Raw genomic sequence first — 121,896 nt, forward strand, 5'->3', positions numbered from 1 at the left:
GACTCAAAGTCATTTACTAATTCATTCACTGCCAGCCCAGCTGAAAAGGATCTTTGACGTCTAAAGTCGTCAACGGCAGCGAAGGGGTTAAAAATAATGTAAATGTACGATTTGATTCTCAGGCTGGCCTATGTGTCTGGCCGAGAGGGTCACATGGTGGAAATTTTATCTTTTATTAGTCTGAGACGCTACACCCCATCGCCAGCGCTCTTGTTCAATGTGAGTGCCTCGTTGTTGTAATACTTCATCAACTCCTTAATGCTTAAGTAAGGCTACTAAAGTATTATTTTTTCTTTTGTAGGGTTTTCTGGCTATTCTATACATAATGCCAGCAGACATCAACATCCTCATCAACTACTTCAGTTTTGCTCAGTGGTCCTTCTACGGCCTGACTATGTTTTCTCTTATCCTCATGCGTTTCACAAAGAAGGACTTGAAAAGACCAGTCAAGGTGCATGCATATCTTTTTCTTTTTGATCTGCAACAATAGCTTAAGTGTTTGCATTTCTACAAAGGTTCCCATCCTAATCCCCATCATAATGGTGCTCATCTCTTGCTACCTGGTCCTGGCCCCCATCATTGACAGTCCTGACATCGAGTACCTCTACTGTGCTATCTTCATCCTCAGCGGGCTCCTTCTGTACTACCCCTTTGTCCATCTAAAGGTCGAGTGGGCACGCAGGATCATGAGTAAGTACATTTACATCTTTAAAAAAAAAGAAGGGAAAAAAAGATAGATAGCGGTTATTGTAGCACATGATGAAAATGAGTTTGAGACTTTTGCCATTGTCTTTGTGGTATGACTGACTGATTGAAAGCTAACAGAATAAACATATTTATTGAAAAAAAACAAGAATCTTTGCAGGGATTGTTGTTTGTGTTGAGCTGTACACATAATTGACTTTCTGCTGCTTTGACCTTTACCCCCCTCATAGGACCTATCACTGCGCATCTGCAACTCCTGATGGAAGTCGTTCCCCCTGAGAAAAGTGAGTGAGAAGGTGATAACCTGGTCAACATCCATTTGGCTCCTGTTCCAGCGAGTGTGTCAGACCTTTGGAGAATTTTTTTTAATCCCTTGATCCAAATGTAAACAAACGCGGGTACAAATGAATATTAATGTTTACATCACTGTCATATTATTAGATACACACTACACACTCTTGATAAACTGTATAAACTTTCTCGCCTTTACAAAATAATGACAATCTGTTTTAACTATTGGTGACAGAGCTATAGTAAATATTTTTCTTTAATTTCTTCAAAATTTGTTTTATACCCCAACCCCATGTGTTGTTTATCAAAATCAATCACCTCACTATTCATTTTTTTCTTTCATTGTATTTTATTGTGTAAAATGGTGCTATTTATGTGGAAAAGCCTGGAGTGGAATCACATTTATTGTCACAAAAAACAAAAACAAACAAATACAAGACATAAACAATAAATGCACAAACAGATGAATTGGTGATCAATTGTTTGGTATCCAATTTGTATGTGATGAACAGTTTTGTTTACTTCAATGTTTCTAAAAAAAACACTATATGCAGGAATGCTTTTATTGTGGTGGTGGACGTCATCGTATTTTATCCTTAAACCCTCTGAATCCTTACTAACACGGAATTTAGAGGGAATGAGCGAAGCCGTTTGATTAGCCAGGAATCAAGCTAACTGTTCACTCCCACAGCGGTGGAAACAGCCATTTCTAACTGCGCCTGTTTACAAAAATCCCAAATCATCCACAAAGCAAGTAAATAGACTTTCTTGGCCCAAGTAGACGGGCAGTGAGCGCCACAGCAGCGGTTTCTACCAAATTAACTTCATCGTTACATCTCTATCGCTACATTTAATCAGGGGTGGAAAAGTTTGTAAAAAAATTGAACGAGCACGATATTTTGTGTTTCTTTAGCAAAAAAATAATCTCAGAATCAGGGTTTGGCATTTTTGCTAAGAAGCCACTGGTTGACACAGGTTGGATCATTTCAACACAAAGCCGGAGAGTCAGTGTTATACAGTACAAGCCCGAAATTATTCATACTCCTGCCTGGGCTATGAATAATTTGACTGTTGACTTTTCCATGTTGCAAATAGGCTAGATAGAGTTACCCCCCCCAAATTATTCATACCCCTGGCGTACGAATAATTTTGTCTGTCTGATTGTGGGCACCATGATCGGCTCAGGCATCTTCATCTCTCCCAAAGCTGTCCTGCTTTACTCTGGACTTGTAATTTTACAGTGGTACCTTCAAATTGGTTCAAGTGTCTCAGATAACCTCTTTATTTATTATAATGAGCATGTTGCCATGACAACTCTACATCGGTGACAATGCTTACCTTTCTAAAATGCTTTCGCTGTCGTCCTTGTAATGGATATAAAAATTTCCCGTTAGGAATAAAATAAAACACGTTTAACATTACCAAATTATACATCAAATAAATGCTTCCCCACTTTCAGCCTTGTGTTTCAAGACACATTTTGAGATACAAGTAAATTGAGCTAAGAGGTCAGGCAGGATAAAATTAAACTATTAAGTCAAAGGTACCGCTGTTAATGAATCAGCTTGTGTCTAAGACATTCAAACAGCATGGTGGGTCACTCTATTAATGGCCTACAGAGAAGTTCAGATGAAGTCGAGGAATTCACTCTGATATCGTCCTCCAGCAATGCTGGCCACTGTGACCTCACTGACTGGGGGAGCTTCTATTGAACTTGGTCCAGTTCCGGATAGCTAGCATCAAGGTTGCGATACAGATGCCCCTTGCCCAAAAGTCAGATTGAATGGTCTCCCTCTGATGTTCACACGCAACTCTATTGAGTTGCTTCCTTCAATCTGCAATGAAGCCTCCCACTAATTGGTCTTATCTGTTTTTTTATGCTTCACAGGAGCACTGTGCTACACTGAGTTGGGCACCATGATCCCGAAATCCAGAAGTGAGTAGTCCTGTCTGATGGAGATTCTCTGATGGTCAGAGACACTGTCAGAGAAGTATCAGGTTAACTATATTTTGAACATTTTATATAAATAAATTAATAAATGAAATGATATTAATATCATTTAACATATAACATAAATTGTTTAAACTTTTAAACTTGTATTTTCCACCTTTTTTTATTCATAGGGTAATTACCATTTACAATTGTATTTTGTATTTCATTGCATTTTATTGTTAATGAAAACTGTCATTCAGATGACAAACTACTTAATTAATGTGAGCAACCAGAATGTTTTATTTGACCTTATGATTGCGTGAGAATGAAAAGAAATAAATAAATAGAAACATTACCACTAGATGTCAGTGGAACATTGTTTAATGCTGATATAAGGCCTGCTTCACTCTTGCATGGTGTCTTCTTTAATGTAGAGTTTATGTTTAGCTGCATTCCAGATATTTTGCGAGTGATAATAGTTTAACATGGAATAACATACTGCAAAATATTATTTGTTATTCTGACCTATGGACAATGTCATAATTTTCTTATGAGCCTTAACCGCCATTTATGAAGTGTGGCAAAACAATATCATGAATCTTATTGAGTATTTGTTGCTGATGATATTTTTTAAATACAGCACTTCTTTTAACAAAATAAAAAAAGTTGTCTGTGTTTTATCATATTGTTTTGAATCATTTTATTTGGTAACAAAATCTCCCCACAAGTCAGAATGAGGATGTTGGCTTTGTCGCTAATATTAAATGGAATGCCAATGACAGAAGGGTTTCTTTCATTCAGTACAGAAAGGTGCTGTGGCATATTCAGCAAAGCTCAGTGTGATGATGGAAAAGGCCAAAGGCTTGAGCACCATCACGGTGGTCCACAAATGAAGGTAGGCCAAAAGGGGAGATGAAAGCCTCTATCAGATAGAAATACTCCCCTGCGGATTTCGAGATCATGGCGCCCACTTTGACATATCATAGTGTTCCTGTGCAGAACATCACAAACAGATAAGGAAAACTAGTAGGAGGATGTTTTTCTTTAAAATATATTTATATGTAGCAGGTTCAAGGAGAACTCTCATTAGCTTTGAACTGAAGCCTAACCTACTTGACTTTTGGTTGAGAGGCAGAGTTCACTCTGGAGTCGTTGACAGTCAATATCATTCCAGAAGAAGCAGAACAATCATTTTTGCAGCATGTTACAGGCAATACTGTTACTCTTTTATTTGGCAGTTGTTACGAATTAATAGCATTTTCATTCATTTCAATAGGGAAAGATGATTTGAGAAACAAATGTTTGGAATTACGAGCATGTTCACAGAACAAATTAAACATGTGATATAATATACATTTTTGGAGTGGTTTTTTTTTGTTGGTTATAAGCTACCAAATAACCAGAATGATTAATTACTCACTGGAACAAATTCCAGATACCTCCTTAGTTGGGAACGCCAACTGGTAAAAAAAAAAAAAAAAGAGTATTACATTTAAAGAACAAAATTCAAACATTGTATGCATTTCAACATAACAGTGCCTAACCCAACATACAGTATGTTGAAAATTGTCTGCAGGATTGCGACGACGAATACAACTAAGACCTGCTGCGTTGGCAGTGATGTAATCAAGTGCAGTTTCTCTTCTTCAGTTATTGAGTGAGAGCATCCTAATCAGTCTCGACTGATTGAGAGGGAAATATGCTGATGAAACCACGGCGCACTTCCACAGAGACAACACAAAAGACACTTAAAGATGGACTCAGTAAAGGGATACTCTGATTAGAACTTAGCCGCATACCCTTATCATCTCATTACTGGATTTTTTTTTTTCACAATCAGATGCTGAATTATGATTTGTGTAAGAGTATTGCAATCAATTCAGCAACCTTTCATTTGAAAAAAATAAAATAGATAAAGCAAATGATGGAGATAAAATGAAAGATTAAAAAAACGTATTTAAAATTGGAATGATTCATTTCTTGGAACAGCCTGTCCTCTCAGTTTCATAACGGACTATGACTACCTGTTTGTTTTTGCAATCAGGTTGCATCTTGTTTTCAGTAATGTATGAGAAAAACTAAAATGTCAACAACAAGTCATGTTGTTTTCTTAAACCAAACAAGACCAACAGGATTTTGTTTTTAATTGTTCGACCATGGCGGAAGTCTGGTTCATTTAATGAATGTGACTCAATTAAAATACCATATTTGCTCAATCAGTGCCCTCCAATTAAGAATTATCTTTTTACCGAGTGCAAAAATATATTAGGTAGTACCGAGTGCAAAATATATTAGGTAGTACTTATTTGATTGGAATTTAAATAGATAACACTGGTCACATTTGGATTCCTTTGCTAACCAAAACAGCAGCACTGAAGAACATAAAAGTTTGTTACATAAATTGTATGGCATATTATGATGACTGTATTTAAGGCGATGTAAAGATGGCATCGTTAACAACAATTTGTGTTTCGGGAGACTCAAACGTGATTGCATAATGTGCTTATGATCCCAGTTTCTGGATGATTTATTAATTCTGCCAAGTCATATTTTTTGCATATCCTTTATACCTATTTTGTTTTAAACACTGGACTCGGTTGTAAAAGTGTAAATGAAATGCACATTTATAATGCCATATCTCCACCATCAAAGTACCCAAAGTGCTTTACAGAGGCTCACGTTCACTCATTCATGCACCACCGGGAGCAATTTAAGGTTCAGAGTCATGCCCAAGGACACCTCGACAGTGGACCACTCTACAAACAGAGCCACAGACGCCAGTGAAAATGTGGAAAAATTTCTTACATCTTTTTTGAATACGTTTTTAAATTCCACACAGAACACAGTGGAGACACTCAAGAGAAGGCTGTTTTTGAAACTGTCTGGGAATGGGTTTTTTCTGCACGCTCACTTTTTCTCTCTCTTTCTCACTCTCTCTCTCTCACAAGCACGCACGCACGCACACGTTCACAAACCGCACACACACGGACTGCTCACTTATCTTAAAAACGCAGCATGGTTTGTTGCACGTTTGGATAAGCCGGATAAGCAAAAGCTGGCAGGTGGTGTCGCTGTTGAAGTTGTACAAAGAAAATAACAATATCTGACACATTATTATTCATAATTCACTAAGTTATCTCAATACTATTTTGTTACTTTTTTTTGTCTGTATCCTTTATTTAAGGGTGAAAAGAGGAGGGCCTGACCAATATAGCTCGTTTAAGGTTGATGCCAAAAGAGAAAAATCTGCCATGTTAATTTCTTTATCCTTATTATTTTTTTAGATTGGTATTTGAATGAATAATTTCTTTGTCTTAAACTGTAATGTGTTGTTAACATGTAAAATGACAACTACAACAACAATTTAAAAAGAACTAATATTGGATGAATGAGCCGTGCCCTTAAGACTTCCTTGAATTGAGCGTGTGACATTTTTGTCTTTTCGTTTGACCTTAAATGTCTGCGCTGTATGTGAGTGTAGCAATCTGGGGTGATTCAGAAGCATAATTGAGCTGTGTGTGTGTGAAAGAGAGAAAAGTGTTGAAAAGAGAAACTCAATGGAAAATACATCATCATTATAAGTAGGCTTTAAAAAAATAAGGCGTGCAAGGAAAATTAGAAAAAAAACAAAAAGGAAATGATGCTGTTCGGGGGGGGGGGGGCATTTTGTCTGGAATGAAGGAGTGCAAACAGCTTTTAGTGAGTGTCTGGCAGCATCCTCTCTGATGTTTATCCCATCTGTGCGCACTTCTAAACACCGCCTGGAGCCCCCAACGCTTCACAGACTGGTTATGATCTTGCAGCTCATTGTCAGACATTCCTCTTCATCTGTCAAGCGAGACCTGTATGGTGGTAAACCTCCAGATTGGAGTCTTTATCACATCATTTCGCCACAATCGATGAGTGCGCACGCAAATGGAATCTGCCTTTCGTAGCTAAGAAAAAATTATACTCCATTGAAATTAATAAAAATAACAATCTACCCTTCCTCCATAAAAACAGCAAAATCTTTGGTGATAGATGGAAGAACTCAATTATCTGGCCTGGCACCTGGAGGTTCGAATTATATTCCGGAGGGGTGGCAGTGCCCCCGCCGTCACCCCCAGTGACTCCTCGGATAATGACAAAAAAATATTTCTGATCACATAAATAACTTGAATCTGACAACCGATAAATAAACAAACATTGAAATTCTGCTGCGATTACTTGTCACCCTTTTGAAGGGCCAAACAATTATGAAGGCAACCTGTGATAATAATTCAATTGAACCACAATTCAGGAGCAATGTCTTATTTTTATTAGTTTTAAGAAATGACCACTGCGGGTTTTTCTTTCATGAACAGAGGGGAACCAACAATTTCATCCGCGTGTTACCTTATGAAAGATGCATGTTCCATTTGAACAACCCCCCCCCCCACATGACTAAATAGGAATTCGTGCTTGGTCAAGGCCTGCAAATTGCTGAACGCTTACATCCATAATAAACATCTTGCCATCCATAGAGTGTGCTTGTTTAAACCCACACGGGCATTTTCACAGTTATCTGACATCAAGGTAATCCCATTTTTCTGATAAACACCCTCAATGTGAATCCTTGAGCGGTGACATGTGGCTTGTCCTCCAGTCAATAACAAGCAGGGCTGTCTATCTGCAGATGGCATTAAAAGATAGCAAAGACTCATTTATGGACATATCTGCTGACATAGATTTCTCCTCCGATCCATTTGTAACATATTTCCGAGTGGGTCTTCCTCACATTAGCGGCCCGGAATCGACACTATCAATTGACACATGAACTAATGCCTGTGTCGCCGGTTAATCAGTAATTATCTATTCCATGAGTTGAGGCACGCTACTGTACAAAATAAACATTACACAGTCCTTATTTTCTAAGCAAACGCCTGACATGTCTTCAACATAGACATGTACGGTAATATGAAGAACATTTGGAAATATTTCGGTTGGTCGGGACTTTTAGGGGAAACGAGGGAAATAAAGATTGAGGCTACTGTTGCTGCTCTCATGGGAAAGAACAGGACTTGCTGTGTCAGGGTAAAAAACAACAACAAACTCAAAGTGATTGCCAAAGCACTAAATATCTGTGTGATAGTTGAGTAGTTGGACAAAGGTATTGGGATGCATGCCCAGGACACTCCCATGATGTGAAAATAGAAGAAAGAAGAAATAGAAGTATGCATCATCTGTTTTTCAGGGGAAGATTCTGCAATGCATCTATGGGGATCTTTGTGAGATATAATCATGCTCATGTGGTGGTGATGGGTCAAAATATAAACTCATATTCCAAAGGAAGTTCGATGCGGTTGGGTAAGGTTCTTCCACATTGAATTTATTCAAGTGTGCCTCTATGCAACTTGATTTGTGCATTGTAATGTTAGAACAGAGTGAGCAAATTGCATTGAAGACTCGTGTCAAAGTCAAAATCTCAATCACAGATTAAGCCAACACAATTTACATCCCTCTATGCACTCTCTAAAATGTCTGGGCAAATAATAAAAGCGACAATTTGGAGAATGTGAAAATGATAAAACTTGAATGTCCCAAATGAAGTACTGTTTTTTAGATTTGAATAGTTTTAATTAGTGTAGCAATATAAGCGTAGTAGAACGGAAAACATTTGCATACTACTACTCCTACTAATGATAATAATACATTTTCGGGTGTACAATAAACTAACATAGCAATGAAACAAAGCAGAATAGTGCTGAGAAGTGACACTTAAGTTTGAAAAGACTTATAAAACGTGAGCTTCCGAGTTTTGAGTTTTTTATGGAACCTACCACGATGACTCAAAAACAAGAGCTCCCTCTAAGACAACATCCATCCGGCTTTTAAATTTTAATAATATTTAAATGATCTAATAAGTGGGGAAATTTGGGTTATATTGTGAGGACGAATGTCAAAGGTAGATGATTTGGTAGCCCCGTTTGTCCCGCTCCCCCTACTTTTTTGCAAGTGGGTTGTTCCTCTCTCCAGCTGATCGGCCCAGGAATCCCCGGTGGTTCCGTCCGTCATCAGCTTTGACGGCTCCCATGTTCCACTCTCGCGTAAGGCTGTTTTAATCCACCGGACTTTGTGGCCGCTCGTGTCGGCAAACTGCTCCACGCTCATCGAGATTCTAAAACAAAAGAAAGAAAACAAGAAGAGGATTATCTTGTTGGGCCACCGCGTTTTGTGCGAAATCAGACGGGGGGGAATCTGTAGGCGAATTGAAAGGCCCTCGCTCCATCCCCGGATTCACCTGCTACACGGAGAGCCTCAACACGGAAGACCGACATGGGGGACACCGGGAGCGAGGGCAGCAAGCCCCCGAGTAATGTCAACGTTGTGCCGCCGCGCTGTCCCTGTGGTTTCTGGGGGTAAGACCAGGAGCCCCTCTAAACGTTTTGTTTGTGGCTCTTTAGCTTCACTCTCGACGGTTAGCTTAGCCGCTTAGCCATTAGCGCTAGCAGCTCAAACGGGGATGAGCTTGTTATGAGCCCCCTCCTCCTTCCCTCCCTTCCCCATTGTTTTGTAGCATTAGCTGGGAGCTAACTCCAGTTGGCCTCGTTCACTTCCTCCCGAGAGACCTGGACGGATAATCCAGCTAATGTCTCAGGTGTAAGAGGGAAAATAACACGGCGTGGTAAAAGTGCAATCAAACTTTAGAGAACGTTTGGTCCCCCAGACACTTGGTTGTTTTATGCCCCCCTCTTTCATTTTACTAGATTTTCCTGTAGCGCGGAAGTGCAAAATCCTGACATTTGGAAGTATTTGAAGGAATTATGCATTATGACACATACTGACTGAATTGTCTCTTTGTTTGAGACGGCAATATAAACATTTGTGAATCTGTAGATAGTGGCGATTACAACGATAACATTACTCATACCCAACATAACTCTGCTTTAAGTAGATAATTAGATTATTGACTAAGAGACAAGTGAGTCTGCAAATACCTTTACAAATTAAAAAAACCAGAACGACTTTGATAGTAGAATTAATATTAAAGTTATCATGTTAACACACCCGTAGTGGTGGTGGAGTGTATTTGAAAAATATGCAAATATCAGAGAAACAAATATAAAGGCTTTCACACAGCCTTGTTTATTAAAAAAAAGGGCTGTGAAGAAGGTACCTGCAGCCTCATGATCAAAGTCATATGTTGACACTTGTTACTAAAGTTAAACCTTTGTAGCATTTTTTTTTACTTAATTGTGACAATTGAGACTACTATCAAATAAACTGTGAGAGAGTCCTCCTGCCAGACATCATCATAAAGATTAAGACTGACTAGTAAAGCTTTTTAGCTCTTTAGGTGTGTCATTCAGACAGAATCAGTCAAGTGGCAGAGCTTGTCGTCTTATCTCTTCCAATCATTTTCATTAGCAGCAAGGTCGGACCACCTATGGGACTGATTGGTCGTGCTGTGCTCCCACTTCCTTCGCCCTAACAAGCATGTTGACATTCTCTTCCCGTTTGTTTCCTCTCCTGCCACTGTGATGAATCTAAAGTTGATTACCTCCGCCAATAAAGTTCTTTTTTGTTTTTAGCTAGACAAGAGGAGACTTGGGTACAAATTTGAATGGAATTTGGTATGTAGCTTTGCTATCACCCAAGGAGTGAATCTGAACTTTTTTATATCAAGGTCTTAACTTGAAAGGGAGTAGCCAGACTGTGATTCAGTGCATTGCTTTGGTGCCAACTTTTAAGTATCTTTGGACCCTGCAACTATGTTGCAGCTTCATTTAAACAGGCAATAGCCTTGTCTAATAGGAAAATAGAGATTGGCCATCATATTTCTGACTTCTCTAGGTTGTTGAGCCACATGTATGGTTGACAGTTTTGATTTAATGATCTGATGATTTGGTCATTTGCTGAAAACAGAATAGAAAAACATTTGTCATGTAAACAAAAAATAATAATGCAGCTTTGGCATCTTTCATATTTTAACCCAGCTACACATCCTTTCTGTACCAATCACAAAGTGACAGACAGAGTTTGAACCAGCTGACCCCCCTTTTCAGAAATGGATACAAAGGTGTGCTCCGAATAAACAGAATGTGTGTGAGCGTCATGCTTGGTGCACAGATGGCAAGCTGGTTTGGACAGGAAATGAGTTATCTCTCAGTGGCCAGCCAGAATCAACTCTTGTGTTTGAGCTGTCACTGAAATCAGAAAAGTCGCAGTGACCCGTCCAGACTTTAGATCAAAGATCGGGATGTGGCGGTGTTCAGTTAAGAGTAAGACATTTCCTACTGAAGTACAGACAGGGAAAAAACACCTACTACTAGAATCAAGGGAGTGTTTTTGTCCGAGCAGGGATCCAAAATGAGTAAGCCTGGAATTTGGAATCATGCTTGAAAACATGCATATAGTCTTTCACTTTGGTTGTCAACCAGCATTTATCATAAAAATCCATAATTTTGAGTGACTTTTTAGTGAAAATGTTTTATTTTGCTCTTTTTCTCCCCAGGTCCAGCAAAACGATGAATCTGTGCTCCAAATGTTTTGCAGGTTTGTTGTTTTTCTTTTACTGACTTTTTGGTTTAGTCTTCACTGCTTCAAGTTTTACAGTTAACCCAAAGTGTGTTTACTGTTCAGTTAGTCAGGCTACTGTTTAAAAGAAAGTAGCTGAATGTACTTATTTTGTTTGTTTGGTGTGTGTGTGTGTGTGTTTCATACCTAAGCTGTCTCCCACCTCAATGTGGCATTATTTAGCTTGACAACTGTGCTACACATACTATTTTTTCATCCTTTTTTTTTTTTTTTTTTTCATAATAACCAGGTGAGGACTTAAGAGCACTTTACATCAATATTGACTCTAATACCAAGTCTTTACTTTGCCAAAGACATTCAGAAGAAACAGCCAGATGGTGCCTCAAAAGCCTCTTCAAGCCCCAGCAGTAGCAGTCAAGCAGACGTATTCTGCAGTGAAACAAACAAAGGCATCGGTCAGTCCTTCATAGCCATGTCAGACTCCTCGGATGATCCTTTGCCAGGAGATGCAGCGGTAACCTCTCTACCTGCTCAGGACGGTAAGTTAGGAAAAAAACTGCTGGATTTTAGATGAGTGGAAATGTACTCCAAACAGCGTGAAGGTCTCTCCCCCTAAAATTAGAGACGTGGTACATATAAAAAATGGTAATGACCACATATAAATGATATATCGCCGTTTTTTTTTTTTTTCCAAGGCAACATTTTTTGTAGAACACAGCCAGATAAAGCCACAGCTGTCCAGACTATATTTATCCCGCGTGGCAGAGATAGTGTAGACGAAAGTTCAGGGTTATCTTCTCAGTGCGAGAGTACACTTAAAGAGGACACCTGCAATTGCCAGGACATCTGTCAGGGAGGTGGTGGCAAGGTCATTTGCCAAGGCTTGTCCCGACCAAAAAGACTACCAAAAGGACATTTGCAGTAAAACTCAACATTACTTACTTCTTACAGTACCAGTTAGGTGTAGTCATTCACATATTTTTGGACTGACTTTGAAATTGGCCAACCACAGTAAATCTACTTTGTATGTTAAGATAAAATGTAATAAAAGGTAAAGGTAACCCAGCACATGATCCAGTAGACTTTCAGTTCTATCTTCCCTCATGTCAATATTATGCATTTTAGATTTGTATGTGTGCTTGGCTCTTTCTATAGTCCTAGTATTTGTTGTTGAATTATTTATGATTCGGATGCCTTTGACCAAAAAAAAAAAAAAAAAAGATTCAATCCACCGTCAAAGTCTCTCGCTGAGAATGAACCTTGTATGGCAGTAAACAGCATTTAGTTATTGCCAGGCATCTCTTGCCTGTCTTATTGAACTTCATTTGTTTTGCAGAAGTATGCAGCACAGACACAGCCTTCAGCTCACTCTCCACTCCTACAAAACGCTCCTTTGAATCAGGTACGTCTCTCCGAGACTGCAAAACATGCCACCCTGCTGCATTTCAAGCAAGGGACTTGTCGTCAGTGGCTATTTTAGTTGCGCAGATATATACAGTCGGTATTGTTGATGAAGAACGGCATGTCGTTAAACTTTGGCCTTAAACTGTATACTAGATTTAATAAGTTAAATGGCATTTCTGCTATTGCCATGGCAACCATGGCTCACCTCATCAAGTGCCTAATTTAATCAGAGTCAGTCCTATTATACATTACTCTTCAGTCTTTTAAAAAAAAAGAAATATGGTTACTGTACTCAAACGTCATTCCATTCCAGACTTAACTTCAAACCTTCTCTCTACATATTTAACATCGGAATCAAAATGTGACACTCTACAAATTAATTCTCCAAATATTTTGCCTTTTCTTGTACCTCCGGTAAATTTGAGCAGTTTTCAATTTGACACAGTTTTGCCAGGATAGATGAAAGCCAGAGATGAGAGCGGTCATGTGCTAACAACATATACACACGCAGTCCGGATGTGTTCTCACACTCATATTGATGGTACGGAGCGGTAGAATCTGGCAGCTGAGCTTGGCCTAGTTCCCAGAGATTTATTGAGCGCCAATCTGCATTCGGCTCGGCCAGAGGAAAAAGTCTGCAGGATTGATGAGAAAAGTCGTGCTGACCGGTTCAACTGGCTGCAGGTACACACTGTTCCTGTGTCCTCTCATGCTCTTTTGACTTGAGCAAGACTCAAACACGAATGTGCAAGAGAGGCTGATTGTTGGGCTGTAAAACTGTACATGTATTTTAGCGTACAGTTGTAGCCTGGTGTGTACCATGCTTTGAATGAGTGATCGATTAGGCATAACACATTTGCTTTATATTTAATGGGATTTAATTCCATTTCAGAATAGCAAAAACCAAACACAGCAAAAGAAACTGACATTTTTCCAAAATTTGTCAGGGTATGTCACCCTGCATTTATTTATGTATTTATTTTCAAATCATATTGTTACAAACTTGTTTGTCCTGCCTGGAATAAATCCTCTCCTAAAGCTGTTCAACTCGTCGCTCATATTCTCTTTCCATCCCTTAAGATACTCTCAGAATGTAATTCTTTTTGGATCAATGGCGAGATGTTAAGCAGCTTTTCTTCTGGAATACACTGCGCTGCAGCAGCATACACTTTCTCTTAAACTGTCTTCTCAGCAGAAATACATTTTGTGGTTAGGCTCCATTGTTTTTTTTATTGTGGTTTGTATTAATGGATGATACGACAAGCAATTAATTGGGGCATCCAAAAGATGGATGATACGATTCCTGTTCTGCGTCATTGTTTATGTTTATGTATTTTGTGTGTCGGCAGCCTCCGAGTCAGAAAGTGACAGCTCTCCTGAGAAGCGAGCGAGAGTGGGTGAAGTGCCGGCGGCCGAGGAGTCGTCATCATCGTCGTCGTTGTCATCATCTTGTTCCGCGTCATCGTCATCCTCTGCGTCGTCTCGCGGCGGCTCCAAACAGCGGAGCCGCAAGCGTTGCCATCGCTGCCAAACCAAACTGGAGCTGGTGCAACAAGAGCTGGGCTCCTGTCGCTGTGGTATGACAACACAACACACACTCTATCCTCTCAGTTAAAATAAAGCTCCTAACGGTCCAATATTTACTCGTCCAACTGGACCAAAAAAAAACAGTCAGGGTGGGGGTCAGTGTGGGGCCGCTCGATATAGCCTTAATGATTCCTTTTAAACATGAAACAAGACAATTACAAGGAATACTAATACAGTCTAAACCAATAACCGTGCTTGCTAATCAACTTGTTTGCATATAAATGAACATACTTAAAAAGTCACAGCCACACTTCACTGCTTTAAAGAGCATCTGTTTAAAGTCCCCCAGAGTCGTTTTTAATTGGAAATTGACTCCCTTTTTTTTTTTTTTTTGTGCATAGGACATTCATGCCAAATAGTCTATTGTTTACTTTGAAAAGATGCAATTAGAGTCATTTCAACCGTTGTGGTAATTACTTTGCTTGTGGCTCTGCTGGATACTTACAGTAAGATTGGGGATGTTAAAAAACAGTTCAGGTAAAATGACTTCAGAAATGTTTTGAAGTCTGCATACACGATTTTTTGTCGTCAAGGCAATATTCCTCATCCCATTCCCGTTGAGAGGCTTTTAATGTTACATAATGTTCTCCCTTCCACTCCATTGGCGCGCTGTGCAATCACAGTGTTTTTAATTGCATATCAAGCCGCTGTCAAACTAGGCTTTTTAATCACTGCTCATTGAATGCCAACAGTGTTATTATGTGTATTAATGAATGGATTTAAGAAGATGTCAACGAATAAGATTTGTTATGTGTGGCAACACTCGTGCTGCCGCCTTTATGTTTATAGACTGAGAAGAAAAAAACATTTTAGGATACGGTAGAACTTCTAAAGAGTACTGTTGTGCAGCTGATCATAGGTGGCTAGTTTTTGCTACAGTTTAAATTTGAATCACGTGACCACCCTCACAACTAATGAGTCTTGTACAAATGATCTGAACCGTGTACCTCCCCACCATGTCCAGGTTATGTCTTCTGTATGCTCCATCGGCTCCCGGAGCAACACGACTGTCTTTTTGATCACCTTGGCAGCGGGCGCCAGGAGGCCGTTCTCAAAATGGTCAAACTGGACCGAAAAGTAGGCCGCTCCTGCCAGCGCATCGGAGAGGAGTGCTCTTGAGCGTCCCCCAAGAGAGAATCTTTACACAAAAGCCCTAGCAGGGATTTCTTTCTTTTTTTTTTTCTTTTTTTTTTTCCCTCCCTTCTCTTTTTTTTTGTACAGTCTATTCATTTAAAAGGATGCTCGCTCTCTTTAAATCCCATTTATCCACACTCATCCCAGACTTTTTGTGCTTCTGTCAGCTTGATTGTATCCCTGCTGCTAAACACAATCCCAGTTCACAAATGAAAACCAGAGAGAGCAAAAGGACTTTGGGACTATTCAATTCTTTGCCCCCCCCCCCCTACCCGCCCACCCCACCCACCACTTCCCCTCCCCCAGAATTCAGACGTGTGAGTGGACTAACAAATGAGCAGAAGCATTATGAGGACAAATAATATAGACGTTTGTCCAGGAAGCCGGTTGATGATGATACCTCAAAGAAAAGAGAATATGATGATGAAGAGGGCAAATGAGAGTTTTGAATCTCGTTACCTCAACAAGAAATCATCCACAACTGCTTGTTTGACCGAAGCAAGACGTACAACTGTGGGACTCTGCGTCTTAGCCGCCTCTAATAATCCTAACCAACCTGCTCATTTACCCACCTCAGGATATGGAAGCTTCTTTCTTCCAAGCTCCTTTTTCTGTATTTCCATTTAGCATTTTTGTCCAAGCAGGACATTCACAATCTGCAAGTATTGAGTTTGACTCAAATGCCATCAGGCTGTCTTTTATTATTTTGGGACTGAGCAAGACATGCGGTGTTGTTCAATGAAAATCATTTTTTTCGTTCAAGCAAGCAAAAGAAAAAAAAGGAAATAAAAATGTAAAATTATTTGAAAATACATGGTTTTCATTGAACAGTGATAAGATTGTCTTTCTGTCCGTTTTGGTAAAAACCTTCTCATTTATATCCCACACATTGTTTTAAGTTGTCTGTGTTTCATGACAGCCTGCATTGTTCTTCTTCTTCCAGCGTTTTGACACTTTTGTAAATACACACATTGCCGTTTGCGCTACGTTGACTAATGCTGAGCTGTTTTGACTCGGCAGTTCCTCTCTTTGAGGGTTTTGGTGGTGGTTCAGCTTATTATTATTATTTTATTTTTGGTTATACCTACTTTTAAAGGTCTTCACTTCATGAGCAGGGTTATTGGGTTTCTCATTCTTCCACCTTCAGGTACTTAACCGGTCCTCAGTATTGGCCAGTGTTTTGATTTCCAACTAATCTTGTTGACGATACTCTATTTGTTCTCTTTTTGCTCTCTGCTGCCTCTCTTCCCTCTTATTAGATGAGGTGCAGCAAATAGTAAATCCTCCTGTTAAAACAAGTAAAATTGTATTGTTGACTTAAGAAAAATTGTATTGAATATTGTGTTCCATGAAGAAAACTTTTATTTAACCTGTTTTTTTGTTTTTGTTTTTTGCTTTTCAGTTTGACTTACACCCAAGTGTAGTTTTTCTGTTATAATATGGTATTTGGGGAATTAAAAAATATTACAAAATTGTTATATATATTTTTTTCTTGACATGAATTTACATTTTCCTTTCCTCCTGCTTATTTTCCCTTTTAATGAGAATAAAACAAGATAAAAAAAAAAAAGTGCCTCTTGAACTGCTTACTGATGTGCGCTACTTAAGATTTGTTTTGTGTAGGGGCGGAGATATGTGTTGATCAGGGGTGGCCCATAGCCCCCCCTCCACACACACACACAGACACACACAGACACTCACACGCACACACACACACACACACACACACACACACACACACACACACACACACACACAAACACACACGAACACACACGAACACACACACACACCCACACACACACACACACACACAAAAAAGTCTGAATCCTGTCACCCCACTTTTTTTTTTTTTTTTTTCTACACTGGCCCTAATCCTCTTCCGTATGCAAGTTTTACAGAAATCTTTTTGTCATAAACAAATCTTTGTGACCAACTAATTTCCCCGCACCTGCTGATCTCTTGCGGCAAAACTCTTGCGCCTCGCTCAGCACAGTGGTTGGTAATCAGATCTTGGACCAGGCGTTCCTCGGTTTCTTTATTTTGCAATCTGCATCGAACAGCATTTTTGAATTTTTAGCCACGTTTTCTCCGCATGTGTTATATGGCTTCGTGCCATCTGCTGCATCCCATCCAATTCATTATAGTGATGTCAGCATGTGTTTGCAACTCACAAAGGGAGCGGCTATAAAGACGCTCTCATCTACTTAACTAAGATGTTTATATGCGGCCGCGCCCGTGTTTGCTAATGGAGAATTTAAACTAAAGAGTCTTCTGACAGCAGCAATGAGTCTTGGCGGGCCAAGCTGCATTAATTCGTGTAGTGAGTCGGAAAAACAGAAACAGGAAATGTCTACTTGATCAAAATGCAACTTCCAAGGTTGGCGTTGGAGGTCTTCCAGTGTTAGTGCAACTAGAGGTCTGCTTTGGAACTGCTGGAAGTTGGTATCTTCTCATGAAGTAGGTTAGACAACGTCAGGGCAAATGAAATCTCAAGTTATAAAAAGGAATATAAGCTCTGGATGTCAGACCAAGAGCTGTTAAATAATAATTAGGTTTAGTTTTGACTTGTAAAACTGTTCAAATTGTTTAAAAAGATGCATGGTAGTGAAAATTGCTAGCAATAATTATTTTGAAAAAAAAAAATGAAGACAATTTGTAATTTTAGTCATGACACAAAGTCGATGCAAAATTTGTCTTTGCGGGCCGCATAAAATGAAGTGGCGGGCCGTATCTGGGCCCCGGGCCTTGAGTTTGACACCTATAGAGATTCTCCAGTAAATGACGTTGTGAGGTTATTGAACGCATAGTGGGCGTTTGACTGCCCGCTACTTGTATATGTAATGCCATCCGACACGTTAAGCCACTTAGCCTCAGGTTAGATTTCACACACTTTCATTAGGGAAATGTACGCATGTATACAACACATCTTCGAAAAAGGTTTCCAACTGATTGATCTGGAATGAAATTTAATACAAAATGCCTCTTAGTGTGTTATGAGCATGCATCCTCATTCCCCAAGATACATAAGTGAACTCTAGCTGCCTTTACACTGCTCATCATGTCCGCTTGTGACATTTGGTCAGGTTCAAAAGAAAATCAGCCAGCACTATGGAAGATCCAATCCCAGCCTGGCAAGCCATTACTGTCAAGTGAACACGTTTTTCTCCGTCTGACCTTTAAGAAAGAAGAAGATGGCATATCTCGCTTCTTCTTCTGGATGACTTCCTTGAATAATGCCAGATAAAGCGGCGAACAGAGAAAAAAAAAGGCTCTGATGAAGCTCTGCTGATGGATTCAGTGGTGAGTGCGTTCCATTCCTGGTGCATAGTTTGTCACCGTACATGTGTACTTTGTCCAGAACACACAATTTAGCCTTCAAATACATTCTGCATATCATGTAATTAACTTGGAGACACATTTATGTAATATATAAAACTGACTGATATCATTTGATACTGCACGGATTACTAATCAGAATGTGTAATCATGTACGCTACTACTTGAAATAATTTGTTGTACTGAAAGCCACACAAGCACATAATGCCCTCAAATAATATAACACTCTTATCTGATTGAAGCGTCAAATCACTACTTGGGCCATTATTGTGAAGGAGCTTCCATAGTAATAAAGCTCATTAGATTGATCGGAAAGGATTGGGAAAAAAAACAAATCGGCATACTCACACAATCACAGTAGCCCCGCCCACTTCATTCTAGGATCCCATTACACAGGCAACAATTTCGTTTAATTCTTGTTGGTGTATGGACAAATGTTTTTGTTCCAGGGTGAGCCATGATATTGGATAACTCCACGGAGGTTGGCTTTCACCCAGGCACTGATCAAATTCATGTACAACATGTGTGGGAGGGAAACCTTGTTACTTATTCCGGAGTAAAAATTTCATTCTAGAGGTGTGATTTGATAATATTCACATGATGTCATAAACTTTTAGGGAACTTTGGAAAGCACATATTCTCCCATTTTATATCCATCTTTGAGTTTTCTAAAATGTGTTTTCCTTTGGGTCATCAGTGAGTAGTGAGATATTCACTGCCTGACAGCCAATCACGTGCGAGGAAAATCCAGAATCTGAAATGCATTCAATTCATTTCAATTTTACCAATTGACCATTTTTAGACACATTTTCCTTGTCTCCTTATGTGACATTGGATATTTCTTTACATGAGATTTCTTGTTTGGGGAAACAAATTGAACATGAATCAGATTCATCAAGAAAATACATTTCTCGAATGTCGCTCCGTGAAGCCAAATTGGTAATAGAACAAATCCATCACAAGAAAGCAGTGTCCCAATAGAACGCTCCATGTGGTGGAAAACTCTGAAAATATTAAACACTGGAGTTTTATTCGTTTTGGGGCTGCACAGCCCAACACATAGTTTATAGGTAATAAAGAAAGAAAGAAAGAAAGAGTCTATTAAAGACAATAACAAATTCAAAGCCACTCAGCTTCTCACTGAATTCATTTCCTGTTCGTCGGAAAATCATAATTACCTGCCGCAATGTGGCGCTGTGATTGCTATTAAAAACGAAGAGCTACCGAGTCAATTGTCATCAACCTCTCAGAGTGGCTCTCATCGGGACTTGTTTACGTATCGCTCAATTAACACGTGCTAGCTGCAATTCCCCAGCTTGCGGGCATTCACACTCCTGTCTTTCCTATCTAACCAGGTAACCTCCTTATCTGCTTGCTACCAATTGAATTTCTTAGCAAATAACATTCAGTACACTCTTTTTCTTTGTGAGTTATTGGAATGGATTGATTTTTTTCCGCTCTCCCCTGTATAGAGAAAGAAAAACCATCTCCGTGAATGCCCACACTATAGATGAAGCAAACAAGGGCCACACCATACGAAAGAAAATACTCCAAAGGGACCTATTGTATCTTTTTATTGGGTTCTTTCTTTTCTTTAATGTGTGAATGGATTTACACATGTGATCTTAGAACAAGTTAAACTATGCAAAATGTGCTTATCGTCCACATTTGACCAGTGAAGTAATTGATTGCGTAAGAGATTTTCAAAAACAACACACACACACACACACACACACTGAGTGCACTTCTGGGAGTGCAGAGACCTCGAGACACTCTTTGTGGCAAATCATTAATTATTAATGAGCAAGATTCACACACAGCTTTTGATGTCATAGTAGTCAGGCATCTTAAAGAGTGTGTGTACGTGTGTGTGTGTGTGTGTGTGTGTGTGTGTGTGTGTGTGTGTGTGTGTGTATGTGTGTGTGCTGGTTGTATGCTAACTTCTCGGGGGCTGTGAGTGAGTTGATAAAGCGCGTGGTTTTTATCTGCGGGGTCAGAAGATGAGGGCTGACATTTCTCCTCCACTGATGATTTCCTATGGGTATCGCAGCTTTCAGATGGCTTTACCCGCTAGATCTGCCGAGGTGGGCCGTAGTTTTTTTTTTTTGTGGCGCTTACTCGTACTATGGCATAGGAGAATGCAAAGCTAATTAGAGTAATCACTCGTCCGGCTTTCGAGTGGTTTTCTTGTTAAGTGCTCGGGATGCAACGAGCTGACCCTGGAAATGCCACCACAACAAGGATCATCCCCTCAGGAGCCAATCTCTCCATTTGACTGCTTTCTTTCTCCTCCTTCCCCCCCTCCCCTATAGTTCCACAATAGGCCTGTTACAGAAATGGAGTGTTGAATGCTTGTGCGTTGTTATGGGGGGTGAAAAAAAAAAAAAAAACAGAGGCCGAGGGCATTAGCGGCCAAAGTGAAAAAAAAGAAGAGACTTTTTCAAGTAAAAGCTCCTGTGGTGTCGAAGTTGTGAGCAGATATGATTCATATGTCACACAGCCCCATGGTGGTGCATAAAAGTTAACGTCTTCTGTTTTCAGCTCTTTTTCTTCTGCGATTTGGAGTCAAAAGAAACACTGAGGGATTTGTCAACATGTTCTTTTAAATGGAAATGCAAAAACTTGGTTGTTTTCTTATTTATCCTTTGGTTGAATAAAAATATTTGTTATGCTTCAGCCGTATATTTTTCATGACGTTATGGCAAGAACTGTGTCAGACATCGTCAGGTTTGCGTGGTGGAGCCTGAGGCCAAGTCCCAGGAAGCAAAATGAACCTTAGACAAAGAGAAAAATGTATTTTCAAAAAAACTAATATCCAATATTTCTTTTTGGAACAACCTAAACAAGCAAACGATCACTTAGCACTCAAATGTGAAGGAGAGCACAAAGTTGAAAAGAGGCTAACCCTTTTTTTTTCCCTACTTCAACGATTGATTAAAAATGACGGGATAATAGCTTCAAAATGTGTTTAAATCAATTATTATTGTTTTTAAATTTTTACATTAACCACGCATCGTGAACGTAATGACTTTTTTTTAATGACAGAGTACGTCATTAACAAAACGTCACAAACTGATTTTTTTTTTCCCCCTCCCTGTCCTTGCGTGATATTTTTCACTCCCAATCAGTTCTTCCTCACCTATTCCTCCCCTCTTCCTCACATTGCATCTTTCCCAGCGCGCTGCTCAGGGTGTCAGCAGCTGTCGACGTAATGAGGATCAGTGTTGTTTTAAACATAAAATGGTGAGGAGAGCAAGAGAGTGAGGAGATCAATAAGAGCCATTACTTCTCCTCTCTAATGATGTAGCCCCCCCGTCTCCCCCACACCCACCAACTCCTCACCCCCTTGTCTCAGCCCATTTCTACACACGATTCGATATCGGAAGGGAGGAGGTTATGAATTATCGAATCCCGAGAGCGTGTGCCTCGCCGCCAATTACCTCGTGAAAAATGGCCCTTTCTGGATTTGTGTGTGTTTGTGTGTTTGGTGAGAGGAGAAGTTGATGACGACCAGCCAGTCCGTGAACAGCCACAACATTTTGTCTCATGTTGGTCTGTCTTGCAAATGTTCCATAGATTTAATAATGTCTTACTATTCGAGTGTTTTCCAATTGTTACCAAGCCAAAAGAAAATACACTATTTGTTTTTTTGACCAATTAAGATTCCATTTGTTGCCATGTAAATGTAAGAATCTGGAGTACTGGTGTCCAACAAACCCCACATTATTGAAATATTCGATTCTTTTTTTTTAGCTAGATTTTCGATCCACCACTCTGATTGGCTGAGCTAAATATGCGCACCAAATATTCATTTAATATTGTCGGGCGTGATTAAAAAGAGTATTTTCATGGTGTTCTAGACAGATCCACCCACACCTTTGATGGCTAGCTCTTTTCAAATGGATAAATCGGAATCATATAATGCATAGAGACATTAAGGATTATTTCAAATGAAGCTTTTGTTCATTGCAGTGTTCATTAGTCCAGTGTCATCTTCATCATCCACCAATTCTAATCTATTCTTCAAACATGTTTAATTTGCCATGGAGACTGACATCAAAGTTTAATAGTAGTCTTTCCTTTTCGCTTGTGTAACACACATGCACAAATACAATGAAGTTATTGACGGTCTCAAGTGTATCTTTCCTGTCCATTTAGCCGTTGGTGTGTTCAAAGTGCTCAGCGCTGATATACAGCACTTGGAGCTCTTATTGAATTGCACTGATGGAACATCAATTACAGGCCTTGGTGCCAGAGAAAATGCGTTAACTAAGCTCCTCATATCACATTACAGTGTGCAGCTCTCTGCTCTAAATAAAATCTCGTTGTATCGAGTGTTTGCTGCATTGTCTCTAAGTTGGTCCACCACAAACCTCAACAATGATGGACTGTATTGCTTGCAAATTTGTCAGGGCGTGGACTTTTTTTTTTTTCTAAGGAAAGGGACATTGTGAAAGAAACCTGTTTCACATATTAAATACATAAACAAATCAAATAAATATTATATGTCTCAGTGGCTGCTTATCAATAGCTGCACTTCCCTAATGTATCTCCAGTTTACTCATCTCAGACGTCTGCAAGAATATTACCCAGATGTGATTGCCTGCATTAGAGTCCAATGTCATTTCTTACAAGGATACTTTAACCATTGCATTAAATTATGTTGTATTTTTATCTGAATTATGTCCAAATTGAATTGAGGCTCATTCTTGCTTAGTGGGGATGAGAATTCAAATTGTGCTAATGTCATCACAAAAAAATTGTTTCATGTACTTTCAGTCTGCACTCACTGGTCAATGGATACAATTATATTTATGTTGCGTAATTGTGAGTGTAATTTGCAGTGAGGTACATACAGTACGTGGGTCGATATATTAGGAACATGTAATGCAATGCAAACAACCACAATTATGATCATATGGTTAAACTGATTGGTCTATCAATGCAATTATGTTTTGTGTATTTGTCCATCATGATGGCAATTAAGACCTATTTATATGTTTACATGACTCATACTTAATATTGACAGATAAATATATTGCTCTAAAATAGATTACAAGCATTAAGCATATAGCTAAAGATGTACTGTGCTTTATAGTTGCAAGCAAACAACTATAATAACTTCGTTGCATTAATCTGTACATCTTAATATTAACACAATGTCCATATTAGTTAACCAAAAATATTAGCAACAATACAATGCAGTGGGGGAGCTAAGAAAGAAATAAAAGCACAAACTCAGTGTCAAAAATGAGATTTGAATAACTAGATGCCTCCTTTGTCATGCTAATAAACCTGTGGTTGACCTCCCAATATTCTATAGCAGAAGTGTGGAGTTGTGGGTTATAACAGAGGCCATTGAAATAAATGTCACAGAAAAATAATTAAACCTACAATTCTTAAAACACAAAACTTGGTACTTTGATGTCACACAAGCATCAATAGATGGAAAAAGTTTACAATTCTGACTAAAAAATAGTGTAAATGAGTGTACCCAGTCACAATAATGCCCCTCTGATTTTACATAGCTCTTTATAGTGCAAGTGGAGTACCTAATAAAGTGTCCGGTTGAGTACAGGTACAGCTGAATGTGTGTTGAGCTGAAAGTTTGCCCTCTTGTGGACAAATATGTAAGTACACCATTCTGAAGTAACAGCGAGAGGGGAGGGACGGATTCAGTGCGTCTCTTTTTCTGTCACATTTAATTGGTCTGCAGGCAAGGGGGTTATTAGTCCTCCCTCAACCCCCCCCCCCCCCCTCACCCCCCCCCCCCCCCCCGAAAAAAAACCTTCTTAGCTCCTAATTGGTGTTGAACGCCTCCCAAATGGCGCGCAACTCCCCATGGTGACCCATCGGAACCAAGAGGAGATCTCCCTGTTAGTGTTCTTTTCGGACAACCTGTTCCTCGCGACCCCTCACCACTGTGGTCTCTGTTGTCCTCCCTTTCGCTCTCCTCTCCTCCTCCCTCTCTCTCTCTCTCTCTCTCCATCTCCTCCCTCTCTCTCTCTCTCTCTCCCTCTCTGCGCACAAACAGGCGCGCTCGTTCTCAGTCTGCGCACATCTCGCACTTGGCCAGCATCACTTGGAGTCCACAGACACGGCTCTGATTGAACCTCCTCACCAGAGCGGAGGTCCACCCTCAACCACACACAAGCCTTGTAAGAGTCGCAGCGTCATCCGTGCAACAATTGGAGGACTGTGTGAGAAGAATTGCTTTTATTGATTTGGGCTTTTTTTTTTTGGGGTTTGAATTTTGGCAGCCTGGATTGGAGCTGATGTAAAAAGTGTTAAAGGCACTGTGGAGATTTCTCACAAGTCGTTCAAGTGATTTACGGGAGGATTTCTAACTTTTCTCGTGGTGCAGAAGCGAGAGCGGTGGAATTTTGTGAGCGGAGCCCGGACGAGAGCGCGCTGCGCGGGGGGAGCTGGCTGACCCAAAGAACCGCACCGAGATAAGGTAGACGGACACACGGCAATGTCTAATGGACAAACGAGTTGATTTCTCGCGTATCCATGACAATTTATGTGCAGGATGCATCTGTACGCACTTTTTGCATGTATTTAAAATGATTCAATGATCAAACACACCATGTTTGAAAATAAACTGGCGTCATGCCGAGCAGCGCTATCTTTAAAATAGTCATTAAAAACAAAACAGGAAAAACTTCTATATTACAGTGCTTTATACAACTCTCGGGTCATTTTCGTTGAGGGAAGAGCATTTTTTTTCTTTTTTTTTTAGGTTTCCTAACGCGGAAAGTTTAGTCGCAATATTAGGGACACCTGTACACTTCCGATTTAAGAGATGACACAGCTGAATGAATTGCATTCAATTGCGCAACCATTCAATATACGCTAATGGCATTGATGAGTAAACACATTAGGTAAAAAAAAATTGAGGATATAGTCACCTGATGATCACTGGATGCGTAACATTGCGTGCAAAGACTGTAAGTTCATTTGAGATCAACTTAATTCAACAACATGTTTATTGTTGTGTTGCCAAACTGCACTGCATCATATGAGGGGGGATGTTCCTAATATTTTAGTAACCTTCAAGAAAGTACCAAAACAATCGAAAATACATTCGTTGTAATGTTTTCCGTTTTTGGTTAACTTTTATTGGAAAGAGCCCACCGATTTTGTTTGTGATTACATCCCTGAGAGATTTGATGGTACTCTTTGTGCAAGTATACCTAATATTCTGACATTCCTGCTTGTTTGTGTATTTAGTTTCTTTACGGAGTGATTACAGCAACTTGTCTGTGTTTTTGGGGTCATCCCCTCCGATTACTACAGTCCGGCTCCGGTACTGACTTGGACCAGGACAGTCACGCTAAATTGCTCCCAAATACAATGCATGCTCTACCATGCCTTGCTTGTAAGCTTCCTATAATCCACCATTTGTGATTGAATTACCCGCCCTTTAAATTGAATGAAATGTTGTAGGCCATGCAGCGGGAGCTTGTTCGAGAATATTACTTTCACGGCTTAAAGGTTTAGAATGGAGGGGAAAAAAAAAACAATTGGCCAAAAAGGCTTACTGTACGAGTGCTTTCATTGTTTTTCTTGTTCATGACAGCAATCACTCAGCTTTGTAAAAGATGTCCTCTCTTTTTCTTTGTTTAGGTTATGACGGAGCACAGCTGAACATGGAACTTTTTGGGATTTTGTTGTTTTCTACCATCTATCCTTTTGCTCGCTGCCAAGGTGTTTACGGTAAGATTGAGAATTTTTTTTTTTTTTACCAATTATTTGTCGAGTATGTCGGCTGACTCATGCTGCATCCGTTTGGACTAAATGAGCTCCGATCAAAGAAGATATTGCTTATCTGGAACTTTAACTGTGGAAATGAGTGCTTCAGGAGAGCTCAACTTCATATTACAGTTTGTTCAAATGAGTTTGGCAGATTCTTCAGATCAGAATTGATTGTAGAAATGATTGTATATGGATAAACAGTTAAAAGTGATTAGTCATGTTTTGGAACTAGGAGTGTTTTGATGTTAAACTCAATTGAAAGTTACACTTTTGTGCAAGTGGAAGATTGATTGTCAAAAACTCTTATGTCAAGGTTTTTTGAGAAAAAAAAAATCACATTGTCATGCTTTTTGTTCAACATGACATAAGCAATTACTTATGTCAGACGCAGAACAAACTAACTTAATGTGATAGGTTTTTCTTGATTGTCCGGAGTTAAGCGCTGTCAATGATCAAATTCAAACCTAATGAAATGTATTCACAATTCATGTTTTATATTTGGGGTTATTCACAAGTTGAGGTTATCTCAAGGCACTTTGCATACAGATCAAGAGACCAACTGAGCCCCTATGAGCAAATGCTTAGAAAGGCAGGCGGGGAAAAACTGAGACTCAGTGTGAGGCAGCTGTCTGCCTTACTGTGTGTGTGTGTGTGTGTATCTGTGGAAGGTGTGGGGGAGGTTGAGAGAGTGAGAGTCAAAATCATATCAAAAATAATACTGCATAGGAGTTAAATTAAAATTGCACGTCAAGATTAAATGCAAATATATTGTATCTTAAAGTTAAATACAACTGAACTGTAGTTCAATTACAGAATCAAAACAAAGTTGAAGGCATTGTAATATAATTCAGCGCTTTATATATCACTGTAGGGACCCCGCATAACTTTATATAACGTTGTGTGCATATTTCTTTTCTCCATTTTTTTTCATTTTATTGTTTACATTCAACATTAAAGGACGTTAGTCACGTCATGAGGTATCTAGGTATGGACTGTAGGTTGAGGGGCAGAACTGGTGTACGTTTCGTTCTCCCCAGCCATGTGTTCCGCCTCAAAGCAAACACACGCGAGCCAATCTGTCGCCTTGGATACGCCGACTGGGATGTTCGAGGCGTTGTGGCAGCCGTGGCAAACAAGGTCTGTTTCGTCATGGTGCCGTAGACCGCCGTTGTCTTGAGCCAATATGGAAGAAGCCCTCTTCTTACTTCACACTTGAAAATGGTCCTGATACAATTTTCAGGGTTACAGTGAATGAACAATACCGTGTTCAATATCATTTGTTTTCTAGAATTATTGGACAAAGAAAGACAAGAAAATAAAAACTCTAGCCAATTGTGACACTGTACAGGCTAAGCCTTAGACAAAATGGATGGATTAAATCTTGCATGCAACTCAAATCTTGTCATCTTAAAACTCGGGACAAATATTAGTTGTGTGCAAAAAGCTTCAAATATTGGAATTGTTACAGATTCTGAGCAGCAACTAAATTGTAAACTAACAAAATTTTGATGGATCCCCTAGTGGCCAGGTGGTGTCGAGCAACTGCTCCATTAGCTTATGCTTCAGACTCACTCCTTTGCTGGCATAGTTGAGCCGTTTTTCATTGTGGTTCACAAAAACTATGTTGGAGTCTCCTGGGCTGTGTCACACATACAGAGTGGGTCACAAAATCTGCCTCAGTTACTTTTGTCTATGAAGTTTTTGAAATATTCTTGTTTGTTTCATAAGTGTTCCTTGGATTTTGTTGACTTTGTAGCTTTGTATTACTTTATTTTCCAATTCATTGCTCACAAACACTTTTATGTTCCGAACAGACTAAATTTGAAACTAATGCAAAAAAATCCCTGCCATTCTCATCCTCCTGGCCCTTCTCTCGTTTGTTCATAAGTAGCGAAGAATACGGCCCATGACTATAAGGCGCCAGAATCGAGTCCTCCTAATATATTGTATGTAACCATAAACTAATATCTTGGGAAAGGATGTCATAGGTAGTGCACAAAAGCAAAGTGACTTTTCATTTTTGCCCTCTTTTCAAAAGGTGCCTATCAAAATGTCCCTATCATCACAAAACTTGCTCAAACAGAGAACTTGACAACTTGTAGACAAAAAACGATTTACAGTTGTGGAAACAGTTAGGCATCCAAAAAGATTCTTCCCTCTTTTATTAACACAGTGGATAACTTTGTTATACATTTGTATAAGTTAACAATGTTAATTATTATTTTTATTTTTTTTACTTCAAACACAACTTACAATGGTGTTTCACAATTTTATATTAGGGGACACATTTAGATGATTTCTTTTGAGTTATTTCCCTGCTGGTGTACAAGTATGGAAGAAAAGTTAGTTTTGCACACTTGAACATGCGGGTACAGACATGTGCCAAAGCAAACACTGACAATGCATGTTATTTCTAATATAACATATCCTTCTCACAAACCCAAGAGAGTTCCTGATTGCAGGTCTGGTCACGGAATCCCACTTTGCTTGTATCCTTTGAGAGCTCCACACAGCGGCGTTTATAGTGGTAGTCCGTTGGGTACCCAGGTAGCCACATATTTTTAAGGGACATAACTGTATTATCCACCCACATCCACCTGTAATAATCACCAGACAAACCGATCCATCCTCTTTGGACTGACATATCGGACATTGTATCGTACAATTTCATCGCCAGCTCTTGCGTCTTGACAATTGCCAATCGACCTCCTCGGTTTTCACAGTCTCTTTGACTCTCATGCCAACTTTCTTTCCTGTCCCACGGAGAAAACTGATAGCATTTATCATCTATTTGCATCATGTCTTGTGGGCATACCGTTCCTAAAAGAAGCACAAAGTTGATCATTTAAATGCAACAAAATGCATTCAAATTCATCCTATTTTTTGAGTTCCAACACAAGAAAATGATTGATTTAAATTAGAGACAGACAAGACCATCATTATTAGAATCACAAAGAAAAAGGATGAGTGTTTATGATTAGCTTTGAATTTTTCTTGGGTTAGTACTTACTATTTTGCAGCTCGAGTTGTTGTTTATAAACCTGCAATTCTTTCGTCTCCTTTCTGAGGGCAGCACGCTTATTTTTGAGGTAGTCTCGCTCCGCCTCACTAGCGACCTTCTGTTCAGTTAGAAGAAACAGTTCGGTATCCAGCTGATTTCTCAATTCTAATGAGGTGTTGTAACTGCCTTGCAACTGGAAATATTGTAAAGTCAGATTGGGACACGCGCTAAAATCACTGGTTTGTTCGATGTCATTCCCACGGCACGGTCCGATGTCTGCGACAAAACAAGCGTATTGTAAATCCTTCAAAGAACCGAGTAAGAATGCAACAGCACAATCATGTACTCACAATGGCCCAGCATGGCTATGATGACACCCAGCAGGAGAAGAGCGACCAGCCCCAGGCACACTGCAAGCGCTCCAATCCGCCTTGCTGAGTGACAAATACAACATTTGAAATATTAGCAGTGTTTATTGGTACTATTTGTTTGGAAATATCATTATTACCTGATTTTCGATATCTCCCTTCAGATTTCGAACCATCTCCTGAAATCTGCAATTTTCTGCGAAATGCCATGAATGGGATGTGATTTGCGTTGACACCCTCTTGGATGTTACCCTACTAAAAGTTGAGGTTTGGAAATCAGGCTGAATCAAGAGATCAAAGTTTAGCTGCGTCTTTGGATGACCTGTAAGAAATGTATACAGCGTTAAAAAAAAACAACAACCCAAAAAAACGCTTGTGTCATTTGTCAATTCTACTGTAGGTGGTCTACTCATTTAATTGCGCCCCATTTGGGTTCTGTCTTATCGTTAGAAGGCCGTCCAAATTTATAATTTATAATTTAATTTAACTTTAATGTATAAGATCACAGCACAGTCTAGCAAATTTCATCTATCTTTGCTATAACAGTCCAAACTCAATTCCTCAAAGTATTTAGGATATAAATTTGGTTTGGCCCAAAACTTTGCCTTTAAATATGAAATGAGCAATTACTTCCATTTGTGATCCTTTGTGCTGGTGACTTTGTGCTCGGTCAGTCGAGTATTCGCACAAATTTGTGTGATAAATATTAATATTTATCAATTTCGTGCGGATTCTCATTTTTTTTAACCTCCTCAGATCAAGTGAAACGCACTTAAAGAATGAACTTTTGAAAAAACGGCCAACGTGTCTTTTAGTTGAAATGTAGTCATTGACAGAAATAACTTTAAATTGAGCTGAATCGCGGTCATTGACAGAAATAACTTCAAATTTTGGATACGTTTTGTGTTCCACTTACCGATGAAAAAGATACTTCACACCTTCGCTCTGTGAGTGGTCTACCGTGTTGTCAGTCCAACGTCTGTCTGTTAAATAGTGTCATATAAGAACATACTGTGCAGGTCAGCCTTGATCATGTACCTAGAAATTCATCTAGCCGCTTGTTCAGAAAAAAACAAAGACATGTACATTTTTTGTTTTGTATTAAAGTCAGTTTACAAAGCTTAGGATCAATTGTACAAATCATCCATCCATTTTCTGAACGGGGGGTCGCGGGTGTGCTGGAGCCTATCCCAGCCGTCATCGGGCAGTAAGCGTTGGACACCCTGAACTGGTTGCCAGCCAATCGCAGGGCACACAGCAACACAAATATAATATTCCACAAAAGTCATTTTGGGGAAAAAAAGAAAAACGAAGGAAAAAGAATAAAATAAAAATATACACAAAGATTATGTAATGTAATAATGAAAATAATATATTGTAAATAATAATAAAAAAAAGAAATTAAGGCATTTTTTTTAAGAAACAAATATGAGTTATTGTGCATGATGGCTTGTGCATGACCAGGGTGTTGACTGTCATTGGCAGATTTTAGCATTTTCATCAGTGTCGGGTTCCCAACAACTGGAAGATTGATGGAAAGCCCATCAATTTCTGTTAAACAATGTGCCAGTTAGTGTTTCTACTGTATTGCCATGTGTGTGCATCGATTAAAAAAAAAAAAAAATAGATAAATCACCAATGACCAATGACCAATAAAAGTTCACAGTTCCTGCGGTGGCAGTGCATGTGGGACCAGGCTACATCTTTTCACCATGACCACAATGGCAAATAACTCCAAGTAGAGGCAAATCAAGGAGAAAAAAACCCAAAAATGCCAGCAGTCATGTTTTTCCTCACATTGTAATTGTTTCTCACTCGCCGTGGTAGACAGATGCGACCACGGCGTCATTCGGGAGTGTGAAAGTATGCGTGATGCATTTCAGAGTGTGAGCTTCATTTACTGTTGTCCTCTCTCGAGGCACCTTTGGGTGCCTGTCGGTCCGTGCGGACATATGCAGGTGGCTCGTGCCACTGTGTGTGTGTGTGTGTTCGGCATACAGTACACGGCAACAGTTTGCTGGCTCAGCAGGGACTGAAGCATCAAAGCGTGCTTTGTCTTGCATCTGTCGTGTAATAATTTAGCAAACATCGTGTGCCATGATGCAACATATCAAACATATATGTAACATGACTATGCAACACATTGCCATCAGTCTGCCATGATAGTTTTTTCAAACACGGTCAGGGTCAGCAAGATCTCTGTTGGATTAAATATTATTAGGAGCGCTAACCTAAATTGGAAGTGAATAATGAGTGAATCTTAAAGGGGGGGAATTTGTAGTTTTGCTTTGTTTTGACAGAGAAATGTTAGAAATAATGTTTCAATAAAACACCTAGGAACTTTTTGAATTTGTAAAAAAAAAAGTTGCCTTAAATCTCCACACTTCCCTGCCTCCATATTGCATTTATGCCTTTTTCCTGTCCATTTAATGAGGATGGAACATAATCCGCAGGGATTACACGCGTAAACTGACACTTGCAAGTGCTAACTCTCAATTTGGTGGAGGATTAGGAGCAATACACCAAACTTCAAAACTCTCACACACCAAGTGACTCTTCAACTCATTCAAGACAACACAACACGCTCACTCTATTTCAATATAGATTTTCCCGACAATTTACTCCTTGTTACCTGTAATTTTTCCAAGTTTTTCCATGTTTTTGGATGTACTGTACGTGAACATGCAGTAATTAAGTAGCACCTTCTTATGGTACGCTACTCCGCAGTTGACCTAGAAATAAAAATGTTTCTTGGTTTTCCTCACTGCAATGTTAACTCTTCACAATCTCATCATCAGCACTTTTTTTTTGTTGCTTCCTCTTTTCATGTCCATTGCCGCTCAGTTTGTTTGGGATGCTGAATATTGCCCTTTTCTAATAAGCATCTATAATTTATCTGCGGCTCTGAGGCAGAGGAGAGGAAGGAAGGGGAGAAGGCAAAAGGAAGCGACCGAAGTATTAAGGTTGAGATAATTCTTATTTTTACCTCCTACATGTTTAACACTTTCGAGCACACATGCAAACATACACACACGGCCAAATAATTCTTCTTCAAATTGTATCCTTTACCTGTTTATCATCTGTACTTACTCAGCACATTGTTCGCCATTGTCATCCCTGTGTATTCTTCCCATTTTTTCTTCTGCTCCCTTCCTTGGTGTATGGCCGAGCGCATATAAAAGCCTGCCAACGTTTCTATTAACCCGCGGGTCAGCCAGAGGACTATGGCCGAAGTGATATGTTGACCATGGTTTACACTAGCCTTGCTACCTGAGGTTAAAGGATAAGAGCGTTTAGATGACGTCTTGGGAGGTGTGATTTATCACCTTGTCCGTCGGCGTCAGCCCGAGGTGGGCAGTTAAAGGTGGGCCGCAAGAGTAGATCTTCTTAGCAAATATGGCAGGTGCTGTCTTCCAAGTGACTACGCATATAGAAGAATCCAAAATAGATTTTCCACGGGAATAAAGTGCTTGTAGTCTAAAGTCGATCTCAACATGAGCTAAAATAGCATCTACCAAAATTATGTGATGGTTAATCGTTTTAGTTTGCAACATTTGTAATTAGACTATTTTTTTTTACTCCAAGAGAAATTACACCAAACTGTTTTTTTTTTTTTTTTTCCAAATTCAACATTTTGATTGCAGGGTGTTCTGGGTGTCCTTGAATTCCATTTTACAAAGTGAAGCCCGTAATTACTCTTAAAAACGGCACTCCATCTGTAAAATCTACCTCTCAAAGGTTTTAAAAATACTCTACAATTTGCATGTCATGTTAAACTGGTTTTTGTTTTATGCTTTCAGCAATTTGAAGGTTGAAATGTATGACTATAATCCAGATTTTCACACGAATACAATTGTGGTCGTCCATAGGCTAACAGTAGGAACAGCCGTATACGTATAATGAGCCTAAAAGAAGTCAATCCATTTAAAACGGACAATAAAAGCGAGCATGGTTGTTACCATCGCAGCAGTTTAATGTGAACCAAATGACATGAAAAAAATGATGTCATCACAAGACTCCAAGTGTACGGGAGCTTGTTTTTAACATGGCAGACATTAATGCGCAAAGGTTTTCAGACGAGTCGCTAGTTAACAATCTTGATGCTACTCAACAAATATGTTTGACCTTAGAAGTTTTCTTTTTGAGTGAATCCAACTTCCACTGACAGCATGCATGAATACATCATGTGTGGTACACCTATTGAAGTGTATATTCCGGGTTAAGACTGGAGCAAGTCAGAATTCACAAGTTGAAGTTTGATAAGGAAGATCTTGCTTTTTGCATTGTGGCGCCAACAGAATTATCCCTTTTGTTCAACTATTCATTTTGATTTCATGTTGCCATCTTTGCTTCAACCAACTTTTTTACACTGTTGATGATCAAACATCACTGCATTTTCACCTTTGGATGAACTTTCTAGTTTATCTCCCGACTTAGTTGTGTCAGCACCGCACACAAACACACTTTAGGATATCGTTGGTGGTAACTTACACAGAGTATCAGGTTGAATCGATTTTTATTTGCTTGTGACTTTGGGCATAGCATATGGACGACGACTAGAACAGAATACTTATGAAAGGTTTGCACATATGTTATTAATGCCGGCGTTAAGCTTTAATTAGTTGCAATAAATCATCAGATAAGAACAGCCAGGGTGACTTCCTGCCTGCCAAAGTGTGAGCCCAAAATTAGCTCTGCTGCTGAGCTTCTTTGGTAGTTCAAATAGTAGCATAGAAATTATATCATGCATAGCCTACTTTTTATTTCATTATACATTTATAATGCAATGATTTTTTTCCCCACATTTTAAAATAGTTCCCGTGTGTTTTAATAAGAATAAATCAACATATAATAAATAACCGATCAATCGGTAAAAAATAATTAAAATCAAAAATAATAGTAGACTTTACACACCTGCTGTTTTGAGGGAGTGGCACTAACGAATGGGCCAATGACAGATTTTGTTACCATGACGACGAAAGGCACAGAGCTCCGGGTAGCGACGCACTGAGCTGTAAATCTAAAAATAAATCGACTAAGGACTGTGAAGCAGGCGAGAGGGTCCACAAAAAAAGCATGAATGATATTTTCCCTTGTGGAGGCAGCACTTCAACACCAAGCCACCTAATTACCGTGCGGATCGGTATATGTGGTGCATTGAGCGGACACATCACCAAATGCTGCCCCACCGTTCCCATCACACTGACAACTTCACTGAGCAATTAAGAATTTGAAATGCAGCTCTGCCTACCTGTCAGCATCATTTGCTCAATGAAGTCCTTTAGAGCTTCCTGATTGTGCCTCTTTAGGATCGTGTTTTAGACAGTGCAGTCTGGCCTTTGCCTGAAAGCAACTCTGGATCTTCACCGAGGTGAGCCTCAAGTCATGGTAGAGAAACTCGGAGGGGTGGTTTGTATGTAAAATAGTGTCATTGCTATGTATCGGTGCTCATTTTCAGAAATAGGTGGGGAAGGTGGGAATGCATGCTATAGACCCAACTGTCTACATGCAATACAAACTTTTATGGAGAACTTATATAATGTGACACTTTGACATAGGGACGGGCTATTTCTTTTCCAATTATCTTATATGACGTGTGTGTGTGTGTGTTGTGGGTGGCGTGCATGAAGCGGAGAGGGTGGGGAACATTTGGCATGTGACTTATTCATGAAGATGACAGGATGCTTGTGAACAGCGGCGCGAACACGATTCACATCAGAGCGCCCGCCTCCTCCCGTACGTCGCTCCCACTGTCACTCTCACTCTTCTTCACGTCCTTCACGTTCAGTCTCCGCCTCTGCTTTGTCTTCTCTTCGCTCACCTCACTTTGACGCCACCGTTCTGCGCTAACCAAATCAGTCAGGTCAAGCAGTAATTGGACAGTGGAAGATTTTTTTTTGGGGGGGTCTACAAATGTCTATAAATAAACCATCCCATTTCTGTGTTCCAAATTAATTGGATTGTTGACTGACAGTCGTTCTTCACGGCCAGGTGCGGTCCCCTTGCCACCTTAATCCATGACGAACGAATTAAGCGCATTCAAAATGTGCCACTTTTCTTTATTCACGTGTGTGACTTGCTGTGGCAACCCCTGATGGAGCAAAACAGAAATTCAACCCAGCTGTGTTTTTCTGCTATGTCATCGACCTTAGCGTTCGCACCCCTGTTCATTTTCACCAACAACGACTTTAGAGGTGCAGCGCCACAAATCTGAGCAACAAAACAGCCACAGTGCGCTCCTGGCTCCATCTAAACTCTGTGACAGCAGGGAGGCATCATCGCTGTGAAAGTACCTCATGTGCCGAGACGCGTCTGGCCTCAATAATTCAGCCTTTCTCACTTTCCCTCCACCGCGCACCCTTTCCTCACCCGAGACGCTTTTAGTGAAAAAGAAAATCTTTCTCTCAGTTAGAGATTTTTAGCTCTCTGAGCTCACACTTGGCCATGTTGGTTTTTTTTCCCACTGCCATGCATCTCACATCTCACTCACATCGAGATGCTGTTTGTCGGCAATGTTTGAGTGAAGTTTCTCTTCTCATCCTGCTCTTCTTCAGTTTACAGAAACTAGGACAACTTTCACAGGTCAAGAAAGAGGCTTACAACTGGTGCTTGACATGCTTGAAAATCCTGGAATCCTTTTGTGCTTGTTTTAAGGCGGGCTTGAAATTTGGTCCGAGAGGTCGAAATACATTTCTACTTGTTGATGAGCAGAATTTGCGTGATACAAACCTTCAAGCCCAATAAATCACTCCATGCTCTTTTCATGGCAATTTATAGCCACAGAGGAAAAACAATCCTTTGATTGCTCTTGCCTCACTCAATCCATGCCGAACTCTGACATTTTCCAGTTTAGAAGCACTCCCTCTCGCAGATTCTGGCTCGTACAACTTCAGGGGCTCTTCACTCTAGAGGTTTCACTTGAGTTGAAACGTGCTTAAATTTAGTGCGTGAACCCTTAAGAAAGCGTTTCCCATCATTTCCGTCCTCTTTCAAACCCTCTACAAACAACTTTCTTTTTCCTTAGTGTTCCACTTAAATGTTGTCCAATCTCATCTTCTCAGTATGATCCCACCTCTCTGCTTGACTTCTTTTCAACAGCCGCTATCTCTCTCCTCGCTGTCAGGTCCTCGCCGATTGATTCAGCGGCGAGCATCCGCCCACCTCTCCACTTAGTTGGTATATACGATGAGGGGCCCAATTGTGGCTGAAATCTGCAGACAGCTGTTGGGAAGCTAAAACTGGAGGGCTGACATGAGAAAACAAGCGAGGCGACAACAGCGAGCAGCCGGTCAAAAAAAAAAAAAAAAGAGAGTGGGTGGCAAAGTTAAATAATGAGGATGAGTGCTTGAATCAGTTGTACTCAAAACAAAAAGGAAGACTATACAATTTGGTTGCTTGGCCACTGAGGGGCGCTTTGTGACGTTTTCCAATTTGGACAATTTTAACTTCTGACTTTATCCATAATAGTTTATTTGTACTTCATGTTGTTCGAACAGTGTATGTCACGTGGGCACTAAATATTATCATCAAACAGAAAAAAAAGGCTTAAAGAGTGCTGACCTTTACAAGCAGGTGCAAATAGGAAGAGAACACCCGCGCCTTGCGTCAGAAGAGTAAAAATAAAAGCGAGTTTATATCCGCCGCAGCACCTTTCCACCTTTTACAAGCAAAGTGCTATTCAGTTCCTGAGATAGGGATCTAGCTTATGACATTGTGGTGGAAAGGTGCTCAGCGGGGCGAAAAGGTTCAAATTAAAAGCAGACAAAGGCGCAGTGAGAGCGACATTGCAAAGGGCATCCGGAGAAGCCAAAAAGAAGAAATATTTCTCTGGAGACAGCGAGACGCATCGGCTACCCAAATGAAAAAGAAGCAGGAGCAGTGAATCGGTGCGATGAATGAAACAATGAGGCTACTTCCGTTTCGGAAATATCGTTTTCTTCTTATTTTGTCTCCCGATTGTTAGCACAGCATTGTCAAGAACAAAATACAAAAAGTGACTTAAAACAACTCAACTATTTTCCTTTACTGAACCATTCCGACATTTAATTCATCACTGCATAAATCATTGGGAGACTTCACAACCGAATTACAATCCAAATAAATTTATAAGGAATTCTGTTCTTGTTGCCTCGTCATTACTTGTTGCTGGTAGGAATTTCATCCTGGCATGCCAGATAATTAAAATTCAATCTGTAATAAAATCTCAATGCGGATTTACATTACGAACAGGGAAAGACGGCAAATCAAGTTTGTTATTATTTACAAAACCCATCGCAGTGTGAAATCTGCAAGCGATGCATTTGGAGTGACAGTGAGCAGAATATCAAGTTTCAGCATTCAGTGACTTTGGCACATCACGATTCGGCTGTCCGCATCTTTTCCTGATCCCCGCTGTGCCCGGGGAGCCTTCTCTCAATGTGTTGTCTAATTGGATGGCCTGCTGCCATTCCTCGACGCTTTGCCTCTTCGGACAACGTAGCTCCTTTGAGGTGACGCAGACGGGGGGCCCACTTTGCCACCCTCCAACCATTTCCCGCTTGTTTTTTTTCTTTTGCTAATCCGATCAAAAGCCCTCATCTCGTATCTTATGCTTTATTGTTCATTGTCTTGTCTTTTTGTTCTTTCTTCCTCTGCTTCACTATTCCCGCCCGCAGCACCCTGCAATGCAAACAACCTGTTCAGGGGGTGGAAAGTGAATAATTGAAGGCGCCGCCGTTGTTCGCCGGGTTTAGAAGTAGGATGTGGAGAGAAAGTCAGCAGAGGAGGAGAGAATAACGCTGGAAGCAAAGAATGGAGAGATTTGCAAGGACAGGGGAATTGTAAGGTTAATCGACAGGACGTAATTGTGTTTACATGATGCCATATGGAGGAGCTGACGTCTGTTTGTATTCATCAATGTGAACCAAGCAAACTGGCCCAAATAAGCCAAACATTTCTGTAAAGTTCACTAGAGGAGGTTGTCATCCATTATCCATTCAGCTGCCTCACAGGGAAGTCTGCCTGAGTGAGAATTTAATAGGATTTCATAGAAAATGGAAATAATAGATATTTTGAAATTATTTTCCAAAGTTACGGTTATGTGTAATTAAATACCGATTTGGTTTTCGCGTACAATTTTCAGGGAATAGGAATGGAGACCTTCATATAATTGCCTTTAGATGCCACAAGAGTGCAGACAAGCACTCCTTTTGTCTAAATGATACTTTTTAGCTTACTTTAACAAAATGGTGGTTTATTCCTTTGACCTGAAAACAAAACACTGAAATTATAGACATCGAAGGATTACGGGTATCAGTCAGTACTCACAGAGCGAATATCGGTTGAACATCTCGACTGGAAATATAACATGGGTGTGTTGCTGGACGTTTCACAAAAGCACCTTTTTGTTTTGCTTTGAGTTTTGTTGTGAATAACTTATTTCATAAACCCCCCGCATACTTGACAGAGTGCCTTAATATCATTTTTCTTAGTGGGTACACTTTTACTTTTATCCAGATAGCAACGTGAATACAAACTGATACTTTTGGTATTGAAATGCAGACCACACAGTCTTTCCACCTGGCTGGAGGACTGCGCTTCACTGCCTACCTTTCATGTTTGATAAGTGTAAAGAATATTAAACATGACATTTTACGTGAAAGGAGACATCATATGCATATTTTTTTTTACACAATGTCGAACGGTTCTCAGGTGTCTAAATCACAATTCTGTGTGGCTCTGCTTGTTGTTTAATGAAACATTTTCAAACTCCTGCTCGATTTCGAGCATATTCAAACGACTTGACCTTTTTGTTTCGCCGGTTGAATGCAGACATGATTTAAGTGAAAACAAAGGACACAATGACCAACTTGTTTACATTAATGGCCACTTTGTCATAAAACATTCATAGCGAAGCATGCAACATAGTAATTACACCTTATTGACAGAGAACACGTTAAAAATGCATATGACTATGCATTTGCCTTGTTGTTTAAGCGCTCATCTCATTAAGAGGTGCCAACATGTGCAAGAGCGTTTACATCTGTGTTACAATGGTCGAACAGAATTGTAGCGCTTGACAAAGACTTAAAACGATTTCACTATACGCAAAACACACGACATAGTTTATAGTAAAAATTAAAACCGTGTATGAGTTATAAATAATCCACCGGAGGGATGTGTTATTTGTTGCTATGTGCATGTTTGGGGATTTTGTGCACTTTCATCTTCATTCCACTTGTGGAATTGCTGCATTTTCAGCTTGGCACTGACAGCTTTGAACACAAGCCCAAGAAAATATGTTCTTTTATTGGCGCCAAATTGATTTGAAACTTGTTGACGCAATATAAATGTTGTTCATCGGAGTGTCGGCTGTCTGCCAAGTTGTTGATTCATGCGCGCCGGCTCGGCTTTTAAAAGCGCCGCCGCCACCTTTCGGTTATTTTGCGGAAGCTTCTCTGTTGTTCTCTGATGCTGTCCTTGAGCTTGACAAGACATCTTTAATTTATCTCTTTTATTAACGATAATGCCCGTAGGAGAATAATTGTAAGCGAGGAATGCTGCGCAAGTTCAATAAATCTCTTCTTATAAATTGGACATGTTAATAGTGAATTGCATTTTCCCCCGTTCTACCAGATAGTTGGTGTTTTATGTCAGCAGGCTTGACAGGAGTGTGTATACGATATCCGCCGATGTGTCCTTGAAGTGAAGTCGATGCTGGTTTCAAAGGCTCAACCGGTTCTGTGATGTGAGACGAGTCTTTGGAGAATACCCTAGACAAGTCATCGGAGGTTTTCCCAACCTGACCTTTGACTCACTTTTGGAAATGATGATAACAATATTGTTGGAGTAGAAAATTGTATCCATCCATCCATTTTCTATCGCGTTAGGCTGCAATAGGGCCACAGGTGAGCCAATCCCAGCTGCCAAAGTGGACAAGACAAATAATGATGATGATGATGATGAAAAAAACACCTGAGGAAGACATCCACAGCAAAAAACATTTCAATGGGCAGCAAAAATTTCTTTGTCTAGATACAGATGCACAAACTGAATAACAGGACTTATTCCATAAACTGAATAATGAATTGCACCCATTGTAGCAGCACGAGTGTGGAAAATGTAGAGCGAAGATCCATCAGCGTTATTGACAACGAGGACACACACACAGGCTTACAGTACAAAGTCTCACACAAGTACACACAAACACACTTCCATCTAAACACGCTAACGCATACAATCGAACAGAAGCAGACGATGCTCTGTGGTCCGTCCGCTGTGGTTATAATAGCCTCATTATTCATCTGTGCCTTGTGCTTAAACAGCCACCAAAGGTACGGCGAGGTAGAAGAGAAGCTATTAGAGCCACATCCACATACACACTTGCGTTTATTTATAAAGACATATATTTTTTCTTAAATGACTCTCGATAAAAATTACCATGTTCGTAGAAATACAAGCCCAAACGCAAATACTCTTTAAATGTGCGAACTTGCTTATTTATTGATCGTTTGATGAGGGAACTGGATTGAATGTGAATAATTTAGCTTATTGAGTGTGAGGCTGGCAACGTGACCAAGTTATGCTTGTGATGAAAACTAGGAGCGTTCGTCTAAACATGAGAACCATAACATACTACACAGATACGGTAAAACTATACAAGGAAGATTTTTATCTCGAGACGCAAACTGATATTTGTGTCAAGTTTATTTGGTGAGGTGAATTTTTTTATTTATTTTTTGTAGCCACTGTTTATTGGTAAATAATTTTTGAAAAATTACTGAAAATTTCAGAATAGGTAAGTCAATATAATAACAGATAATGTTCCATTAAAAAAAAAGATATTTATAAATGTATTGAGATAAACATAAATTTGTATAGTCAAACATATCTCACTATTTAGATTAGACTCGTGTTTTTCACAATTAAAAACGAGCGGCCTGAGCGTTTGCGTATTTCGATAACCGTATTGAGGACTGTTGTGTTCCAGCTTTTAGCCAACCTAAAATTACCACAAGACAAGACGGCAGATTCAAAAAGGAAATTGACCTTTACTGTGTTTCCACCGTTATGAGGAACATTGCAGTGTAAATATATTGAATTCACCAATAAGGCAAGAAATGGCCGTTTTATGAGGTCTTTGGTAATATTTAGAGAGACGTTAAGAGCGTGTGCTTGGCAGTTAGTCACTATTTGCGTTGAATCCCTGCAAATAACACAACCGGGGCTTTAAGCGTGGACCTAAGCTGGGCTTTATTTTCTTCGTTTGTCAACCGAGTGAGCCCCAAATGTGAGAGTCATATGCCTCTTGTGCCAGTGACTATGATATTCCCAAGCCTGCTTAATTGCCATGGCAACGCAAGGAATATTGCCGATGTGGCTGCCGACGTGCCAGCCACGGATGCACCGCATTTCCACGCCATTGTTCATTTTAGAACGTGCTAAAACTAAGAGTCACGGTCATAACTTTAATAGCTTAATACGATGGTAAACTGTGTCAGATACAACTCACACGTCACATTTTATCACACTTTAATTGAGGGTAAAAAAGTTGAGCCACCATCTAGTAAGTCATAAAAATAAACTGACTCCAAATACAATCTTTGAATATGAGTCCCCTCACATGACAACTGTAAAAAAAAAGTGTGATTATTAGGGCTTATTTTTCAAGTTAAACACAATTTATCACCACTATCAATATTTTTAACGCCTGTCCTTTTCCATACCATTCATGGAAAATCACATTTTTATTGACAAGATTGACTCCCACTGCATTTCCATCAAACTGAAAAAAAAAAAAGAAATTAAAATTAAAACACAATCAAGAGGGCATGAATCTCATCTTTATGGATTCTGCGAGAAATCCCTCAAAAAGCCCAGTTAATGTTCCACGGCTGACGCAGTTTCATCAGAGGATTTAATAAGCTAATTAACCATAATACTGGAAGACTATCACATGTATTTTGGACAACGCTGTGACCTACGGAAATAGTCGAGCATCATTTGGCGCGTGCGAGCATTTAATGAAGGCTGGTAGATGGCTTCTTGCCTTCGGTACATTAAGCATTAGCACGCCGCACTTGAGCTCAGCTTTGATCAATTTACACGGCCCCCAAGACACGCAGCCATATGCGGAAAATTTGTTGTGGCTCAGAGCGTGGCTCTGAACTACGTTTTTATTCCTAAATTAACGGCCGCTCACTCAGAAAAACATCTTGGTGAAGGCTCGGTTCTCCCAAGGGGAACGAGAACTTAACGACTCCATACATTTTCCATAGGCGCTCATGTACATTACACAGTTTTATACTTGGGTAAGCATGCAAAAGTGTGTGAATATTTTTTCTGTATCTCGTTTGCCTCCATTAAGTCCATTTTAAGTGCAAACAAGAATCGCAGGATCATCCGAGTATTTTTTTTTCCCACGCTTTTATCGTTAGCTGCAATCTACTTCAACATCTGTAGATTTCAGATCGGGCCCTTATTATAAAAAATAAATAAATAAAGTCCCGCTACAACTAATACCTCACCACAGGTGACAGAGTGTTTTCTCCATGATTTCATCATTCACTTCAACCGAAACTATAAATCTTCCTCTTCTATGTTGTCTTGCCCATTTTTCATCCTTGTCTGCTGCTTCACTTTCAGTCCGGCAACTCATTTCCTCCTTTTTCTTTTTTACATTCTCTCTTTTGCCAAGAGATGCTTTTATTTTTTTTTACACTTACCGTGTTTTCTGTTTGAACATGGGTATACACTGATTTTCACAAATTTCTTACAACTTTCTAATTGTCTTGTTAAAACGTCATCCATCTCCGATGGGTCCACCCGAACTGAAGGTTTTCCTATCTGGGCACACCGCAGAAGCAATCAAAAACAAAATATCCCACTTCCGACACAAATTTTCACAGAGGTTCTCCACAGTCCACGATTGCGAATACACCTGAAGAGATGGACAAACTAATTGCGAAGTCCAAGTTTGATCGAATTCATTTTGGATGCTAGGCTTTGTCGTAAATTTGCATGGAATTATCTTGTTTGCTGTTGTCTCGATTTTATTTTGTGTTGGTAATACAGACTTGATAACCCTACAAATGTGTTTTCAATTGCCGTTGTCAAGACAAATTTCAGAGCCGGGACTGATGATCAATTTGCAATCAAATACAATCATAGATTGGCCTTGAAAGCGCGTTCCTTTTTGGCCATTTGTGGCACTGAAGAGTAATTTCTTACGCAAGCAAAAAAAATTTCCAAATTCGGTCTTCTAACTTTTTGCTTGCATCCGTTTTCCAGAGAGGTGAAAATGGCAGTTCTAATCTATCGTAAAGAGAATTGTAGTGTGTAGCCAACACAAACACCCACAAACACACACAATTTGGCTTTGGTAACAAAAATGCTCACACAATGTTCTCCGGAATCATGCACTTAGTTGAAGGACAAGGTCAAGCTTTTTCTTCCCCAGCAAAACAGTTTTGCTAATGGAGTTATTTAGTGTTGACCTAGAATTGCAAAGATCCTTTTGTGGAGGGCTAACCTCTTGAGTTTGTGTACATTTGTGCTGACAATAAGCAGCAGCCAATTCTCACCGGCGCTCAAGTCATTTGTAATTTTCGACCAACATTAAGACAATTGATTTTAGACGTGAGAGACATGGATGGTTTGCTCGCCGGACTTTTTGGTTCGTTCAGTTCCGTCTTGGTCATGGTGTAAATGGGAGTCTGAAAGAATTGGCTGCTTGGAGTGACTGATGACCAATCCGGGGATAGGAATGTCAGCTGGGATCAATTGATTATAACCATTTTTATGACTTCATGCCTCGGTATGTTTGGGGAGGCCATAAAACAAGCATTACAAATACACGACTGTATATCTGCTCCATTTTAGGCACATGCTGACTTTTAATCACATTTGTAATGCTAATCAATTCAATGTGATCATTTTTTTTAACGCTCACATCATGACACACACATACTTTAGATGGAAATCCAGGTGAGCCTCACCTCCTTCTTTCTGGCTTTCTTTGGAATTTTATTACCTGCGCTCGCAGCTTATTGATCCCGTTATATACACGAGACCAAGCAGCTGCTAAATAATTCAGTTTGGTTAAATAGGACTCTTCCATTATTCACAAGCGTGGCACGGGCTAATTAATATTGTAGAGATATGTGACAGGCTGGGTGGCATTTTACTGACTGACAGTACATCGCTCTCTCCTTCTACCTTTTTTTTTTCTCTCTCTCTCTGTTCACTTCACTCCCTTCTTTCACCTTCTATTTAGTTTGTTTGTCTTACCGCACCTTTTCTGTGTTGGTTCTATCTGGCTGGCGAATTTTCTGCTCACTGAACTCTGATATACGTGTGGCAATGTTATGGAATATGTTTCCTTTCTGCACATTCTCTCATTGTCGATCTGCAGCGTTGCCACGGTTATGTCGCACAGTGATGTTACAATGCAATCTATTCTAACCTTGACACAATACCCCTTGAGCGCAGAAGAGTGTATTCAAAACCCTGGTTGTTTTTGTGATTCAACAGATGCCAAGATGCATGGCTATTAGAAAAACTAAATAGCTTTCGTGTATAGTTTTGTCGTTTCTAAGGCCCTAAACTAACCCATCTGAGACCCATTCATCCAAAAAGCAGCACCAAAGCACGTTAAAACTTTCTTAGCTGAGTTCACATGTGGAGTCATACCGAATGTTGTCAGTGGGTTACCTTTTTTTTTTTTTTTAACTCTACTTTCACTTCATATATAATGTTCTGGTAACATTGTTTAGGTCAAAAGTGAGCATTCTTTTTTGTTAAGAAAGAATCTTTTGGCAATCCTTGTAGCAAGCCTCATCATATTGTGCAGGCGTACCTAAAGAAATGTCCTGTTGTGCCTGCCTGCCGCATCACTTTTAACTCAATCAGAGCACCTCTTTGGTCTTATCTTCTTCTGCACGCTGCCAATTAGGAGACATTTTTCTCACTTTCAACAATCTTCCTCCACTTGTAGTTGTTTGACGACAACAGGAGAGAGAAGACTTCAAAAGAGCCAGTTATGTTACCCGGACACTCATGCAGCTTTTACCAAGCCGCAGAGTGAAACTACAGAGGTACCCAGATGACAAGATGAGAGCTCAAAGGGCCTAATGCTTTTAGATTTGTGTACGAAAACAACATCCAGAGGGATAATTAATAATGTCTCAGTATTTCCTGTTGTGGCCTAAAAATGTGCCAAATTCACTATCGTAGAGTTTTTGCTTGAGATTTGTTGGTCAGGATTCTACACTACTACAAATTACACTTTTATGGAAACATAATTACCTCTCCAATGGCGGCAGTCAAAGGTTTTTTGTATTGGATGTCATTAGTTTGAACAAGTGGGCCTAATTTAAAACAATCAGGGTGTGATTGACACTTGGACTTTGAAAATGAGCCTTTAGTTGGAATTAGTCCATAAAAGCAAAAAAAAAAAAAAAATTGACCTGATCAATGAAATTGCCCAGACGCAATCCATCATCGAGTGATATTTTAGTCTTTGGCAGAAATCCATTATTTTCTCAATTTTATCCCGGTCTTGTAAAAATGGTTTGGAGATCGTATCGGAATGGATAAATTCACGCGAGACTCGGTTGACAGATTGATGAGATCCTGTCATTGTTTGGCCGCAAGATTATGCTTCATTTAAGTTGGTCTGCATTCCAGACAATGCACCAGAACATTGCAGTCAATTGACAAAATGTTCTATTGAACGTGCTCCATTAAATTGTAGTTTTAAACTTCCCTTTGTTTCCCTTGTAATTTTGCCCCCATGTTTTTTCTTGTTTCTGAATTCCTGTCATTGTACAAGCCACCATCATCAGATCTGGGCTTTTATATCTGACTGCTCTCAGCTTCTGGTTAATTTTTTATCTGCTGTTAAATAACACATTGTCAAAGAATCACTGCCTTTGTAATCTATACAGCCACAAAGTGCATTCCACTGTTTGTTTGGTAAATGTGGTCAGCTTGCATCGTCTTTCCAGCAAGAAATGAGATCTAAAAAACACTTCCGTCATCACCAGATGCTGCGGGAAAAATGAGATACACGCTTAGATGTCAACTAGTCACTTAACAGGTGTGCTTTGTGTCACGTGTAAGCACAGGAAAGGTGTCACAATGTTTAAATCCCACCTCGAGCTACTCATTAGAACTTGATGGCAGCTAAAAGCGAGGTGACACATTAACAATGCGTTGTTGATCAATTAGTGAAGTGACTCCGGTGGGTTTGTGCGAGACTAATATTAATATCCAAAGTTGACAGGCTCATATAGGTTGTCCATTGACGCCCCCATGAAATTGTCTTTAGCTTTATTGAATTGGGACCTTGTGTTTCTTTCACTTTGACAGACCCACTCTTGCATTTTTTTTCTCCACTCGCGCTTTTTTTTAATGTTTTTAAATTTCATTGCTTTTTCATTCATTTCATTCACTGCCAAAAAGATGTTCCTTGCCTCGGGTGTCTTTTGGTATTTCTTGTGTCTTGAATCTGTCAAATTTCAGAAATTAGCTGCTAATGATTAATTTTTTTAAATTAAAAAATGGCTGAGGGTCGTGGAAGTTTTTTTTTTTTTTTTTTTTCAATCCAAACAAATTAGAGTTGACCAGCGTCCTGGAACAAATTACTTTCTGCCCATCCACTGTATTAAAATCCGAGATTACAGATGAGTTCATTTAGTATTTCTGTTCCGCTGCATTCAGAAACAGACTTTCAAACACTTTCCCTTTGCTTCTGATTTTTTTTTTGTGACTTTACTTCCAACCCTCCCTCCACCTTCTCCCCTATCCAGTCCAGCCTTTAATTCCTGCTCTCCGCTTCCTCTGAATCCTTTCTTCCTACCTCCTTCCTTCCGCCCACTTCACCTGGCTTGCCCGCTGCTGCTTTTCCGACTACTCCTCACGCACGCACAAGGAATTCTTCTTCTCGTTATCCGCTTCCGTATGTGTCATTAAAAAGGAGTTGGCGTAATACGGTTGAGTAGAATTAGGTCATGTTGACAGTCAGGCAATCGACCTCATCGCCTCGGAAATATAAAGCGCCTCTTACTGCGCTCTCTTCCTCGCTCCCCGTCATCCTGAGGTTATATTCCCGTTGGCCTCCGCTCGCCTCTCTATCACGGCACACTCGTAGACGATGGAAGTATTATTCCAGGCCTCTTGTCATCACATCCGTGCTATTCTAGCGAGCTTGACCGGAATCACCATATGTTACACCTAAGGAGGTTTAGGTGGCATACGGATGGTGCCACGCTCACATACTCAAAGAAAGCTGAAGCTTTTTTTTTTTTGTCTCCTCACCAGATGTTACAATCCCCTATCTTTCGCTCACATCATTGGTTCTTGCCTTAACAGATGCTCCGAGACAGCCAGAGGTTGGTGGGAAAGATATGGGGAAAGCAGAGGAGCAAATCAGAAACCTTGTTCTTACAATTGATTTGTTACCCGTCTCTAGAGTGTCCTCTCAGTTCTCAATTTTGAATCTTGATAATGATACCAAATGCCAAAAAAAAAGGCCCGCAGGAGGATTTCATGGGACTTAATAATAAAATAATTGAAAGTCACCCACATGATCCCCTCACCGTAGACAGAGACAAGTCATTTCATTGAGTCAGCTTGTTGAAAAACAACAACCTCATGCAAGATCTGATGATTGTTTACAACCAAAAGTCCCTTCTATTTCAAGTATCTTTTGGATTTTAATGGTAAAAAAAAAACCTGCCTCCAGCAGGTTCCCAATGCGACTGACTTGAATAGACAATATCACCCTAATTTGAACATCTTCCAGTTCCTTTTAGACATGATTTGAACATTTTACTGAACACTTTTAAAACACAGTATGTGTATGGATCGAGCTCCTTACTACAGTGCCAAATTTTCAAACCTTTATGAGCCACCCTGCGAGCTCAGATCGTCGATGAGAGCCTTCTGGTGCGGCTTTTGTCTGAAAATGTGTTTTAATCAGGTTAAGTTATAATTACTATCGAGGAAGTAGACGATCCTATTTAAGAGAAACTGTCTTTGAATTCCCGTATTCATGCCATTGTCGTGCAGAGAGAAAAAAAAATGCTGTCTTTGGGGATGTAGCTTATCTTGTCATAGTGATCCATTTTTTTAGGGTAGATCTTTATTACACATTATAAATATGGCACACAGAGATCAGCGCTGGCATTAAGATCGGATTTGAGTGGCTCGTCAACTGCTTACTGTATATACACAATCTGTTGCCTGACTCATTAAAGTCCTTTTGAAGTTTTTTATTCATAAAGCTAATGCTGACGGTTAAACTGGTGTCAATGTTTCCTAATCGACAGCGTTTGCTGTGTACATGGTATTCTTATTATAATCTTACATGTATTCATAATCCAAGGCAGCAATTTCTGTAATCTGATACTTTTTCCATTACACATTTTTGTTTCACTCCAACCCACCTACCCCTTCTCTTCTCATCTCATCACTTCCATCCATCTTCCAAAGAGATCTAAGTCATTTTTATCTCTTTGACTCTTTTCATCCTGGAGAAGGAGTTACTGTTGAAGTCTACGTCAAACTTCATTCCAACTGTTCCGACAAGCTTAATTTGAAAGAAAGAAAAAAAAAAGAATTTTTTTGAAAGAGACGATACGGCCTTCGATGCAATAGCTTCTTGTTTGTCTGATGTTTTAGAAATGTACCATGTCATAACCATGGCCCGATCTGTAAATTAATTTCAACAAAAGAATGCAGGATTTTACACCTGTGTCAAATCTATAAATCTTTGTTCAAAATGCATTTGTTCAAACCCTTCATCAAAATATGACCGTGATGACTGCAATTTTTATTTTCTTCATGGTCATGTCAGTGTGGCTTTTCTTGGTTGCCATTGTCTCCTTTGGAGGCTATTCAACAACCAAGTCTGTCAATTTGTTGTCTTGTAGAATTTTTTCACTCATAACTTATGTCTAATATTACTCCTTCAAACTCTCTGACCTGTGTAGTGTGAATGCACATGCTTGAGTGTTTCAACTTTATGGGTAAGCACATAATCAGCAACTTGTATTTGATTGAAAGCACCACTAAGGTTACTTTGGATAGTACTTTCATGTACTTTCGGCCATTTTTTGGTCAGGTCAAATGTGAAATCAATGCAGCAGCCGTGTTTTGATACCCATAGGCCCAGTTGAGCTATGATGAAAGAGGACTCATGGGAGTTGGACGAGGGTCATGGCACCAACTGTTTAGATCTCGTCACTCTGTGAGCTAAGAGTATTTTCTTGTTGTTGTCTGTATGCCGGTGTCAAGGAATCACTTGGTGGCATCAACACCAGTGATGCTTCTTCCTTTCCGATGTTAGCCTTTCCTTTCCCGCCTTGATAGCAGCGGAAGTGCCAAAGCATCTCAGCGGCCTCCTGTGAACGAAGGGAATTGAAACGGAGCTCATCTGCATGCATGAGCGGCCCCATAAAATAACTACGCATATCAATCACGTTCCTGCGTGGCTCCGCCTTCCAACGGATTCATGAGCCTCGGTGGGAATTCATGAGCCTCGGCGGGAATTCCTTCGCGGAAACTTTCGGATATACACGACACACCAACACGAGATACACCGGTCGCTCTGACGCACACACAACCGCCGCTCTGTCAAGCACTTTTTAAGCAGCCCTCCAATGACGTCGTTCGTTTTTGAGAGAGATGTCCTGTCGCTTAGACACAAAAACAAACATAGCAGGTTGTGAGGACTCAATTAATCAGAGTGGCTACTTGCAATGGTCCACATGTGACTAATGTGCATTGAATGTTTCCAAGCATGTGGAGACAACACATTCAATCAGTGTCTTCATGTACTTTTTTTTATTTTGATTGATGGATCAACACAGTTGGAAGGATTCCTGGTGGAGCAGCAGCAGATTCGAAAGATTGATGTTCGTCTTTCACGCTAACTCAATTGATGCGTGTCTGAGCAGCACAGAACACGGCACCAGTGTTAGTGGGAAGAGATTTTCACAAGAGGGACCTTGCTTAATGTAGTCCTCACAATGTGACAGCACCACATAAGATTTGGTCCCAGTTCACACAGTCAGACACATTTCTCATCCGCTCATCCATTTCCTGTAGCGCTTGGTTATTTTCAAATGATGTTTTTAGAGCTCTACAGGTGGAAGCTCAGAATCTTCAGTGAGGCATGATCGTTCTTTGAGCACTTAAATGATCAACCTCTTCTAAGTTACTTTTACCCCGATTGTTTTTACAGTTTTGGATAATCATAGCACACGTGAGGGTGTAAATTGCATTTTGCGCAAGGTCAACTAGCTTGGATGCTTTTTTATCGACTGCTCTGCATCGGGCAGGGTGACCAGAAATTCTTTTTACCAGGACATGTCGAGTGTCCTGTTTCTTTCTGAGTGGTCTAACTGTACCCTAGCTTTTTTTTTTTTTTCCCATCACTGGTCCATTCAATCATTGGATTGTCTTCCATGTCAATCACTGGTGCATGAGAGGTGTTACACTCCCTGTAGTTGTTTGGGCCTTCCAGACAGAAGTCACCAAAGCAGTGTAGTAATCCCCCCTCCCCATTTCTCTTTCTCCATCATTCCTCTGTCTCACATTTCTCTCCATCTCCCGCCTCTCTGCCGTCACGCCTTTCTCCGATCAGAGAGCCGAAGCTGCCAAGCTGCCAGAGGCGGTAGCAGACAGAGAAGCCGCTCTCTCCGACCTCGCCTCTCCGGAGAGGCAAACTAATGCAGACACGCCAATCAGCGATAAGCAGACAATTATTCACCATTTATATCAGCTCCCTGTCTTCTGAATTTATTCCCACACACTCGTGCTAGATCAAGCACACAATTTCAATTGTGGGATCCTTTGGATGCTAAGAATCTAAATTCTGTGAGCATGATCATGTGTACACAGGGCATGCTTAGCTTTACACTCCAAACATGACCCTCCTTCCCACACTAACTGCTACGAAACTGACCTTCTAATAAGGAATCCAACCTCTGGGTTCTGCTGTGTAATCATTAAGGAAGTCCTTGAACCAAACAGCTACTTATAAAAAAAAATAAAAAATAAGACCCACTTGACGATTAAAGAGGTTTTTGTCTTGGATTTTGTGTTTCGACCGTTTCCCAGTTAGAAAAGCAGAAGCATGAACTCAAATCTTGAACTTGAGATGAGCTGTGACATTACCTGACACGATTTGAACTTGTGAGGTGAACAGGCCGCCCACTCACACGCTGTCTGTTCAGTGCTAACAGTTGTCGAGCACCGTGTGGATTTGTTCTCCACGTGAATCGATTCTAATCACATCATTGTGCTGTCCCGACTCCCGCGACTCTCCCGAGGGTTTAACGCTCCTCTCTGGCCTTTTTTTCCCCTCCTCGCCCGCTGGTTTGCTACGTCTGCCCCCTCCTCCCCTCCGCTCTTCTGTCTCCCATCGTCACAGGGGGAGTGAGGACAGTTGATGCTAATTGCTCACAAGCCAAGGCTCTTCATAGGTCACTGCGAGCCTTTGGGGGATACATTAGTCATGAATTCCATTTAAAAATCACCATCCGTGGGAATGTACGTGTTGCATAGCCGGGGAAAAAAAACGATTTTGGATCTGTTTGAATTTGAAAGTAGAATAGTGTGTTATTTATGTCAGACTACAAATCATTTTCTTTGCATGTCTCTAGCATTACCATGGTGACGCCAATTTCTCTCCTTTGGTGTTCAAATTACCTGACTCTGTCTACACAGCTAGCACTGATCGTCCTAATGGTAGTAATCAGAGCAGTGCATAAAAATACAACTTGTTACTTATTTAGACTTTAAAAATCATCTTGCCTTGAAATCTTTACTCCATTTTTTGGGGTGTTTTATTCGTGTATTGATAAAGTATCCATGTTCAGATAAAGTTGCTGACCTTTTTCGCGCTTGTGAGATTTTACTGATTACATAATCTGCTTTTTCTCCCCCTTTCTTCTTATGGTCTGTCCGTCTCACTGCCCGTGCACGCACCAAAGCTCCTGCCAACGCCCAGATTGTGCACTCGGGTGCCGCGTGCAACGTCAAGGACGATAACATCAGCGAGAGGATCTACACCATCAAAGAGGGAGACACTCTTGTGCTTCAATGCATCGTGAAAGGACACCCGAGACCGCAGGTGAGCTTTTGCATCTGCTGCTTGTTTGGGATGCTTACCCACATTACCTGTCTTCTTGGGAAGCCTTCAAATAATAAGTAAGGGTTTCAAACTTGAGCAAATGGACAATGATAAAAGTCTTCCCTATGCTTCCATATGAGTGTTGTTTTCCATTAGCAATTGCAATAATGCTTGAGGACCGATGTGGACTTTGCTTTTGTTAGGATGCATTAGCACCTTGTGTTAACATCAGGCTTGTGTAGCTTTAGGGACAAACATCACCTCCTGGATGGAATTCTCATATTTATTTTGAATTCATCAGCGCATCCCTAGCTCCTTTTTCCATCCCTTTTGCTTTTCACGTGCTTAATGAAACCACAAAGCATTTCCATTCGTCATCCTCTGTGTTTGTACATAATCAAAAGCAGTTGAGACAAAAGCAAATTCTTCCGACACGCTACGGTGAGATTCTTTCCATTCATTTTGTCGCTTGACTTGAAACGTGCCCCCACACTTTTTAAAGCCAATCTGGCGAGAAGTGAAGAAGAACAAATGAATTTACGCAGCGGCTTTATGGGTCGCACATGTTGGCTTCTTTCCCGGGATGGCTCTCCGTAGAGACTCTAGTAAACGTTACAAGCACAACAAAACACCCACTTGTAGTTTGCCTCGTTCTTGTACGCCTTTGGGATTCGTATTCTTCATATGGATTAATGGAATGCAAAAATGTGAGTCTTTACTACTTGCATGATTCGGAAAGTGGAAAATAGACCCAAACCTAAAATCAAGAGCCTCAGAAAATTGGAATATCACATAAGGCTAATCAAAAACGATCAATGTGGCATAGAGGCGACCAGGCTGCAGATGTGGTGGAAGCCCAGGTTGCTTTTTAGCTTCCTTCGGGTCATCTGCATTGTTGGGTCGACGTAGTGTCTCTCTTCCTCTTGATAGCACCTCATTCATTTTCCTTGAGGCTCAGGTCAGCAGTCTCCTGGCCAATCAAACACAGTAACGCCCTTGAAGCTGCCTTTGGTACTATCTCTCATCAGGTTCTGTTGCAAAATTAAGATCAGATCAAGTCAACTTTAAAGCAGACAGAAGCATGAAGTTCTGGAAACCACTTTAAAGTTTGCATTTGATTTGGAAATCAAGGTTTTAGACTCTGGAGAAAGAGTGGAGAAACACAGAATCCACATCGCTTGATGTTCACTGTGAAGTTTTCACAGTTCTGAAAGATAAAAAAAAGCCAAGGCAAAATAAAAACTCTATAGTTTCCTTCTTTGCCTACATTCATCTTGGATAATCTTCATCTCACATGTGATTCTGAACATAAGAAAAATAATAGATGGAATTTTTTCTCGGAAACAACGCGATGTTCTCGACCTCTTTAAAGTACGTCATACTCACATCCTCTGATGAAGCCACGAACAGGAAACTCTTTCACACATCTATGACTCAGCAAATCAACGATTAACACCCTCAGACACACTGCCCCCGGCAACAGATGACTTTCTAATTCATCCCAAAAGTGTTGCTTGAATGCCGATTTTAGTCACAGCCTTTTCTTTCCTGAGGGAATTCTAATTGGAAAGAATTTGTTTGGTGTTCCCTCTCTGGAACAAACCGACTTCAAAATGTAGTGTGTGAGATTTATTTATTTTTTTAGAAACTGCCCTCAGGTTTAAACGCTTCCTGCCACGGTGCGTGCTACACCCGTCGACTAAGTTTAGTGAAGAATCTGTGAAAATTGCCTCGTGACAAACAAACCACTGGTGTTAAAAGGGGAAAAAAAACAATAACAACCTGCTTTTCTGAGGGGCAAAATGAGGACCGAGAGCAAATAGATGTTGCTGGAAACATCTGGTGTCCTGTGGTGAACTCTGGGTTGTAAGGGTCCGTGTGTGTGTGTGTGTGTGTGTGTGTGTGTGTGTGTGTGCGTGTGAGCAGAGGTTACAGAAAGATTGTGTGCTTTGTGTGGGTGTGTGTTAGGTGAGAAAAGCAGTGTTCCTCACGGGTGCATGTCCACTAGCATCACATCAACATGAATAAAACAGTGCTTGTGTGTTTACTCCTTGTTCTTCTTCTGTTTGTGTTTGTATGTACAAAGTACGTGCGCTACAGGCCCTCTTGCCTTCTTCAATTTCGTAAGATTTATTTCGGTTTACGAAGAGCGGGAATACTAACTATTGTGAAAACAAAACGGAAAAACACACAGGTTTATTTCCTTGGAGGTGTAGAGACGAAAGAAAATTTGCTGTCAGTTGTGTAGAGTTGTAGTGTGCTTTTGGTAATGCTTCACATTACGCGGGAACTCTAAAGATCCAGGATCGTTTTTATATGATTTGAAGCAAATATGTCTCAAAAGTAAAAAAAAAATAATAATCCTTCAGATTTAAACAAAATTATGATGCTAACGATGGAACAGGAAATGGCAGTTTTCACTGCATAGATAGAAATCTGGCCGCTCTGGAAAATATGAATAAGGACAATTCATTGAATGAGATTCTATCACATGAAAATAAATCTGACCACAATTTTATACAACACACAACAATGGCTTCTGCAAGATATAGTATCACTCTATTTTTAAAAAGAAAAAAAAATCTTGCTCCCCTCTTAAGGTATTTTAAACCACTTAATACTTTTCTACTTTCTTTTTGTTTTATTTAGTACATACGTAAGCCACTATAAATTTTGCAGTTTCACACCACGCAAACAAATCTGCCTTTACAAAGAAAATGCTCAATTTTGATGATGGATGAATTGAACAATACGGCCATTATTGTCGTTGTTGTTTGCAGTGGTGCAGAACTGCTCTACATCATCATGACAGCTTTTTATTTTGGTATATATGCGCATCAGTACAAGATTGTTTATGCATGCACGGATATGTTTTCAGACAGGGAAACCTTGGGGGTAGCGAAAATGAAACCGGATGATTAAATTTTCGACATATAAATTGATAAAACAATATCAGGAAATAATGTACTGTAGGTAACCACGGGGGGGGGGGGGGGGGGGGAATAGACATTTCCATTATTGCTTTTAGAACTGCATTTAGTTTCTTGTTCTCACAATGTGTAAAATTCAGCGTGAAGCCAAGTAAGGTGCAAACAGCTTGTTAATTCCACACGTGTCAGGACGAGCAATCGCTGTTACTTGATGATAATGTGAAAATAAGCACACGTGGATGAAAAAGCGTACGATTGGGAAAGATTAGACGGTTGGGGCAGCTGAAATCGAATGATGCAAGATTACAGGAGGAACAAGGAAAGGAGCAAATAGGAGTCATAAATGCGATGATGGGAATCAAAGCTAGATATATATTTTTTATTCTTACTTGCTGTAGAATATATAGAACCAGAAGACATGACATCTTCAGTTGATCACTTTGGCAAACGGTACAGAAAATTGACAAAAAAATGAAATACAATGAAATAAAGCAAATTTATATTTAAAATAATCTGAAAATTTTCAAAAATATTCTGAATGCTATTTTTATTCATCAAATAATATCCAAGTTGTGTAATATATTTTTAATTCTTTTCTAAAATCAGTAGGCAAGACTCCTGAATCTGGTCACTTTTTGATTTGTGGACCTCTTCCAAACATTTTGAAATTGTACAACTATACATAACTTTTGGAGTAGAACTAATTCACAGTCTTGAGTTCACAAACCCTAACCGTCCACACACATCTGCAGTAAATATCAGTTTTTGACAGATCATTACCATCTCTTGCGTTATACAGTGTGTTGCACCTTGACACCCACAAGACAACTTTTATCCATTTTACACTACATAAAATAGTGCGCAAGGCCTATAGAAAAGAAACTTATAAAATAGAAGTGATGAGTAGTTGTGCTGACCTCTGTGCCAGTGTTGTGTGTAGGATAAGCATACTGCGGCGTTCTCCGTTGTCTCCCTTTGGGCATACTGCCTTTCAACTGCACTCCATCAGCTGTATTGATCATGTGATCTGCGTCACCTGAGCCCCTGCCTTCTTACTTCTTCTCGTTTCTTTTTCTTCTTCTGGCTACAGTCGCTTATGGAATCTTTTCCAAAATAAACAACTCATATTTTCAGAATACATGTAGTAATTGTTATTTTTATTTTATTTGAAATATTTTTAGCTGAAGATGTGAAATAACTTGCAACACCTAAGTATAAAAATACAAATGTTTAGAAATTAGTTATTATTTGTTAGATCTTTTTTGTTTGATTGGCCAAAGATGAGATTTTTCGTAAATACTGAATGAGTCCAGCGCTGATCAAATTCATCAATATGATAATAAGGCAAAAGAGTTGATAAAAGTGTGATGACTAATCACACTTTATTCTATCATTAAATTGTGTTAATTTACTTCATAAACAATGTCCAAATCATTTGTAATGGTGTACTAGCTACTACTACAATTGAGTGTAAAAATGTCAAGGATCTAAGAATGGGGGAATAATCTGAAACATTTATCTTAAAACCATTGAAATGTTTTTAACCTTAGAAAAATTGTATAAATAATAAAATGAAAGCATGCACCAAATGAAAAAGAATAAAACCATTTTTTGCAGTCAACAAGCGCTAAAGTTACATAAAGTTGAGCTTGTGATGTGTTTTTCCTCCTCCTTTTAGCAGAAGTTTGGATTTGCCTATGGCTGGTCACGGTCTACTCTGGCTGCTTTATTATTTATGACTGCATTCCAGTTTATCAAGAGCGTCCTCATAATTCTCTCTGTATGCAGCCATCAGAGAGACAATACACCAACAAATTTGTGCCGACAACATTGAAATGCATTTATTGATGAGGAGGCCATGCGTTGTAATTAATTTATTAGATAAGTGGTTTCATTTCATTCCAGAATCTTTTATCCATATCGTTGGGCTTTAGAACAGCAAATTGCCGTGTGTAATGGCTTCATTTACCATCATAAGATGTCCTGATTAAGAGTCTTTTTATGTGCTTTTTCAATCAATGCCTATTTCTATCTGCTTTTACTCTTCCCTCAGAGGGAGGCTCCCATTTAGGCAGGTGAGGCCGCTTGGGTCAGAATGAGGCTGATTGAGGATTTGTCCAGTCCTTTATCAGGGCTGATTGTTTACCTTTGCCCGAGCTGAATGGGATTGAAAACTCACCCACAGAGCAATCTGATCATTTCTCCTTTTGGTCTCACATCTTTTTGTTTCACGTATTATCTCGCTTTAAACTTCGGCTGATTGCCTCATGCTCTTCTCTCTCTCTCTCTCTCTCTCTCTCTCTCTCTCTCTCTCTCTCTCTCTCTCTCTCTCTCTCTCTCTCTCTCTCTCTCTCTCTCTCTCTCTCTCTCTCTCTCTCCCCCCCGTATTATCTTGAGAGATTTTTTTCAACATTTTGGTCCACTTTTCTTCTTTTAGAAGAGTTCCTCTCACTTCTTTCTCTGTGCTTCACTTGAGACAAACTGCAACAGTCAATACATCAAGTCATGACATCACTGCTCACTTAAGTGTCATTGACAGCAACACAGAAACAAAACAAAAAAAAGAATGTCAGGGATGGTGAAATGCAAAAAAAGGAAGGGAAAAAGAATGACAGGATGAAAAGGAAAAAAAAAACCCGAAGGCATGACGGATTAGTTAAAAGGCCGACAAGAAAGATTGATGACTGAAAGGGAGCAACAAAGCTTACTTGATGATGCTAAAGTAAACCAAAGAAAAAAGCAAAGAAGGGGAAAAGCAACGGAAGGTAAGGTAGGATGGAGGAAAAGAAAAATGGAGGATGAAAAGGGGGAAAGAAAAAGAAGCAGGCTCCAATGAATCTCAGGAGGTGGAAAGAGATGGATGGAGGACAGAAAGACGGAGCTGCAGAAGAGGTCATGGCCAGAAAGAGTGATGAAAAAACAAACCATGTAGGAAAGAAGAAATGCTGTAGTAGGGGGAAAAAAAAGAGGAAAAATACCCAAGGTCAACACAGAGGTGATTTTTGCATCACTAAAGTCAACTCTCTGGCCAGCGAGGCTTTTAGTTAACTAAAGGTTCTAGTCACACTCAGCAACCTCTTGTTATACACACACACAAGCACACACACACTGAGACACTCACTCACATCACCTCTTCAAGAACACAATAGGACAGTAAATGGCTTTTCTGAAAGTGATTCCGAGCCACTTTATTATTTATTCATGGGTCTGCTGGTCACTGCAACCTTGAGCTGTGGAGCTAACCATAAAAGAGTGAAGTGGCGAGGCAGAGGAGGTTTGGAATGTGGGTTTGGATTTCCGTCCTTGAGGGGTGAGTGGAGGGCGATCGATGGCAAGGACGAGGGCGGGCTGATCGGGTGGCAGCGTGAGGCTGCGCGGCTGCTGAGTGGCCACATGACTTGGACACAGACAAGGTCATAAGCTTGACCTTTGACTGGATGCCGGGGCGGACAAAGAGATGATGAGGCACGGAGATAATAATAGTTGACATTAAAGAGACTTTCACAAGACAGTGAGGCATAAAGTTTTGGAACTGAGTGCCTAGTATTGACAAATTCTGACAAATTCTGATCCGCTCCATGTATTATACTGCAAACACAAAGAGGAGCAGCACTATGTCCATTGAGTTGATGGAAAAAATATGATAAGAGTGATTCATGTTTTATTTAATGATGTCCAAATAAAACAACATAAGTTTTTATCAGTCAATTCCGTTCTTTTATATTTTTCTGCGTTTCTACTGTACCCACATTGCACTTGATTTCCTGTAGATTATGTTGGCGTTAAATTGTGCCCCATCTCTCATGTTTCTAGAAAAAAAACATCATTGTGTCGCATTTATCCTATTCGTTTAATTAAATGGTGAATGACCTGCTGATGTGTTACAATGATGTCACACTATTTTTGGAGCAAAGGAAGCTATCACCAGGCCATAGTGGAAATGCAAGCCTAGTCAGAATTCATTGATCTGAACCTAACTGAACCAGACTCCGTAGCGGCTATGCAGACGCGAAGCTATAATTAACATGTTTTAAAAGACTTAAGTGCTTGTGATGAATCATGCGCAGTGTAAAGGACTAATAAGACGGGGGAAGGAGCCAAATTGAGAAGGTGGGCTGGCAAAAGGAAATCCAAATATGTTCACCATTGTGTGTTCGACCTCAAATCATTTCTTTCAAACTCGTGAACTGGGAAACATACATTTGTGACGTCAATGGAAAAAAAAGCTCTGCCAGGGTTCTGTGCTTCCAAGAGAAATAATAAGTAGCTGGCTAAGGTGGAACATCTGCTGCATGTTTTGGACACAAAAAGCGTGTGCACAATTGCTCGGGATTTATTTGTGAGAGTTCACCATTATTGAGCTTAAATGGACCCATTTAGTTTTGTGGACAAAGTGTTTCTTTCTTTCAGTGAATTACACAAAGTCTGCCTCTTGTTTGTCTTCTTTTAGGAACTTTACATTTGCTTGGAGTTTAGATAATAATGTCTTTCGACTCAGTGACCAATGCTGTTCTTACGTGCTTTGTTCCAATTATGATTATGAAATACATTTACTAAAAGTAAGAGACCTTGTGAACTCTACTACGTTCTGCATTCCGTGTTCCGACGCTATAATCTCCACATAGCTATATTTTTTCCCATCAATTTTGATCTTTCTGATTCTTCAAGCTCTAGTATTATTATTATTATAGGGGGGATTTTAAAGGACACAATTTGCACTGCATCTACTTTATAAAAATACTTTTTTTTTTTTATATCACACTTCATGTTGAATTGACAGATAGCGAGCACAACTTCTTAAAATGTGTTGGTGAAGGTGTTAAAGAATGCGTTGCACCGCCTTGGCAACTCCATCCCTAACTGCTTGATACACAGAAAGGCAAAAATAAAATCAAGTTGATTTTGAAGCAATAAAAGATTAAGTGAAAAAACATCACCACAAATGCAAGAAAGTCGGCTACCATGGTAACGCACTTTGTACGGAGGGCTCTCTGTCAGGTTAAAATAAAGATGCGGTATGAATGTTGATGCTGCAAAGTTTAAAAAAGAAAAATTGGCGTTTTTGTGGGAGGTACATTGAGGCCAAACATGAACGGCATTTTAAAGTTACAGAACGTCTCCATTGTTAAAAAAGTGCATTCATAAGCTGTCAACTTTTTTCTGCCCGTCCACCATCCATCCAAATATTTGCCATATTTACATAAACAAAGAAAAATGAATTGTAATACTAAATCGTAATAATTGCAATTTAATTCAAATTGGCCATCCGCAGTAAAGACATTCCACCATCCTTAAAACCTGATGATTCCACTGCTTCCTGTAATGTTATCACAGCTTGGGAATCGTATTACTCTGGCGAAATGACCAATACAGTCATTCATATCGTATGACAAGGTTAAAGAGAAGGAAGGCGTGTTCAATATCAATGAATCAGTTTTATTGAGCGTTGTGCAGCCCCACCTCTAGTCCTACATGGCAAAGTTGTATTACTCTCTTTAAAAGATGGATTTGAGAGTATATGCATTTATCATTTCAAACCCCCCCCCCCTTCCCTGGTAAGGTTCAAGCTTATCTTGGACCAATCAGCATCCTCTAGAAACACAGAGGTGGAATCTAATCTGATACACAGACAGATAGACGCTTTCACTGACCTTGATTGAAGTCCAGTTTGGCCACTACCACAGTGGTGCACACCTCCCTCTTGTAGATCTCCTGACCCCACGCTCAACTCTAACCCGCCGCCACTGAGAATTTACACGGAGAATTGAACCTTCCTTTGTCACTCATCTTCATCAACAACCACCTGAACGTGTATCCACTGAATCCGCAACTCTTCATTCAGTCAATGCAATTTATTGCCGTATATCTTCGACGACTTGCGACTGTGTTCATTTGCTGCTCTCATACTTCACTCAGAGAAGATTATGCACCCTCTGTGCTTTCATACAGTCTGTGCATTTTTGAGGCTCTGTGTGTGTGTTTCTGTATCTGTGTGTGGTTGTGCGCCGGCGCCAAGTAGTATTCCCTGATAACAGGATTACCATCTTAAGCCTATTCACGGTGAGTGAGCCAGCTGGATGGATAAAGCAGTGTATCGTTGACTCCGCTGGCGTTACATCAACAAATGCATAAAAAGAAGTAGACAACAAGCATAGCAAAGCTCATCATGGGTTAGTGAGGGGGAGGAGAAAGGATTAGCAACTTTTTAACACAAAGAAACCACAGTGGTACTGAGGGCTGGTACTTTGAAAGATGTCAGACAAGGAACACATTCAAGTCTCACATTGCTTCATTTCAAATGTTACATAACACTTAACATATGCATGAAATGTCCACTGGTACTTTGAAAGATGTCAGACAAGGAACAGATTCAAGTCTCACATTGCTTAATTTCTAATGTTACATAAAACTGAACATATGCATGAAAAGTCAACAGGGATGATTCCCAAAAAAAAAAAAAAGCCCAGACAAATTGGAAATTGGATGCACATTAAGATAAGGAATCGAGTGGTCAGCTGTGGATTTGCTTTTTGATCCTGGTTTTGATCCATTATTTGTTCTGCATAGCAATTATTTGCAAAGCTGCTAGATGATCAACTTTTAATTGCGCTGTCAGATAAGTCAATACAGTATCTAATCGGATTAAATGATGATCAAGTCTTTCGACCCCTGTGGACCCCTTTGACTTTGTGGATATATCCTTGACTTGTATAATACCTTGCATGGAAGCAAGGACCATGTCAGTATCAGTATGGAGCAAATATCAGTGGTCTAGATGAGGTTTTTAGTTGATGTGTCTGGGAAATTCCCTGTCTGATGGACTGATGGCTATTTTGTAATTTTGGGCCTTAATAATGTTATGTTCCAAAATACGCTTTTTTTGTAACAAGATTTTAATGAGAAGAAACATTTCATTATTTCAGTATCCTTTTTTTTGTTTTGTGATGCCTGGAACTGTAAAATAATCATGACTGAGGAAGGCCTTTTTAAGGTCAGATAAAATTTTTATTATATCTCTACAACTAAGAAACCCGTTGTGACCCCAATGCTGAATCACTGGATGACTCGAGTGTGGCTTGAAATAACAATTTTTCTGATGCTAATTGCGACACACCCTCTGTTTACACAACAATCTGTTAGACTAAAGTTGTCCAACTTCCAACGTGTTGGCATTTCTTATGGCCGACAATCCGAGATTCTCCAAATGTTTACCTTCTACTCAAAACCTGTACTAAGCTCAAATCCAAAGTGATGGAACTGTTGCAAGGGTTCGTGGTTTGCAAAAAGTTTTACAGATAAAACACCCTCTTCCACATCGACCCTTTGAAAATCATACTTGACGAATATATTCGTCGATGGCAGGAAAAATTTGGATTCCATCGAACAAATATAAACGTTCACAGCAGTGAATGAGCCAACCAAGCACTCGTATGCGAAAGCGTGAAACCCCCTAATGACAGCTACACTGCAGCAAACATCAAGAGTCCTTTCGACATTTTTTGTGAGAATTTCCAAGTCATTGAGACAGCTAGCAAGTGATGTCAAAGCCATGTTTGCCTTCCTTTTCTGCACTCCAGTCAATGCAGTTCATTGCTTAGGCCTCTGGTGTTGTTTAGTTGTGCTGACAGCTTACACTTTAGACAGCGGGCCAAAGAAGTCTGACAGCAGCTGGGCGAAATCTGCTGGATCCTGTTGTGATGTGTCACTCTGATGAGAGAAGCGAGCGGCTCTCAGACAGATCAGCAGGCAAGAAGCTGTGCCTGTGTGTGTGTGTGTGTGTTTCTGAGCATGGCCAGAGAGATATTTTTACATGTAAGGACAGAACGTCTCAGGGATTCAGAGAGCGAGACAGACATCTAAAGATGATAAAAGGTACGTTTCGGAGTCTAATACAGACGAATAAAAGGAAATATGAGAAGCTATGCTTATGCGCAGACTAGGGGTGTCCAAACTTTTTCTTCCAAAGGCCACATAGAGAAAAAATGAAGGATGTAAGGGCCACTGTGAAATTCTTTGTTCAACATCAAGCAATTATAATCCATAGTTTAAAAGAGCTACCCAGAATAAACGGACATCTTTAAAGCTGTGTTTACTCGAGGACCGTGAGAAATCATGAATGTGCAAATGTTCAAATATCAGACCTTGATAAAAAAAAGTCAAGAAAAAAACCCCATTGATCTCATATCGTCATCTTACAAGTTATGTTGTCAGTTAAAATAGTAACGCATATAAAGTCAGCCCACTATGCATCATGTGAAATATTATGGTTGCTCTTCAAATGTACATTATTCAACGTACTGCCAGTAATGACCGCACAAAATATGACCGCTAATGGGAATTTTACACGCCTGCTGCTTTAATGTATTTCTTATAAGAGCACTCTGATTGTGGCCATAATGGAGCTCCCTTCCCATAAAAACAGTCACACCCTCACAAATAAAACTGACACGACTATTTTCTTAGACTTCTCATCCCTTGAACTCCAGAATGGATTTTTCATACTATCTTTATCTTCGCCTTGAATTAGGGAAAATGAAAAAATAATCACACAGAACAAGGTTGGGTGTGTCAGGATTTGTTCTTGACCTGGAAGCGGAGGTCGCTTTGGACTTTGTGAGTAGACATGTTGTTGTGGTAAAGTAGCTGAGAGTAATCCTGCCAAAATGAACTGAATGAAGCAAGCATCTCTTAGTTTAGACTGGATTCCAATTGCTGTAATACACAAAGTATTCCCTCATTTCTGCAGCTTCTGATGTTCTTCTGACATGGCACACATTTTGAAATTGAAACATATCTACAAGTGACACCATGACACAGCTGAACACAGACTGCATTTTATGTCAAGTCGTTTCCCAGGAGAACTGCACATGACACCCTAAAAGAAAAAAAAGGGCGGGATGGGGAGGCCTCTCAACAAATGTAAATGTGGTTGTCTATCGGAATTCAAATGAAATGTATTTGAAGTCAAGATCTAATACCAAGTGAGAGTTGGACTTTGCTGTAAAAGAAGACTTTGGAAGAAAGAAGATGCCAGACATTGAAGAGATGAAGGTTGTGTGTGTGTGTGGGGGGGGGCATTGGAAGATATCCACACGGCTCCATCCTCAAGAGACACACACACACACACACACACACACACACACACACACACACACACACACACACACACACACACACACACACACACACACACACACACACTGAAGAAAGCAAGTAAGGAACGCACATGCAGGTGATGGCATTCAGCTGGCGGTGTCACAGGCTGACAAAAATGTCCCCTCTCGGCTGCCTGTCATCTGCATCACATTCAAGATCTCTTTTATTCACATTATCACCTTACCACTCGGCTGTATTTTCACTTCATCCACCTCCCCGGTGACGGAACTCGCAGCACCTTTTTCTCTGCCCGTCACACAGCTGACAGCCGCGTTTTTAGATACACCAGTCGAGCACGCTTTTGATTCTTGCTCTTTCTTACACATACACGCACAAAAGATCTTCTACACACATATACACGCAGGCCCTTTAGCTTAAAAGACCTCCACTACATGTTGGGCTCATTGTCTATATCTTCCATGCACTTTATTTTTTAATCCTTGTTAATTTTTTTCATTCATTCATTTATGTCCGACTTGTTAACAACACTCCTCACTTTGGTTTGTCAAATTTCAAATTTTCATTTTTACTTGAACACTTTGCCTTTCCCAAAGCTACACACATGCACACTCAGGGGAAATGACAAGTGGAGTCAGCGAAGCATGGCCAGGCAGAGTTTGGGTCATTGCTCACCTTGACCAGTTTGATCAATGGCAGAGTGCCTGATCTAAATCCCTCCTACAAACAGAGCTGAATAAACAGACACACAGCGTTTGCATGGGCCCATGATAATCCACTAATCCATATGGCACAAGTTTTTTTTTCAACACACACTCAAAAATTCTCATTTTTCCCCTGGTAGGGGTTTTTGAGTTTTTCCTTGCCCTTTTGGGAGCCCAAGATCAGGGGATGCTTTGAGAATAATTGTCAATTGATTGTCTATGTGAAGCCCTTTGAGACTGCTTGTGATTTAGGGCTATACAAATAAACTTGATTGAAACTTGACACACACACACACACACACACACACACACACACACACACACACACACACACACACACACACACACACACACACACACACACACACACACACTGTACATGCAGTGACTTTTACCCATTATCCTCTTTGACCTCCTCAACAGAACATGGTTGATAGCCACGGAGGTTGATAACTGATAGAGGGGTTAATAGGGATTAATGTGATGCACACACACACACACACACACACACACACACACACACACACACACACACACACACACACACACACACACACACACACACACACACACATGGTAAGAATAAAAGTCATGCAGTCTGAATTTACAGGCTGTCGTGTATCTGAGTGGATGTTTGTGTAGTGGATTAGTGGAAGGAATGCTTTGTTTCTCTTGATGGCGTAATTCGAGCGTGGAAAGCCTTTTAGAGTTGGTCTCCAACGCTGAATGGTCCCAGTTGAGTGTCATAGACGCCACAAGTGCTGCAGTGCTTAGTGTCCCTCACTGTGTCCATGATTTCATCTCTACAAGTGAACTTTAATCACAGAGTCACACAAACTAATAACTGCGTATTGATCCCGTCTGTTTTTGTATCACTGGATTGTGTTCACATGACTTCCTGTTCATCTCATCCAGGTTGGAGTGACAATGCCTAAGCAGATCTATTTTTCTCCTCAGGTACGATGGACGAAGACAGCCGGCAGCGCCTCCGATAAATTCCAGGAGACGTCCATCTACAACGAGACGTTGCGCATCGAAGGCATCCAGAGGGTGCAGGGGGGTCGCTACTACTGCAAAGCCGACAACGGGGTGGGGGTGGCTGCCATCAAGTCCATCCGTGTAGATGTGCAGTGTAAGTAAATGAGGAGGAGCAGCACTCCTTCCACATGTAGCTGACTCTCATTCGAGCCATTCCCACGGACAAAGGAAGCCAGGGACGAGATATGATGGGGCGATTGAGAGAAGAGAGAGATGAAAGACAGATTGCGGAGATTTCCGGTGGGAATGGCTTCCAGGAGTATCTGATGACTTACGGTGGAGGGGATGAAAAGCACAGCTGGTGCATTGAAGGGCAGATTCATCGAGCAGGTAGAACTTCGGTATCTGGGAGTAAAGAAAAGAGAATCCAACAAAGTACAAAAAATATATATATACTTGCTGGTAAAGTGCAAAGATAATGCAGGTGTGTGGTCCTTCAATTGGATTCAATCCCCCCTGAAAAAATGTCTCAGATGCTCCTGGGTGAAAAGTGAAGTCAGCTGGACTTTCTGAAAGCTTTACAACAGTTAGTCCGAGTAGTACGGGCTCCCTAACCCAATGCTTCTCTGGTCACTCTCATCACTCAAAATGTTCCAAGCCATTAGACTTGAAAGTACCTGCTGCAGTCGATTCATATTGAAAAGAAAGTTCTTCTTTGAAAAGTAATTTGAACTGTAGTCTATTACAGTAAGTCAGACTTTTATTGTTTGAAAGGTGCAATCTTTTACAATAAAACATCTCCTTCCGCCCAGACACTAATAATTACGAGACGTGTAATTTCCCAGAGTGACACTAGCCACATCCTGGTTGTAGACATAGCGCTAACAAACGGGGGAGAGAAAAAAAGAAGAAAGACTTATAGTGAGAATTATTCCAATACAAGTTGAGGGCAATATTGTATTGTATGCACCAAATGGTTTGGCTGAGCTTTAATAGGCTCTGGACTTTTTTTTATATATTCATTTTGTGTCTTTAGTGGACAAGCTCATTTTTAAGTTCTGACATCTTTCTTAGATGATAAATGGTTAATGAACGTGAGGTCACAATAATGTGATGAAATCCCCACAAATATGTTCTTATAGGGGTGTCAAATTTGTTTTTGTCACGCATTGTAGTCATAGTTTCCCTCGGAGGGCCATTAAGACTGACAACGTCTTCTATATACATACAGTATCGGCTAAACAGCAAACAGATGAATAACTAATTTTGAAATCAGAGACTAGTTAAAAGTGTTCAAATAGTTTAGAAGGATGAATGGTAATAAGAAATAGCTAGCAATATTTAAAAAGTGAAGACAATTTGTAATTGTAGTAATGACAAAATTTGTCTTTGGGGACCACATAAAATGATGTGGCAGGCCGTATATGGCCCCCATACCTTGAGTTTGACACCCATGTTTGACACCAATTTCTAAGCTATGTTCTTTGGTGATGGCCATGAAACGCATCACATGGAAAAATGAGAACATTCTAAATTCATGCTAACGTGACCACTGAGAAGCCTTGTCGTGTCATAGGGGCCCCGTGCTGCTGTTGCTTGTGTCACTGCCCCACTGTCCCCGTGAGCCAGGAGCCAGGTCGTGGCCATTTGCCATACACCCTTTCACACACAACAACGAGTAGTCCCACACACTCGTATCTCCACTTGCATGCTTATTTCCCAGCAGGCTTAAAATCCTTATTAATTCACTCCAGGCATACGTTGCCCCAAACAGTTCCTTCCTTCATTGATCCAATCGTTTAAATGGCCGTTCTAAAGCCTGATTTTCCAAGGGCTTATAAGACCAAAAAAAAAAATCAATTCCATGTAGTACATTTACTAAATTCATCTTGCCTTCAGTCCTGTTGTGTGCGCAGTTCTCAATAGCGTTTCACAGACTCTTACCATTAAACCTCTTAAACCAAACAATTTAACCTTCACACTCTCACCCAGCCACACACACACACTGATTTTATCGTTCATCCACTCCCCTTACCTTAATGAGGGCCCCCTCCTTCCGTGCCTCTCCCCATGGCACCCCTCAACTGGGGAGCTGGTAATTGCTGGGGTGTCTGGCGGCTTGTATCGTAGAAGCGATGGGACTTCTGTGAGGCTAACCAGTTCTGACGGCCAAAGCTTGTTCAATTACCCATCCCCCGAACGCAGGGGTCAGAAGCAATAGCGAGCTACTTCCTACTTGGCGGTGGAGCTAAAGCGATGTAACAATTAGCAATGGCTGCCAGGTTAATAGTAGAGATATCAGAAGAGACTGCTGCCAGTGGATGGGAGAAGGCACATAAAAGACCCAAAAGACACACTTTCAATGGCATTAAGAGCAGTTAATAGATAAAAAAAACAACCAGGTGGAGGGCAAATTGGAAATTGTCATCTAAAAATAAAATAGACATCATATTGTCCATTCATTCCAATGTCAGGTTTTTTCCAAGGAACTGAGCTACAACACAATTTCACACACTCAGTTAAAATTTTTATAGCCTTCACACAAGATGAAAAATGCACTTGGATTTTGAAAGGTTGGAAGCAGACTGAATGGCAGATGGAACTACAAAAGAAAAGAGGAAAAATGAGCCGAGAAATTCAAGACTGGAATAAAATACCGCCTGAGTGCAGTCGTCCGAGAGGGAAAATACTCAGAGCTAAAATAATCAGTTGTTTTCAGAAAGCTTGTCACATTTGTCCTTTTTGTCACCAACCTATCATTTATCAATTTCACGCTATGCTCAATCGCTAGTTTTGTCCAAAAAAAATGAGATCAATCATATTTCATCTGCCAGTCACAGAATCCATGCATAAAAAACCTCCGTCACGTCACTTCAGCTACCCAGCAACCCCCAACTGCAAACACTTTCCCTAGTTTTCTTTCGATCCCCATCACATCACATTGGCTCATGTTTATCAACCAGATGACCGATGACCTGGAACCCTAACGACTGAGACAGTGGAGCAGTGTGCAGGCGAGGGTTAACTACAAGTAGCCTCTACTGATGGGATGGACTTGGTTCAGAGACCCAACCGATGATTCATATTTAGTCTGAAAAGAGAAATATTATTTAATTATTTGGGGGGGGGTGGGGGCAGAAGAAAGGGTCGATGTCCTCCGCTGGCTATTCTTCTCCGGACAGCAGCAGGTAAGTGGCAGTTTCCACGGGTCAACGCTTTTGAATACAGTCATTAATAGTGATGATGTCAAAATGGATTCCGATTATGTCGCATGACTGAGTTATGACAGCGTTGATGAAGCTGATGATATGTCCCAAATGCCTCCTTAGCGAGCTTCTATTTATTGCCATCAATCCAGACATGATATTTAGTCATGTAGAGAGTTTTAATTGAATATCATCTGCATGACATTGAATATGACGACAGCTCACTCAACGATGAAATATGACATACGATGCTTGAGTAAACGATTAAGAGCGAGGATATAAGGTGTTGATCGAAGTGCATCTCCTAGTGGGAAAATTGACAATTTTGACACAAACTTAATGATTTGTGCCAGAACTTGCTGGATGATGATAGTCATGTAGAATAACAGCTTGTGGTTCTTAGCAACCTGTCGATAATTCACTGGGAAATCGGATGGTAAAAATCTGTATAGTCGCTCGCTTTTATCATGGTGATTCATTGGTCATGATTAGATAAAATGTTTTTGTTTATATTCATGAAACCGATGGTTGACGTCAATTTTAAAATTATCATGCACATTTTTCATTTGTGCAGTCTTGTTTGTTCCCACGCGGTCATTAAACTTGATGCTTATTTAAGTGGAAGCTGATGTACTCCTTTTGAAGATGGTCTGAGTCAGATTTTATATTTCTTTCTCTTGTCGTTTTACTGAAAAGACACTTTGCATTTCCTGTTTTATTTTTTTAGCTGAGTGGTAACCTTGATTTATAAATGCCCCCAATGTCGATATTTCTGCAGTTTGAGCCGTTCATGTTTTATATATTTTTTGCAATATGTGGAAAAGCAAAGCACATTGAAAATGGCCAACTGGAGCTGGAGTCTCCTGAGGTCACGCACTAGGTCACGCCCACCTAAAAGCGAGTGGGCTGCAACAGATTAATGGTGTTTGAATTTATTTTAATGAGAAACATTGTTAGACTATATAGGTAAATAGACAATCTTTATCACGGAACGAATATAATCAAAGTCAAGGTAGCGCTGTAAAAAAAAAAAAAAAAAAAGTAAACCTCCCACATGATTGTGTAAACATACTCCAGTGAGTTTGTGTAACCTTGGCATGACTCCACACCTGGCTCGTCCTCACAACTCGCATGCTTGAGAGGACGCATGCAAGGAGGCTGAAACCCGCGAGGCTAGTTTCTCCGCCGGGCCTTTGGACATGCCCTAGCTGGAGCATGAAGAACGCAAACTGACACGAAGCAGGAAAACTTTTTTGTGTGAAAAATGGAAGAACCTCTGGAAAGATAGCGTGACCTTTTGACAGATTAGAAGCTAAAAAGGTGATTCATTGTTCCAAGACGCATGGAAGCTCACTTCTCATTGCTCTTCATCTCAGTCATGTTTTCTGATTTGTTTTTTTAACTTGTTCTTTAAAGCGGTGAATCGTCCTCTTGCTCTTTGTGCAATGTTTTATTCGAGGTTCGATTGATTTTCTTCAGTTTGCACTTTACAAAGTGATTTATGTCTCGCTGGGATCTATCTCCTCTAATTTCCTCTGTTTTTCATCTTTTTAATTGTACTTTGTTGGACACTTCTGTTCCAGTTTAAACTTTTTAATATTGAGGCTCATCTGTGTCTTGTTGAGGATTAAATACTTACAGACTCCCTGTTCAGTGCCCCAGCTTTGCGTTTTAACAGATTATTGTACAATTGTTGCAGTGCGCTTTGTTTATTTGTATATTTTGTCATTTTAAATCATTACTCGTGTCTCTTGATTTGAATTTTCTTCCTGGGATGATTACCTTTAATTTAGGAATTAGCCCAATAGTGTACCTTAGTGTACCAACCGTGGTGTTGATTTGGAACTTGTGTATTTTATAACGATTCTTCTTCTTTGGTTGTACTGATGAAACGGCATACATGCATGACAAGGATGGCCTATTCAAAAGATAGATTTGAGTTCAAGTGTGTGACCAAAATGTAAATTCATTCCTATGTCACTGTTTTCCCCGTCAGGGGAAAATGTCTTGATGCTACATTGGGTGCGATACTGTTGGTAATGTGCAAACGTCCCGGGGCTTTTCACACTGCTGTGTTTTGGCCAGAAGGTGTGCAGCATCACAAAGTGTGAATAAACAACCGCACAGCTTTTGCCAAGGACAGCAAAACTCCTGTTTTATGGTTTGTAACATCGACATAAAGGGGAATCAATGTTCCATGTGTGTCTTGCTTCAACATAAAGCAACAACAATAACAACAACAAAAAACTCATTTCGGATGAATTTCTATATACAGCACATGATGTCTGGCCTTTAAAAAAAACATAACGTCCAAGGTACTGTATTAATGTTATGTTTGGTTGAGAGATTCAGCTGCCTGTCATGATCATGATGAAGTCCGAGCGAGATAGTTGATTTACGATCAAGACTTACATTTTTACAAAATCACAAAAGATGGAAAAAGGGCATAAAATTGCTAAAGTAGCTCATGCGTACAAATCTGGAGACTGTAGTTTATTCAACAAGTCCTACCCTATATTTGTTTCTCAAAGATTTTGTAAATTTTATATATACATATACATATATATACACATACATATATATATATATACATATATATACACATATATATACATATATATATATGTATATATATATATGTATATATATGTGTATATATGTATATATATATATGTGTATATATGTATATATATATATGTGTATATATATATATATATATATATATATATATATATATATATATATATATGCAGTACCTGAAGTTGTAAATTAGCCAGGTTCTTTGTTTTCTCCATCTCTCAATTGTATTGTCATTTTTTTCTTCACTCCTAAGAGCATTCGTTTCACCTCTGCTCAAATATGCTAATTAAATGATCGGACTAAATGGGAAATACACAACATTCTTGCAAATGATATTATAACTGCAGAGTGGGTAGAAGATGAGCAGAACTGTGATAATTTTCACCTTCATGGCTGCCAGATCATCATGCCATTGTCAACTCTGTTGGAAATTAACGTGACAGAACACTAACGTGGATTTAATTTGCAACCGCTTATATTGGATGGCCACATTTTGTTTATAGACTTGCTTAAGTTTCAATTAAGAACGAAGATTTTACAGCTCAGTTCAGACTGACATGGTTATATCAGCTCATCAATATGGAACTGCTGTCAAAGAAAGATATTGTAAGGAAGGAATATGTCACTCTTTCTATCAAGTTTAATTTAGTTCTGTATTGTCACTTTTCGTCCTGGTTTTTCTAACTCAACCAAGCAAAAAGGTATTCCATAGACATGGCTAGGCGCTCGATATGAAAAGATGCGCCAGCTATTGTCCTTTTCCTCATGAATACATCTGTTTTTGATTAAGTTCATCTTTGATATTCAAGCTCAGTCGGATGAAACGTCTGGTGGGGCATTTCCTTCTCGCGTGACATTCATCTTTAATGTCTCGTTGCTTTATCTGCTTCATGAGAATATGAATAAACGAGCGTACTGTGTTAAAATCACTACATTTATTTCAAAGAACTATATTACGTTTTCTTGAGTTTTAATAGCGCTTCTTCGGCTACTCATATTTTGTGTTTTGCTTAAAAAGTCAAAACCACCAGGACATAGTTACTTTTGAACACATTTTGCTTCTTTTTCCTGATCATAGTGCCTCACATTTGCGCTAACTTAATTTTGTTGCCGTGATACGCATCATGTTAGGCATTATTATTCAGACCAATGCTAATTAATAAATGTGTTCGATTTAAAGTGTTTATTAAATGGAACCTAGCCAGAGATTGGATGAAGTGCATTTAAAAGCCTTAAAGGGAATTGCAGGATGTGAAAAATAGCTGGTATAAAAGCACTCATGATGTGTAGCACTGTAAATGGAGCACGCATGCAGAAACAATTGTCTGGACTCAAATGGTCTTTTAATGAACCGGCTGTCGGAATGCATCTGTGTAATGATCACGGGGCTTATCGCGCTTTTCTTTACCTGAGCTCTCTGCACTTTGTCTTATCGAATAGATGTGAGTGCTTTCTTCGGGGGTGGCCTTCTGTCCTCGTGCCTCTGTGGTTTTTCTTTTTAGTGGGCTGCGTTCCATAAGAGCGCCTGTCAAAATAGTTGACATATAAAAGCACCTCAGGTCAAATACAAACCTTTGTGGGATGCTACTTTTGAAATACTGTTTGAAAATTGGAAGGAGAAATAAATGGTTGCAGTATTTTGGTTTTATTTTTAATTGTTCAGCTAAGGCACTTATTTATTTAGTAAAGAAAGGACTTTGCTTTATTTGTTTAGTTTGTGTCCTTCAGAGTGCACTGGGAACTTTCCTCCCAGGAATTTCTGGCAGTTTGACAAGAATGCATCATGGATTTATTTTTGCCTTCAGCATGACTTCATAAAGATGCTAAATCAGGGGCTGATTTTGAAATTGGATAAAAAATGCTCACCAGTGCTTTTTATACATACAAGAGAAAAAAACGAATCTCACTTATTTTAGATTCTGATTATATTGTGCTGGAAATCCTACTGGTCTTGTATTTTCTTTTCTTCCCAGTTCTCATTGAGCAGGTTTTTACTTCAATGACATCCCATTGTTTTTTTTCTTTCTCCATATTGTCAATAGCAACCGACATGAAAATACCGTAGCAACAAGCATTCCAACAACCACTTTAGTGGGAACTGGCCATTCATTTGTGCCTACTCCACTTTTGGCCTCTCTAACTGCCTTTTCTTCTTCACAGTGGTCAGCCAACTGACATGCCAAGAGGTGCAAGCCATGCCACAATATCCATAATGAGTCAACTGTAGCACCTCCATATTTAGTATTTTCAGTACTAAGAAGAGTACAATATTGACCAAATGAGCCACAATTTCCACTGAACCCGAAAGAAGTCATTGGAAATGACATAATGCTTTTCCACCATTTAAACAACAACAACAAAAGTCTATTTTCTGACAACAGAGACAGAACGCATGTATTAAGCGAAGCCTGCGGTATATCACCTTTATATATTGAACAGTGGTGATTAATGCCTGACAGTCTGTGTGTGAGCAGCGTTTTAACAGCTTTTGCGGTCACACTTGTAATTAGCTCAGTGTCATTTCCTCAATAGAGCGTGACATAAGGTGCTAAAGGTAAACACCTCCGTCTATTAGGTTTGTTCATTTGCAATGTTGAATTAAATGTTGGGCGGTATGTGCTCTATGGATTGTAATAAGTGTTTTAGACTTTCAAAATAAATATTAAAAAAAAGAAAATCCCAAAGATTTTTACTTAGGCGGTAGTCTTGCATATTCATAACAAATTGAATGGTCTTGACATTATAAGCACGTGGAGAAGTTTCATAGTTTCTCTTGTCAGACAAACAGATGGATGAACAGATGGCGATGAAGGGCATAAATCACAATCAGTGTGCCATTGCTTCCAAGGCATATGCTTAATATGACAATTAATATGTATGCTTTCACAACATGGTGCCATATATCAACATTTCAGGCAGTAGTTATATCAAATAGATGCAATTAAAAAACTGGAGGCGTTGGAATCATAATATGTGGAAGTTGCTCTTTCATGTCACTTAATTTATAGAAAAATAGGATTTGGAAGAAAAAAAATGATATGGATTTTGTATATTGGTCCCTTAGGGATCATTTTGAGTGTTCAGTTAATGCAAGCTGATGATGAAAATCCGAACAAATGTTCAGTAAACAAACCATTCATATGACATTGCTCTGGTATACTACAATATTAAGTCATGAGCAACTGTACACCAAAAAAACAAATAACAGTTAAAAATATAAGAAGAGGACACTGCAGCGACAAATAAGAGAAATAACGACACAAGAAGACTGACCAAACATAGAGTGAGGAAACACAAAGGGCCCTAGAGGTAAACCTTGAGGGATGTCACCTTTAAAAGTCACACAGCAGGTCATTTCGAAATGGAGTGAAAATTCTCCCCAAAAAATATCATTATTGTTTGTTAAGAAACAATTAACAGAAGTAGAAATGATTAGATGTGACAGTTTGAGTTGAACAAAACCATCATGACCGACTCTCACTACTGTCAAGCTGATGGTGCATCCCGGCAGAATTTTACAATAATATCGCTTTTGATAGGATGGCTTTAAATGTCTTTTACATATGCATGCCTGCACATACAGTAGAGTCTACAACTATGTTCCTGTCACTAGAATCTTGAATGTTGTATGTGCTGATAACATGTGACATCGGTTTGCATGACATTTTGTGGATGTGCATGTTAATAAATTAGCACGAGAAGCTACCGCACTTGGAAGAGAGCGAGAGCGCTTTACAATATCGCAGAGTAATATATTACATGTTGAAGCATGGATTTAAGAATTTAAAAAAATATTTAATGATGATGGGCTGTGACAAACTTCCTGCATAGTGAATGGAAGTCTGCAAAATTCTGAAAAATATGATGCCCAAAATTACCAGGCCAGACATTAACAACAATCACATACGATTTTCACAGTACGTAGTGTAATATGAAAAGCAGTGCAATGAAATTGATACCTGATATTGATTATCGGAGGTGGCAAATTTAGGTAAAGAAAGTAAAAATCCTGCCAGAGTTTGGCTTTAGCCAGAGGCGCTTCTCCTCAACTGACAGGTAAATGAGATCCCTGAATAGAACCACCTTGAAGGGGTGGTTGAAAAATGATCACTGTGCTTATGTGAGGTTACAAATACCACCCCTCAATTTTTCAATATATTTTTATGCCCAAGAGTTACAGTATGTGGATTTCTTTCAGATGGCAGTTTATCTGTGTATCATGCATATTAAAGTGCAGGCTTGACGCTCACACCAAATGTCTAGAAAGAAAAAAAATGTATGTGATATACAGTGCTTAACAAATATATTAGGCCAGTACTCAGTGAAAAATGTATGCCATGGGTTCTGAATTAATGGCAGTTGACCAGAATAATCATCATTTTATTCTGTTATGTAAAACTATGCTGAAGTGCAATGTTTATAATTGGGTAGGCTAAAATACATCAATTTTCTGCAAAGTCTATAATGTGACGTAATGAAAAAAAAAAAAACGGTTGAAGAAACTTTTGTGAGATGCTGATAAGTTACTTTTGTGATAAGCCAAAGAAGTAAATATTGAGACCACCTTTTTTTTTTTTTTTTTTACCCATTATTGACGCACGCTGCCATATTGGAGGTTAAGGAAATCAGGAAGACGTCAAATTTTCATCACAGCCAACACATGGCGAAACATTTTACTCGGCGTTATTCAAATTTAATATCAATCATACCATCACCAATTGCCACTTTTAGATTTGTATGTAAAACAGTTTTATTTTGAGCACATTTCCGAGGTCAAATCAAAGCATTTGGAATTCTAAATAATTATTAAGAGTTGTTTTTAACATGTGAATAATAACAGGTTTGCTGAGAAGCATTACGCAGACTTTAATTTAAATGAACATTTAATTAAAGGAATTGAAACGTGTTAAATTAGCATCCCCATGACGTGGCAGTAAATAACACAGCCCCGTCCGTCCTTTCAGTCAGTATCCGTGATCACATTTCAGGGCAGCCTTTTGAGGTCAATTTACTGAAATTTATGGACCCACTGGTACAATTATTGATGATGTGTTGGAGTGCAATGAGAGCAAAATGAGCTCCAATTTCAAGTGGGCAAGGTGAAGCTTTGCTTTCATTCTTGTCTTGTCATTCGCTATTTGTTACAGTTACCACGTTATTAGAATGCAAAGCTAGTGAAGTTGTTTTTTTTGTATCAGAATAAATCAAAATGTTATTGAAAAGATAGAAGCAAAAACTTTTTGGAAGTGGGTGCCAAGGGCAAAGTAATTATTTATTTAGGCGCAGATGCCAGATTTTTAGTGTAGGGCAGAGTATCAAGAAATGACTGAAACATTCGGCTTCTCCTAAAATGTCACAGTTTTAAATTTCCCTACGTAGTTTTGATGTTTGATCAAATCATTCCAATTCAAACAATGGCCAACGTTATTAATGAATACCGCAAGGACTGTAATGGGTCTCTGTGGAATTGAGACCTCTTCTGAAGTCATTGCAAAAAATAATTGGTGTTCATTTTTTTTCCGCTATTATTTTAGTGCCACTTCAGGCATCAGGACCATATATACCATTTTTATTCAGGGTTGGAGAAATATTTCTATTCAAGAGAGAACAAAATGCAGTTGGTCACACAGAGGTGTGTAGAATAATCAGGTTAGAAGAATAGGGCTCGATCAACGGAAACTGTTGCTTTTGGGAAAATGAACATTGGGGAAAGAACTTTGATCTGGATAGTTGCATTTTTTTCCCAAGATCTAAAAAAAAAAATATCCCAAAAGTAACAATGTGCTAAAATCATCTATCCTTCAATATCTTCCACAACACCTTTTATGAAATGGAAACTAACCAAAAGGATCTTTTATTTCTTGAGTACTTCAAATTGGGCAACCCCCCTACGGCATCTGTATTCATCAGTGCCATAAAGCCAAGACAATCTTAACATTATTTTACGGCAATGACATTTTTCATCCCACTCTGTCTCCAATAACTTCCAACTAAGGTTTTTATGCCTTTGCCCTCGTATCTCTTTTCAACCTCACACTCAGTCTCAAGCTCCATATCCATCCTTACTATTGCCTCCACAATTGACTCATTGTATGCATCTTGACCCTTCCCACTCCTTTCCCCCTAATTCTATCCTTTCTCTTGTGCATGCTTCCCTCCTACCACATCTTCAGTGTTCCGTTTATGGCCAGCTGCAGCGGGGCTGGGTAATGAAGGCAGCGTTATAAAGTATGGAAGGTGCCTCAGGGCATTCTCACAGATAGAAAAATTGAAATAGGACGAGAATGGAGATGGGGGGGAGGCAGAGATCGAAGGATTAAGTCATGAGGCACGCAAAAAATGTTGAAAATGTAATGGAATACACCAAGAACAAAATCGAGGATGATGTATGAATGGTGTCGTTCTGGTGGGAATGCAAGACTCACCAAATCCACCATTTCTTCTTTACTTCAAAAACTAAATGAAATGTGTTTCCTGATTCGAGAGTATAGCAATTCAACAAGCTTTAGTTGCGTTTTAGTGCAAAATATATTATGATGCGCAAAGGCAATAACAAATATATTCAACTGACTTTAAATCAGCCTGTAGAATAATCTCTGAAAGACGTAAATAGAGAAATAAAACCTTCCCAGGATACAAACAAAAATGTAATGAGAAATATTCAAATCACGGCCATCCTTCTCATGGCCCCGTGTAGTCGTTAGTATCATCTACTTAGGACATGGCTTGCTCTAATTTATGTCCTGTCAAGGAAAAACAGGTAGTAAGTGTAATTATCTTAGTTCATAGCCTCTTCTTCACACACAGACACAAAATAGTCAAAGAAAACTAAAACGTGTCGGGTGCTTGCAAGACTACAAATCTAGGAAGTAACATAGAGTTACATTTTCTTAAGTGTGGTCTTGCTTGGCTCAGCATTTTCTAGACGGTGCAAGCAAAGATTCTGGCGGCTGTTTGGCGAGCTGCCCCCACCCTCACATAAATCAGTTTGGGGAAACAGGCTAACAATTGCAGGTGTTGTTATTTATTTTCAAAAGAGTGCCTGATAAGCACAATGATGAGATAAGTAACTTCTGTTGGGCGTGTGATAAGCTGGATTCCAGTCTAGAACTGATTCATCTTGGGGCTCCTTCGAACGTGGAACTTTTTTCTTTGTCAAGTGTGGAGCTACCATACGTAGTTTTAATACTCCGGCCTTCGCCATAAATTACAGCTAACACTCCCAGCTGTAATAAAAGGATTTCGATCAAAACTGAGTACTGTAAATTTCGGGCTATATGCCGCACCGGACTATAAAGCGCACCAGCTAAAATTCACGATTTTTTTATTTTTCATTATTAATTTGAAGCAGATTTTTTCCCCCTAATTTTGTGTGTGTGTTGCAGATTATGCACATATCCCTTTTTTAATACTTTGCACGCACCAGATACAACGATATTGTTTATTCTTAGACGATGCAGTGTAACAATGCAGGCTGTTATGTTACACCCTGACCCAGAAGTCATTACGTCCAGAGACAGCGTTAGAAGGGCATTCTTTATCTTCTAAGCTCCTCTACCCGATAACTTCAGAAAGGATTTATTGGCACATGCCTGAATTTTCTGCTTTTATACTCCTGTGGCCTGAACCTACAAAACTGAGATTCATTTTATCTGTTTGGAGAAAAAGTGTAGCAGCACACCTTTTTGAATTTAGCATACAAACACACATTTTAAAACAAACAGGCAGATCACGAAAGACTTCAGCATTTTTAATTTCATGCAGGCATTGCACGACCAAACTGTTTGCATTGTATGCAAAGAACATGCTTTTTTTCCCAACTGATTTGTAAATCAAAACATAGGCTATTTACAATTAGATAGAAATGAATGCAAAAGTAAAAACCAAAGATTCGTTCATGATGTGCGTGAGAATATGTCCCCCCACCGTGCATATAGTTTGCATGACTTGCACCTGATGGCTCAGAAGATAAACTCTTCCCAAAGTTATTTGGCAACACCCTCCTGACTCTGTGCTGCGACACCACAACACGCACTGTAAACAACAAAGCCAAAATGAGTGTCTTATTGCCTGAGATAAGACGTCATCTCGCCATTATTGTTTAATGGCATTTTGCAGGCTCGTCGCATAATTATGTCTTGTACATAACACGTTGACTCAGTAAATTGTGTAAGTTTGGGATGAACATTTGATTTGTTTCCTGTAAACAAAGCCTTAAATATATGTTCCACATTTTTCAGATTTTCAACATCTAATTTTAACTTCAACATCTAGCAAAGTGGATGTCTGCCAGAAAATACATAGAAGAGGAAAGAGTAGTAGAGAGAAATGAAATAGAAGCTAAGGTAATTATTACCTTGCCCATTAACTACATTGCTGTTGCTAACTGGTTCACCTTGCCGGTTTTGCTTTCCTATTAGTGGTTCTTCGTCAGGCACGACAATTAAAAAAAAAAAAGCCTCCCTTTAAGTTGAGCAACTCTCTTCCCCTTCTTCCATTTATGTAGCCTCCCTGACTATCTTTTAGAAATATTTTTTTTGTGAACACAAGCCATCTGCTACATGATGCAATGTCTTATTATCACAGTAACATGAGAATGTTTGTGCCTATGAGTGAAGTAAACTCAAGACTTTTATGCAGTCACGCCATAGTGATGCAATTGACTAAAACAGTATTTTGTTTTTTTCAACATAATTAATGATGTCATTATGAAACGACATTGTTCACTTTTGCAATATACAGGATACCCCGTGGCAGATATGCATTATTAAGTTAATGCATGGAATTTACACTCAAGTGATGTCTAGCCTTTACTTTTCGAATTTCATATTGCGCCTTTGCAGCACAATGGAGAATCTCTTTCACCATGGAAATGCTTGGTCCGTGTTATTTCAAGTTATTTAAAAAGAGGAGTCTAGTAAATGTAAATATCTACCTTGATATTTATGGCATTAGCGAACACAAAAGATCCAAAGATCTCTCATTGTTTTAATTGTTTTTAATGAAAAAAGGAGAGTGTGCTAGACAATAATCCCATATCAATAAATCAATCTTGACTACTTGCCTTTGCCTTTTAAATACAGGCTCTTGTAATTTCCAAACGGGGGTCTTGTGCATGTTTCATGGCCTCTTTAGCGCTATGTCTATGCGAAGGATGCTGAATAATTGACGAGACGCAAAGCTGGATCAAATGGCAAATCTGCCTCCCTGCAGGCGTAGTCTTTTGCATCTTTTTTTTTTTAATGCATTTGGTTGCATGTACATTTGCGTGTGTGTGCATTTATGATGATATTTGTGTGTGTCTGTGTGTGCGTGAGTGTGTAGTCAGGAATGCTCATTCATGTATTTTGATTGGGAAAAAGTAAGAATTGGAAAAATCACACATATGGGTTGCGGCCATAGAATTTTAATCCCAGTTTCAGATTTTTTTTCCTTTTTTTTTTTCTGTTGCAAGTTATGAGTTTTAAATGAACCACCGTTAATACAGACAGAAAAAAAAAATCTGACACTCAAACGTCATGCACATGCAGAATTGTTCCGTTGGTACTCATTAAGTTTAGTTCTCGTCAGATAGCGCTATAGAAAACGAATTCACTTTTAGAATGACATTAATTTGACTCATGCTTATCATCAACATAAAACTTTTAAAGATCCAATCACTGTCTTTCTTATTTCTTGTCATTTCATTAGTGGAATGACAGTCATAGGGTTCCTCGTGAATTCGGTAATACAATAAAGCTTGTTAATCCATTGCTGAGAAAACAAATTATGCAGAGGAAGCAAATTTATATGGTATTTTGTTAATTTCATAATACAATAAAACTTGAGCCCGAAGAGCACTAATTCTTTCTTAACTGAAGAGAAAATATCTCCCTGTTAAGCACAAATAAATGTTCCCATCATCACAGCAATTTTTAAATCTGCTTTATTAGGATGTAAACTCATTGAAATGACCACACAATCACGTGTTGACTCACACAAGTACATTTGCTGCTCTATGTTGTGCGATAGCTAGCAAACATCTCAGTCACATAATCACGCCTCGCCACACACTACGTCTAATTCTCTTCCATGACACGCTCTCACTCAATTGAGCCTGTCATCTTGTCTTTGCTCCCTTAATGGCCGTCTACTCCCTGAGTGCTATTAGGGAATAGAGCATGATGTTGGAAATCAAAGAGGATTTGGAAGCTCGCGGGCGCCGTCCGTCCTCTTACCGGGGCGGTCGGGGGTGATTGGCGAGCAGAGGTCAACTTGTTATAAAAACACAGTTGACTTGTTGCAAAGGCACACTTGCTCAGCCATGGTTGTTACAATGGATTATTTCTAAGGAGATCACTGCCATGGTTCCTCTTGTATAAGCTGCTTAATGAAGGTATCTCGTCCAGCCAATATGCTGCCTTTGGTGCAAATTTTAATTGGGGAACAGTGTATCAGAACTAAGCCCTGCCGCCATTAGTGAAAATCCGCTGGTAATTGACTTGCCTCAAAAAGATTTATTCTTGCCAGTAGCTGCCACAAGATGGCATTACTTTTATCTAAATGGAACTTCGCAACTCACTTCTAAGAGGTTCTTTGGTGTCAAGATGCTACATGATGGTAGTCAAGCACTACTTTTGTCGAAATGGAAGCGCCTCAATTCACTTCTAAGTAGTCTTAAAATATTTATTCTTGCCAGAAGCTGCCACAAGATGGCAGAAAAGCATTACTTTTATCTAAATGGAACTCCGCAACTCATTTCTAAATAGTTCTTTGGCGTCAAGATGCTACATGATGGTAGTCAAGCACTACTTTTGTCTAAATGAAGCGCCTCAATTCACTTCTAAGTAGTTCCTTGGAATCAAAAGTTAAAATGTTTTAATGTTGAGTCAAGACGTAATTTAAATGTTTTTATTTACCACTGAATCTTCTATAAGTCGTTCCGGCAACATGTGCTTTTATATCCAAAATATTTATTTATATACATTTATATAGCACTCACACCTCAGTCGCTCAAATAACACAATCCTTAGTGACTATGAAGTCATTTCCAAAGGAATCAATCCGCTGTCTCTCTTTATTTGTGTACGTGTCAATCGTGGTCAGACACAATGACAGCACTCTTTTGCCTTCTGTCACACACAACCTTGCATTACTTATTCAACTCTACCGCCACACTGCAAATAATCTACCAGGCAAGGACACAAATCTGCCTGAACACAATCCCCAAAATCAAGTAAACAAAGTTGATTGTGTTCTTTTACCCAATCTCCTTCAAACGCAGGCACACGCTGGCAGTGCCAAGACGAGGCATGCCGAATTTTTTGACAAGCGCCCAGCTTTTGAAGGCCCTGTTGCTGGCATCGCCTCTCACGGCGCTCACTGTTGCCACGCTGTCGCGCCTCCTGCTGGGCCTTTTGTCGCGAGCGGCGTGTTGTCGTTATCAGAACCAAGGCTAAGATGAAAGCCGGGGGAAAACAGGTGAACACTTCAGAGAGTGTTGAGGAAAATCTCAGCCAAACAGATCGAGAGCAACGTTAAAATGAGAGATGTATTAGAGTAAGCAGCTTAGCTGGGTCAGTCACGGTACACCGTGCTCAGGTTTTGCTTGAGTTGGAACTTTTTAGACGACTTCAGTGGAGGAGTATCTGCTATGCAACAATATCTGAACATTTTTATGTGCTAATATTGGCTGTTGGGACATTGTTGGAGGTGCTGCGTCTGTATCTTTGCGAACTTTATATTTTGTCAGCGAAATTTAAGTATGATGAAATCTTGCGCCATGAAGCACATGCTCAGAGCTTTCCTGCTGAGCAAAGGGAAGACGGAAAATTTGAGTTTTTTTCTTTTGAGCAAAATAGTATTTTTTTTTTTTTTTTTTTTTAGATTGGGATGAATACATAAAGTTTTAAGCATATAGCTATATTTTTATATTTATCCTAAAAATAAAATGCTATATTTTTAGCTGATTTGTAGACAAAAAGGAAAAAGCACATTTTTGTTTGTTGAGCATGTATCTCTAAAGTTTCATCTTCATCTTTTATGGATAAAAAAAAAGTTTCATTTTTGTCCTCAAACACTTTTTATGGATAAAAAAAAAGGAATAAATCATGAAAATGATTCCTTCTTCCTTCGTCCTACATGCTCCTGTTGTTGTTTTTCAAACATCTAATTATCTATCACTGGTTTTAATTGCTGCTTTGTTTACGTGCCATCTGTTCTGGCCATCTACAGTAACCAAGGGCACGGAATCCAGATTTGCGTGTATAACGCAACCCATTCGTGACGACGTTGCCCTTTCCACCATTGCACGAGATCTAGCATGCTTAATCTACTACACATGGTTCCGCCCGAATATGTCAGATTAAGAATGCAATCAGATCAGTACATGTACACCACTTACCCTTGTTACATTGCCATACTCACATGATGGAATCGAGGAACACGGCAGTGACACTGACAAGTCAGCTCATTCCTATGAGATGGAATGCACTAATGATGATGTGTTTTCATCATGAGCATATTATTTCATTTTGGCCGCATTAAATACACATAACTTGCCGCAAAAGGCGTCTGCATGGAGTGAGGAGAAGGGGATTGGGAAGGACGGATGCTTATGAGAAATGGAAGTGACAGTGAAATTTGGAGAAATGGCAGATACAGAGGGAGAGCAACATGCTTGTGACAGCAAGTGAAATTGCATCCACCATGGGAAAAGGAGATGACACTAACATTGAGGAAGTGAACATGGAAGCATGGCAAATTGTCAGATTGGATATACATGACCATAAAAAATAATAATAGAACAAATTCAAAGCAACAGAGGCACGTGGCAAAAAGAAACTGTGGACAGTAAATTGAATGAAACTGTAGTGACATTTTTAACGTCTTGATGAGTGGCGAGATCTTACTTGGTATTGTATTTTTTCAGACCTGGACACACCGGTTCTGACTGTTCACCAGACCATCAGTGACGTTCGCGGCAGTTACTACCAGGAGAAGACCGTGTTCCTTCGCTGCACCGTCAACTCCAACCCGCCCGCTCGCTTTATCTGGAAGCGTGCAAACGTGCTCATCGAACAAAGCAAAGACAACGGTGTGGATATCTACGAGCCACTTTACACTCAGGTACCAAATGTTCTCCGAATTTGCTCTACGTCACAATACTTTGAGTCAACCAAAGTAGCTAAACCAAGAAGTGATGAGCAATCAGTTAGACTCCTACATTTTGCTTTTCGAACAACGACGACCATCCACATCTCCTCCGGGCTCCACCTTAATGAGGCTCCTGACTCCTCATCCTCAGCTCCTCCAGCCATCCATCCATCTAGTCCACCTGCACTGACATTTCCACCGAACAACACGATTGCAAAAAATACTGCCTTGTGGCCGTAAAAAGCAGCAACGATCGAATAGCGCCGGCATTCCCCTCTATAGAAACGACGATAATGCAGGCCCGAAATGATGCAACCGTCAAGTACCAATATTCTTCTTTAATGGCCAAAACCGATAAAAACAGTGAACACTGGTTTACAAGACATACAACAATATAAAATGTAAGTGTAAAATTAGCAGGCTACCATCTTTGAACTCCAAAGAATTCACTGACCATTCAAACAACCCAATTACCTCCCAAACTTTCTTCTGATCATCTGACCAACCTAGCATCCTTTAATCTTGACCTGCCGACGTGTCCTCCTGTCTTCTAATCTCTGCTCCATTTGCGAATATTAGCACAACCTGCTCCTCACCAGACATTTCAACCAACTCTCTACTTCTATTTGTTTAAGCAAAGCCGTACTCTCACTCACTGATCAATAAGTTACGGTAAACAAAAGTTTTCCAGCATGTCTGAAAAGACAAGGACAACAGTTCCTTTTTACTCAGTTTCTCAGCGTATCAGTCAAGCACAAAGCAGATTCCCTGGAGTTCAATTGTCCCGGCAGCAGAGTATGGTACTCGTCAAGACTGGCTACTAATCGATCAGCCCAGTCATCGCCTATATGGTATCGAACAAACACAGCGGGTACCAAAACAGTCAGGAACACGGATCTTCCATCGCAGTGGCAATCTTAGCTGTCTGTAGACATGATTGACACATGTGATTGTTTGTACAGCTCATACACATGAAAAAGATCTTTCAGACAAGATTTCAATATGTGAAACAATTAGAATGAAGTCAACCGATTTGTTTGTCATCAGATCAAACGTGTTTTTTGTGTTTTTGCACTTCAGGGTGAAACCAAAGTCCTGAAGCTGAAAAATCTGAGAACAAAGGATTTTGCCGATTATACCTGCCAAGTGTCTGTTCGAAATGTGTGTAACATTGAAGACAAGTCAGTCACCTTCAGGCTCACAAACAGCACGTGTAAGTAAAAACACATTTCTTACTGATGATCACATCTGACCTCTTTATTTTCCAACCACCTCCTCTTCTCTCTCCACCTCATTCAGTGTTTGTTCTTCCGCCTTTTCACTTTCCCCTCAAATTTACTGGGTCTCTCCTCTCGCCCGCCTCCCGGTGCGCCCAATTGCCAAGCCGTCTTGTTGAAAAGGCATCACAGGGCCGTCAGCTGCAATTCAGTTGTCACGTTGCCTGTTATCTCCAATTCAGTCCGCAGCGTTCGATCCATCTCCACACCGCCGCCGCCCAGCAACAACATTGCCATTGACAGCTATGTCAGCCTCGTTATGGTCAAACTGATACATTGGCTTTGTTTGTTTTTTTATTCTTGAGGCTGGCTTCTTTTTGCGTGCTGTTTTCAGCTCTGCCTCTGTTTCTGATACCAACCATATGAGTTTATCCACAGGAACATTTCAAGAGAATTCTTTGCATGTAAAGCAGAATATCCACAGCCTATGGCGGTCTGTCTGTCTCTCCCTGTCTGGCCGGCTGTCTGTCTATCTGTCTTTATTCTAGATTTTTTTTGCTGTAATGTATTTTGTGACACAGTTAAAAAAAACAATTAAATTTTGCTGCTGTCAGCCCGGAAAGGGTAAATTAACTTTACATTTTATTTGAGAATATTTTGGAAAAGGCAACACTGAGCTGTTGCTCAGTGGTCAACCAACCCTGTGGAACACATTGTGTTCAACGTTTGAGGTTTCTCCACTTAGTTTTGCAATATGCAAAGGATTTAAATAAAATTTACGGTAATCAACTTTATTTTCGATGACTGCAATCCAGTGGAATGAAAAGCAATTCAATTTTTACACCAACCTAAAATTATACTAAAGTGCACAGCCTGTAAAACTGTACTCATTTTTAAATTATATTAAACAAGTATCTTCATTCCCCAAAACATATTTTATATATAGGCACATCCTATTTAAGATAAAATGAGTCTCAGCACTCGGGAGACATTTAACGGGCTATAAAGTGACGAATGTAGTAAAATGGGGTCATGAATTCTAGCATATCTAGCAACATTATACATTATAGCAGTCCCTTATCAAACTGGTGCAAAATCCCATCGTCATTGTTAAAAAAAGAAAAAAATGACGAGAAGTGAGAGTAAGCAAAGTAAAGTAAGACAAAGACAGTTGTTTTCCATGCTCCGTGATATTTAGTTGTATTTATTCTCCGCTGAGCTTCCGTGTGTCCTTGTGGCGTCCGTCACTCACCGCTTAGATTGGATTGCCCCAACTGGGTCACGCCATCACTGCTGCTTCACTGCGGTGGGACAAGGGGATTGATTGATTTTTGGGATCATAATCCCAGTCCTACCACTTACTGACGGCAGCTGCCAAATCCTCTTCCTGCCTAATAGGAATACAGGGACAACGGTGGAGGGAGGTGGTAGGGAAAGTGCTATTAGAAGTTCTGAGAACAAGATTGGAAAGATTTTGCGTGATACAACAAAATATTAGGTTGGCACCACTATAGAGGAGTAATTCCTGCTCTTATATCACTTTATGGAGCACTTGTGTAAATGTTTGGACTTTTAGACTTGACTAACTTAAAGCAAGATAAACACGTTGAATTGTAACATCAACAGTGCTAACCAAAGAAGCTGGCAAGAATTTCTCCAGTCCCCCCCCATCTGTTTGAAAACTCTCTGTGGGATTTGGACCTTAGACCTTGCTGACACAAAGCCAAGTCCTTGTGGACCAAGCTACTGATGCCTCCATAAATGTTTCATTATTATCAAGACATGGCTGTGCAGATAGGCTCGAAGAGGTCATGTGACTCCTCAGAGGTGATTTGGGGTGCCGTTTGAATACTAAGTTGCTGAAGAAGGGTTAAGACACTCTTTAAAAATGAAACAGGAGTGTAGTGGAAGTGGAGAAAAGCCGCCGACACACTTCTACGACCTACCGTGTATTTAAAATAATATTGCAAGTGCTAATGGATAGATTGTCTGTTTATTTTTTTACACAAAGTTGGTGTCAAAAGAAAACAATTACACAGCAGTCTCTAAAAACATCCTGAGTTGTTTTAAGTGCGAACATTATGACCAATTCACTTTTTCTTTATGAGCATTGTAAGTGCTTTATCTGGCCTGTTCAATGAATATCGCTCTGATAAGGTCAATAAACAATGAGTGGGGTTATCTTTGAAGTGCAGACTTACTTTTATGCTGTATTGGACGTTATCATGCTTTGCAGGTGTACCGAATGTTACGGCCAGTGAGTATGAGACTGGAGAGCCTGTCGTGCAGTGAACAACTATGTAAAATGTTGAAAGCGTGACAAAGGCAAAATGAAGGGTGGAGTAACAGACAACGTGTGTTAAGAATGGAAACATTTGTTAGCTGCTTGTAAAGTGCGGCGCTGCGCACAAATCCCATTAGTTTGGCGACGAGTGGCGGCTGATCCCGCTGTTGCCATACATCCCGAGGAAATTGAAGCTATAATTCCCCAATCCTCACTTCCCCTCCTTCGCTCACTTACCTCCTCAGTCACATATTTGGTTTTCTCTTCACAGAACATACCTTATATTTTGTCTTTTCCATTTCAAAATGACAATGCGAGGTTTGGCCAATGATAGTGTGGTGACCATTTATGTGATGGAGTGTTGATTGGGAACCGAGCTGCTGCTGGGATATATGGTGACCATCTACAAGTTGACATTGTAGGGGACCCCCCTCGCATATCCTATACAGTGTCCAATGGGACTGGTGATTAGGACATATTTTTTAAACAAAAATTAGGATGCAATTGATTACACCAATAGCGATAACCAGACCAACCAACTGAATGAAGCTCAGAGTTATTGATCTGCTTCCACCACACTCACTCTAAAATCATTATGATGACAAAACTACAGGCGGTATGTAAACAGATTAGAGTCGCTCAACCGCCATGTCTTTGATTTGCAAATATCACCAGCATCCAGTATTTTCTGCCTTGTTTTTATTACCCATGTGTTAGATTGAGGATCGTGTGCTGGAGTCATGCGTTTGAAGTGCAGTGTTTTGGTCTGCAAGATGTGCTAGATAATTATCCAAATCAGCAACAAACAGCTGCAGTTTTGCTCAACTTTTGTATGCTGTGATTGCTTAGTTCCTTTCACCAATAAAAGAATTATATAAATATATAAATATAGTAAATAACTGATCAAGATCAAAGGAAAGGAACTAGCTCTGGAAAGAATGACCTGATACTTAACATCATTTTGTTCTAATTAATATATATAATTTTGATCGTGTGAGCGCAGCCATAACCTTTACCAGGACTCCTCACTGTATCCTAAGGGACAACATTGCTTGACAAGATTTGTTCCATTGTTCAGCAATTATTTCACTCAATTCCATTAATGCCAAACAATTTCCTACCAGAGCTTTTTCCGCAGTCTTACTCGAAATTGCCCATCGGTGTTCAGTTTTCACAGCATACACACAATAGGCTTTACCAGCCATTGATTGAATCATATTTATTGCACACTTGTCGAAATGGCACATTACAGAGGAGCTATAGTGGTGAGGGAGTTGCGCTAATCAATGAGGGGCTGAATAAACTCTCCCGCTCTTTGGATTTACTGGCGACTGTTCAAATTCAGTCAAAAGCTGTAAAGGGGCTGCACGGTCGACAGTGTGTGTTTTGTGTTGAGCGCTGTGTGTGTGTTAGCAATTTTCCACAGACGTATCCTTCTTTAGGAGAAATTGTAATGAAACATTGTTTATACTTATTTATAGCGGTAAATAAATATAAACAATGTTTGTAAGCAGCTAGTACATGTTATTTGCTTAATTCCAAAAAACAGGGACCTATTTTGACCTTGCACAAAAAAACAGTAGAATATTATCTGTTAGTATTGTAGCACATTTGTTTTTTATAGCAAAGCCACTCTGTTTTGTATGGAAATTAGTGTGTATACACATAAATAGTTTGTAGCTGAGTAATTCGGTAAAATGTTCTTCCGACAAATAGATTTTGTTTGTTGTCCGGACCGTTGCTGAAAGTCAAATTATCGATTCACAAACAAAGCAAATTGTAGCTTATCGTGGGCTGTCAGCCATGTTTTTTCGTTTACTTTTGGCTGGGACGCTTTAAGGTCAGAGCTTGAAAGCTGCCGATAAAATATTTTTACTCATCTCAGCAGGGGAGGCTGGTAATTTGCAAAAGTTGAATTACACTGGGTGCTGACTTTCAAAATCTTTCTTCCAAAAATGCATCATTATATCATAGTTGACCACATTGTGTCCTACTCAGCATCATCCAAATGTTTATTATCCTCTATAGCTCATAGTGTTCATTCCTATTCATCCATTGTGTTTTCTTGCTTTTAGCAGAGACGTGCAGATTTTTTTTTAGGTCTTTTAGTAATGTGCACCTCTTCAATTTAGTCGATTGCAGTCTGTTGAAAATTATTGATTGAGTGGATGTCCTGAATAAAAAACTATTAGAGGAATGGAAGGCTTCTGTACTATGCGGAGGATTACATTGATCTCATTTTGATAACAAATAAAAATAAAAGAGAAATCTGCTTTAAATCCTTGCCGTAGTCTCTATCCGTCAGCTCAAATATTATTATAAATATTATACATAATTTTTTTAATAGTGTTTTTTTCTGTAGCACGTCAGGTTTTAATAATAATATATAGATGAAAATATATTTAGTAATATTTATTCATTCTTGGTTAGGTTCAGCAACCGGTGGATTTTCTTTCCCTGAAATGTCATGGAAGCTTTCATAGGTCAAATTTAAAACAAAAAAATGAAAATACCTCCAAAACCTGATGTGCTAGAAAAAAATCGTAAAGCCAGTTTTGCAGCCTCAGTGAGAAACATATAGCAGTTTTAAAGAATTTTAATTTCTTCAGGTTGCATCATCAAATCATTATATCTGGAGTAAAAATCCAAACTAATAATCTATGATCCCATCACTTCCCAGCTCCCCCGATGATCCGGCTGTCCGTCAACGACACGGTGGTGGCGGATCCCGGCCAGGATGTTGTCATCACATGCGAAGTGACCGCAGGTTTCCCTCCGCCTACTGTCACCTGGTCGCGTTACCCGGAACCTCTCCCCCTCAACGCCAAGGTTCGCGGTCCCCAGCTGATTCTGAGGGGCGTCGCACCAACAGACGGGGGCTTCTACAACTGCACGGCTGTCAACAACGTGGGCAACCCCGCCCGTAAGAACATCAACGTTGTTGTCAGGAGTAAGTAGCCAAATTATTTCCACTCACACTAATGGAGCTCAGTTAAAGTGCTGTGCAGAATCAACATAAAGAGCAGTCAGCATGCAGATAAGAGAATGAAAAATATAATATATTACCTAAAAAAGCTTTAAAAACAAGGTCCGGCGATTAAACTTTCGGATTTTTCCAAGATGTGAGCCATCGTTGAGGCTTTTTGCTTTGACATTTAAGCACAGTATGGTGGCAGTCAACTAAGCTGAACTCATTTCACAACTGTTTTTCATTCAAGAGGATTCAAGATGTTAAATGACACTCCTCATTTCAATATTAAATAAAGAGAATTAGCCTACATATTGTGCAGAGCTATATTCACTCCCTTATTGAATGGCTGTAACCTCGAACAGTGGCTGCAACACCCACCTACATTGGAATGTGTATTTTAATACAAGCAGTTGATCCCTCATTATGAAAAACTGGTGAGAATCATGTCAGAATAGTCGGGTTAAGTATTCCTCTTTTGTTCACCGTTGATACAGAAAGCCTTCCATCGCTTCTCCCTTGCAGCTATTTTTAGTTCCTTTAATCATCTTTATTCATTCCAATTAGTTGGAGCGGAATGGAAGCAATTAGCGAGAGTTTCGCCCTTTAGCTAACACCGTTGACAATGTATGCTGGATGGATTTTTCCTGTAAACCTAATGGGCCTGAACGCATCATCGCACCAACACAGGTGACAAGGCAGCAAATGAAACACATTCAGTGCATGCTTGTGTGTGTGTGTGTGTGTGTGTGTGTGTGTGTGTGTGTGTGTGTGTGTGTGTGTGTGTGTGTGTGTGTGTGTGTGTGTGTGTGTGTGTGTGTGCGTGCGTGCGTGCGTGCGTGCGTGCGTGCGTGCGTGCGTGCGTGCGTGCGTGCGTGCGTGCGTGCGTGCGTGCGTGCGTGCGTGCGTGCGTGCGTGCGTGCGTGCGTGAGCGAGAGTAAGGACGATGTCAATCTGAAGACACATACACAATGCATGTGAAACATATGGTCAGTACCTCATGCGTGACATTACCCGGGCATCTCTGAGAAGATGCTGAAGTGAAACCCCCGGCCTAAACTGCTCGCTGCCTTTAACGAGAGAAACACACAACTGATTTGTATTCAGAGTTGAAATCTTCTGGGGAATGTGTAGCTTTTGAAAGTGAAAATGAAATGTGACACTGCGAGAGTTAGTCTGTCCTTGATTTTGCTCCTCTCTTGTAGCGACGTTCAGTTTTATTCTGTGCAAGGCTCCTTTTATGTCACACGCTTTCTTCCCCCCACAAACCCCCTCATGCTTCCTTCTTTAATGAACTTTTTTGCTTCTCTTTTTGGAACTTTGAGACATTTTGCATCACGTTGTTTTTTTCTTTTTTGCTTTTTATTTTCAAGTGTTTTTTCATCAAATATAATTTGTGCTATTTATTTTAAAAGTAAGGGATGAGTATTCATGGCTGTAAAATAATAATAATAATAATAATAATAATAATAATAATTGCTGACCTACACATTTATATCATAAGTGGCAGTCGTAATCCTTGTACTGTCAAAAATGCACACAAAAAAAAGAAAGGCCAGGAATTCAATTTAAAATAACATAGGACCGCTTACGGAATAATTTTTATTTCACATTGTAGCAACCAAACTTTGAGTTTCCTTTTTATTTTAAGAAATGTTTTCTGGCTTAATCAGCTTGCAGTTAACCAGCTCTCGTCTTCTGTTGGCCCAGCTATGAGCAACCTGACCTTCCAGATTACTCCAGACTCCAACAAGGACAGCGAGAGCATCCAGATGGGTCGAGACCTCAAGCTGTCGTGTCATGTCGATGCCAACCCTCAGGACAAGGTCAACTACACCTGGTACAAGAACGGCGCCTTGGTCTTCAACACGGACAGCCTGATCTTGCTGCGCAGCGACCCCGATATGGCGCCGGGTACCAGCAGCTTGGAGATTGTGGACATGAAATTCCGAGACTTGGCGACCTACAGCTGCGTGGCAAACTTCCCGGGCAGCAGCGTGCCAGAGCTCCGAGTGGATGTCAACATCTCTCAGAACAGTGGTAAGGTCTTTCTTTTTGTCTTTTTGCATGACTTCCAAAGTGTGTCAGTTAAAAGACTAAATGTCAAGCAGTTTTTGCTTTTTGAAATGTGCTGATTTAGCACATTAGATCATTTCCATTTTGTTTTGCTTCTCTCTTTTTAATACAGTTCAATAACCTCGACACCTTTCAATATGGCCCTTCGTCTGTTTGACAAAATTTCATGCCAACATGTATCTCGTACCTTTGCTCCTTGTGTAATTAGCCACAATGTTAGCGCCGAACACTGAGCGGCAGTTGCTTTTCACGGTTCCCATGTTACATTAAAGCGGTGTGATTGTTCAATAAAATGTGCCTTGTTAACGTCACTTTCTTTTGTACCTTTTTTATTCGCCATCTGCCTCTCATTCAAGTTTAACTGTCAGACACCATCTGTGGGTTTTACAACGTTCACCTCTTAGCCTCACGGATCCTAACCACTGCCTTGCATACTAAGCCCTAAGCCACTATAAAATGTCTATTAATGAATGTTCATTCTTTTGCATCTTCTCTCCTAGTTTCGCCCCCAATTCTGATGGTCCTTCCGAGCGGTCAGGTGGTTACCGCACGAGAAGGCGGGACAGCTGAGCTGGTGTGCTTAGTGGATGGCAAACCACGACCACCAATCTTATGGTCCCGCGTGGAAAAGGACCTGCTGATGCCTTCTGGGAAGGCTGTGGTAGAGACGCCCGATGGCCGCTTGAGGCTGAGAAACATAAGCCGCGACATGATGGGGGCTTACCGCTGCCAGACTGCTCCTTACAACGGTCTCAACATCAAAAGGCGAGAGCTGCAGGTCCAGCTCAATGTGCAATGTGAGTATTAAAGTGAATATTTTCACACAAGAAATCTGTTTTTTAGCTCCATAACAGGAGCACCTTGGGCCTGTTCAACTTTTTGAGCCCTGGGCAATGTTTGGTCCCGTGATATCATCATGGTATTTTTGGTGATATTGCCTTATAAGTGAGTATACTTTCCAATCAAAAATTCTCTTGGAGAAATAAAACTTGTGCCAGAGTTAAAACAACAGTTTATTGTCAGTATGAAATTATTTCCAAATCTATTTGGCACCCCTCTGACTTAACACCCACTGAAGAAGAGAATCCCCGTCCCTTTGGTTTGAGGCTGCCTTTATCATTCCTCCCGTCTGTTTTATTGTCCTTTAATTATTTAAATCAGCTAAATCCTTGAGGTGCTGTAACTGAAGTAGTCTAGAGTATAGTTAAATGTACCCGATATAAAAAGAAAAGATCAAATATTATTATTCTCTTTGAGGAACCCAAAGGCCAAGATATAATTTATATGATATACCCGAAGCAGAATGAAGCAGTTTAAATAACCGGATTCCATTGTGCTCCTTTCCTCCGCAAGGATTTACAGGGTTTGCTAATGCAAGCCGGGCGGAAGGGCAACAACACTGTGTGAGCCGCGCTGTCCACACCGGCCAAGTCTGATTAATGGACCAGGTGGCCACCCCACTCTGGGTGCAGAGAGAAACACAGAGATGAGACACACGGATAGAGTGTGTGGACCAAAAACAGGTTCAAGAGCGAGGATGAAATGGAAAAGGAGCATTTGGGAAGGTGATGAGATGAATGGTGATGTGCGAAGTTTAAAAAAAAAAGTGTTATTGTCAGGTTATGGCAATGGAACAGGAGGGTTGATAACACAGCAACAACTCAGGAACGTGTTGGAAAACAGATGGGTCTACATTTCACACCATCCTTAATTTGTACTTCATTAAATGCGGGCTTTTTTGTTTGTCCATTTCGCATTGTTAATTGATGTGAGGGAAAGATGGCATGATTTTTATGGCAGACGCGATTAAGTAGCTATGCAGTCTTGGCACACTCGTCCCCCTCTACTCTATTTTCTTTGCATGCTATTCTTCTTCTTTCCATCCCACTTGGCTGTTCTTCCTCATTGCCATTCTCATCATCATCAATCAGATGACAAAGGGAGGAGCCTCTCCCTCTCTCACCCTCTGTCTGGTCCGGTCTTTCCATCTCCCCATCCTTTCGCTCATATTCAATCATCGACCTCGCTCACTTTCACGCTGCACTTTCCACGTCATTCGTCTTCCTCATTGTTGCTTTCGCCCTACCTGTCATTCCTCCCTGCTGTATCTGCACACCAACTCCTTCTCTAAATTGATTTCTACTTTGTTTATTGTAAATGTTAGGCTTGGTCCATTTTGCTGTCACCGCGGAGGAATCTATTTGCATTCAACGAAACCTTCGTTTACATTTGTTGCGCTCTTCAGATCAGACGAAACATTGCGATGTGTCACAAGGACGGGTGGCAAACAAACCAAAATAGAGATGCCTGAGAGCTTTTGAAAGAGTTAGTGAGATGTCACGGACATATTTAGCTTTTCAAGAGATACAAAGGTTCGATGATGGCATAGTTTCCAAAGATCTCAAATACCTTGAATGTAGAAAGGACCGAAGTGTAACACAAGCCATAGTGGATCGGAAGACTAATAAAGAAAAATCCAAGCACATATCTTCCATGTTTTCAAAAAGAGAATGTATCTAGGGTACTATATTTCATGATAGCCTGGGAGGAGTGATTTAAAATGCCACCTGTGGCCAAAGGGTCATGCTTAATTGCCCCAAAGGGCATAGACACCTTTGTTACGCTGTGTTAAGAACTAAAAATGGATCACATAAGGGTCTTCAAGTCCTAATTCTTCTTTTCACAGTTTACCTGCGCTGTGTCCTTGACTCGTGTTACCAAAGTCAGACATCAGCATGCATTCTGTATGTGCCTATAAACGGCATCAGGTTATGTGACTAATCAGCGCACAGCATTACAAGACGACCCTTCACCGCTCAGCCAACCTTCAGCTTCACACTACATTATGTATATGTATACCACTTTGAACAAGTGGCCATTATAAAATGTCCAACAGCAAAAAGTTGTCTTGTATTTCGGTGTTTTCACTGGTCTTTGCATCTCCCATCAGACTGTTCTGCTCATTACGTAGATTAGACCATAATTACACCTGCATCTGATAAACGCGACTCATAATGTACTATAGCTACGCTGCCTCGCCTTTGGGACCCCGAACACGCAATCTCATTGCCGTTAATAGGGCAATACCATCATTAGCAGGCATGTCTACGACGCACATGATTAGCCGAGGGTGAAAGAGGTGCCTGGTGATTCGTGGTGGACTAATTTATCTGCGTTGTGTCTTCGTTAACCTCGGGGCAACAGCGGCTAGTCAGTCATTAGCCACAAAGGCAGGGAAGGCTGCAGGTAGGTTAATTGTGGCTTGTTAGCACAAGTTAGCAAGAGAGACGGGTAGGCCCTTCCTGAAAATTCTGAATATCTTGGTAATATTGGGTATTATCAAGAATTTAGATCTTTGAATACATGAGGAAAGGTTAATTGACCAAAATTGTCTTCACAGATCCTCCCATTCTGGACCCAGTGTATCAGGACATACGTGCAAAGAACTCTCAGATGGTGACCCTCAGGTGTTCGGTCCTACGCGGCAACCCGACACGTATCACGGACTTCCGCTGGTACCGCAACGGCGAATTGGTCCGGATGCCCATGCCGGACTTGAGGGAAACCCCTCAGCTGAGATTCAAACTGGAGCCGACCAATAATGGATCTTATGAGTGCAGAGTCAGCAATACTGCAGGAACATCTACATGTAGATTCCAGGTTTCTGGTGAGTAAACAAAACAAATTCACAATGATGTGGCAGCAAACACTCAAATAAAATGAAGAAATTATGGAATTGAATGTGTTGGTGGAACTGGTATATAAACAAGAAAAATGGTTTCTTTCCTTGCAATGCTCCCCAGCACAACCTTACGAGGTTGAATTCTACTTTGACACGCCCAACCCGGTGAGGATTCTGAAAGGGAACAACTATTCTTACAACCTGCAGTGGACCCAGAAAGACCCAGAGGCCACAGATCGTATCATCGGCTACTCGATTCATGTTCTTAAGGTAAAGTCAAGCGCAAGTATGCACTGAAGGAACCTGCGGAACGAGTTGAAAGTTGGAGCTTGTGGTTTATGTCACAATTCTGGGTTGGAATTGTGTCCATAGTTGTGATTGGTTGCTGTATGAATGTGCCATGTCTTGGTCCAAAACCAGTATACAAAGTCTTTGGGTGAAGGTACTATAATCCAAATACACACACTCTGAGATTTACTTGTTTTGTGAAGCACGGGATAACGCATCTGTATGTGGTGAAGTGTGCGTGCAAAGTAACCGAGAGCCTTGAAGAGCTCTGGGAGGGTGAGTAAATGTGTAGTTAATCAATTGGGGACTGAGACTGAATGAATAATGGTACCATGCACCTCTTCTTTTTGATGGCCTCTCTTCTGAGGCTCTCAACTGTCAGTGACTTTATTTTCACCTGACAGCTCATTTCATACCAAGGTCTAGCATGTAACATTACATGAAGTACAAAACACAGACTGGCTAAATATAAATAAAGTCCGTATTATGAGAAGTGAGTGAACAGCACCAATATTGCAACATAATATATAAAAAAAAATGGCTATATGGAAAAAGTTATTTTCTTTTTCGTCTCAAGTGAGCCCCTCAATTCTAGACTGCTTTTTTTTCAGAGTATGCGTGTGTATGCGTTCATGCAAACCAGAGTGCAGACAATGCCAGCTTGCTTTTGTGCAGCTGAATAGTTAATTATTTTCTTTTTATACCAGGTTGCTAGCCAAATGAAGGACGGCTCTAAAGAGAGGAGGAGAATTAGCTGTGTCCTTCATTGAGATTTCAATTTCATTGTATGCCTCAGACCTTTCCCCTTGATCGCTGCGCTTTGTGCTCTGATTAGGAAAAAATTGATAAACCGCGCACAAGAATCCTTTTTATTCATTTTATTGCCCACTTATAAGCCTGCAGCTCTTCTGGATGTTATATGGTGTTCAGATGTTCATTGAATTTAATTAGTAGTCAAAACCAATTGTTGGGTAAAATACTGTTACCTTGGAATAACGTACTACGATGCAATCGACTCAATGGCATTTTCTTCAGAATGTTTCTTTTACAATGAACGGCGTATATGTTTAGTGCAAATGAAGACAGAAGCAAAAAAGAAAAAATGTGGACAGTATTGAAAGGGGAGAAATAAAATGGAAATGACAAGAAAAACATGATATCTCAACGGTCCCTTCTACTATTAACTCGAGGGGGCAGAACATTGAAAAGTAATACCATATCCATTTCACAAGCCATCTATTCCGGCTACACTTTCCCCGGCTCATCCTCTTAACGCCTCAGCACTCCATCTTTTTAGCACATGCCCGAAGATGTGGGGCTCCCGGGGGACACGTTGAGACGGTAACACACAAGTGCTCATATCAGACGTGGAGCAGATGTCTTTACTGGAGAATTGATTTACTTTTGAACGTCACGTGTTAGCTTCTTCTTGTCTGAAGTGTTAATAAAAGTTGAACAAAAAGTGTATTTGTTTAGGCTTTTTTGGTGAATTTCGAAAACTTTTTTGCTAGACTTGCACCGGGCACAAAAATAAGACCCAGATTGTGTCACGACACGCACACCTTCCATTATCATACATATGAGAAATGACAAAAAAAGCAAAATACATCATGATGAATTAAAAGTAATAAGCATACAGCATACAGTACACCAACAATGACTTTACGTCCACATGGCTTATAGCAGCGGACTGCTGGATCAAGTCTTGAAAAAGATCCATTAATAGAGCATGAGAGAATAGTTAACCTCACACTCATTATTATTTGAAGTGGCCGCCTCCTCTCATGTTCTCAATCCGTAGTTAGTTCACATGCATAATTGACTTTTTTCATTGTGTGTATGCCTGCACCATCTTACACTCTTTTGCTCATCACTTGGCATATCTTTACGAAAGAAAATACTGTGTGAATCTTGTGGAAATTTTGGGAAATTGAATTGAGCAGGTCTGTATCAAGTGAGGCAAGAAGTCTGTAGAGAACACTTGCTGGTAGATGGTCCAAATCGGAGCCATTAAAATGCTTTAAGAACTCAGAGAAGTTCCATAATGGAGAGTGGAGCTCCGGATGGAAACAGTTGTTGACTCAAAAAGGCCGCATCCATTTTGTGACATATACAATCTTTTATGTCTGTTTTCATGGCTGAAAACGATATGCATACAAACAGACCTTTACTCTTTGCTCATTGCATCAGTGACTCATCTCTCCCACTTACCACATCCTTAATGCATATTACATGCGCACAGCTCCCCTTTTCTCTTATGTTGCGCATCATTATGCACACTGTGTTTATGTGATGCTTGAATTTTTACATGGGGCGTAACTCTTGCAATAATGTGGCAACCTAAATGTTGATTAATGAGTGTTAGCTGGCTGTATATTGATATAATTACTGTATGACAGTGTGGGCATATGCAGTTTCTGGCATGTGAGCACAGTTTGCAGGATATATGTGAAGGATAGGCTCTTCTGTATATTTTATTACAGCAGGTTGTTGTCAGAAAACTAACATGATCAAACATTTATTGCAGACCAGTATGTAGCAGACAATGTGCAGTGCACCCACTGTCTGTATTTCACAATGTCCATGTCTGTTGGCCACTGTGTTAAGTCACTGTCAGATGTTTGAGACACACAAATGCACGTACACACACACTTCTGTTGCATGCATTATCTGATAATTGCATGCTGTAGGTGTAGCAGCGTGTCATGGTCGAGTGGCTGACCTAATACATTAGAGGTAGCGGGCTGTCAGGTCTTTAAGTAGCTCAGATCAGCGGCAGATACACAGCTAATGGAGCCTTTGCTACAGAGGTGGACTAACACAGCTAACGCATTGTCAATTTAAAATGGTGTCAACAAAATACACAAACTTTTTTGGGTTCAATATTACAAGATTACAACTGCACTAAATTAGCATTTTTTCCACTTGGCTTTGTTTTAGTGCTGGATCGAGTGAGGTCTAAGAAGTCAAGTGATGAATGAAGCACAGTATCCAACCACTACAGCAGTTCATTTCTGTAGCAAAATGCAAATAAATTAAATTTCATATCTTAATTAAATTTGTTATTTCTCATAATCAAAATAAATAAAATAGTTATCTTGAATATTTTAATATTTTTAAATAGTACCTCATATAATATATATATTTTTTTCATGTAGCACCAAATTGTGTCAGTTTTCTTTTATTAAACATGATCTCATTAAAACCTCACGTCTCAGAAGCATGCCGGTAAAACGCTTAGAGTTGACTCATACTTGTGAAATCATATGAGGATATGCAGATCAATACGATACCATTAGCGGTTATCCACTGCACAATATCTGTCAAGCTCCAATCAGTGTTGCTCTAATCTTATTATATTGGACTGGTGGAGATTTAGAACAAATGTCCTGCTTAACCTTGTATCCTCATTAACTGATCAGTTTTATCCGCAAGGAGCCGTCAGCATGGCTGGGAGATACCACAACCGATGATGGGTCTGTTCTCATATCTGGGTGCTCTGGTACAATTCTTGAAATTATAGTATTTGGAAGGAAAGGATTTGAGAAGACAGCAAAATATGCCCAAAGGTAGCAGAGAGGGGAATTGAGTTTTGGGGATGAAGTTATTCCAGCTGTAGTGCAGTCGGAATCCTTCGAGTGTATCTTTCATTATATCTGCGTCTCAAGCACATTTGTTGTATTTGTGATTCTATTTGTTGTATTTTTGCACTTTGGGAATTTATTTGTACTCGCTAGTAACTTTTTTCTCGTGCATTATATCAGAGTTCCGGTTCTCTCTTTGTATACTTGTGTGTGTGTTTGATTCAGAACAAGCAGAAATTGATGTCGGACCACATCGAACTAAAGGACAAGGAGCCCGAGAATGGGGTGCTGATGTCTTATGTCATTCCTGACTTGAGAATACCTCTTTCCTATGAGGTCCGATTGGCCGCCATCACCATGTTGAGCAAGGGGGAATACGTCAGTCGCACCATCCAGTACTCAGAGCGTGAGTGATCCATTAATAGATTCAATGGATACTGAAGTTATTGAACACAATGTTTTTTTCATGGATTGACAATTAAAAAAACATCGGTGCATAATTGTTTGACTTTAGAGGTTTTACTTTCTTGATTGTTGTGCTTAGAGAGTCAACATGTTAACCAGTGCTTCGTTTTCTTACAGCGTACACCTACCCAAGATCCACAGGTGAGTTCTCTCACTCCGCTTCCATCTTCTAAATTCATCTTCTTCTAAACTTGTTGCTGTCAAATGATTGATGACAGGGTGGTAAAATTAGCAGCGCATTTTTTTTCTTCACTTTTACACCGAAAAGCCAATTTGTTTTATGGCCCCCAGAACTGTCAAGAGAGATTTGTAAAGTCTTGTGATGATCAGATTTGGTTGCTTTAGGGAAGAGGGTATGTGTTATGAGAAGCATATGAAAATTACAAACTGTATTTTTGATATTCTAAATGTCTGGAACAGATGATAGCCAAAAGGTCCTATCATAAAGTGTAACTAGACCTATTAAGATGTTTTTTTTTTTTTATTAAAATAGGTTTTGATTTCAGTAAACATGAACAAATTCAATGAAAGGCTCTTTTTAGATCTTCATAAATCTATAAACTGTTGAAACTGTTGGGCGTTATAATTTGGAATGATGCGTTTGACACATTTTATAAAAGAAATGATACTATTGTTACTGAGACGTTAAAAAAAAAAAACTAGTTTTACTCGAATGATCGATTGCTTGAAAATTATGCTGGCGGTCATTTGTATCACCTGTTTGGAAAGATCATACAAAGTATCGTTTGCATCATTAGCTTGATTTGGTCCAAGTACTGAATATTGCAGATGAAAATGAAAGTAACCAATTTAAGGACGTGTTTATTTGTCTTAAGATAATGCCACAGCCTTCAACTAATTGGCAAAAGAAAAAAAAGTTTGTTTTCCCAGACTGCTGAGAGCCAGATTGTCTCTCCACAAACAAACACAATCTTATTATGTTTGTCAGCCATATTTTTTGTTTACCTTCCATACTTTTCTCCTGTGGTCGAATCTCATAAACTCATCCAATCTGTCCTTTTCCCCGTTTTTTTTTTTTTAACGCAGCATTCAACCTACATCTCTTTTAAGGTTGTGCGTCTCGAATCGTTCTTTTTGTAAAATCTTTTCAGTCATTCGTCTTCATCAGCCCGCCAAATGTTCTCTGTCCTCTTCAGTCAGCGACATGCAGCATTTGTCTGGCACTGGTGTCACTCAGCTCTGCCAGGACGATGAAATTAAAATACAACCGCACATTGGAACAAACAGACTGTGAGAACAATGGTGCAAATCGAGTGGGTGTCGCGGAGCAGGGTGTGAATAGTAATAAATTACCCCCTCGAAACAAATTCCAACACAGATGGCATTCACTTATGCAGAGTAGCAGATATAGTAAACACGAGTCCGATGATTTTATTGATTAAATATACTGTTGATTATGTAGAATTTGATTAGTGATCAACAACGGATCCCATATGCACACGAAGAATCTAATTGGCAACTATAGGGTACAATTAATTGGCCAAATATCAATAGGCTGGGCTGACTTATTATTTATGAATTTTATTACACTTGCATTTGAAGATGTTAAGCTCCCTTTTTGTCATTATTTAAACACAGGTAAAAATACTGAATCTAAATTGCTTTTTTGGTGTGTGGGGAGTTTCAGGTTATGCCAGAGTGTAAATGGACAGCTGAAAGTGGGAGAGATTCCTTGGTTGTTAACATCTAAAACACAGCGCCACAGGGTGGGTGGGTGTTCAGTGCCCGGGGCGAGTAAAAATAATTTGATCTCTTAGGACAGCACAGTCTTCAGGTTATCATCGTTGACACCTTGCGAATGGATATACAGCACATAAAAAAACCAAAGAAAACTCTTTTGGAAGAATTAAGATGCCATCTCGCTGTGTGAAGGAGATCCACTCATGGGGCTCAGTTTTGGATGAGGTCATTGAAATTGCCTGTTGAATTATAATTTTTTTTAAAAGATAATTTGTAACTTCTGAATTTTAATACCAGGCAGACAAGTGTGAGAACTCCAGCTTTGCAAAGTTTCCACCTCAGTATTCTTCTTCATTTGACTGAGGTTGTCAGGGTTAGGGTTAGTAAATCTTCATTGGTGTCATTTACAATAGAAAAAAATAAAAACGGATTATCTCAAAAACAGTTGTAAAGACAGTTATGAAATCAAAGTAATATTTATAGGACTCACTCTCAAAAATATTTTGGAATGCGAAGAATCACAATTCTCTTTTTTTTGTAGATTCTTGGCTTTTGAACCAAATTTTTTGTAAAGTTAAAATTCTATGATGTCCGACGTCTGCAAAGGCTTTCAGTTCCAAACATGTTACCCTTCTTTTTTTAAAGTTGCACATTTCCTGCATGTAGTGGCATTCTAGGAGCATTCCCTGTCCAGATCAGTTGATAAACTCCACTTGGCTCCAGTCCAACTTCACAAAGAAAAACCCAAAAAGTCACACAGTGCGTCAGCGTACACGTACATGAGCCTGGGTGGGAGTTGGGTCAGCAGTTTGAATTAAAAACAGCGACCAAAAAAAAACGGCAACATTATTTGATGGTAATCCAGGTCAGACACTGATTCTTTTTCTTGGCTGACTGCTAGAAAGTATTGATTTTTAACCCATGAACATCCCAAGATACAAAACAGTCGGGCACACAGAAGGCTTTTTCATTTAACTCTCCTTCTAGTTAAGTCACTTGGAGGTTGGAGTTCTTTTCATAAACCCATCCAATATGTCAGACGGATTCAAGCAAGGCAGTTGCCATGTTGCAAAATGCCAACTTGGTTGTTTATTTATTTATTTTTTGTTTGTTTGTTTGTTTGTTTGTTTGTTTGTTTGTTTGTTTGTTTGTTTGAAGTAAAAACCACCAGAGAAAATTATATGACAAGAAACATTTGATAGTTGTAGAAATAATATCATATTTTGTTGAAATGTTAAGATATTTACACTTCAGACTTCCCACATTGCCTGTAAAAAAAAAAAAATGATGTTGGATTATCATAAATGTATCCCCAATCTAAAACAGTTGCTTTTCCTCATTCACGCACCAGACCACGTGTGTGGCTTTGAGGATGAGAGGATTTGTGGTTTTTCACAAGACCGAAGTGACGTTTTTGACTGGACGCGACAAAATCACCTGACCCAGAATCCAAGGAGGTCCGCCAATACAGGCCCGGAGACGGATCGCAGCGGAACCAAAGAGGGTGAGGAAAGGGGAATGAATTTAATTTGCAGTTACACGCTGCTGTATGGATCTCTGAATGTCACTTTTTTTTTTTTTTTTACAGGCTACTACATGTACATCGAAGCATCGCGGCCACGAGTTCCAGGGGACAAGGCTCGTCTGCTCTCTCCGCTTTTTAATGTGACCACGGTCAGGGGCCCCAAGGGATCTGGCAGAGTCCCTTACTGTGTCTCCTTCTTCTACCACATGAAGGGCAAACACATTGGTGAGTGAATGAGAGGAGAATAATACATGGATACCTCAAGGCCCGTGATGCAGACTTTCGTTTTTTTATTCTCGACAAATAATATTAAGGTGCATTAATGCTAAAAATAAAACAGCCTTTGCTCTGCTCTGCTCTGCTCTATTTTTTTTTATATCACAACATTTTTTAAAGGGATCTGTAGAGTTTTTAAATTCACTCTCGTAAGACTCATTCCAAACGGTCACATTTAGTGAATGCAAGGTCTTAAATTTAATCAAAATGGCCTTTAAAAAAGCTCCTCAAAAGTCTGTAGATACTTTTCCATTAGGACAGTCAGTTTTCATTTTCAAATAAGATCACACTCAAATTCCAACATTTGACATGCGCTTGAGTTTTTACTTTTTGGACTTCTTTTCATTGTGGGGGTTCAGAAGTGAAAGTTCTCAGATCTTCGTGCTTCTGTCCAACTCTCAACTTCTGTTTGTGAGCCACAGAGCTTGACGTGTAGACAAACCCGGGGGTGGCAGGTCTTTGTATGTTTCCACTTGTGCCTTTGTGTGTGTTTGTTTTTGAAGTGGGCAGTGGGTGTGTGATTTATGGCAATGGTGCCATAGACTCAGTCACTTGGCCAAGCTGTTCATCATAATATGCTCTGTCACACAGCTACAAGGCATTCAGCTCAGAGCCTGCACAACCTAAGACACACACACACACCACTTGTTAATTTAAAAACCACTTCCTTTTGCAATTTGTGTTATTTAGATGATTCGAGTTGGTAAATAGTCATAGTCAATAGTTGTAAATGTTAATTATGAGAAATATTTAGCATAAAAAAATCCTTTTGCGTTTGGGAACATTTTTAAAAATTTGATTTTGTTTTGCTTTTCTCAGAAACCCTTTATTTGACATTTCCAGTTATATCTCTAAAATTTCAATAAATCAAGTTCATCATTTTTTTGCTGGGATCTTACCTCCACCAAGCACAGAAAGCTGAGCGAGCGTATATAGGAATACTTTAGGATTGATGACCGAAACACAAAAAGGGACTGTTTACAAAGGTAGTAAATTCTCCGAGAAACAGGGCAATTTTCTCTAAGGCTCAAAGTTCTCATCCCTGATGGCGGTGCTTTGCAGCAAGGCAACATCTGTCACCTTGTGCTTGCTTACAATTACAACAATCTGTTAGCAGTTCACGCCAAGCTTCTCTACAAGATCCCCTTTCATCCATGCTGTTGTTCTCCCATTCGTTTACAATTTGTTAACTTTAATTGCCTTCCTCCGGCCGAGCTCACGCTACAACCGTCTCATCGCAACGTGTGTTCCTTCGCCATAATAAAGAAGGAGGTAAGGGGCGGCTACCACAGCAAAAAGAGTAGAACTGGATGTTAGGAAAATGAGAATGGAAGAGGAAGAACGAGTGAAGCAGTGTTTCAGAAAAAAATGTTATAAAGCTTTCAAAAAAGCTTGAAAGGCTTTGTTAGAGATGCAAGGTGGTGTAAAAAGGCTTGAGCAGAATGAGCTGCCGAAAAGGCCATCAGCGCATTGATGTTCGCACACAGTCAGATGACACAAAAGCACCGTTAGCGATGCGTACACACTCGAGCCGTTTTCAAGAGAAAGTACATGAAGGCTATTGAAAAAGGCACTTATACCGTATGTTCTGAGTTTTGCGTTGCGAAACACTATGTGGAACATGAAAGTCCGTATTGGGTGAGGGTGCCATGAATAGTTTGAGTCACCTAATGCAATTCTTCACTCTTAGCAGCACGTAAACACCATTTGCTCATGTTTCTGTGCTCGAGGTTTAGTTTGGCTGTTTTTTTTTTGGACCAAGCCACTGGCAAGCCGATTTGGAACGGTTGGATTGTTTTGAGTGCACGGTGATGGAAAACAAATGAACAGTTATTTAAATGATCCTCTGTTGAGGTTTTAATTAAAAGCATTCCAGTGTGTTTAAAAAGTTTTTTTTTTTTTTTTTTAATCTTCCAGTCGTAATCCAAAAAGATTTTGGTGTCATTTACAGTACACTTATCCTTGGCGCGCATCCCCTGCGACAGACTAAAATGTTAATTACTTACTAGCTTAATTATTTCAATTCTCGAGTCACATTACCTCCAAAACAAATATCACCCTTGAGAGTCGGTTGAACATTTTGTGGGCATATGGAGTGATGAATTTTCTAGCAAAAAAAAAAAACCTCCTACCAAATTGAAACACATAAAATATCTTAGCAGTGCTGCCTAGGCATGTGTTAAGAGGCTGGATGTTGGTTAATATTGCACTTGAGAGCAGTCTGAGAATGCTTAACAAGATGAATAGTTCTTTCAACTTTGAGACCTAAGAGAGTTCGAGAAGCTGTACTCCGAGCTTGTTTATAGGCCCTCGGGGAGGTTGTTTTATATCGCAAGTGAATAACTCCTCCACGTTGCGAGGAGCCAGATGAGGTGGCTCGGGCATCTCATCAGGATGCCTCCTGGACGCCTCCCTGGGAAGGTGTTCTGGGCATGTCCCACCGGTAGGAGACCCCGGGGACGACCCAGACTATGTCTCTCAGATGGCCTGGGAATGCCTTGGGATCCCCCGGTATGAGCTGGATGAAGTGGTTGAGGAGAGTCTGGGAGTCCCTCCTAAAGCTGCTGCCCCCGCGACCCGACCCCAGATAAGCGGAAGAAGATGGATGGATGGATGGATGGATGGATGGATGGATGGATGGATGGATGGATGGATGGATGGTAGGATGGCCGTTCAATCGCCCAAATATTTGTGGCATAATATTAAACAGAGTTGGCAGTATATTCAAATTCACGTTTGGCAAAAAGGTAAAAAGCTAAAGTATAGATTGTGCTCCAGTCGAGTTGCTTGAAAGGCACTAATGTTCAACTGTTAATGTTTTGTTTATCTGATGGAATCTTTTACGATACGGTTTAATTATGCCCGGTGGAATGGTCAGCACACATTACAATGAGATGGGTTCAATAAGTGGGTGGAAATCAGCCATGGTTCAAAATCTTAAAAGGTTTCAAGCCTTTGGAGTTCGATGTCAAAGCCAAAAGATTACAATCTGATGTGCCATCCTTGTCCTCACTTGGGTCATGCGTGAGCTAGAGCCCAGAGGCGGTTTTGGATCCGAGGCACTTTTACTCTCTTGACTCATCATAGCCAATCACAAGGCACATAGAGAATGGACAAACAACACATTCACACTTTAGAATCTTCAGTTATATTTATTTTGGGGATGTGGATATAAGACAGAGTACCAGTAAATAAATCAAGAAAGAAAGAAAGAAAGACGTTTAAAAATAAAAACAAAAAGCACAGGGAGAATATGTTACATGTAAACAATCACAATCTATTGAGATCATTGTAGCTGGAGCTTGATTGAATGTTATGGTATTATGCGCTATGTTCAATGAATGTATTTAATCAGCTTTTCTAAATCTGCAATTCCCTTTTACAGGCACTCTCAATGTTCTTTTAAAAGTGAGGAGCATTGCCTCCGTGGATTCCATGTTGTGGACCAAATCAGGTCATCAGGGCCCAGACTGGAAGAAAGCGTACTTTGACATCAGTCCCAGTGGACCATTTCAGGTAAGAGCGCAATGAGAACAATATCTTACAGTGTGTGTTTCATCATTCCCCCCCCCAAAAAAAACAGCTATAAGGAGCATAAAGTAATTATTGTGTTGTATGTTTGGAAGAAGAGGAAATATGAGAAAAAAAATTATCCACGTCAGGGTCATGTATCATTTGCTGAAAACAATATTTATGTTTATATATTTATTATTTTTATTTTCATTATTATTACACCTACGTATGTTGCATGCAAAGCCATGACTTGACCCGAATTTGTGACCCAGTCATCCGCAGTAGAGACCTCAATACTATTTGTTGATTGTCTCTGTCAAACTGGATCAGGCCCACGGCCTACTGTGAGTTTGCTGGTCCATGAAGATAACAACAAAAATAAAGAGTTCATGAGGCTTTTATTTCCATGGTATTACATGGTATTTCTTGCTTTTCTTGTCAACTCTCTTATCTTTGGGAGATTTCATCTACTGAAGGATTCCTCTCATCTGCATATTTCCCAAGAGGGAAGTCTTCTATGCAGCTCGGATAGAAAAGAGGTGGGGAGGGGGTGAACACTCTGGGGGCTGCTTGGAGTAAAAGGAATTCAGCAAAGAATCAAGCCTCAAACTTTTTTGGGAATTTGATCCATTTTCATAGGAAATTGTGGTGCAGAAAAAGGGGTGAATAAAATTTGTAAAAGTGTAATTATGAGCTCACAGAAGTTTACTTGCACATGCAGTTGACGCAATTCTACCTGTTTAGTCTTTCTTGGAAATGCAAATAAATGTCGGTGAGTGGCTAATTGCAGACAAGATTATTGAATTTGTTTATTGCAATGTGGTAAAAATAAATCTCAAAGCATCTGTCCTGTTGGTGCCTGTGCCAAAAGTGTAGCTTTTGAAATGAATTTTCTTTGCCCAATGGAATCCGTATAGTTTGTTAAACCAATTTTGATCAAAACAATTCGAATAATGTCACACGTCTACATTAACTTTAAGTTTTGATATTGCCAGTGAATTGTTTTCAAGCAGTTTGATATTTTTGGATAGAGGTCCGTATTGATCAGCGAGGTTCTTTGAGTGAACATTCAGCTGCTTTTTTTTTTTGCTGAATCTCAGCAACAAGCCTGCCCAAGAATTAGTTGCCTCATCGTGGATGTGCTGTACTCCGGGCGGAAAACAAGGTTTTAACGCTTGTTTTGCAGACAAAAATGTGATGTACACAACAGCTTGGCTGATCATATTATTTTTCAATTATACCTTTATACATACGACAAAGATAAATATCAAGTACTGTATATTCCCCTGAATTAGAAACACATAATTACATCCACAGGTTTTGGTATGAGATGTTTTGTGTCAAAAAGTTTAATTCAATATTTGAATTTAGTGCCCTTCAAAAGTTTTGGAACAACAAGGTTAATTCCTTTGATTTTTTTTTGTATACTAAAGAAATTTGGCTTTGATGAATATCAGACAAAAAAAATCTGAATTGCAGCTTTTATTTTCATGGTATTCATATCTAGATGACTTTAAGAAGTCAGGACAGAAAACCTTTTGAATCCATCTAGCCAGATCACTCTTTGCTTCTTTGCATTAGGCTGAGTAAGTTTCCAACTCATTGGTGTGAAAAGTAGCGACAGCGAACTAATTTGTTGTTTTTTCCCCTCTTGCTTTGTACCAGTCTATTTTAGATTTTTTGTCTTTTTCTCTGTCTGGTTCTGCGGTGCGACACAGTGCTGACTGTCTGGGTACTTAGTCATCACTAAAAAAGGAAAACAATAATCACACACACATTGTTTAATCAAACATCTGTTTTTGAAAAAAAAAAAAAAACATTCACCTGCGTAAGTACCATGTTAGATCCAATTACATTTGCATACACACACACACACACACACACACACACACACACACACACACACACACACAGCAGCAGCAGTCTCCTATCCCCCGCAGCAATTAGCAATGACAGGTCAATTAGCATGTTTATTTATGTGCAGGGGATGCCTGCAAGTTGTGCTGTAATGATTCCTGAGTCTCTCTGTGTGCGCGTGCATGGGGGAAATCGAATCCATGATGAATGTAGACTGAAGACCTACGCTGGGGGGTGCGTGAGCCCTTCATTAACTTTGTTTCTGCAGCAATGTGCTTCTTTCATTTGGATGGGGAACATTGGGATACGTGTAAAATAGTGAACGGGCAGAGGTACACTCCTCGGGGGATGTTAGGCAGTCTCGGCGATGTATTGATTGAGCAATGTAATGAGCACCTTCAGTAAACACACAAGCGCAAGTTCATTTCTAATGCATTGAGAACACCTTGCAGATAAAATACATTCATTTCACGTCATGTATTTTTTTGAACAATTTTAGAGGCAACATTTTATATTGATAGCCTTTTTGGAGTGCATATCATATCATTATTGTGGGACATATGGCCAACCTGATGATGAATATTCATAAAGCAATGCCTGTGCTTTAATATCAAATCGCTCCACCTTCCCCATAGGATGCGTCTTCCAAGTCGGACTCGGGTGCATTAAAAATTGTGTAGCGTTTTGATTGTGGTATCATGTATGTCCACGAGTCAGCTTGTAAAATTTTAAAATAGTGTTTGGAAATTTACCAAAGCAGCACATGCTGGTTTGGACAAACCACACAGTAAAACTGACAGCAATCTGGAATATGAGAAAGCATGTGTGACAAAGAAGGGGGGGGGGGGGGAAACATGTGGCACATATATATGCAGCTTCAATGAAGTGATTACTGCATCTTAAAATATTCATCATATCGAGACTCGTAAAGTAAGATGGATGAGAGAGATGCGTGCGAAAGAAGCGTTGTCCCCTTGGCAACCGATACGTGATTTCTAGCTCTCATAGCAATAATGAAGCGCTGTAAACTAGATCTTGAATAATATACAACTAATCCAAATATAAATACGCTTTACCATTTATCATTATTGTAATCTGGTGATTTAATAGCATAACATTCCTAATTATGCTATTGGGCTAAAAATCTTTACTTTGATACTGTTATGACGCTGTTCACATTTGTACAATAGCAAAATTGGAAAACTCGATTGGAATGTCTCATTGAGCGAAACAACTGACCGGCTGCATTAGGAATTCGGCTCATGTACAAAGCTTGTCTTATAATGAAGGTGGACCGGTAGCAGGCCAAGGGGCAAACAAACTCAACGTGGTTCTTAATGAACTGCAATAAAACATTCACTTCTTTATGCAAGCGACTCGTGCGCTTATTGTCGGAGTTTGTGACGTTCAATGTTTGAGCTCAACTCACAGGAAGAATACAAATTAGTCATGGTCACCTAAAGATGTAAAAAAAAAAATCTCCAGAAGCTGATCATGTGTGAAACTTCCTCCTAAATGTCATCTACAAGACTAATGACCCTCTATTGATATTTCCTTAAAGATATTCAAATATGGAGTGATAAATTATTAATGCCCCCCAAACTACACGCGCAAACAAATAACACTTGACATTTGACTCTTGCGGAATTAATCGAGTTGTTTCTTATAGCCTCATGAATTTATAATGCCATTTTTTGAAAGCTTTTAAAGCAATGCCCCGAGATATCGAAAGACTTAAGTTATTGAACGTATACGGACACAAAGTACGGTGAGTGCCGTGAATGTGGCACAGGCCATCTGAGGTGAGCTGATAAATGACTTTTTTTTTTTTTTTGCGTTGGGCCTCCCTGTCACACTTTTTCCCTCCTTCTTAAAACTTTGTTATGTATCAGCAGCCGCAGGGTGAATCCCATTTCTCTCTCGACCGTTTCATTCCTCCATCGTTTTCTCTCTCTCTCGCTCTGTTCTGGATTTTTTGCCCTGATTAAGAGCGCCTCCGGTAGCTCCGTGTCTTCCTCCTACATTGTCGCTCCTTCCCACCCTGTCGGCGGTGAGCGTTTGTTCTGATCGATAATGATTAATCTGTCTGAGGTTGACAAAGGGAAATACACGAATGAACTGGTTGATGTTTCATTTTTGGTTTTGATATAGCAAAGGATTGCTTTGTAAAGGCTGGTTTGCCCTTTTGCCTTTCTAGACTCAAAATGTAATTTCCTACAGATCTGAATTGGTTTTATTGTCTATCCATCAATCAATAATGTTGGTAAATATTTTTTATATGGTTTTGGATTCTTCAATTGTTTGTTTCATGAAATAAAAAAAAAATCCTATTACATTATTCTAATATATAAACACAAAGAAGTATTTTTCACTGAAAAATGAAAACCTACTCAGTTGAATGAACCTCACTCCATTCTTTTTTCCTCAGACTTTTTGTGGGTCCATACTGTAATGCAATATTTCCAAAATAAATTGCATTCATTTTCTATTGTTGCTATTTTGATATTGTGGTGGATTTTCATCGGTGGTCTGCTGGTCTTCAAAAGCAGGTGGTGGAAAGGTGGCTGGCTCGGGGAAGGAAAACATAAGTGACACACGACTGATTGGGAAAAGATTTTATTCAACCGAGAATGAAGTGTCTCTCGCCCCAACAAAATGTCGAGTCCCTTTGTCTTCTCGAGCCCAAAAACGTATACCCCCGCGCTCCCCTTTGCTCGGCCGCACGTACATAAGGTCTGCTGGATGATCTATGACCCGTCAGTCTGCTTTACCGATTCTATGCAGTCTTCTTACTGTCTCTTGCTGATGATGGTGCCAGTAAGTCTGCATTCCTGGACCAGACTCCAAAAATCCCGCACAAATATGACCGGGTCATAGTTTAGGCCTATGCACACAATATCCACGAGAGACAAAGAGCAGAATAAGTTATTCTCTGCAGTTTTCCAAAATCCGGTCCCCAATGCCGTTATTGCTTCACCATGACACGATACACTTCATTAATTGAATGTTGGATTTGTTTTCAACTTTCAAAAAATGCTTGTATTGTGTTGTTGTTGTTTTTTTTTTAGCAAATGCCAGTCCAGCCACTTTGCATAAATTAGAATGAGAAGTTGAAAAATAACAAGCCCCTGCCTGTAGTGTATTTGAGGTACGCCCGGGGACACGACCGAAGAAACAACACCGGCTTTTCTTGCTCACCGTGACAAGTACACTGACATTAACATATAAACTTCGAGAAGTTGCCCTTTTAAGTTTCCACACGCGTGTTGGTGTGCGACTGCTCGCTTGATCTTTTTGGGAAGTCAGGTAAATGTTAAATGTCAGTAGTGTTGAGTTCAGGCACTGCGTGTGACCCGTGTTAACCTGTTCTTGTTGAAGTGATCACATGATCTTCACCTGTGAAAATGGCATTTATCACCAGTTGTTGAGTCAGTCATGGCTTGGAAGACCATGTAGTGACATCTTAACTTTTAAGATGTAAGAAAAGTCTCCAAAATATATATTTTTTACTGGTTTTACCTTTTTTCACTTAATCACCTTTCTCAAAAGTCAGAACAATTGTCAAATCTATCTCAGAATCCTCCTAAGAGTTGTGAGTTTTAAGCAAATGTTATCTGTGTCAGCACATGCGGCCTCCCATGGATGTTTGTTTCATGTCAAAAGTGTCTCCGTAGAGAAGGCAAACTTTTTCCGTCCTGTGTGCAGCGTACTGACTGCAAACGCCCGAGGCCTTTGAGGTGCTGCCACTCGTCTCAGCAGCTCTCCCTCGCTTTGTTGCCACTGCCAACAAAAGTGAATGTCTTTGAGGGTCTGCCTCGCTTCCTGTCCCTCCAAAACAAGAGCTCGGCCAAACGCAACCGCTGTGAAAATATTCAAATTGTTCACTGCTGCGAACAGAAACATGATGTAAATTCAGAAAATGAAAATAGTCATTTTATGATCTTTTTTTTGTTGTTGTTCTTAATTTTGTCTTTATTGCACCTTCAGGGGAGACGTGTAACCAAAACAATGTTTTCTTATTTTGAATTTAGCTTGGCGTGCACATTTCAAAATTGCCTCGCATTGTCAGTCAGCAGATCTGCGGCAATGGCTTGTTATTGTTCCAACAAAGCGCCATCTGTCTCACGCCTACAAGCGTGCCAATCAGCATCCTGTCTGAAATGGATTTAGTTCAAGCTACTGGCCTCCATGCCAGTTGTTTAATCAGGTCAAGAACTTCTATGTACATATCTCCATTGTATTGTATTGTATAATAAGAGCGTGTCCCCACTTGCTCCAGCGTAGACTACCCAGGGGCCATCTTGTGTTCCGTGCAGAGTTTGCTACCTGGGTAGTTGTTATTTATTTTTTTATCTCAAGTCACACTCTCCTGCAGTAGCGTCCCTTGAGGCCGCGTCCCCTTTCGTACGCGAACCGCACATCAATGGCAGCGGTAAAGGTTACAAAGCGACACATTCGTAGCGCCGGCTTGGAAGCTTTACTGGAGCCGCTTTGATCCCGGAGTCACACACTCAAACACGCAGTCGAGTCCCTCGCTGACACGCTTCTTCGACAAGGACTTAAAAGTGAGTGCATCTTACACGTGTCACAAAGTAGGGTATGTAATTACTGGTGAATGTCAGCGTTATATATCAGGTATAGTAAGGACAGCAGCAACCTTCTGTGACCCGTAACCCCATTTTTAGATCTATTTACAGTAGAAGCTGTTTGACCTGACATAGCTGACAAAGTTTACTTTTTAATCGTCGTCTTTTGAAGAAAAACAGAGTCAACAGATTCTTACATTAAGGATTGCTATTCACATTTACCTGTCTATATTTTCTCTTTTTTTTTTCCCTCTTCCTTATTATTCCAGAAAAGGGGGGGGGGGGGGGGGAGTGAAACACAATCCATTCTGTGTTGCTGCGTGACATATTTCCCAATAGGAAATACAAACTATTATAAAACTTCATGGTCCAGGCTGAAATAACATTCTTAACTGTCACAGAAGTATAAAGGGGATATCAATTAAATAAATACTAATGAAGCTTCTCACCTTTTGAAGATGCCTGACTACAACATACAAGTTTATACTATATTTAAGTTGCATTCTTTGGATTGTTTATTTACAAACAAAATTCTTTGTGGAACAGTCAAAAAACGGAATTCAAAAGTTGACTTTGCAAACAAAGTGACAAAGACCCCTCAGATAAAGCAGCATGAATTATGTTTCAAGATACTGTTCTTTTATCTTTTATGCAATTTGCTATGCATCTTATTTGTGTTCCATACAGGCTCAAGGAAACTGTGCTTGTGTTGTCAAGGTCACTTGTTAATCTCTGGATTTGCATCGCCCAATTATTTTTGCCTTGTCTTTAATTATGCAACAAGCTCAACTTTGACGTGTTTTGAGCAAACATGTTTGCAAGTGCACTGATGCATGCAGCCATGTTGTCATAAGAACACGCATTTACACAGCAGATGAAGGTCGTTCATAGATAATGCATAGCCTTCGCATTGACCGTTACAGAAGAGGTATAATAGAGTACTTTTAATTTTAGAGCCTACCAAGTATAAAAAAAAAAGCCTGCCATCATGGTAATTTACTTTATTATGCCCTGCAATTAGTAGAAAAAATGCAATATTTTGTTTGACAAGGAAGATTTTCACTGCGTATGTTTTTTTCTTAATATATATGTGCATGCCATTATATCACTATTTTTCCCCGGACAAGATTACTTGTCATGTTTATACAAGCAAACTTTTGGCAGTATCTGCTATAGTTGTGGCATTATTGTTACTCTACCCCAGCAAAGTAGCTTCCTTGTTTGTTTGCACTCCCCCGGTATATTCCAGGCAGAATATGCTCCGCTTTTGATTAGCTGGGTGCGATGGGCTTTTGGAGCCTCGGCACACCACAGTAATTAGACTGTCAGTCAAAACCAGATGGCTGCTGCCTGAAATGGGAAAGTCGCCTGAAAGTTTGTAAATGAGTCTCTTTGTTGTATTTACGTGTTTGTTGTTGTGGTTGCATAAAAGAAGATTGCTCGTATACATTGGACGATTGTTGGATTTATGATCCGATTCCCAAATTCAAAAACGTTGGTTCATCCTGTAATTCATTTGTTTTTGATAGTGACACACATTCATTGAACTGTTGTCGTTTGGCGACTTAGTTAAATATAGAGGTAGCCGCAAGCCATCCGCATTACCATGATAGCCAACATTCACATTCTCAATAATTTGATCCAACATGGAATTTGAACAAAAAGGGTCTTAGGACTGACCCTTGAGGGACCCCACCTGTCATGTCCATTCAATCAGAGTAGAGTTTCATACTATGTGTTTCCTTGAAACAATTTGCCATTTTCAGTATTTACTCACACCCCTTTGTCTCATTTTGTCTTTTCCAGATTGTTTTTGAAGGAATTAGAGGGAAGAACTACGAAGGCGACATTGCTATCGATGACGTGTCTATCATGATCGGCAAATGCAAACAGCAAAACACTATGGCCAGCGCAGGTAAGACAGGTAAGATAGATTGGAACTGTTTTTCAGACGTAAACATGAATTACATGAAAAATCATGCAAGAGCAGCTAAAAATAAGAACACAATCATGAGTAACTAAAAAAAATAATTTTTCTAAATAAAATATATGAGAACTACTAAAATGCCATGCAAATTAATGCATTAATAATAATGATGATAATAATAATAAATAGCAGAGCTATTGTTGACCTATCTTTAAGTTTGGTGACACGGGATACATCCAGTCCCCTCAAAGGTGTGCTGCTGTTATTTACTACATAGTGGAGCATAATAAAAGTCCATACCTGGCTATTCACATTGATTGTCTGCCAATACTGAGTCATGCTTTATTTATGGAGTGACAGATAAATGTGAAGGTGACTCATGACCATTTGTTATTTGGCTGCGAGGTCATTGTGAAAACATATAATGTGCGAGAACACGTTCACAGCCAGCTTGGCTCGTAACACGAAAGCCCGGGAAAAGCAACAAAACAGAGAAAGTGAATTATTAACACTCATGGTTTTTTTTAGCTCTTCAAACCCACAGCTTGCCATGTGTGCCTGCTCGCATACCCGCTAATGTGAGATGTGGCACATATGTGTGCGTAAAGACACTGGCGGATGCTTTGAATAATGGATGATGGTGTAAACAGGAAGGGGAAAGCTCTTGAGCGCTTCAGACTTGTATGAGGTTGTCCTGCAGGTTGTGCGCGAGTGGGAACACTCCGTGCAGGCAGATGGGTAATTATCAGGCAGGCGGGCGGGCGGCTGAGCGTTCGCTGTAAGACACAAAATCGTCTGTCTGCCAATGTAATGCACTTGGTGAGCTAAACACAAGGAATAACAAAGTGTTCAGAAAAGTGAGAAGAACTTTTTAATAATCTTCAAGACATACGTAACATAGTGTCTATCTAATGGATTAATCAAAACAACGGAGTAATATATATATGTATAGTCCAACAAAATAATTTTTGACCGTCTTTTCGTCTCATCTTGGTGGTTCCGATCTTTTCACAAATGAGTCAACAATGACATAGTTAGACTAAAAATAATATTTTGTGCACTTACACACTGAAATATATCTTTCCTACAAGATAAGTGGTAAAGGTATAGCTGAATTAGCTTACCGTATTTTCCGGCCTATAAGGCGCACCCAAAAACCAAATTTTCTCAAAAGCCGACAGTGTTAAAATGGGCCATTTATTGAAGGTGCGCCTTATAGTCCCGTGCGCCTTATAGTCCGGAATATACGGTACTTTGTCACAGCGGTCCATTTTCTTGTTGTCCCTCGCTCAAACATTAGTCTTCTTATCCACAAAGAAGTAAACAGACGTTTTGCATTCAAAATTTCATGGTTTTAGTCGTAAAGATGACCTCATTCAATGGCTCTTCTCTTTCTTAGTTCTGATCGGCGGCTCACAGGCGCTTCCATTAGCCAGATGGATGACCATTGTCCTCTCTTGCGTCGTCGCCCTGTTCTGCAGATGATGAGCGGTTGACTACAGCGCCACCTTCTGTCTGTGCTGACAGACACTGCCCTGACTCGCGCTCTTACTTCTTCTCTCGACCCGACTCCCAGACTTCTTCCCCCCCACTCGCCTTTTGTCCTCCTTGCATCCATGATCTGTGCAAACGCAGCTTTTTACTTTATTTAAACACTTTGCTCCAATGACACACTATAACATATTATCATGTATTTAAGCCAAACACCTCCTCTATTAGCCCATTAGATTTCATAATATTCATGTCAAGTGTCTCCTCGTCTTTATAGTTAGCCTACATTTATGACCCCCTTCTTCCCTCCTCCACACCCCCTTTCTCTCTCCCCGAGACACACCAAAGTGTCGGACACTCTTACCAAAGATTACCTGAGGGAAAAGCACGAGGGATTCCGCCGAGCTGGCGACCGAGACAGATAATGTGGGTGAATTTTTCCTTCTGCTGACCTTCGTCACCGGCCGAGCTGCTGAGCGACAGGGACGGCTTATACTAAGTGAAAACCGAATGAATGAACTGACAGAAAGAGAGGTAGAGGAAGAGGCCGCTCGTGGTAGCCTCTTTGCTCACCACGGAGAAAGTAAACTCAGCGTGGATTATATGTACGTGTACATTCATCATTATATATTACATATAAGCAAAGTTTAATTATAAGCGGGGATGCTGAAGGACTCCATGTAACGAAATTAAAGAAGCACAACATTTATACGGCCTCTGTTGTTCCTTTGGGTTTTATTGAATTTATGTGACGTTACGATTTGCCTGTTTTTTGATATTTTTGGATTTGTTTATGCCGCTATGGGCAATGGGTAATGTGAGTGTTGTGACACAGGTGTCAGGCGGTAACCGTACCGAGCATAGTGAGTGTGTGTGCGTGTGTGTGTGTGTTGCATTGAGAGTTGAAAAGTGCAAGTCATTGAATGTCCCGGAAGAAGAAGCTGGAGATGTGTATGTAGCTGCTGTGGAGAGCAGATTACGTGTACAATTCACCTTTTCGCTAAGCCACGCCCCAGAAATGCAGACTAGCTTATCAGAGTGCAGTACAGAAGTCACAACTCGAATGAAGATAATGTGCAAAAGGCAATTGGGTAAAGTTATGCGACTGTACACATAATCATTGCTGTCTGTCATGAGCTGAATTTGGCAAAATAATGTAGCACAGTAACCAAATCGCTAAGGTTACATTAATAACATGAGGCCTAGCTAGCTAAGCTAACTTTCTGAATGATTGTATCAGTAAACAGCGTTTGGTAGCTTGAGCCACAACGTGTCGCGCCTTAATGTCATTGTCCAACGTCTCGGTCATTAGGCAATGCAGCAATTCACTTTTATTTTGCAGGATTTCCTTTCATCACATTGAAAGTTGGATGTGACCTTTGAAGGAATGCTCGCTGAGGTGGGCGGGGTCTTGGGGAAAGGTGAATTATAGAGGAAATCTGCCTACATTGTTTAGCGTTTGAATGTCTGTCTTGTGAACAGTCACGCAAATATTCTCGCTGTGCAATGAAAGCGTGTATCGCCACATAATTGTTCATTTTTATTGACATAAGAGTGACTTTTCTTTACATCACACCTTTTGGGGTTACATGCTTTACATTGCGTGGTATGGATATGATTGTTAAAATCAAGCAATACTCATATCTATAGCTCTATAACCCATAGTTTACCCTTACATTTATAATCACATTTTATCTTCTTGTCCAAATGACATCAATAATGAGTTGCAATGTATAATTGTGTGTTTATTCCTACAGGTCTAAACTGTGAGTACAACTGTAGCCTGTGTAATCATTATGTTCTTTATCTCAACAAATCTCAACTGTTTTCTAGTGTTCTCTGTATTTCGCCTGTGTCACCTCACATTTGTATTGTTTGTAATTTTTTAATCTCATTTTGCCTTGACCACATGCTATTGCTAAAGTGTACATTCTAGAGTATGTCAATGTCACTTTGGGTTCCCACGTATGTCGCTCACGCTGGACAAAGCGCTACAGATGGATGAATTAAATCAAGCAAAGCAAGCAGACCTGCGCTTTTAAACGTGTCCCATTTTTATATTTTTTGTGCCTCACGCCGAACTGATGGTTTGGTTACATTTCCTTAATGTAGTAGCTATTTTAAAGAAAACATGTACGTAAAACATTTGTGCGCATTTTCTTTCAATTGCCAGCTGTGACAGAAGAAACATTTTCCGGTACAGTACATTAAAACAACCTTTTACCAACTAACTAGAATTTAACTGGATAATATTTATGAATACTACAAGGCTGAAAGGGTGCTCATCTGTTTTTGTATGAAGAAAAAAACTGTTGGCTTTTTCGCTTCAGTTTTATGTCATTTTCTAAACACTTTTGTTTGGGTATGAACCAAGCTCGAAATATTTCTTTCATAAACACCACCCGGTTGCTAATCTACTTTGTGTTTATCAAAGAAACATAAAGCTTTATTCCATCGTATACCTTCTGTGAATCTTGCAGATTCCCTAAAACGGTGGCCTTCAATCTGGCCTATCATTTTTTTCGCTGGTGTGCTGTCCATTTGAGCAAATGAATGCCCTACTTGAAATTGAGACCCTCAGGAAAAAATAATTACCTTTATCACCCACACCACAAATAAAACCCCCACAATACAAACATCAAAGCAAAACAAAATACTTAAACATGTTATATGAA

General features: G+C 39.9%; 4 protein-coding genes across 13 annotated transcripts in view; 3 read left to right on the forward strand and 1 right to left on the reverse strand.

Moving 5' to 3' along the window:
• slc7a9 (solute carrier family 7 member 9) overlaps window positions 1-3,837 on the forward strand; it is a 9,418-nt gene extending 5,581 nt beyond the window's left edge. Inside the window, exons 10-15 of one of the 3 annotated variants that reach the window (XM_085906833.1) lie at window positions 123-219; window positions 302-451; window positions 516-690; window positions 936-989; window positions 2,885-2,932; window positions 3,731-3,837. In XM_085906833.1, coding sequence (XP_085762959.1) covers window positions 123-219; window positions 302-451; window positions 516-690; window positions 936-989; window positions 2,885-2,932; window positions 3,731-3,822 — 616 coding nt within the window. In that variant the 3' untranslated portion in view covers window positions 3,823-3,837. Of the gene's footprint in view, window positions 1-122; window positions 220-301; window positions 452-515; window positions 691-935; window positions 1,470-2,884; window positions 2,933-3,730 lie in introns of those variants that run through there. The other 2 variants (XM_085906834.1, XM_085906835.1) reach the window with 2 other exon arrangements.
• A 5,047-nt stretch (window positions 3,838-8,884) lies between these two features.
• Window positions 8,885-17,166, forward strand: LOC147059444 (AN1-type zinc finger protein 3-like). Of its 2 annotated transcripts, none has more exons than XM_085906838.1 (6): window positions 8,885-9,306; window positions 11,403-11,443; window positions 11,779-11,964; window positions 12,762-12,827; window positions 14,179-14,406; window positions 15,381-17,166. In XM_085906838.1, the coding sequence occupies exons 1-6, from the start codon at window positions 9,224-9,226 to the stop codon at window positions 15,533-15,535; spliced, it is 759 nt and encodes a 252-aa protein (XP_085762964.1). In that variant the 5' UTR covers window positions 8,885-9,223; the 3' UTR covers window positions 15,536-17,166. The 2 variants fall into 2 exon arrangements, with proteins under 2 accessions (XP_085762964.1, XP_085762965.1); XM_085906839.1 differs by lacking the exon at window positions 8,885-9,306 and adding an exon at window positions 9,388-11,261.
• Window positions 17,167-24,819: 7,653 nt separating this feature from the next.
• mdga1 (MAM domain containing glycosylphosphatidylinositol anchor 1) lies at window positions 24,820-121,452 on the forward strand. Of its 7 annotated transcripts, none has more exons than XM_085907385.1 (19): window positions 24,820-25,089; window positions 25,254-25,346; window positions 26,519-26,608; window positions 52,996-53,135; window positions 66,841-67,015; window positions 85,558-85,754; window positions 86,862-86,994; window positions 91,963-92,232; window positions 93,961-94,290; window positions 94,827-95,123; window positions 97,727-97,993; window positions 98,130-98,278; window positions 102,106-102,286; window positions 102,463-102,486; window positions 105,398-105,550; window positions 105,635-105,796; window positions 109,233-109,363; window positions 117,610-117,727; window positions 119,130-121,452. In XM_085907385.1, exons 3-19 carry the CDS (start codon window positions 26,542-26,544, stop codon window positions 119,213-119,215), a joined length of 2,880 nt encoding a protein of 959 aa, XP_085763511.1. In that variant the 5' UTR covers window positions 24,820-25,089; window positions 25,254-25,346; window positions 26,519-26,541; the 3' UTR covers window positions 119,216-121,452. The 7 variants fall into 7 exon arrangements, with proteins under 7 accessions (XP_085763511.1, XP_085763510.1, XP_085763512.1 ...); XM_085907384.1 differs by having other exon boundaries at window positions 24,820-25,047; window positions 25,150-25,346; XM_085907386.1 differs by having other exon boundaries at window positions 24,820-25,047.
• On the reverse strand, window positions 28,795-31,099 carry LOC147059446 (uncharacterized). Its single transcript, XM_085908460.1, has 5 exons — window positions 30,933-31,099; window positions 30,157-30,338; window positions 29,999-30,082; window positions 29,658-29,924; window positions 28,795-29,467 (listed from the first exon to the last, which is right to left on the reverse strand). The coding sequence occupies exons 2-5, from the start codon at window positions 30,224-30,226 to the stop codon at window positions 29,061-29,063; spliced, it is 828 nt and encodes a 275-aa protein (XP_085764586.1). The 5' UTR covers window positions 30,227-30,338; window positions 30,933-31,099; the 3' UTR covers window positions 28,795-29,060.
• Window positions 121,453-121,896: the final 444 nt, after the last annotated feature.

This window comes from Syngnathus leptorhynchus, chromosome 3 (assembly GCF_054491065.1).
Source record: "Syngnathus leptorhynchus isolate UIUO chromosome 3, UIUO_Slep, whole genome shotgun sequence".
Lineage (NCBI taxonomy): Eukaryota > Metazoa > Chordata > Actinopteri > Syngnathiformes > Syngnathidae > Syngnathus > Syngnathus leptorhynchus.

Coding starts and splice junctions, on each gene's coding strand:
- LOC147059446 (XM_085908460.1), bottom strand. CDS start 30,226: ATGGCATTTCGCAGAAAATTGCAGATTTCAGGAGATGGTTCGAAATCT. Junction 30,083..30,156: donor AGGGAGATATCGAAAATCAG/GTAATAATGATA, acceptor TTTGTCACTCAG/CAAGGCGGATTGGAGCGCTT. Junction 29,468..29,657: donor ACAACTCGAGCTGCAAAATA/GTAAGTACTAAC, acceptor TGCTTCTTTTAG/GAACGGTATGCCCACAAGAC.
- mdga1 (XM_085907380.1), top strand. CDS start 25,815: ATGCGTAACATTGCGTGCAAAGACT. Junction 26,609..52,995: donor TCGCTGCCAAGGTGTTTACG/GTAAGATTGAGA, acceptor CACGCACCAAAG/CTCCTGCCAACGCCCAGATT. Junction 67,016..85,557: donor CATCCGTGTAGATGTGCAGT/GTAAGTAAATGA, acceptor GTATTTTTTCAG/ACCTGGACACACCGGTTCTG.
- LOC147059444 (XM_085906838.1), top strand. CDS start 9,224: ATGGGGGACACCGGGAGCGAGGGCAGCAAGCCCCCGAGTAATGTCAAC. Junction 11,965..12,761: donor CTCTCTACCTGCTCAGGACG/GTAAGTTAGGAA, acceptor TTTGTTTTGCAG/AAGTATGCAGCACAGACACA. Junction 12,828..14,178: donor AAAACGCTCCTTTGAATCAG/GTACGTCTCTCC, acceptor GTGTGTCGGCAG/CCTCCGAGTCAGAAAGTGAC.